We start from the raw sequence: 122044 nt of genomic DNA on the forward strand, positions 1-122044 counted from the left end.
ACCAGTATGCAGATGCTTTGGATCATCATCAAAAAGAACTTGTTATATACAAAACAATATCAAGTAATGAAAATGCAGATCAAGATGTTGCTGACTCGCTTAGCAGGATTGGAATATGCTTGACCAACATGAATCAGTATGCTGATGCTTTGGATCATCATCAAAAAGCACTTGCTATATACAAAACAATATCAAGTGATGAAAATACAGATAAACTTATTGCTGACTCGCTTGACTGGATTGGAATATGCTTGAACATGATAAACCAGCATGCTGATGCTTTGGATCGACATCAAAAAGCTATTGCTATATACAAAACAATATCAAATGACGAAAATGTAGATAACCAAGTCGCTGACTCGCTTAACAGGATTGGAGTATGCTCGACCAACATGAACCAGTATGCTGTTGCTTTGGATCATCATCAAAAAGCACTTGCTATATACAAAACAATATCAAGTGATGAAAATGCAGATAAACATATTGCTGATTCGTTGTACACCATTGGAATGTGCTTGATCAAAATGAACCAGTATGCTGATGCTTTGGATCGACATCAAAAGGCACTTGATATTTACAAAACAATATCAAGTGATGAAAATGCAGATAAACAAATTGCTGACTCGCTTAACATGATTGGAGTATGCTTGACCAAGAGGAACAGGTATGCTGATGCTTTGGATCAACATCAAAAAGCACTTGCCATATACAAAACAATATCAAGTATTGAAAATGCAGATAAACAAGTTGTTGCCACGCTTAACAGGATTGGAATATGCTTGACCAAGATGAACAGGTATGCTGATGCTTTGGATCAACATCAAAAAGCACTTGCTATATACAAAACAATATCAAGTGATGAAAATGCAGATAAACAAGTTGCTGACTTGCTTAACATGATTGGAATATGCTTGACCAATACGAACCAGTATGCTGATGGTTTGGATCGACTTCAAAAAGCAATTGCTATATACAAAACAATATCAAGCGATGAAAATGCAGATAAAGATATTGCTGACTCGCTCCACAACATTGGATTATGCTTTACCAACATGAACCAGTATGCTAATGCTTTGGATCAACATCAAAAAGCACTTACCATATACAAAACAATATCAAGTGACGAAAATGCAGATAAAGATGTTGCTGACTTGTTTTACCACATTGGAATATGCTTGACCAAGATGAACCAGTATGCTGATGCTTTGGATCAACATCAAAAAGCACTTACTATATACAAAACAATATCAAGTGACGAAAATTCACATAAAAATATTGCTGACTTGCTTTACATCATTGGAATATGCTTGACCAAGATGAACCAGTATGCTGATGCTTTGGATCGACATCAAAAAGCACTTGCTATATACAAAACAATATCAAGTGACGAAAATGTAGACCAATATATTGCTTACTCGCTTAACAACATTGCTGGATGCTTGGCCAATATGAACCAGCATGGTGATCAGGCTGCACTTGCTATATACAAAGTTGTAATAGACTATTAAAAACATAAATGTGACAAAAAAAATTGAAAATAATGACGTCACATGGTCACGCTGGGCGTTTTTATGGTAATCGATAGCCAGTTTTACTAAACACGCCATATTTTGATAACCGCTTGAGATAGAAAGTTAAAACGCACATCAAAATCTGCAAAAACATCATGTTTTTTAGGGTGCACCGAAAAAAATAAAGTTCTTTGGATTTTTTAGCCTAATTGCTAAAACTTGCATTTAGGGTCACAATCAACTTTACAACAAAAATTTTGAAATTTTAAAGATGTCTTACGCCGGTATTCTTCGTTTCCGTGACGACGCGGCCAAAAATTCATATTTTGGTCATATATTCAGATCCGTAAGTGCTAGAGACTTCATTCTTGGTGCTATGGATGCAAAATGTCCACTTTCCTATCACCATTCAATACATTTATATAGCCTAAAGTCTTTAGTTTTTGAGATATTTGCTAAAAACTAATTTTTGCCCTGTTGTCATAGGGATTCATCCATAAAAAATCTTAAAAAACATGAAATTCAACAAAAAATTTATGGAAATATGAATATTTATGCTGATATGTAATTTGACACCTGTTTCTGGTATTCAGCTGACAGGCAGTGATTACTATAAATCAAAGAAAAGAGTTGGCCAATGAACATACAGCACCCAATCAGTTCTTTACTGAGTAAGTGAATGTACCATTACATTTACGAATCAATGTCGCATATACCAAACTACTTTATTTCATACTCTAGCATGTGATGTATGTATAATTATGTTGTTTAAGCACTGATATGCTGCAGTAAGCTAGTTACATGCTAGCAGTTCAAGCTTGTGGCAGAACATCACAAAAGAATGGACTATTCTGTGTATAGGATAATACCATATGAGACATTAGTTTTACATACCAACTAAAATATTTTGCAAAAAACATTGGAAGCAATTAACTTGCCTAAAAATAGTTAAAACTAACAGCAACAATACAGCATAATCTACAACTTAACCCTGGAGTCCAATCTGAATAGTCTATAAAACTACTATATAGCATTATAACAGCCTTCAAAAGGCTCTTTGTGTTAGAAGCTGAGCAAAGTATTTGGTCATATTGCGTTTGGTGACCTTTTCGCATGATGGTACTGCAACAGCTTGTTTTTTGGAAAACTGTTGGATTATTTTGTATAAAAACTGTTTCTGTTGCTTGTCTGTGGTGATGAGGTTGCTGTGGAATTTTGTCAACAAACCTAATGCTCTTTCACATGAATCATTAACCATTAACAACACAAGTGTTGTGAACCATTTCTTCAGCTTTCAAGAAATTGTTGTCTTCTGCCCATTTTCTTGGATGGCTATTTAGAAAAGAAGTGTCTATTCCCATTGAGTCCAGAAGAATCCATGATTCTGAGCCAAATAAATCTCGCAGCTGCGTGTCCTTGCTGATGTTTTTGGGCATTCGCTGTTCAGTTATCTGGTTTATGCTGACGTGTGGTTTTTTTTTTTTGATTTTAAAAGGATTTTCTCAAAGTGGAGTTTTCCGTTGTAGTTACTTTTTCGCCAAACAAGCTCATCACCACCAAGCGTTCAGATAGATACGAGAGATGGCAGTCTAGCTTCTTCAAATTTCCCTCAGCAATGTGACTCAATTGAACAGGGAGATAAGATGCACCATCCTACTCAGCTGCTTGTACAGCAGTAAGTCATTCAGTGCTGGTCCACGTCTTTTAGGCGCTGACAATTAGGCGCTGGTCTAATAGGCGCGCACACTGTGGCGTCTGGATATTTAGGTGCAGAGCACTGTGGCGCCCGGTCATTTAGGTGCTATTCCTAGTAAAGTCTGCAGATTGTATCAGCTTGGCAGGTAGGGGCGTAGGGCAATGCTTTTCACACAAAATATTATATTGAACAGAAAAATATATTGTTTTGTTAATGCGTGTGCGTTGTTGGTCATGGCTTCAGTGAGTGAAGTTGCTTAAACCGGCAATGCTTTTTCACACAAAATATTATATTCAACAGAAAAAATAGATAGGTGAAGGTGCTTAAACCGAGAATGCTTTTCACACAAAATGTTATATTGAACAGAAAAATATGTCATGGCTTCCGTGAGTGAAGCTGCTTAAACCGGCAATGATTTTCACACAAATTATTATATTATTACCGTAGCCAAAAAAGGACAGACAAAAACTATGGATCTGCCATGATTTACAACGTAGGGATACTTCCGTAGGATTACTTCCAATAATGTTCGGAAGCTTGAATAATTTATTGATAAAGCTTTCACCAACGCAAACCTGGACTAACAACAAATAAAACAATAATAAATCAATAAAACAATAATATATTTTTCTGTTCAACATAACATTTTGTGTGAAAAGCATTGCCGGTTTAAGCAGCTTCACTCACGTAAGCCATGATATAATTTTCTGGCAAGCTGCCAAGCTGTTACAATCTACAGACTTTACTAGGAATAGCACCTAAATGACCGGGCACCACAGTGCTCCGCACCTAAATATCCAGACGCCACAGTGTGCGCGCCTATTAGACCAGCGCCTAATTGTCAGCGCCTAAAAGACTTGTTCCCTTCAGTGCGGCGTCACATGCACTAGTGCACTTTCGTCAGACTTTTACATAACATAGAGAAAGAAAAGTTGCCAAAAAATAGGCTACACTTTATTCTAAACTTCTTCATTGAAAACACTTTTTGCTTTTAACTGCGATCGAAATACAGCAATTTTAAAAGTGTAGAGAAGCTTTGCCATCCATCTAGCATGACTGGTGGCACCTGGAGCTTTAAATGCAAAGTTCTCCTTTTCTGGTAATGCTTCTCCGAGAAACACAACAGAAAGCACAAAACGTTCTCTATAATCCTTACGGAATTTGTTTGAATCCTCAGAAGAACACTTTAGCCAGTTGTAACAAAACATCAGCACATCTTCACATCTGGTCTTAGTCTATCGTTGCCAAGCACTGTTGTCACAAATATCGTAATCATTAAGGTTCAGTGATGACCAGAGTTCCTTCAAAGCATTAAATGTGCTGTCTTATGGAGAGGATGTCTCTCCATAAACAGTTTTGCATGCAGCGCCACATGCTAACTCAAAGCTGTGGTGCCGGCAAGCAAATAGAAGGAGGTTTCGTCTAAAATATTGTTCAAGACGAATCACAATCCTTTGTTAGGCCTACAACCTGTTCACAGAAGTATCAAACACTAAACCAACAATTTGGGATTTTTCAACACAATATTTTTGTAATTGTTGAATTATCGCATTAAATTCAGATTCAGAGTCACTGTTTTTAAAATCACTTAAAGACAACATGATCTCCTCATCTTCAATGAGGCATTGCGAAAGCATAGCCACATGTTCCGTTTTTGTTTGAGTGTGCTGTATAGGGGAGACTGGGTAAAGTGTGCAATGGGGTAAGATGAGCAACCCCTGTTTTTGGTGAAACGAGTCGGCGGAATTTTTTTATTTTTATTCCGGATATATCACTCATAATGCCACCTCATTCAATGTATTAGTTATGTCCACTGAAAATTGCATTTTACAATGGCACGCAATTATATTGTTTATGTCGAAAATTCGAAAATAAAATTTTTTTGCCAAAAACTGAATAACTTAATTGTTACACTATGTAAATCAAATATGTTTTTTTGTATTGGTAAGTATAAAGTGTGAGGATATTCAATAAAACGTTCAGGTTGGTTAGTCTTGTAGTTTTTTAAATATTTGTAATTTTGTCACAAAAATCAGGATGGGGTAAAATGTGCAATACTAGTTGAAGTATCTTGGAGCAGTTGCTCAACTTACACCAAAAGAAATAGCCTTAGCTTATTTAATGTTTGAACTGTTGAATTTGTGTCTTTTTAGGTTCTTATTGGATAAAAAAACAGTGCTGCGTTGTAAAGCATAATGCCTCGCAATTATACAAACAAACTGACAGGGGAATGCTTCAACTTAATCGAATTGCTCAACTTACCCCAGGTCATTGCTCAATTTACCCCATACAGTTTATGCCGGGGTAAGTTGAGCAACACGCAAATAAGCATCAATATATAAAAATCGCAAGGTGATAAAACTCAATCTAAAATGTAGCTGATTCACTAGTGCTTCAAGTTCACTCTTTTAAAATTTTCCAAAACAAACCGTTCTTTTGTAAAAGCGACTTACGCAAAAAGGTGCTCATCTTACCCAACCTCCCCTAGGATGCAAAAGTTTGTCATCCCATTGTAGATTGTATCGCATATGTTGAGCATTTTTGAAAGTTTCTCTCTGTTTCTCTTAAATTGACTACCCATTTCAGTTCTAATTTTATCCCGTGTTCTTTTGGTGGTCATTACAGATATAACATATGTACGGTTTTCTGGTTCTTTATTGTTTAAGTCTGAACCTATTGCAAATACAAGTTGTGTTAACGGCCTATCGCTATTGGCTAATTTGATATTTGTCTGCAACAAGACAAACATTCTTGTTTAACAGTTTGTGTTTCTTGCTTTGTAATGTAACTGGCTTATGCCGGTTTGTACTGTGCTAATTATACCACTTAAATTACATTGTCTGAAAAAACAAATGAAAAACAGTTAGTAAAGCAGCTGAAATTGTATTGGTCAATTTTTTTGTTTATTTAATATAAAGTGCCGTTCAGTCGATGCTTGTCAGTTGATCGAGCCAGAAAATTATTATACTTACCAATATAAATATTCACATTTAGCATGAATTATTTGTTGAATTTCATGTTTTTTAAGATTATTTTTGGATGAATTCCTATGACAACATGGCAAAAATCTCACAAAAATTGAAGACTTTAGGCTATATAAATGTATTGAATGGTGATAGGAAAGTGGACATTCTGCATCCATAGCACCAAGAATGAAGTCTCTAGCATCAACGGATCTTAACATATGACCAAAATATTTACACAGTCGATAAACATTGACCTTGGCCGTATTCTCTAAAAATTTTGTCTTATCTTGATATGAGCTAAAGAAATGAGCAAAAACGAAAAAATGTCTACTAGGTCCTGCATCTCTCCTACTACAAAAAAATAGTAAAATTGATTTTTTTGCTTATAGATATTTTTCAAGTAGTCCAAGAATAAAAAGTGTTCTTAAAGCAGATATAGCCTAAACATGCCATTTCTGCAGCTTTTGATGTAACGTTTATCTTTTTATCTTCAGTGGTTTTCGAAATATCACAATTTTTATGAAAATGGGTACTGGTAACCACAGAAACGCCCAGCGCTACCGTATGACGTCATTATTTTCAATTTTTTTTTCACGTTTGTGTTTGTAGAAGTTCACTACAACTTTTCAGAAAATTAAGGAAAAATCCATGAACCTCGCCATTTTTGGCACAGCCTAATGCTGATGCTTTGGATTGACATAAAAAAGCACTTGCTATATACAAAACTATATCATCATCTCTGATCCGAAGGGTGGCTGTCATTTGATTCCACATGTCACGTTCTTCCACTATTCTTTTCGCTTCTCCAATGCTTAACAAGTCAGCCCACTGTTTTATATCATCTCCCCAAGTTCGTCTCCTTCTACCCCTACACCTCCTTCCTTCCACCATACCCTCAATTACCAATTAATGTAGCTGTTCTGCCGATTCTTTCAAAATATGTCCCGCAAATTTCATATTATGTTTAGCTAAGTCGTTTGCCAATGTATCTTGTACTCCAATTCTTTTTCTAATTGCTTCGTTTGTAGTTTGGTTTTTATAATTATGATACTTTTAGTATTCTTCTGTAGCACCAGAGTTGAAAAGCATTAATTTTTTTGTGAATTACTGTACTTTGCTGTAGGTCCAACTTTCACTTCCATATGACATGACTGGTTTGATGTAACAAGATAGTAGTCTTACTTTTAATTGTAAATTTATATATCTTTTTAAAAATTCTTTGCATTTCCAAAATGACGCTTTTGCTTGACCGATTCTTCTTTTTACATCATTGGTGCATCTTCCATCTTGTGTAATGAGGGACCCTAGGTATGTGTACGTGGTGACCTGATCCAATTGTTCTCCTTCCAACTTAATTTTTTATATATTTTTTGTTTTCATTGCTTTTTTCTATCAACATTGTCTTTGTTTTCTTCAAATTTAATTTCATTCCGTATTTTTTACTGATTTCATTGATTTTGTCCATACATTCTTGCTAAAAACAATATCAAGTGGTGAAAATGTAGATAAACATGTCGCTGTCTCGCTTTACACCATTGGAATATGCTTGACCTTGATGAACCAACATGCTGATGCTTTGGATCGACAGCGAAAAGCATTTTCTATATACAAAACAATATCAAGTAATGAAAATGCAGATGAAGATATTTTTGACACGCTTAACCCAATTTCCTGTGACCCTTTTTTGCAAGCTGACTCTGGGACGGTGGGTCGGTTGGACCCAAGCACTTTAAACGCATATAACTCATAAACGGCTTGACATAATTCAATTAAACTTTCACACAATACAGCACATTATCTGGGAATACACAACCATTAATATTTAATTAAGTGTGACTGGGTGTGACTAAGTGTGACTAAGTGTGAATTAAGTGTGACCGCTTAATTAAGTGTGACTGGCTGGATCCTTTGCATTTGGGATTAATCCTCCTCAATAATTATGACGCTGTTTGCGTGCTACTTGAGTGGTAGCGTTTGCTTTTTAATTTGCCTGAAGCGTTGCAATTTTTTTTGTCTAGTTGATACTTTGTTTTTGATAATCTTATAGCTTCTTTATGTGACTATTTGAATGAAATGTACTGCATGTATTGTTGAAAAATGCTAGTGATATCGAAAAACTTTCTTGTTTTAGGTTTTGTCAAAATTATGGTAAAAACTTTTGTAGGCTACTGCTAAGTTTGGAAATTACCTTTTGTTGCATGTTTGTTTGAATAATAAAATTATTGTGGCAATAAAAAAACTTTTTTTTATTATAGGAATGCAGCACTTCTTGCATTGATGATAAAGTATGCCCAATGTAAAATATTTTGGTAAACATTTTGCTTGCTCTTGCGTTTTTGTGTCATTTTTACTCACACGAGCAAACAAATACATTTGCGTATGACATAGATTAATTTTGCAGTAGATGCTATCTTCACTAATTTTTATTGTTACCTTTTACATGACAGTACAATAAGACTATGCAAAAAATAGTTGTTCTTGTATTCAACAAAGACACATTCAGAGCAAAAGCCAAAAAAAGAAAATGCTAAATTATTTTCATATACTTGTAGCTTGTTTTTAGTTTTGACGATTTGGACAGTGGTGCGGAGCATGTTGAGAACACACAGCCTTGCCACAAGTTTCACATTGATTTTTAGATTTGTTGTGTTATCCTTTTGTCTTTTTTGGCCCGGTCCAGAAGCTTCACAACAGTAAAACCCGCAACGCCTGTGAGTTTGTGATTTGTTTGGAAAAGTTTTTGTTTGGAAAAGATTTGTTTGGAAAAGAAAACAGTTTCTCTCAAAACAATGCGCATTTTACTTACTATTGCAGTGTGCAAACGGTCAACTTTTCAAACGTTCTGCCATCACTTGGTATGAGAACTAAATCAAGCAATGAGCTTTAGAAAACATTTTAGTTGTGTCAATTGTCTTTAGTTCAGTTTTCTTTTCAAACTCACACTGTCCAATTTGGTTATATCAAAGAACACTTTGTATTTTGCAGCACATTTGAGGGAGCTATTCTGGCGTTTTTAACATTGTTTTAACGGTTAGAAACGTTGAATTGATGTAAAAAGTGTCTGATTTGCTGTCTGGGTAGCGGTTGAATACAAAATAGTAAGGTCATGGTATCACATGGTATTTGAACAACAACTTATGCAAAGGTAGTTACTTGCTTCGATGGAAACTCTTCATGTACTATAAAAACAAAAAGCGTCTAAAACTTCTAACTGATAAACTATGTTACGATGCATTACAAAAGTGATATGTTTCCATGCTTACCAACAATGATCCCTTTGCTTCGAATGGAATAATTTTGCAAATAGTTTTGATAAAGTATAGTGATAATAATCGTTTAGTCAAGTCGTATTGGTAGGCTATAGAAGAGGTCGTTTGTACATGGCCAAATGGAAGTCCCATTCTGTGTGACAAACTCAAAGTCGTGGCATAACGATACAAAAAACAAATACATTTAGCAAGATATCAAATCGTGCAGAAAAATGCTTTTTAGGGTGATTGCTGTCGTACAAAAAAAAATCACAAAAGTTTTCACTTTTTTCCTCTGCAAAATTGAAAGTTATTGATATTTTAAAAATGCACGTTTGTGTCTAAATGATTGAAGTGACTTTTTTATGTTGTCAACTAGATTTGTAACAAAACATTTAGTACACTTTTTTCAAGTTTGTTGGACATGCATTTTGTGGCAAGCTATTTCTCACGCATTAGAAGATTTCTTTCTCTTCAAATTTTGAAATACCATTTTAGATGCAGTTTGCAAATTGACAGCGTTACTGCAAAAGTCATCTTTTGTAATTGAAACACACCCAAAAGCAAAGGCACACAAACTAATGCTGACTGATAGACCACGTCACAATACATCATAAAGATGTTTTTCAGAACCAAAGACCCAGAAAACCAAAGCTAATCGTTTGTCACGGAAATATATTCGAAAACAAAAAGACACAATACCTGCTGACTGATAGATTACGTTACGATACGTTACAAAAACAAGACACTGAATTCAGTTTCTTTCAAGCCAACAAACAACTCTTCTTCAAATGACATAAACGACCAACATTTTTTAGAAAAAGATATAGGCCAAACCCGTTTTGAGGAAGCTTTTGTGAAAATAATCTTTTGAAGATCAACATTTGAATAAAAAGTTGAATTGGTTGAGTTGGTCCTAATAGTGCTTCTGCTGAGATATATCAAACTTTTAAACCCCGTAGAGAAAAAATAACTTTGTAATCTCTGAAACAACTGCAAAATTACCCGTTAGGTAAAGATTCAGTGCTGATACAATACGCCCAATGTTTGTCAAAGCACAATAATTTAGCTGCGCGGGTTTTTTTCCACAAAAGAAGAGCAATTTAGAATAGACAATTGATAGACAGCAAAGTAATTGTGTTGAAAAACACTAATCATTCTCAATTAGCCTAATTTGTTGTCTATTCATTGTGTATGATATTACCTATGTAGAAAACGAAACTTGTACAGTACGTCACGTAATAATTTGAAACCTTTTTTCAACGCGATTTAGCAAATCAACAAAAATTTCCAAACTATGGAAACAAAAAGAGCGAGTTTTCTACTATTTAAACATATCCTGCACACATAAAACACAGTTGAATCTTTATGGCAATACTGGCAATCTCACATGTGTATTGAAAACTATCACATTGTGCTTACATCATTTAGGTAATTTGTATTTTTTAATAATTGAATTGTGTAAGAAAATCAATCTCATAAGATCATAAAAATACAAAAAATAAAATAAAGGTTGATAAAAAATAGCCTATATAATTTCATATCAAAAGCCATTCATAGCTGTATCCAATGCTAAAAATGTGATGCAACAATGACAAAAAGTAAATGATCATCGAGTTTAGTGTCTATATCTACCACCTAAAAAACGGTACAAAATATCAACCTTGAATTTCTAAAAACCCATGCTATATACCGCTATATCGGAAAAAGATACAAATGAATTTGTTACCCAACAAATAGACGAGTTAACTGGAGTCTGGTTAACAATATTAACCTCAGAAAATTAAGATATTTCGGACATATAACAAGAAGCAACTCGTTGAAAAATTTAATGTTGACTGGGATGGTGCAAGGCAAACGAACCAAGGGACGACAAAAATGAAATATTTTGACAACATCAAGCAAATTACCAGAACAAAAAGTATGCCAGAAGTACTAGCAAAAACAAATCAAAATGGAGGGAGTTCATATTGGAGGCCACAGCTAATCAATTATGATTAATCTGTTGAAGAAGAAGAAGATATACCGCTAATTAGGCTACACTGATTGCAGTTCCACTGGATTTTCTCACGTTCCAAATGTGTGTTTTTTACGCAAGCATGAACACATGAAAGTTGGTCTTCACTCATTTCTTTGTTCGAAAGAGGACTACATTTTATGTTTTGCAAACACTGCTGATATAAAAATGTAATTTTCAATAAAATGATAGGATACAAGGCTCTCTACAGTATAACGACAGCACAAAAAAAACTCTATAAAAGACAACAATACGTGAATAAAGAACACGTCTTGTGGAAGTTTTTATAGCTACATAAAGCCTTCAAACATAATCAAGCATATTTACGGCAATTTTTGCTCATCTCATCGAATTTTGACATTTGTCTGAGCCGAGAACAGTCGGTTATTATCGCAACCATTGCATATAGTCTGTACCTGTTGAAAAGGAGCGATCTTCCTGGCGTCAGCACTACCTGACTAGGCTACTCACTATAATAGTCTGTACCTATTGTACCAATTTTGTGTTTCGCGTGTATTTTATTCATTGGCTCACGATTGTCGTCTAATGTTTTTCTTTTTATTTATTCCATGTCGGACTGTAATAACTAATAACTAGGGGTCGCTATGTTACGAACAATCGTTCTCCAGATCAAACGTCACACAAGACCTTTCAACCGTTAAAGTCTACTGTAGTTGATTAAACTTGTCGTCTTACGTTATAGAACATTTATCGAAATGATGAAATCTTGCATCATTCCGATTAACCTCGTGTGGAATTATACGATAATATGGTGACTGTTACGTCATAGATGCCAGTTACTTGCGTGTTGAAATATTCCATTAGTTTTGTTGTTTTTCGATTGTCGCTTGAGAAGGTTGGTCGAACAATAAACTGCTCTGCTTTGTGCGTACCAACTGGACGAAATTTCCTTCCTTTAACCAGAAATCTGTCCTGCGGTGTCAAAGTTTTTATTGTGTAGGCTACCGTGTTGCGCCCCTTTTAACAGCCCGTGTTGCTGCCCTTTCTTGAAATACAATTCGTGAACAGGCGTCAGAAGCAGTGACGCGGGAACTACTTTTCTCTAGGGAAGCTGAAGCTGCCGTAGTGTTGTCAGCTTATGCAAAAGATCTAATGTTTGAGGGTTTAGTTGCAATAGTAGCCTATCTCAGTAGTCAGCAACCTTTTGAACGGAGTTTACGGTTTTTCCACATTCAACGTCGCTGAGCAAGCTAACTTCCGTTTTTAGGCGATCTTTTCTGATGGCATCGGGTAAACTGATCTCAGTATCCGATTTTCCCTCACCGTTTGCATAGCTCAGTAGGGTCTTTTCTCTGTTGGCTGATGTAAGCAGATCAGTCTGGTCGAATCTTCGATCAAGCTCACCTTGAACCAAAAAAGGGGCTTCGATGTATTGCCGTTTCCACGATCCTTCTCCAGCAGACGAAAAAGCATCCGATTCCTCTGTGTTTTGAAATCTTGCTGGGGTTTTGCTCACTCGGGAATTCATTGGCGTCTTTAGGTTATTAGCAGACGCAAAGGCATTCGCTGCTTCCATAAGCTTGGAAACGGATTCATCTTTTCTGAGATTTTTAATCCGTTCGCCGGGAATGGTGATGGATTCCAAAGCTGAAGAAGCAGAAATCTTCTTGTTTTGGAGCTGTCTTGCGACGGTTTCTGCAGGCTGAAAAACTTCACCGCTGTAGGCTAGGTAGGCTAATCGCACAATAAAGCCGCATCGTGCATGCTTGTTTTACCAAGCCGAATACCTTTGCACGTGCGTCTCCTCTCATTGCACTATCTTCTGTCATGTCGATGATGTCGGTCAGACATTGCAACAGGGTAGGGTAGCACTTAACAACAAGAGCGATGGCAGAAGCACGAACGCACCATCGAGTAGGACACAAACCATGAAATTGCAGGCAACTTCACGGGAACCAAAAAGCGACATGAATAAAGATTCACGTTTGGACTATTCATAAATTACAACTGCAACACTCTGAACAACATCTATGTTGTGTAGCCTACCTTAAAATGTCACAATTTTCTAGGGCGGGCTGAAGCAATTATCGAAAATTCCAGGGGGGGGCTGAATTAGCTCTACGGGGGGTGCATCCCCTTCAGCACCTCTCTTTCCCGCGCCCCTGTTTAGAAGAGTGTTTTCGTTGGGTGTCATCGCATACAGACGAAGGATTTGGGAATTTTATGTTACAACTTTCCCAGGAAAATGTTATGGTTTTCCGCTGTGACCAATAATACATTAGTTGTTGCGTCATTGCCACGTGTTTTTTTGCAAAGTACGGATAACTCAAACAGGAGTCCAAAGAGCCTGACTCCGTACACCTCTGGTTTCGAGTGCGATTTAACGTTTGGCTTTGTCACTTTTACCTTTTTCTAGATAGCAGCCATATTCGATGTGTAGTGATTTTTCTGCGATAATCAGAAATCAAAACAAACTGAACTATGTGAATTATGCATTTTATTCAGTAATTTGCTTCAAATAAACGTGCATATTATAGCCTACATTCATCATGAAAAAAAAACATAATGATTTTCACAAGTATAGGAGTTAAAATTATCACAGTCATGGAAAGTGTGCGAGCACATACAGTTTAAATGGCCCTACTCGACGTCTGTGACTCCAAATCTACTATTGCTCAGAACATTTTGAGATATTGACTCCAAACTCTACTTTGACTCCAAACGCAAACTACAAACAAGATATTTTCATGTTATAACTTATAGGCTACCTTCTCTATTCCCTGTCATGAAAAGAAAAGCATATTCTGGAATGAAAAAATAAATGCTTGGAAACAAAAACCATAAAAGTACCAGTACACAAAAGCAGAGGTAGGCATCCGCTACTTCAAAAGTTAAAAGTAGTACGTTACCCGCTACTCGGACTAAAGTAGCGATCGCTACCGCTACCAATGGATAAAAGTAGCGCATTACCTGCTATTACGACTAAACCACCGCTACTTTTGTCTTAAATGACACAAAAGGCCTTTTATTCTGACGTCAAAATGACCTTTAAAACGAATGATATCATTGACACAAAAGGCCCTTTATTTATATTTATTGTTACACATCGTTCAAAAACACAAGCATTTAGAAATGCCAGTCGCTGAGTCCTTCCTCTTGGGCTTCAGCACGTATTTTCCTACAGAGAAAGGGCTCTTCAGTCTTCACCGCAGCACTGGAAGAAATGAAGAATTGTATTTAATGAAGAGACGTTTTAAATCGGAGCTGGAAAAGGTCAAGAGCTTGCTTATGTCTGAAAAATGCCTCCACAATTGACTTGTCTTTCCGCACCGACGTTCGATGCGATAGCACCAATACACCGAAAGTTCATCGTTGGACACGTGACTGCTGGTGTTGGGCTAGGGATGGGCAATTTAGAATGGTGGGTTTGAATCGATTCGAATCATAAACTTTTGTTACATGCATTAACTTTTGTTTCGTTTGCTTAAAATAACGATGAGAAATAAGCCTAGCATTAGCTTCAGCCCCAGTAGGCCTATCTAGTTTAAATACAATTGAAAACTTTTGCAATTTATTGTCAATATTTTTCGTTTTCTTTGTCATTGGTGTTTGGTATGCTCATGCTAAAATGCTGTCGTCCTGCGAGTTGATCGAGGAAATCTTCAGGAAGATTTCTTCATCTTCAGTGATCTTTGGTGATGATCTCGATTCCAGTTCACTGAATGTTGTCTTCAAAGTTTTTCTGGTGCTGCGACAGGTATTTGCAAAATGCTTGCTTATACTACATTTATTGCATGCTTTCCCATATGCTGGATACTGACGTGGAGCAAGTCGTTGACGTAAAACCAAATGGTGTTATGTCCAAAATCATCAAACTGAGATAAACGCAAAAAAACATTTATTTTTTTGAATATTTTTGATATCTCAAATGGATCAAACACCAGTGCCACATACTTACAACCATACCATGCTCTCCTTGGTTTGCACACAACTAGATGTTTTTCAAAATTGTGTGCCACCCCCCATTTTTTACACCCCTTTTTTGGACATAGCCCAGTGAGGTTCTCAAAGTAACAACCGGTTGTAAAACAAAAACTGGACATAGCCCATTACACTGCCAGGATTGGATTTGATGTGGTGCTTTTGAAAGATCATGGCATTGTTTGCAATCATGTAGTCATCTGCAAATGGAGTTTTGTAGCCTATTTCAACAATTTGTTTTTGTGGTGAAGAGCTGGTGCCTTCAAACACAAATTGTTGTATGGTAGCATATCACTTCGTAAGTGTAATCCTCGGCAGATTGCAATAATTATGCTTTGTTTTGCATTGGATAAATGATATAGTGATATTACTTTTACAGTGTTTAAATTACACTGGCCAACAAAAGTTTTTTTTTTCGAGTGCCGAAGATATTTTAACGGTTTCTGGGTAATTTTTGCCTCTGAATTTAAAATTAACATCTGTTTCTTTCAATTGGCTCCAGTTTTTGAGATATCAATGTTTTCAAATTTTGGCTAGAGAAAATTAGCTAAGTTTAACGTTTGCTAAGTTTTAAAGTTAAACTTGGTGACCAAAATAGGCCGTGGGCACCTCATATTGTCTGCAAAGCATGTGAAGAAAGCTTGAGAAAGTGGACTAAAGGTACACTTAAAAATTTTAATTTTGGTGTACCAATGGTTCGGAGAGAACCAAAAAGCCATTTCAATGACTGCTACGGTACTTCTGTTTGGTAGGCATACAGGGGTTTAATCGTCACAAGAAAAGCAGTTCGAATTACCTAGATTTAGAATCTGCTTAATGACCTGTTCCTCACTGTGAGGAAGTGCATGGCCATGGAGTATAATGAGTTTCATGAAGAGGTAGAAAGTTCTGCAAGTAACAGTGGTGGAAGTGTGTTTGAAAGTAGTTCAGCTATTCCAGAGACATTCAGACAGGGAGGAGCTGAGTGATCTCATCAGGGATCTTAGCCTATCCAAAGAAGCAGCAGAAATGTTGGCATGTCGACTTAAATACAAAAACTGTCTTGGAATCGGAGCTTCCATAACATATTACCACGCTACAGAAAAAGAATTGCTTCCATATTTTTGCCAACAAGATGAATTTGTTTACTGCAAAGACATCAAAGGGCTTCTGCTGAAAATGGAAATACAACAATATAGAGCTCAAGAGTGGCGCTTGTTCATAGGCAGTAAGACACTTCGAAAAAAAGTGTCAACTGCCTTGCTGTAGGCCTACTACCTTCTTATCAAGGAGAAACGCAGCTTCTATCAATACCTAAATTGCCATCTGGGACAAGTGAAGTTTTTAGTATCAATACCATTTCACAATTGACAAAGAAAAAACTGTTTGATAAGTTATATTAAATGTCGCTTTGTATCAGCTAAGGTCTTAATGTAGCAATAGGTTTTCTGTCACTTTACCACAAGTGTGACTTGAGCAAGAAGCGAACCATGAGCGCAGGAATATCAGTATAGTGACTGTCAACCAGACTGGTCATTAACCACCTGACCAGAAAAGGAAGGATTAACAATAACATGAATGCACGATGATACACCAGTTATCATACCATATTAATTCAGGTGCACTGCACAAATTATTTTCACACGAATGTTGTTTGGCAGTTCAAATATGTTACAATTCTATAGAAAGGACTGAATCTTTTGCATTTTTTTTTTAATTTGCATCATGACCTGAATGGAAAATTGAACATAGATCCTTGGCACGATTCCATAATAAGGGGGTTATGTCCATAATTTATGGTAGCATTAGACATAGACCTATTTATACTATCAAGCTAGAAAAGGGCTATGTCCACAGAATTGCACATAGCCCAGTTTTGCTTTCAAAGTATGCGAGATATTTGGGAGTAGGCCTATGTCCATAGCTTCACCTTGAATTTGATTACATACAAGGCTGAAACCCGGAGTGTTGGAAAGAGCTATGTTCAAAAACCGAGAAACTGCAATAAAACAAAAAAACCTAAAAGTGGACATAACCCGGTTTGGTTTTACCTCAACGATGTGCATTGTGCAGTGCCGCAGTAGGCCTACTTTGGATTTTCAATTTGCTTGACCAGTCTTATGCATTACGGTAAAACTCACTGGTGGTGATGTAAACTTACTCTCAATCTCGACTCCCATCTGCTCTCTAGCGGCTTCTGCAACATGACCATGGTGTCAAGCCTTGCATTTGCAACAATCTTTCCCCAATTATAATATTATGCACACCACAAACAATCTTATCTCTCAGGTTCCGTTTGCATTGGTGAAGTGGCATCTATCCTCCAGTTGGCGTAGTGCATGAACCCATTTGTCAATGGATTCATCTGGCATTTGGTCTCTTTTCCAAAACTTTTAGGTTTCAAATATTTTATTTAGCTTCACAGAAAAGTTTAAATTTCTCCAATAGCCTACATTTTTATAATTGTCTACAATTTTGCCACCACCAAATACTAATTCTTGATATATTTCCTGTGCTTCCATCCCAGCACAGTAGGATTGCGACTTGAGTTGCATTGGATGGTTTTGCGTAATGGGTGGAAAAGCCTAGTTCCTACTTCTTCCATGCTTGTGCTAGATTACGCAACTTCGCCTACTAGGAAAGTTTATGGGATGAGGTTGCTTGGACGCTGTCATTGTAGACGAGTAGGCTATTGTAATCAGCTCTGACACCACATGATATTCTTCTTTTGTACGATAACCTGATGAGGTGACTTGTGTTTTTATTAATTAATGGCGATTGATATGAAACACGATAACTGATAGCACATTCCACTTCAGACTTTTCAACTTTAGCTGATATAACAACTCGAAAATAACCATTTTTGTTCTAAGGACTTCGTTGTGCATTAACTGGGGTGGCATCACGTTGGTGTGCAATCGCAATTTCAATATTGCGGACTAAATCAGTGAGCAGGATCACGTGACAGGTCGATTTTGCTGAACACTATTTTCAAGTTGAAGTTGTGATTAGTTTTATTCTGAATGTTGTATCTGGCTCTCTCTCGATAAATGTTAAACTATTTATTCCACAGTTCAAAGTGTTCACTGAATTAATTCGCATTGGGTCGCGGGCTACATGAAAAACCTAAAACTGTATTGCGGCTGAAAGTTTACATCGCTGACTTTGCTTGTACGTTTGCTATAGAAGTTTGCTGCTTGTTGCAATCAACCAATAATAGTCCAGTCGCTGAATGATTTGATCTGGAAAAAAATAATACCAAGCTGAAACTTTGTCAGGAGGTTCGATTGGTGATGCGGAGTCACCAAAAAAAGCCCCATGATTCCCCCTTGGGAATAGTGAGTTTTGGCCATTTTTCCATAATGGCCGCAGGCCCCATAGGCCAAAAATTCGAAATCGTCTAAAATTGATGTTTTATACCTCATTCGAAAGATAATTTCATACTGCATCACTTTTACAAAAGAACTATGGTCAAAAAATTCACACATTTGAAGTTATTGTAAGTTATAATAAGTTAATAAGTTAATATGTTGAAGTAATTGTAAGTTATATATATAGTGTAGAAATTCAAAAGTTGCTGAATATAATTTTTGGAATATTTTATCCTGAATTACTCCCAAACCAATATTGACATATTTTTGACATTAAAATACACCACACTGAACAAATGTTGACCAGTAACTAGAAAAATTGTAGAAATTATGTCAAAAAATGTGAAATACAAGAATTTACATTTTGGGACACTACAAAAAAACACCGACCTAAATAGTAAAGGATCATTTTTCACTTATAACAAATTTCAGTTCATAGATTTTTTTAAATCTTGTAACCAGCAATGTTCAAGTACTAGCATTTCCATATTTTATATTAGAATAAATCAAAGATATTCCGTCCATCATTATCGTCGTTATCATCATCACTTGATTCGTAAACTTCGAGTGTTACAGTTACGAGTATCTAAAATTTATATACTTCGAGTGTTACAGTTACGAGTATCTAATATCTAAAATAAAGTTGTTACGAGTATCTAAAATTAATCACATTGATCTTAAGATATGAAATATCTGATCTGACTGCATGTCACCTGACATATAAATAATTGAAGTCACTCCATACAACTAAAATGATGGTCACATGACTTGCTTCTGTTGCAATGAATTATGGCGTTTTATACTTAGTTTCATCATAATTAACTAAAAGCTTGATTGTCCAAGAAATTAGAAAACATTGAACTGAAGAACTGTTTAAGCTACCTCTTTATTTTCACATCCTCCACCATGACAACCACTGCATGCTGTTACACAACTGAGGCTATGCTTCTTACATGAACATCTCTTTGTACCACATTGATTCTTCGTTGATTGGCATTTGCATCTTATAACCTGCAGGACACACTCTGGAGCAACTTTATTGTCCGTCATTATTGGAGAATAATTGTTGTCTTCAAGTTTCCAGCCCCACTCTTCTTCCTTTGACTCTATTTTCCTATTGCTTAACAATTTCCATATGGTTACTTGATAATGTGCACGAAGAGCATGGTAATAAGCTGCTCCGCTTGTTGGTGGCATTTTTTCTGGTTCCAACAATGGAGCCGAAACAGTATCCGAGCCGGACCATGCATGAATGAACAGAAGATGTTCTCTGATTGTCTCCAGTGGTGGTGAAACATTTTTCATGCTCCATCCCTTCTGAGCCCTTTCTTGGAAAAATACAACATCTTGAAAATCTTCTCTCCAATGATGAAGTAACATAACAATGATGTCTGCGTCGTCGGCTACAACAACAATAGGATTTCGTCTGCTTGCAGAAAGATTGATTGGTGTTTCCACAATTTCAGTGTCAGCATCACCATCACAGTTAGTTACTTGCTCTCCATCTTTCTTCAAACTCTCAGAAATCAGATCAATAAATAGAGCTTTGTTGTGTTCATTCGAAAGAAAACGATCTTGTGTAGCTGGTACAGAATTGATAGACGCCACTTCAACATTTAGACACTTTTTACTAGCAGTTCGTCGAATATGCTCATTTGACTTTGTAGAAGCGTATTTATATCCATCAAAGATAACATGAGCAGAACCATAGTATCTTCTAACATAGGAAGATACGCATACGAAGCCGAGCAACGTGATCACGTTTAACATCTTCAAGTTTATTACATTTACATAAACATAAAACTACGCAACAAATTAAGTATCAAACGTTTTCGACATCACAAGATGTCCTCTTCAGGAATAATATATACATACAAATTAACTACATCTGAAAATATACAATGGTTAACTAAATCTATAAACAGAATCATAGAGTCTGAGTATCAAACTAAGATCTTGGAAGCCTTGTACATAAAACGTCACAATCCACTTTTGAACAGACAATTGTATGCTTGCGGCTCGTCTTTCTTGCTCTCTGTATTTTAAAATTAGTTTTTTCGCACCTTGCCTTTCTACCATATCATGTGATCTGTTTAACACCTTTTGATGCAGTTACCTTTGATTCTCGTGGAGCCTATATCGTTGAGTTTAAGCTAGTCAGAAGTACTGTGCAGTTTTTGTCTTTTTCTGTTTATAGATTTAGTTAACCATTGTATTTTATTCAGATGTAGTTAATTTGTATGTATATTATTCCTGAAGAGGACATCTTGTGATGTCGAAAACGTTCGATACTTAATTTGTTGCGTATTTTTTTGTTTATGTCAGGGATTCCTAAACAAACCGGGATGCGAAACTCCGTTTGTCCGCTTAACAACAGTAGGGCTAACGCGAAACAGCGTTGCAGCTGTTTTTGAGCATATATCTGATACAGAACTTACTGCAGTTTCTGTTTCAAACATTTTAGAAACACCAGTATTGGCATTACATAGACTGAAAGCAATATTGGTTGATTACAATTTTTTTACACCAAAAAGCTATTACAAAAACAATAATTCAAAAGTCAAATAAGGGTGAAAAGCCAGGTTAATCTAATCAAAAAATAAAGAGCCCAAAATGTAGATACTAAACTCATGTTCAGCAAACACTGTTGTTTGCTGAACATGAGTTTAGTATCTACATTTTGGGCTCTTTATTTTTTGATTAGATTAACCAGGCGTTCCAACCATTTTGCTCCTAGGTGAAAAGCCACTTCTTAGAATATTAAAAACACATAATAAATCGAATACGAAAACCTAGAGGTTTAAGCAGCAGTTTTGTTGGAGCTGGCACTCGTAACTTTTCGAAGGTTTCTAGCCATCATTGCTGGTGTTTCATGTTTTGGTGCGTTGAGCCGTTTGAGTTCATTTTTGGGAAAACAGTTAAAAACTATTTCCAAAATTAGTTCAAAATTACAATGTCCTCCTACGCAGTTCTGGCGCAGCATAGCACAATAATGGACAGACTCGTGTGCAACATTTTTCACTGCTGCTACACATGCAGAGCGCTGATTAGAAACTGACATCATTTTGGATTTGGCACCTTCATCCGATATGATAGCAGTATGACATTGTACAGCTAGCATGATTACTGCAAAACAGATTTCAGAAGGCACTGACAAACCCCCCTCGGTCTGCCATTTCAAATAATTTGGAGTAGTCTTCTGAATCACAATCAGGAAATGGAGGGACATCAACATCCTCGCTCTTGATGAGAAGATCTTTGCAGCATTCACATTTCCGTCGGCGTGTAATGTAGCCACCAACATAAAAAGCTACATTTGCATCATTTTGGGACAAATCTTCCAGTCCATGCACAGCAACGATCAGCAAATGTTCGGTCAACCACTTTACTCCTGGGTCGTCTGCACTTCTCTTTTTACCACCATTAGCATGCTGTGAAGGCATGACTTCCTCATTATTCAGCCTTGAAGCTGCCAGCAAACCGTGCTGTTGCAAAACACTCAATGTCCGAATTTTCTTCTCCGTTTCGACAAGCTGCTTTATTGACATAAAAAAGTTACCTCCATTGGCTTGGCGGTACCATCCTAAACGTCCATCTATTGGATCTGAAGTGAATTTTCCCGGTAAAACGTACCGAAGCTTAAGCTTTCGTCAAGTTTAAACTCAACTTTTGTCTCAAGCTGCTGAAATTGGCCAAGTTACAGTTCCTAAAATTGCAATGAGTAGTCTTATCTGTAAAGAGTTAGGCCTCCTACCTGCTAGGGTATTGATTTTGTGCTGGTCAAGTACTATCTAGCTTGTTCTACCTAATCTGCTATGGCTTTTAATTTATTCTTGTAATCTTCCAGTAAGTTACAGCAGTGAATAAGAACAACGAAACGTGAACTGCTGTTTAGCATCTGTTTACTATTGTCAAAATCACATGTTCCCGCCACGCGCGCACTCCACGACATGAAGATTGATGATAGCACTACCGTACTGTTGTTACGATCCTAAGCGGATAATCCGTTAGTTTCGCATCCCGGTTTGTTTAGGAATCCCTGGTTTATGTAAATGTAATAAACTTGAAGATGTTAAACTTGATCACGTTGCTCGGCTTCGTATGCCTATGGTTCAACAAGACAAACTCTCTACCAAAGCTCTATAGGAAGATACATAGAGTTGAGCCAATTCAGCGAATGTTGAGTCTTTCAACCATCTGACTCTGTGAAGTAGGGCACTTCCATCAACAACATACAATGAATTTTTATCAGTCTGGTCCTTACCAACAGCTTCTGTATCATTCATTAGTGCTGTTCTCAAAGCAGCTTTTCTCATGAGTCCATCCTTGAACAGTGAAGGAGGATATGGTGTCATTTCGAATGAAAAGAAGTACTTCTCAACATCGTCTTTACGTTCTGCAATAGCGGTCAGTCTTGTAAAAACAATGATTGGATCGACATTTACGTGCTCCTTGTCTATCTTTACAAAATTTCCAAGTACCTCAATGCAGGTTTTGCGTTGAATAGTTGCAGTTGCTAAATTTTGACCATCCAATGTTTTTTGAATGATACTCCTATCTCCTCTGATCTCTCACAATTAACCAAATCTTCTCCAGATATAGAAACCCAGCCGGATGTCAAGGAATGTAGATGCTCCTCAGCAAAAGTAAACGGATTGCGTTGTTCAAGCCAATCTCTAAACATGACATAGCCTAATCATCATAGTCGCGCTTGCGTCTGGAGTCGCCCATATCTATGACTGTTATCTATGACTGTTCACATGACTTTATATCTAGTGCGGAAAGCATCAGCATTGAATGGTGCACAATGGAACTGTGGCTCAAACCCATAAGTGGCGCACACTATCATGTCATGCATTTTCGTTAGAAATTTAGGCTAAATCTTAACTTATGACACTTCAATGAATCATAACATCAAAAGTGGGCACTTTTGGACCACAGTTCTTTTGTAAAAGTGATTCAGCATAAAATTATCTTTCAAATGAGGTATAAAACTTCAATTTTAGACGATTTCGAATTTTGGGCCTATGGGAGCTGTGGCCATTATGGAAAAATGGCCAAAACTCACTATTCCCAAGGGGGAATCATGGGGCTTTTTTTTTTGTGACTCCACATCACCAATCGAACCTCCTGACAAAGTTTCAGCTTGGTATTATTTTTTTCCGGGTTTGACCATTTTTTTAAGTTCAGCGTCTGGACTATAAAACAAATTATCGTTCTACTGATAAGTATGCAGTGTTAAAACCAATGTAGGCCTGTATCAGCGTCAGTTTCTAGCGAGGTGTATAATTTATTGGCAGAATAAGTACAGTATGCACAGTGCTGTTTGTGACGTTTGGTTTCGATCATCGCAAGCTCGCGCGAGAAATTAAATTAGTCTCGCTCTTGCCTTCACATGATCTCACATTTTTTGTAAGTTACACGATTCATTTTTTTACTACGTGGAGAAAAATTCAGACAGTTTTAGTTTGGTTTAGTTACAGAACGGTCGTTTCTTTTGCTTATCACCAGAGTTGAGAAAAATTGAGAAATAAAACGAAGACGTGCACAATTGTTTCTTATTATTTGCATGGAAATATACAGGGTGCGGCAAAAGTCCTTGGACATATTTTGTAAATTAATTTAAAGTAGGTTTTAATCTGTTTACCTCATTGCTATTATTCAATATGGAGTGTAATAAACCCTATCTTTCAGATTTCATTACTTGGGTGATAAAATTTAATTGGACTTAATAGTATGAAGGCTAAACGTGAAGCCATTATTGAACTCCAACGCGCGGGAAAGACAAACTCTGAGATTGTAAAGCTGATTAAAGCTGCCAGATCAACAGTTTATCACACTGCGAAGAGTTGAGGAACGTGGATATGCTGCAGATCGACCTTGAAATGAAAGACCACGAACTGCTAGCACTCCAAAGCTGTCAAAGCTCGTGTTAGGCGCAACCCAAAGAGATCCATGAGGGGAATGGCTCATGACATGGATGTGAGTGAAAAAACCATGAGAAGAATTGTTAAAACTGAGTTGAAGTTATCGCCTCTCAAAATGCAAACCTGCCAGTACCTCACGGATCTCCAAAAAGAAAAACGATTGACTCGAGCGAAGATTCTCTTCAACAAACTGAAAGATGGTACGCACACAGATGAAACAGTGAACACAAATTCTTACATCGAGTTGATTTTGACTCCGGCACTTCAAGAGGCCAAGAGACACTTCAAGGAGAGGCCATTCACATTCCAGCAAGATGGAGCACCATCACACACGTCAAACAAAACCCAGAAATGGTGTCAGGACAATTTCCCAAGTTTCTGGAGCAAGCAACTTTGGCCCCCCTCATCACCAGATCTGAACCCCATGGATTGTTCTGTTTGGTCCATTTTGGAGGCAAATGCTTGTGCTTCGTCTCATGGGTCTGTGGATGCTCTGAAACGCTCCTTGGAAAAAGCATGGCTCAAAATACCCCAGGAAACCCTGTGTAACGCTGCTAAGAGTTTCCGTAAGAGACTTGAACTTGTTATTCAGGCGAGAGGAGGTCATATTGAATGAAATTTTGTAAATATGTTGCAAACTGTCTTCTCTAATGCATGTTAAAATTTTATTATGTTTCATTAACTTGTAAAAGAATTATTCAATTTTTAAGTTGTCCAAGGACTTTTGCCGCACCCTGTAAACCTAGACCAAAGAAAGGAAAGAAAACAAGACCGTTTGCGCACATTGGTGACCCCGACGTGATTAGCCTACTATTTTTTTTAACGTTATAGAAACCATATTGAACAACTGTAAATACTTCAACGAAGCAGAGGAAGATTGACAAACAATTTCAAAGGAAAGTTCTAGAAAAGAGACGATTTTCCAGCCAATTCGTTTCAAGAAGAAAGGACTTACGAAGTAGAAGAGAACTAGGACAATTCAGGACTTACAAAGGAGAAGAGAACATATAAACTGATATATTTAATTTATTGTACTATAGTTTGTAAACGAAAAATCTCAAACTAAAATTACAGATGCAAGCGGGTATTTTTTTTTATCTTGAGGGCAGTTTTGTTAATAAATTCTTCAAGATCACGCGGCGCTGGTTCGACTCTCGGGGTGTACGCTTGAGCAACGCACGTTAAGGATTGCTATCCATTCAGCGGCATCTAATGGGTGGAATAATTCCCCTGCAACAAGACTACAACAATCGGAAGCTTCACTCTGTCAATCTCGGTGACCGGGCCTGCGTCCATGATTCAAAGCCTCTACAAGTATGCGAAACTGTCAGGATTAAGCTCTGCAAGAAGCTTTCCCAGTCCGAGGATAAAGATTCAATCAATCAATATACTGGCAGGATTGAATAGCAATCCTGGCGGCGTCACACCAGTCAGATTTATAATTCCAGATCGCTGTGGCACATCCAGAAAGAATGAATGTGTGACCGATGAGATCTGCGCTGACAAATAAAAACATCTGAGAAACCCGTAGACACGTGCGAGAGATTTGATGGAATTGAGAGCTGATACTATAGATCTGATACTAAGTTGGTAAATTCTATAGCGAATTGCTGTCCGATGAATTTCAGAGGCTTCTTAACAGAAATCTTACGGAGTCATGTTATGCCTTGTACAACTCCAAGTTTGAACATCGTTTAGGTTTAGGTGATCCTCAGTTATGTTAAGGTACTGTCGCTTTCTTGTGTATTGCATTATTTTGTACATCATTCCTCTATTGTCGATTCACCATTTTTGTTTGGATACTCATATGGTTCATCTGGGGGTGGGCTGGTGTGACGTTTGGCTTCGATCACCGCAACTGTGAAAAGTAGGCTACTGTCGCTAAAAAATAAAAACAATTGTTCGAATGCAACGTAAGTGAAACCAGTATTACCGTGAGTGGCCTAGTTAGTAGTTGTGGATTCATCCAGAACCTTTTGCCGATTCCTTTCATTCGCTCAAAGAAGCACTATTATTGGCTTACGTCAGTGATATTGCAGACTTGTTCAATGTTTCAGTCATGAAACGAATATGGATTTCGATTATTAACGTACTTCAAACCCGATCTATAGTTTTGCTAGAACGCTGGGTCTTGTAATACCCACCAACCAAGATTAATGGATATGCAAATAATTAATTAGGGGAAGACGGGGCAAAGCGAGACGCGATTTCTCACGTTTTGTACTCTTTGGCTCCCTCTAACCGGAAGCAATAGTTAGGCAACTATAAACTGTGTTTGCTGTGGAAAAATGGCGACTGGCAGAGCACAACACGTGTCGTGAGGAAGTAAAATGTGTTTTGGCATGGTTTGTTATAAGAAAGAGATGGAAAAGTAGCTACTACATTTGTTAGCACAAGCGAACTTGTTGGTAGCTTTGTTTTTATCTTAGACATTGAGACAGTATTTGTTGGTAACAAAAGCAATTTTTACTTAAAACTTTACAGTTTTCAGCAGAGATGTTATTTTCTAAAGGCTATACTTTGGGGCAAAGTGGGACAGCTGTATTTGGGGCAAAGTGGGACAGTGCATTAGGGCAACATGAGACTCTAGAAGTTTAGATTGGATCTGTGGTTCTTCTGTTGATTGAATTTTTGTTTACGACTCTTTTAGCCTTCAAGATTGTAAAATATTTATCAGCATTCATTTATATTGTAGGCCTACCGGTAGGCCTACACAATTTAATTCTGACAATGGTTCGTGGCTATAAGAGAAAAACTGAAATGGGTAAATGGACGGATACCAATAGCCTATTAAGAATGCAACAGAAGATGTGAAAAGCAAGAAGTTGTCTGAGAGAAGCGGCTAAACAGAACCAAACCTTGCAAAAATGAAATGTCCCGCTTTGCCACACGGCCCACAGTGTTGTGTTTTATTTTCGATTGTTTTAACCAATGTTTTAATTTATTCATCAATTTTTAATTAAACTTTAAAGCATTTGGCAACAAACAGAAAAGCAACAAAGCAGCTTTATGTAAAACATGATCACATTTGATGACATGAGAAATCAAGTTGCCAACATATACCAGTGCACAGACGTACTATGTATGTTGTGAAACAGAGATAGGCTCGAATTTTACACTTCAAACAGCCAATTACACAATAAACTTTTTTCAAAAATTCATCCGCTAATGGCGAATCGCATCGAAAGCGTGAACATAGCAGGCTAATGGCGTGTGCAGCTTCTATTGGTAGTTCTCACAACAACATTGGTAGCAAGTTAAACTCTAACGCAAATCATGCAAGACGAGCCTGGAAGTTGTATATTGAGAATTCCTGCTCAAGATACTCCTACGAATCGTTGAGCTCATACGGCATTGGAAATGGAAAATAACTGGTAGTGAGTTGGACAATGGGGATCTTGTCCAAGTAAACAATGAGGTAATTTCTTCGATTGTTTTGGATATCTTTCAAACGTACTTTCCAACGCTACAAGTCGCCATTGCAACCACGCTGGAATCAAATCTTCAACCCGCAATAAATAGAAGCCAAAAACTAAAACGTTTGGTGGGTTAGTTCGCTATCATTTTATGAAAAGACCAAGAGGCAATCCCGATGGTCCAGCAGGTCACTTTGTAAGGACATGCCACAGATTCTTCATGTAGGAATAATCAGTTCTTAAATAAGCAGCGATTCAGTTGGTACGTGATCAATACCAACTTTGGAAGAGCGTGACAAAAGTTTAAAATACTATAAACATTTTAAAACAAAAATTGAGAAATTCGAGAAATTAAATTGGCAACACTTTCTAGGTCGGAAAAGTCTTTGGTCAATTGAAAAAATTCTTTTTCCAGTTGCTGTCTTACAATGATTCCATTCCATTCAAAGCTTCTCAAGGCATTTCTGATAATATCGCTTGAACTGCTTTCATCTGGAATACAATGCACAAGTTACCACTTTGAGTAAAGTCAAATTATACCAGTCTGTAGAAAATACGCGATTTGCAAATTTCAAGCCAGAAATCTAATGAAACATTCAAAAGTTTTTGAACGATGGCAACAAAACAAATGGAATGATTGCGTAATCAAGGTGACTTAAACCGAGTCAGGTCATTGACTTTTAAAAATGATTCAGTTTGAAGACTTAAAGCTTGATAAATTTTAGTTTCTGAAACGCAGCAATTCCGACTTACTTCTGACTGCCACGCCGATGCTGACTCTGAGTTGTGCTGATGTCAGCATTTCTTTCTTCAGCATTTCCTCCGTGAGAGGTTCGTGCAGCAGAAGAGGAAGCTTAGTGCTAGCAGCAACGTATCCTTCAACGAACGCCGCCATGATGGATTGCATGGTGAGCAATGCTGGCAACGAAACGAGGTTCACCTGAAAGAATCATTTGTTAACGTTTCTTCAATGTTCACTTTTTATAAGTGTGTGATATTGACGATTGTTTCTCCAGCCATGTACTACCTAGTAGAGAGAGAGTAATTGAGAAAGCAAACTGAAGCCAGTGCTGTGTCAGGGGGAGGGGGCGGCCCACCATATCAGAGGGGCAACAAACTTTTATTTTTCGGTAACAACAGGTTTACTGTACTGTTTCAAACTTTCATTCTGCTTTTTTGGTAAATTGTTCAGTGCCGAGTCACTTGTAGTAAACTACTCATTTGAATGAAGCGGTCATGTGTTAGTATTGTTAGCAAGACAAATAGTGCATTGTCAGATAGTGGCTTTAGCATGCATGTTCTTTGCTCTCAGTATTCTCTGGTATTCTTTTTGATCAGTGGTGTTAGGGGTGTGGTTGCGGTTTTTAGTCAATGGTCTTTCGGCTCTTCAGTCAATGTTTGTAGTTTGGTATAATGTTAATAGTTAGTTTTAGTATGCATGTTCTTTGCTTTCAGTATTTTTTTAGTAGTCTATTGTTTTTGTTTGGTATTGTTAGAAGTATGGTTTGGTCACTTTTTTTTGTAAATTGTTTGGTGCAGAGTCATTTGTAGCAAACTACTGATTTAAAAGGAATGCTTGTATGGGAAGGCATCACCTTGCTGCAGTTGAATGTGGAAGGCCTGACCAAGTCTAAAATCGACATCTTAGAACAACTAGTGAAGGCCAACCAAGTAATGGCTATTCTTCTACAGGAGACACACGCCACCGACAGTGCTGTTCTGAAAATTCACGGATACACATTGGCTGCACTCACCAGCCTGTGTTCGTGGTGACTGTCAAACAGCACAACACATCATTAATCTCTGTCCAGTGTTTCGACCTGCAGAACATGTGGATCTCATAGACCCTGATATGAAGACATTACTCTGGTTGCAACAATTGGGAGATGTTGCCTGAATTGCTGCCATAAGCAAGAATAAGATTCAATGTTTGTGGTTCAGTACAATGTTAGTAGTTAGTTTTAGCATGCATGTTCTTTGCTTTCAGTATTCTCTAGTATTGTTTTTGTTTGGTATTGTTAGAAGTGTGGTTCGGTCCATGTTTTTTGTAAATTGTTTGGTGCAGAGTCATTTGTAGCAAACTGCTGATTTAAATGGAATGCTTGTATGAGTAAGTAATGTTAGCAAGCACAGATGGGACAGTGTTGGCAAGTGGAATCGGTAGCCTAGTGCTAATTGCTGTGCCCTGTAGTATCTGGTAGAGTCAGGTTTATTTGTGCATGAGCTTACAATAGAGTGGTTTAAACCTACCAAGCAAAACATAATAATGACTTTCTAAAAGTGTTGAAATGTTCCTTTTGTTAAAGTCAATTTATGTTGCACTCCCAAAATGTATTGCTCTCTTACGCCTACGTATTTAAAAATGATAGCTAAAAAAATTTAAAATAGCTGTAATTTTAAGAAAAAATCGCTTTCAAATGTAGCTAAGCAAATTAAGTCTCCCAATTTGTCAATTCTTGTCCAATTAAAAAAAGAAGTTGTCAATTTAATGAGCATGCCAAATTTTCATGTTAGCTTCTACTGTGTGATATGTTCTGGGTTGAATAACCCCAATGTTCATGACCATTGCCAGTATTTCTGATTAAAAATCTTTAATGCTTTTAGCTTACATACCAAGCAAAGGACGTGTAGCTATAACATAATAGACTTGTGTTTGCTATCACTTAACCCAGCTTACATTTGTGTTGTTTTCCAAACTGGTCAGTAAGTCTATTAAAGTTAACCACCTTTCCATATCGCTGCAGTAAAAATACACACTACATTATCATAGATTTTTTTGCCTGTAAGGGGCCCAAAATTATTTTAGCCTTGGGGTCCATAAAGGGCTTAACACAGCACAGAGTGAAGCATACACCTGTCAAACATGACTGACCACCAAACATAATTCTTCAACCGATGGCAACCATGTGAAAAAGGTCAACCAAGAACTTTTAATTATCACCAAACCGGAAGTTCGATTGTTCCACGATCAGGCCGTTTGTGTCGGTAAAAGTTTTAACACGGTCATAGGTTTAATAATGAAAAACATGAGCAGGAAAGAAAAAAATAATGTGGTTTACAAACTCGAAAGAGTAAAAACAGAAACTAAAATTGAAAAAGTGATCTCTATATTCTCTCGTTTTCGTAAACCACAGGAGTGTTTTCCTCACCGCTTACGTTTTTCTTCATTAAATCTATGATCATGTTTAAGTTTTCGCCGTTTGTGTTAACACAAAAGCTAAACCTGCTGACGTCATCGTGGTGACATAACAACCAAATCCACGTTTCGTTGAAAGCATTTACAGATGCATTGTGGGACTGAAAGCATATTCCTTGAACTCACTTTGAGCCACTCGTCTGCAACATTCTCATCGTCATCAAAGCAAAGTTCCTGCACAGCGATCGACTTCTTAGCGCCGTTGGTGCCATATTGTTCAGTTGATAAGTAACCACTTGATATCACTTTGTCAATCGCTTCACTGACTGCAGTCTCTAAATTTTTAGTTACCTGGAAAATATTGATAAAAATCAACCAAGTCCACATCCACATAGCAATTTTGTTCGTCAAATATTTTCCTTTGGTTTCCACTTAGCTTGTGGTCAGTTACAGCAAACAGGAAGCACTGGTCCATTCAATTGAACTCAAGCGCATATTGTGAGTTGTTCAAGGAGCTTGTGAACGAACGAACAAAGCCGCTCGATAATAACCAACTGGGAGACAGCCTTGAACAAACCATTTCATTGTTCGGTTTTAAAGACAATTTAAAACAAAGAAAAACATCAACAGTTGTCAATCTTGCAATGGTCGATGTGTTTCAGAGACTGTGGAGTCTGAGTAGTAGAGTCAGAGGGGATTTTATGCGTCCAGAGTCGAAATTGTTAAAAAAAGCCGACTGCGGCTTGATAACAAAACGATGACCAATAAAGTTTTTGTTCGCAATCTTTTTTCAAAATACTGTTTCTTGTTCTCCGTATTGCGCTCTAAAACTTTACCCAAAAATAGAAGTGTTTGTTCTTGTCAGTTTTTGTGAAAGTTGCCGTTTCAATTTCTATTACAATTTAAGTGAAATTAAATTTAAAAAATGAAAAGATAGATTTAAAAAATCTGGCAACCCTGAAGCCGGTCAGTTATAAACCAAGAAAAGTCGAGTCGTATATTTTCCGCCTGACTCCACAGCCTTGATTAGTCTGCATGTCTCGTGAAAAAATAAATCACTTTCACTTAAACCAGTTTAATCATATTTCGGTAAAATTTTATTTCGATTATTATAATTTAATTATTTATCGATTATTATATTTTATTTCGATTTATAAACTTCTCTTTAGTTCATTCTAACTCGTGTGACTTGTTGAATTCATCATTTGTCATTGCTTGGTTTTAGCTGATCATCGTCCAATAAGATGATCTCACAAATTAAACTCGAATAACAAGAAAATAGTTTGATTGCAACTGATCATTACCATATCTATTAGGGTGTTTCATATCTAAATAGCTACAAGAGAAAATAAATTAATCCAACAAGACAAGTACCCCAGTGGTTTATGTCAAACATTCATGTAGGTTTCGACCCCTTTCAAAAGATACTTCTTTGGTTTGCATAATTGTATTTCAAATACTTATATTTACAATACTTGAACGCTTCTGCATGGAGCTTTTGAATGACTGATGGAGATGAACCAAATAGTTGGCTGAAGTTTGTTGGCAATCACCTCTAACTGGCCAATAATTCGTGATATGTTACAAGTGTATTAACAATAATTCCCAGGTTGCAGGTAAGTAAAAGTAAAGGTGGTCCCATATTTGATTCAAGTGTTGGGTATGAGAAGATATGGTTCTCATTGTACTAAGCCTTCGGCACTAAGGAAAGTAGGGTGGCCGCTGGCCAGTTCCTTTCTCTCGATCGCCTTTCCTGCAGCAATTATGCCCACCAAATTTATTACATCCTAGGTAGTGGTGAGCGGTGTTTTCAACAATCAGCTGAAGCCGGGAGTCGAACCAAGATTGCATAATTGGAAAGCCAACGCCTTATCCGTAGCGCCATCCCACGGTTACAGGTGTATTAGCAATAATTCTCACGTCGCAAAAGATGAGATCCATCTGCAGAATATCAACAAGTTCGATAGCCTTGTCAAATAAGGTTGATCGTAGGAAGGATTGATGGATCCCAGGTGGCAGGTCGTCTCGGTTCATGTGGACGCAGGAATCCTTCGCGTTGGCGCACAAGAGATGAAGATGCTTCTCCAACGTTGAGAAGCGAACTTGAGCGCAAGCTCCCACTGCTAAACCTGGAAAGCATCATCGATTCCAGTTACAATTTTGAAATTTTAAATTACAAAACTCTGTGTATGAAAAGCTGAGTGAAACGAACATATAGATTACAACGGATACAATTTTTCCATCTCCATATTGTTGCATTTGTTATATCCTCTGAAACAATATCATCTTCTGAAGCAAAATTTCAACGATAATTTACTTTCCCACCAACTCACATACAACGGATTCCAAAGCGAACAGCGGAGTCAACGCATTTGCGTAATACGACAAGTCGAATACTTGCGGAACATTAAGTGCTGGCTTCATGGTGAGGCAAAGGTCGTTTCTGGGAGGATGTAGCGAGCTGTACAGTAGAAAAAACATGGCATCAGTGTATAGAAAAAAGGTTTATTTAACAAAAATTAGTGACTGACTGATAGAACATCGCCCCACTCTCTCGACAATGCTACAGGAATGTAGTAATAGTAGTACAAGGTAACTACTTAAACTTGTCGTACTAGTAATTAATCTCGGGTAGGACTGCGCAGTTCAGGCGAGCAAATCAACAAAGTAAATAGCTTCCACAGCCAGTCAAAGTATAATAAGTTAAATCATAAGCTATACGCTGGCACAGGAACAAAAATCAGTGATCAAAATGTTGATTTAATATCTTTCTATAAATGTTATCGAAAATGAATATAAGCTATGCAACCTTTACAAAGAATTTTCCCTCTTTATTTATTTGTAATCAATATTTCGTCATAATCACATTCATGGCAAACTGTGTGTGCTGATAGACTGCTGAGTGCTGACTAACGTTCGATTTCTAAATTAAGCATTGATCAACAATCTGCTGCTTCAAAAGAATTAAGCTCAACATACATTGCCTTATGAAAACAATTTAACTCTTTAATATGACATTTTTTAGTTAGGAAACCGAACTTTTGCGAGACATCCTTAGAAATTTGAAATAAACAGTTTGAGACGCGATGCATAGTTTGAGATTCAATGTTATACACAAATAAAGCACAGCCAATTTTTAAATGCGTAATTTATCAATCATGCTGAAAATTCAGAAACCTTCAGGGACTCCCTGAAAACGTCTCTCAGACCCCCGGTTGAGAACTGCTGCTCTAAAACTTACTTACCTTAAATGAGAAGTTTGCATAGAAACCGGTCCAATTGATGAAGCAGCTAAAGTCAAATGCTCCGACATATTACAATCTAACTGGGATGCAGACATGAACTGTCCAGTTCTGATCTCCTCCTGTTCGCACCACGACATCTCCTCCCCAGAATCTGATCCACTCAAATTTTTGCCAGGAAGAGTAGAATCTTCTTCCATGGAAGAGTCGATTCCAAGGACATGGAGCGGTGAAGGAATCCTGTTTGAAGGGGACTTTGCAAGCGAATTCCCTTCCTCCAGGTCATAGCCGGAGTCAGCGCTTCTTCTGCTTCTCATGCTTGCACAGCTCGTACTCCGATGGATCTTGTTCGGATAAGAGCAATCCAGGTCAACAAGTTGTCCACCAAGAAGGTTCACGGCGTGCAGGACGACAATGTAGAAATCACCTAAACACAGAAACAATTCCCTAAAACAGAAGATACTGAAAACAAACAACATATTGCCATGTTCAGCATACAACAACATAACTTCAAAGCCTCGAATACCACCCAAAATTAAGTTTTTGCTTCTACCACATGTGCAACTATTAAAGATGTTATTTTAATTATTCCTATTCCAATGCAGTATACAGAAGAAAACATTTTTTTACAGATCATAACAAACTTTTGATACTTAGAATCATGATGCGTTGCATTAGACGAGAGATCTCTAATTATTAAAGTGTTTTCTAGTTAGAAGTGATTCCATAGGTTTGCTTAGACAATAGTTTATACATTTTTTTCAAACGACTAAAAACATCAACATTAAAATTGTTCCCACCAAGTAGCAAACTCAAGAAGTCGACCACAAAATTGTAGAAATATTTTCTTCTCACCTGAAAAACCAACGTCACACTTGCGAGCGAAGAGTTCCAAAGTGAGTTGACGAAATGAGTCGACCAGCTCTGGCATGCAAACTCCACTCCTCCATCTATGGATTAGGAGGAACGCCACCAGGTTGGTTGACATAAAAACTTTGCACTTAACGCTGCCTGAAAATACCACAGTGGCTTCAATACCAGTGTATAAAATGTAAAGAAAAGGGTAGCCTACAGAAAAAATGCTAAACACTTTTGATTTTTTTTCAATTTTAGTATGTTTCGAAAACACCAATTGAACAAAATTTTTGAAAACTTGATACTTTGTTACAAATCGTCTGTGTAACGTACAGATCTACTGATGATTTATCAAAACGTATTATCTGAGCATACAGTGCGAAGGTAAATGGCTCACAATAAATAATCCGTTCTCCAAGAAGGGATACCAGCTCCCTGGTCTCCGTGTCCTCCTTGACATTGTTGCTTTCAATGAGAGGAGCAGATGATGGGGAGCTTAATTTGTGGAAGTGTTGGCTGGTATCTATGGTGGAAGATTGGACAGATGGGGAGGATGAAGATTTTGTACTCTGAATGACAATAAAATCATATTTATCATCATCAAGTGGTATCAAATGTTGCTTTCACTGGCAGACAACCATCATCAGGTCAACAAAGCGATAACAAATATAAGGAAGCGTTTGATGTTGCAAACACGCAGCCATCATTAACAACTACGTTAAATATTGCAACAACGTAAGCGAAACCAAGAAATATATTGATCACGATTTATAAATTTACTAACGGCTTTTCCATGAGATCTGCACGATCACTTATGTCGATAACCACGCCTGGAATCATATCAAACTCTACAAAATGTAAACATGTCAGCTATGCTTGCTGTTCATTCAAGGTTAAGCTTACAAGACAGAGCATCGATCTTTCTTATCTGTCAATGTACGTTGATTCAACATCAAACGATTGAACTTCCACCATGAAATCATAGTTTACAATGTTTCTTGAATTACTAACGTGTAGAGCAGGGTCAGTCTCCGTGACAACTTGGTCATAAAGCGACTTGGAACGCGGCATGGTGCCGGTGGCGACTGAAAACGAACATGTCGGGGAGACGCGTAACTCGTGAAGTGTTTTCTGCAAGAACAATCGGTACATCATTGAAGTGTTGCCATATATGCAAGTGGTTAAACTTCCACACATCAGAGTACCCCTGTTTCCACGAGTTTAAACCAGGTACAAAAATATGTATGTAGCCTATCATTTGTGACATGATACTGCACAGAATATGTGCAAGTATCATTGCTATTGCTGCAATATCACTCTTATACATACAGTATGGCGGTGGAACGGGGTAGCAGATAAGGCGTTGGCTTTCCATTAATGCAAACCCGGTTCGGCACCCGGCTTATGCTGGTTGTTGATAAACAACGCTTACCTCTACCCAGGGTGTAATAAATTGGATGGGCACAGCTGCTGAATGAAAGGCGGCCGAGAGAAAGGAACTGGCTTGTTAGTGCTCTCCCTACTCTCGTTAGTGCCAAAGGCTTAGTTCTTAGTGTGATGAAAATCTTATCTTCCCATTTCTCAAAGCTCAGTAATTGAGTATGAGACATTTATCTTTTTACATACAGCAAATCAAATTAAAGTCGATTAAGATTACTGTGAAGGGGAGGTTTTTCATTGTGTCGCGCGGTACCTCAAACTATTCAACTGTTTTTATAACTTAATCATAATCAACACTTTGTTTCATGTGACAGCTCATATCTTAAAATCATGATCTAACCTTCCTCGGACTCACAATTGCTTTGTTCAATGACGACACAATGAGCGCAGATTCATCAAACTAATCGCAATTACTCAATAATGAGAACGGTATGAAGTCGCTCGATGATTTCGATCGATCAGGGCCACGATTGCATTATGACGTGACAGATGGATCGATAAGTGAACGAGACAACGCCAACCACAACCGAGTCACCTTCAAAGATTGTGGAGCTCCAAAGTTCACACGAATGTGTCCATAGAACCCGAAGAACATCTTAACGATGCTGGTGACAGAGGAGAGGAGGGTCTCTGGTCTCTTGGTGCGGCCCTGTAAAGGAATCAGTTGCACTACCAGGGCCGTGAACAAAATGTGAGCACTTAAGTTGGCAGTGGCTAAGATATGTTTGCAAACGCAGACAGTAACAAAACTGTAACATCATACTACAAACGTAGACATGTTTTACCATTAGCAGAAAAGTACAAAACCAACTCAAGAATATTATCAAATTAAGAGACTTTACCATCAATTCGTCATGGAAGCAACCCTCCAACACTTTCTCATAACTCATGCACACAGGAACAATGACCACATCCGGGATATCGCCACGTTCCAGTGCTGCCACGGCAACCGATAACAAACCGGTTTTGGGCAGATTTGGCAGGCCACTTCTGGTACGAGTTCCCTCTGAAAATCAATATTAGTCTGAAGCAAGACACGTATTTAGGCGAGAGCAACTTTATGCATTATTTAGTTGTCGTTGACCTTTAGTTGCACGTTCATTGTTTTTAACAAAAAACGACTTTATAACGCAGTAACGCTTTATAACCCTAACCCAGATCGTTGTTTGACACACAATTGTGGTCACGTCACATCAGTAGAAAAGCACCAAAGAATGCATAACTTAAAGTGCATAGCGTAAAAGCTAACCATTAGACATTGCCCATAGGATATTGAAGCAACAACAAAAGCGGATCATGGAATCTAACAAATTCCTATCTGTTTCCATTCGTCTCTCTTCCAATGCATATGTGCGCAGTACTAAAACAGCAAAGATAATTTGAAGATACACTTTGGTGCAAGCTGAGTGCTTTCAACGGACATATGGCGATGTCTTTGAAATGATAACTAACAAGTTGTGTCGAAAAAGAACAATGAAAAAAGTACCTAAAAATATTTCAATGCTTTGGTTGTTCCTGAGCAGTTCCGTCACATACTGAAATACAAACGAGATTTAATGAAGCTTGCTATGAAACCAAATTAAGACTTTACCACAAACTGCTTGCGTCAAGTAAGCGTCATAGAACATGCAGGACAACATAAAAATACATGAAAGGTAAAGATATTTCGAACATTGCAAAATCGCACTTTCTTTTGGGCATCACAAAAACACAGTACTAGTTTGAATAAGACAAAATTGCCACCATTCAAACGCTCCAGCCCAGACAGCAAAATTTGTCATTTTTACGTTGATTGCACGTCTGCAGACGTTGAATAAATCAAAAACAACTGGTGGTACAAAACAAACGATATGTCGACTGCCTGGTGGGAGCGTCTGCGTGACGATCGAAAGAATGTCGGTTCGACACCCTCTAGAGCGTGCGGCTGTGTTTAATTAAGGAACTGGATGGCATGTAGGGATGGGCAAAATAGAATAATTAGCTATTCTAGAATATTCTAGAATACTGAAACCGAATATAGAATACAGATATGTATTCTAGAATAATTGACAGTTTTTACCATCGACACATTTTAATGATTTTTATGACTTTACAAAAACAATGAACATCACAAAAATTGCTTATCGCAGTGTAACTTTCACCAGTCAAACGAGATCTCAACTTGGTGGCAGTTAAACCTGCACTTGAAAAACATCTCTCTGAAGAAGCAGATGTAGCAGGTATATACACAAAAATATTTTGAAACTAACTGACAGAAACAAGAAAATTGGTTTTTGTTTTGCTTTCCATCAAACAAGGGCGTTTTGAAGAGATGTAGTGAATGCTTTCAACAACGTGAGATATGTATCTATTTCTGAAGCAGGGGAAGCCAAACTTGCTGATTCATCTTCACTACTGCAAGCAGCATCTTCAATCCCACAGCTCAACAAGTCGTCCATGTCACTGTACTGGCATGTACGGTATTACAGGCCCGTAGCCAGCCGGGGGGCCTCGCCCCCCCACCTAAAAATTGTTGCCCCCCTGGCAAAACCCCAACATTCTCGAGCAACAGCTACAATTATAATGATTTTGTCCATTTAAATTTTTTCGGCCCCCCTAAAAAAAAATTACCCCCCCTTGCTCTGCGGCAGTACAGTAAAAGAGCTAAGACAAAGCCCCCGTACGTACTTCAGCAAGGAGGGTCGCTAATTCGCACACCCTGTGGTCGACGTTGCCCTGCATACGAGAGTGGGAGCCCACGATGTTGGGTAGTTTAGAGAACGTTCAAATATTACGTAACGCTTTTTTTCCGAATTTTTGACTCCCCCCTCCCCCATGTAACGCCAACGTAACGCTTTTTTCAATCCCACCCCTCCCCCATGTAACGCTTTTTCACTACGAATTCAGCACAAAAACTACCATTCCGTACTCGAAAGCGTTACGTAACGTTTTGCTTGAACCCCCTCCCCCCCGACGTGACGCCAACGTAACGCTTTGCATAAACCCTCCCTCCCCCTCGAACTAACCCTAACCCTCGAAGGCGCTACGTAATATTTGAACGTTCCTTATCGAAGGCAAGTCGACTCTTGTATTCTACCAGAAACAACTTAGGTTTGTGGTACCGAAATAGAGAAAAATCCTGAAAGCGGATTAAGCTGTTTCGTACCACACTTCCGCAAGACTGTGAGGGCTACAAAGCGCTTGACAAGAAAGATCTCTTTAATGCGAACAATGAAACTCGTGCGTTTTTCCGACGCCGCATCGCACTGAATCGATAAACAATTCTACTTTCGCTGCAGCGAATTCGTTGCGATCAAACGGACTATTACGAAGTAGATCGTTAAAGCGGTTTCAATTATCCGATTTCATATGCATTTTGAAACCGGTTAGACTCTACAACCGGTTATTCTATATTCGGTATTCTATTTTGCCCATCCCTAATGGCATGCTAGAATATGGGAACAGCTGAGTTAATGACTAGAAGTCCTTTCGTTGCCTCCAATTTTTTTGTATGTTCCTGTTGTGTTGCAATTGTCATCGTAGTGTACTGTATGTTATCGCACTGGGCGAAAAATAACAATACCATGATGAAGATCACTCTCTCCCACGATTCGAGGAATCGAGGAAAAAGAATCAACAGCGAAAATAACGATAAAGGGCACAACTTTCAGACTCACTGAGTGGAGAAGTGATCTGTAGATCAAATCTTTCTTCAACCCATCGTCGATTTTTCGTCGGATAAAGAATCCACCAACTCGTCGCATGATGGCACTGCAACACATTAAATGATAAATTAGTCTCGCAGCAGACAACACAAAATACACTCGTTTTAAAGGAGAGATCGCTGCAAGATGTCCAAAAGAACACCAGTTCACATAGTCGAAAATACTCGGCTGTGTCTTCAGCTAAACACTTAACATGTTTGAGTTCTCATCTACAACAAGCCGAAAAATAAAATTTGAATAAAATAAAAACATTTGCACCGCTACAAGGATAGTAAGAAAATATTCAGGTAGACAGAGTATATGCATATCTCCATCACCGACATTTAAAAAAGGACACTTAAGATCTACTATTTCAAATAAAAGAGGATAAAGCAATTACAATGCATTTTTATATAGCGCTGTATCCATCACAGATATGCGTTGCTCCTCAGCGCTTTACAAAGCAGACAGTGTCGGTGCAGTGGCGCACTGATGCAGCTAATTACATTATCAGCCTTCTGGCAATGCAGGCATGTGTGACACCAGTCGCGAACATCGATTGCTGGCAATCGCGTCCCCCTTTCCATGCATTTGTTATGGTGAGTGCCAAGCAGGGACAAGATTTAGCGCCGCTTTCAAAAAGGCCTTGCAATGGCCCAACAGGGCTTCGAACCACCACCACCGTTTCTGCAGCGAGCACCCTCACCACAACAACACTAAGCCGGTGCCCTTTCACTTCAAACACCACTAAGACCATCAGATCCATCAACTCATGAATGCCTTCAAGACTCACCTGAATGGTTGGATGAGAAGATTGTTGCCACTAGCAACGAATGGAGATTGGATCTCGTTATGATAAAGTGACAACGAAAGTAAAATATAATCGAAGTGGCTGAAGTGCAGAGGGAAATACATTATTGGCTTGTTTCTCTGAAAAACAAAAAAGAAAATGTCGTGCAAAAATTCATTTCAGCTGAAAATTTAAATGAATTGAAAACTCGCTTATCATTACTGAAAGTGCTGTACCATATATCATTACCATCGTCATGTACAACGTCCAGAAGCATAGTTTGCAGTGTGAATGTGGCGCTATATAAATGCTGTTATTATTATTATTATTATCATTACAGCAACAATACTACATCAGTATCTTTTATTAAAAACGGATGGAGAATCAGCAGAGCCCTAATTATGGCATATGCATTTCGCTCTACTGCTGCAGAGCATCATCAGTGCCTAAAAAGCAAACATACGAAAGCATTATCTAAAAGCTGTCACTAAATAAATAGATAAATCTGCATAATTTGCTTTTCATAATTTCATGAAAAGCATGCTTAAAACTAAATATTCCATACAAACAACTAACTTTGGAAAGTGCTCTGATGATGTCGAGTTGTCCTTCGTGCAAGTGAACTGAAGAAGTGAGCTGCCGCAGTAGAGTGAGGAACAACCATCCACAAAATCTGTGAAAGCATTTCGTTACCGCGACAGGATTTAAGCAAAAATTACCAACCAGGCAATCACTTAACCGATCTCATTTTTACCCTTACGGTGATTGGGTTGAGAAAGAACTTATTTTAAATTTATTTTACTGTTTTTAAACACAGCTGTCTACGTATAAAATGTGTATGATGTAGCTGTTCAAAAACAAACTGTTGCTTTATAACGTGAACAAGTGAAGAATAAATCGTATCAAAAATGCTGATTGTTATTGAAGACGTCATAGACATCTATTGTTGAAAATTGTTTACCATAGATTGAAAGTGAACAAATTATGATCTTGAACGACTTGAATTGTAGCATTTCAGCAATTTTTCGTCAAGGCGAACAGCAAGAATGATAAGCTTAGTTAAGTAATAAATCAGTTTTACAAGATTTCTCTTTTACAAAAACCATATAGAAAGCAAACATTCCATACTTTAAAGCCTTTGAAGTAACGGTGGCCACCATTTCATCCAGAAGGATCACTACTTTGCGACATAATTGTTTTTTCAACTTTTTTTCAGAGACAAACTTCCCTTGACGAATTTGATCACTTTGAGTGGACAAAACAGTGCTCTGGATAGCATGACGTAATCTGCCGCAAGAAAGTGTTGAAATTAAAGTTAAATTTTTATACATACAGTACATCAATCAACGACAATTGACAGTGTAACATTTGGCACGTTCGAAGTAAATAACATACTGACGCTTTAAGAGCCTTAGACAATCGCATACGTATGTAGAGAAACAGAGAAATGAAGATGGCGATGCGAGCGCTTCATGATACAATTAAGCGCTTTGAAATATGTGTTGCCATACGAAGACATGACTGCAACTTGACAATTTTTGAATAGACAGCAAGCTCAGTTTGGTCATCAAATCTTATGCAAATAATCTCAATTCAATATAATTATACAACGACGTTATTCAACGACGTCAAATGTGAACTTTTACTTGTAACATGCATTACATTGGCAAACATAGTACAAAAATGTTAAAAATTAAGTCAATATTTGTCACATGTTTAAAATTACAACTATATACAAAAGATATATATAAGACAAAGATACTCTAAATTATTGCTCTCAAGATGCTGGTGGCGCAGATAGAAATCATAATTAGAGTATCTTCGTCAACTGAGTCAACATGAAAGTAATCGCATGGAAGATAATAGATTTACTTTTCATCTTCAAGAACCTTTCGCTTCATACTCTTTATAGATGGATAAGAATGGCTGGTGTCACGTGATAGTGTCATGTAGGTGTAATATAGATACCTGGTGAGAAAGCCTCTGCAAATAAATCAACATCATATTTACAATAAGATGTCAGTCACTGGTGCCACCTACGTTTGTTGAGCTGGTGATGAGGAACGAAAAACTGGTAAAAAAGCATTTCATTACAATTTTGCTTACATACAAATTAACAAAAACACTGAACTTTAAAAATTTCACAGTTAGAAAAGGCAAAAATTTAAAACACTTGAACAATCGGAAACTTTACTCTGTCAATCTCGGTGTCGGGCGTCAGTTGTTCAAAGCCTCTGCAGTCTACAAGTATGCGACACTGCCAGGATTAATAATCTCACTTTAAAGAAGGTTTCTCAGTCCGGAAATAAAGATTCCCACAATCAATCAATTCTACCTAGGAAATAAGCTTCACAATATGCTTTAGTTGATGTTTTAGCAAAATAAGATGCAAATTTAGTCAAAACAAGTTACAGCAAGAAAGCATTATTTACCTTTCTTCAACACCAGGCACATGTAATAAATTAAGCAAAGGTTTTTGAGCCAAGAGAGAAATATTTAACGAGTCCAATTTCTCAGCAGAACTTTCTTCGAAAGTCTGAAAATCGAAGCCAATTTACGTCACAGAGATTAAGCTTTATTTAATTAACAACCGACACATGTTATTGTTATGCTTTTCATTCAGGTACTGAATTTAATAACAATAACACTAACAAAATAGAAAATAAAGCAGGCTACGTAAGGAAGTACTTTATTTTACAGTAGTTTTACATGTAATCAACCATCGTTACAGTTTATATTCATGATTCAGAATGTGTTTTAACTTTCGTTTGCCATCACTCCTACCGTACCACAAGCATATATCAAAAAGTTCATATTGCCATTTTCGCTCTGAAAATGCGGTTGATTTATGAGGCGTAAAACGTCAGAACAATTAAAAATAGATTGTGTGATGTGTGTTTTCGATTTACAGGCACAGCTAGTGCTAGAAAAGTACAACATCCTGGATATTTTCAGTATTATATTTTGATAATGCATACTTTTTACGCAACAAAGATTCAGTCACATACATAACATCATAAAGCACCACAGTCACCGGCTCATGTTTCAAGTTTCATACAAAAATGCTTTTACATTTCAGCAATTCTGAACTAATATATGATCATGCTTGGTACGTGAGCTCACCTTCTGTTGGAGCAGACATTATGCTATATCAGCAAATTTGTGTTTTTTTTCTCGATTTTTAGACTGATATTGGAAACGAAAACCACTAAGAGCAAATCGGCGCCATAATCGCTGGACAGGTTATAAATAATATCAATGAAAAGAAAAGTGAGCAGAGTGCTCGATGATACAAAGAAGGTGCATTGCTTTTACACAAATAATATATAAAAAATAAACTATGCGATTCTTATAAACCAAACATATAGAACTTAAAAATAAATAACGTGGAATTTTTTGTTGCAAAAGCGACTTTTATTAAAAATAGATATTGCGTTTGACATTGAGCACTCTTTTGTGGTATTAATATATATTATACCATTTATCGTTCTAAATGTAATTGTTTATAGAACCTGTTGTTCCCAGCCCAAACTCCCCATGGCTGGCCTATCCAATCCAACTTTTGCACAGGATTGGTCATATTTTTCTTTGTACTCAAATATGCTCCTTACATCTTTCATATCATGTTTCTGTTCAAAATGAAAAACAATTATATCATTCATTACGAATATTAGATGTGCATTTGTGCAAAATTTAAGAAAAACGCTGAAAAGGATTACTCGATTGGCAACAGCTTAATCGTGTCGTAGTGCGACACTGCGAGGTTGCTTCGACAAAGCAAAACTAGCCAAGCACATACTCCAGAACCCGATGCGAAAATTTATTTTCAAGCAAAAAGTTAACTTTCTTAAACAAACTAGTTGGCAAAAAAAAATTGGTCTGCAACAGTGGCACAAACATCAGTGAGCAAAAACAAGTATCGCTTCATTTTTATTTCGTTATCGAGAATACGTATTACGTAATGGTAAGTGTGATGTTAAAAGCAACGTAACGTTGTCAAACTCTTTCGCCACATTTTTCAGATAAAAAAACGCAAAAAAAAGTTGTAAAACTCTTTCTGGGGTATTTCCCAAAACTAGTCTTCTTAAAGCTGATTCGTTGCCTCATTTGCACGTTCTTACAATATCAATGTTAAATAAAGCTACGGTTCTTTAAACAATTTTTATTTTTTTAATAAAATGGTCACTGAATAAACTAACCCATATTTTTAATAGCAGGCCTCGAAATTCACGGCGGACATGTCCGCCGTCACAGCATGTGATGTCTGCGGGTAGTACCATCTAGATCGGTCATATTTGTCCGCTGAGAAATAACACCGGAACTAACGATACAAATTGTCATTGCATAGCACGAACAACTGTTGCGAGAATATAATTTCCCGCGCATTCTAGCGCTTTTAAACATTTTTAAACAATTGGGAAAAACGGAATCAAAACATTTTGCTGATGACATAATTCTTACATGTATCTGAACAGCCAAATCAACTTCAAACAATGCTAAAATAACTTAACATGGAAAGCCACCAAAAGATAAGTCTTCAAATGAACAAAACAAAAGCCATGTTTAATACATTGGCAGAAACAGGTAGGAATATTACACTTCATGGAATAACGATCGAAAGAGTTGATCAATATGATCAAGTTAGTTGATCAGTGATCACCTTCACCTTGGTCAAAAAACTCACAATTAACTCCAGCAAAGAAAATGAAATAATAAGAATATCATTTGATTGGCAAGCCTTCAGCAGAGCAAGTTCAATATTTTAATCAAAATTGCCCCTTTCTCTCAAAAAACAAGTCTACGACCAATGCATCCTTCCTATTGTTGCATATGACGCGAAAACTTGGAGCCTTGCAAAAAGTTTACTCAATGAAAAGAGCTCATGAACGAATCATGGCGAGACAAAAAACTGCTGAATGGATTCGAAATCAAACAAAATTACGGGATATTATTGTGATAATTAAAAAACTAAAATGGTCATCGCCAGGTGATATAGCAAGACATCAGGACAAGAGATAAACTAACAAATAAACATTAACAACTTGGGAAATTAACAAACGCAAACGATAAAAGCCAAAAATGAGATGGAGAGACGAGATTGACAAAGAATGTGGAACAACAAACTCGTACATAAAAACACACGACCAACTGTATTGGCAAGAAAAGAGGAAGGTCTTCGCTCAGCAGTGGGCTACCACAGGCTGAAAAGATTATGATGATGAAAGTTAATTTGATGCAGTGTTTTCATTTCGGACACATTAACAAACCTATAAAGTGTTTTAACTCATTGGCTTTGATCAGTCCCGTTTCTTTGATGGTTGGAGGCATAAACAATGGATCTTTCCAATGAAAGATTAAGGAAATCGTCTGTGTAGTTAATCGAGGATCAAAAATCAAGGGGATTCTAATAAACGGATTACGGTCAGTGAATACGACAAAAAATTATCAGCGGTTGATTTGCTTCATCGCCAAATGATCAACTTATAGTGCATCTAACCTTAAATTTCTAAGCTTCTACAGAACTTTTCGTTTCAACGCGTTGGTTCTCCTGGGAAAACAAAAAAAAGTATTTCTTTCTAATGAAAGATAGACTTTTTTTGTTTTCAGTTAAAACAAATACGATTGACAGACTTCTCAGACATTTTTGACGCCTCAATCACTTAAATTGATTATTCTAAAAATGAACACTGAATACATTTTAAATATGGCGATAGAAACTGTCCAACTTGTTAAGTGTTCCAAGCCTATACAATTGATTGAGTTTCGCTTTTAGCAGCATGATCGTTGCTTACTTCACAATGTAGATTTTAACAATCTGTATTCGGAATGGCCCGTTTCGGCTAGTCCGATTGGGTTGATCCGATTTGGCTAGTCCGATTCGGCTATTACCCTTTTCGGCTACAGCCCGATTCGGCTAGTCCGATTTGGCTGATCCGATTCGGCTAGTTCCGTATTGGGCTACAGTCTTTAGCGGTTAGTTCCCTATTCGGCAATTTTTTGAAAATCCAACGATAATCCATCTGTAATCCAACATCTGTATTAGCCTGATGCTGCGAGTATCGCTGTGGGAATATCGAATTGCACTAGCTTTCGTAACACAGTTCCCTAGTCGTGTGCTATGACGAATAGACAATCAATTCGAGAATAAGTTGATAAATGAGGTTTTCTTTGGTAAAAATACCGTCCGCACTTGATGAGTTCTTTGCTTAACCCAGCGAGTGCAAAGTAAAGAGGGTACAACTCGGAGTACATGTAGCAACTCTCACCATGATGGAACGAATGTTCGGTGAGTGCAAAGTTAGCTAACACGTCGCTGAAGGCCACTCTGGATGAACTTGTAATGTACAGTACAATGTACAGTGCTTTATTAGTTATCGTTACTACTACCTTGCTTGATTGCATATTAAGATGCAATTACTAATTAGTCCAAGAGAGCTCCAAGAATTCGAGGCAGATAAAAATCAATCTGCACATTGTACAGGTGGCATTGTTATTTTGCATTCATCAAAGGCTGGCATTTGCACAAAAATCTAACCTCTTCGCGTAATTTATTCAGAATCAATTTCGCTATACAACTGCATCTTCAGCTTGCAGTAGCACATGTAAAAAATGAACAATACGTAAAACGAACAAATATACTACACGCATATGTAAAAATTATAATCTCAATAGATGGATATTGAACATGACTCTCATCCCACGAGCATTGCTGTGCGGGGTAAATTATCAGTCAATAATTTTAAATTTGGCTTCAAACCGCCTTGTTCATCAAATTGTCATATGTTTTTCCGTATCGTCTATTGTTATGTTGTAAAGTCATGAATTGTTGTTATCATTGACATACAGTTGGGTTACACGTTTTCAATTAGCTGCAACGTTTTCTCACAATTATCTTTGATTGTGATTGCTATGTAGTGACAGATGAAAAGATACCCACTTGAAACAAAGTCTTGGGGGATTGTAAAAAAAATGTTTACTCTTTTGTTATTTCCATTCAGTATATGAATACAAATGGGAGGTTTTGAAGTTCTGCAACATCGTCGCATTATGAACCTGTAAACGAGCAACACATACATGCAGCGTGTACCATGTATTGGTCTTCACGATCATACTACAATTGCATAAAATAAGCGGACACGGTTCATAGGCAGTTCCAAAAAAATTGTAAAAAGGCATCGAGTTATTGCAAATAATTTTTAGCTTTGGCAATTTGTAGTGTCAAGAGTTCCATACGCGATTCGTGTTCTTTGTTCAATAATTCAACGCGCATTTGGTGCTCTTTTGTGAGAATTTTAGTCCGCATGTTGTGTTCTTCACAGAGCATCTCAATGCGTCGTTTGTGTTCGTGGGCACGTCGTCGTTCTTCGTTCTCTAACAAGTTCTTCACTAAGCTGAAACGTTCATCGGTGGTCTTTGCAACTTTCGGAGCTGACCCTTCTCTACTCTGTGAAGATTTCCTTTTCATTGATTGTAGGGGTGTTTTTACGATAGCTTGTGAGTTCTCTGAAGCCCCACTGGTGCACTGCTGATCAACTTCAGGTGTTTTGCTGTCTCTGGAGTCAATTTCTTTCTCCATACTGATCAGATATTCCGTTATACCTAATAAATAAATATTAAGGTTAAAAAAAGCTACTAGCTTTGACCAATTCAAAGTTACTTTTTATTGTTTTGTTTATTGTGTTTCTACTGCAATAACGTTACTTTAAAACAGGAAGCACCTACCTACACTGTTACTTCCAGTCTCCATGTTCAATGGTTCGGTAGATATATCAGACACAAAGTCCCCATCATACAAATTTGCCAATGGCCCAGACTGACGTTGTAGTAGCTCTGAAATATACAGCAGTTCTTGTTGGTGTTACGTAATTGCAAAGTATTTTGTAACAATAACATGAGAAATTCACACATCTGCTTGCAATATACAACAGAAATATTATAGTGTTAAATTGCATATTATATAAATAATATGTATCATGTTCAAAAGGAAGAATTTAAACACATATCATTTTGATAGCCCTACAAATAGCTTAGCAGGACAAGTGTTTAACATTGCAAAACAAAGACATAGAAAGGTCAAGCAATGTCAAGGTTCAACCCTTGATGCGCTTGAGCAAAGTATTTCAACGACAGTTCTCTATTCAGAGGCACTGAATGGGTGGAATAATTTAGACAACACTTCAACAAGAGAACACTTAAATCCGTCAATCTCGGTGACCGGCCTACAAAAGTGGTTCAGAAACTTCACAGCTCACAAGTATCATATGCAAAACTGTCAGAATCAACCTGTATAAAATTTTTCCTTAGTTCAAGGGTAAAGATTCAACCAATCAAGGCACACATGCAAGTATCCAATCTTATCGACTCACCGTGAATACGCTTCAGCTGTGGATCAAGGTCTATTATCTCAGGAGGAGGTCCATCATCAGTTTCCAAATGTTCCTTCTTTTCAGGAAAACTAGTCAACTTAACCTTACTTTTCATGTTCTTCCACTGGCACTGCAATTGATGGACAGTCCTCACCTCATGTGATGAGGAAGCATTGAACTCGTCAGTGAGTTTTTGCCACATAATCTTCTTTTGTGCATTGCTTTTTTTGTCAGTAGCCTTGCATTCCACAACACTTCTATATTTTTCAATCAACGAAATAAGAATATCACGCTCAACACACAGAAAGTTGGATCCACGAGTATTTGGCATCATTATCAAACAAAAGAGTAGCTACATTTAAGTTAAGAGTTAACCTGCAAGTTGTATACAACACATGCTGCTTTAATCAGTTGGCATGAGAACCCTTAAAGGCGTACAAGTGGCACGAATTTTTGGTGAGTGGTGACCTAGACCCTATATCAATTACTTCTGCCGAATTGAGATATCTACTCTTACTCTGACCCTTTATAACTTTTGCTCCCGCCTAGGCTACCGCCTACCGTACTACTACTAAATCTTTCTAGCAGCCCTAAGTTATACAACATTGCTTTCCCTGCTTTCGGCTAACGATAGAATAGCAATAGCAGTGGCATGTCAGTGCGTGGCACAGTCAGTGTCAGTTTAAATGCTGCTGATGCTTTAAACACTGACAAATATTTTATGCATGATTTTTTTCACACTTCCAGAAATTATTTACAACAGTGATCATTTGAATAAAAACCGTCTCAGTGTTGTTCTTACTAAATTTCAGAACTTTATAAAATATCTTTTAAGATACTAGAAGTAGCCATTATGTAATAATAAAAATTTTATGGCTTTATTGATTGTCGCCCTACAACTACTAAGATTTTTGGGCAAAATGGCTTTATGTTTAATTTTTTAATGATATTTACTATGTCCATTCTTTCGGAATGGCCCGTTTCGGCGAGTCCGATTCGGCTAATCCGATTCGGCGAGAGCCTTTTTTGGCGAGTGCCCTATTCGGCAAGTTTTTGAAATTTTATTTTTGAAAGGGAATTATCGGGTACCGTAGCCTAACTGTTTTCACATTGTTTTAACGTCGCTGAACGTGCAGAAAGGAATAAAAATAAAATGTTTGAACTATTAAATTAAAATTCGTCATGTCAGTTCAGTTGTTTTTATTTCTGACCATTATATCAAAAACAATACACGTCAACATAGCAATTAGGTAGAAACGACAAAACGCGAACGCTAAAACGTGCTTGAATTCGTCATGTCAGTTCAGTTGTTTTTATTTCTGATCATGATATCAAAAACAATAACTTACACGTCAACATAGCAAAGGTGTAGAAAAAGGTAGAAGCGACAAAACGCGAACGTTAAAACGTGCTTGTGACCGAAGTAAGTTATTGAGTTGAAAGAAATTTGGCACGGTCGCAACACCTTCAGAAAAATTTAAGATGTAAAGGGAAAATAAAAAAAGAAAATGTTACAAAAAAATCATGTTTAATTGTTTATATCTATATCATCTTTAACATCAGGAGGTTATCATCTAGCTAGTTATAAAAGCTAGTTATCATCTTTAACATCAGGAGGTAACCTAGTAAATAGTCACCAGAAGAACGCAAATTACTTTAATTATCAAATGCCTGGTGAACAGTCTCTCTCTGTTTTTATATCTATAAGTTAGTACTTTTGAATAGTTAAAATGATTAGTTTGGATCAACAAATAAAATTTGTTCCAAGAACCCAGTTAGCCTAACAGTTCATTTTTACATTGTAGTAACATAATGAAAAGGCTAACCAAATGTGTGGCCTATCGTTTTAATGTCGCTAAACGTTGAAATCGTGTAGAAAAGAGAACTTTGATGACTAGGATACGTTGCAAGCCTTAAAGCAGCTGGCGGCCATTAGGGTGTTACATTTTTTTACAACTTAGGGCAAAATCTTTCAATATATCATTTATTTGATGGGTTTTTGCACAAAAACTAGTTAGCACAAAAAATAAATTAAAAATATTTATATTTTGAGGTTCCACGCTCTATGGGCAATGTTGGATAAAATCTAAAAAATTCAAAAAAATGCAGGATTTTTATACCTGCTATTTCTTGGATTTATTCATGTGTATTAACTTTTTTTCAGCAAATAGGCTCTAAAAACATTAGTTTATGAAATCAAGTTGTTGTGTACTTATCTGGCGACCTAAAATATGAAATGATAGCTTCACGCGTCACTAGAAATAAGAATATCTTGGATTGTGTTGGTTATCCAACTGAGTTACCGCAGCTTCAACTTCCTACTAATGGTGATGTAGCAAGAGCTTTCTTTTGGTTAAGAAATAAAATAATGCTTGATCAAAATACTGAAAAAATGCCATTTGTTGAAGTCAAGACATTGTTAATACAAAATATCATTCAGTTGTGGGGAAAAGCTGGTCTGCCACATGTTAACATTGATCGTGTAACTCAAATGACGAAAGAACTTTTTGATCAGGTGAAAAAACTTCAAGCTCAGCCATTATCTCGTCTAAACTCCCCAGCATATTTAATAAAAGTAGCTGCATTTTACAGTAAACTTGAGAACTTATTTGATGTGAGTTCCTGTAAGTGCAAAATAACAGTTGAGCAGCAATGGCACAAGAAAACAGTATGCAAATGTGACTTTGAAATTGAAAGGCGCATTCCAGTGCTAGAAGCAGGGTTTTTCATTGATCAGAGAAATAGGAGAATACAAGTGATTGGTGGTTCAGATATTCAGGAAACTGAAGCTAATATGAGAAGAATTAGCAAATACAGCTGTAGAAACAATAGACCAGAACCATGTAGAGTTCTTTATGGACAATGAATACAGGCAAGCAGTTCAGCAATTGATGAAACCGAGTCAAATAGTGATGATAATTATGAAATAAAAAGTGCAGAAATCCAAGTTGAAGAAGATGAGGCTGGGCCATCTAAGCGTACAAAGAGGTTAAGTGTTGTTAGCACAGATAACTGTATTATGGCGGATAAAAAACTGGCTTCAAATCGTTTATTATCATCACTATTGAACTCAGCTGCTGAAATATTTGAACATCCAGAAGCAAAACGATCCCATGTTACAGTTTATCGGCATAAGTTGGCACTGAGGAACAGGTTGAAAGACTGATTGGGAATGTTAAGAAATGCTTGGAGGAAAAGAAAATCAAGGATAGCAATGATGACACGAGTGACAAAAAACTGAAAAAGATTGATACAGCGATCAGAGGATATGTTACTTGCATGATCATGACCACCAGTCTCGAATGTCTGTAAGACACTTGATTTTTTTGTAATATTTTGTATACTGTATTTAGAATATACAGATACACTAGTGAGTTGTGGACTATGAAAGTTTGATATTATTTAGTATTAGTAATACAGTGCATGTATTCAAAGACGTTGGCAGGAGGGGGGCAAGGGGGGGCCTTGGCCCTCCTGGAATTTGAATAATCAGTATGATTGTGAAACGCATTATTTCAATAAGAAATGCCCCAAATTTTCCACTTAGCCATGACCAGAAGTGTAAAGTAACGAAAGTAATTCTACTTATGTAGCTTACTCAAGTGGCGCCCCCCTAAAAAATGTCAAAATTACAAAAAAAGTTACAAAAACGCCCCGCCCCCCTAAAAAAATTCTGCCGACGTCTTTGTATGTATTAGCCCATGTCTATGTTTCTTACCAGGACAGATTCAATAACATTAGTCATACTGTTACTGTGTTGTTCATATGATAAAATCGCCAATATCGGGTGAATCGTTATTGCAAGTGTGGAACCTCAAAATATTATTTTAAGTGAAAAATATTTTGACATAGTTTGTTTGAGTGCATTTCCCACCAAACAAACACTATATTGTAGTTGGTTTGAAAAAATGTAACACCCTAGCGGCCATGGCCTCTAAGTAGTGCTTGAAAGACCGCCTGTGCTACCTCCTCCGTCGGCCAAGTTTGGCCGCCGGTTTCTTCTAGCCAATTATTTAATTTCGCAATAGAATGATCGTGGATTAAATGTCGAAAATATGTAGTATCAAAGAGTGACGCAGAATTAGGTCAGCGCATCATAGTCAATACTGTTGTATTGAATATATCCAGCTGCGATCACCAGCGCTGTAAGTCTTGTTTGCAATTCCCGATGTTTATTTTAACGAAGTGTTAATCCGAAGTGTTAATTTACATCGGCTGGCAATATTGTCGTTTTTATATCGATTCAATGTTGTCGGATATTAAATCGTTGTTAAAAAGGAGAACTAGATTAGTTGACATCCTTGGGTAAAACACGTGTCTTCATAGTTGAGAACGCTGTGGGTTAGTGACTTCACACCCTCAATGGTGACATCATAACGGAATAAATGGTCAGGTTTTATGAAAGGCGGTATGCAGTTGAAACAATTTACTGAGCTGCGAGCAGTTAAAACAATTTAGGGTCGTTAGATGGTCCCGCAATACCGGATTACAATCCCGATAAAGCATTTAATGCGTGGTACAACGATTCTATTGCAGGACGTCGCCCAAACTTCGACAACGCTAAGTGATCATTTTAACATTGTTGCAAGTTTAATGCTATTTACTTGTGCTATCGTTATTGTATTTTGGCTTCCAAGCACGCAGATTTGGCCGCCGAGGAGGAGCTCTCGGTAGGCCACGATGGCTGCCGGAAAAAAACACGAGTTTTAAGGCCTGCGTTGAAACTGAGAAACATTCACAGAAGCCCTTCGATACGTTGCATTTTTAAGATTATGCATTTTTAAGATAATGTATTCAGACGTTGAATCAATGTACACTACAGATTTGACACTACAGAGACAGGCGTGGGTGCGCCTCAACCGTCTCCGTACGGGCGTCGGCCTTTTCCGCTCAACCATGCACCAATGGGGAATGGCTTCTTCCTCCTCCTGTGAATGTGGTGCCGAGGAACAGACCGCAGACCACATCATCAACGACTGTACCATCTTCAAGCCACCTAACGGAGTGGAAGGTCTGCACGTCATGGATGATGAAACTAAAGACTGGCTGCTCTCTAGCAGCCTTCCAGTGTAGTCCGGGAACATCGTGAATCTGGGGTGGTAAAAGGATAGACCCTCGGCCCCAGAAGCTCAGACGACGACGACGAATGTACAAATGAACCGTTAGGCTAAATGGGTTCTTGGAACAATTCGAAGGGCTTCTGTGAATGTTTTCCAGTTTCAACGTATCCTAGTCAGCAAAGTTCTCTTTTCTACACGATTTCAACGTTTAGCGACGTTAAAACGATGTAAAAATGGCAATTTCTGCTGGTCAGGATAACTAGGCTACGGTACCCGATAATTTCCTTTCAATCCAAGCTGTAGGCCACACATTTGTTGATCCAAACTAATCATTTTAACTATTAAAAAGTACTAACTTATAGACATTAAACATGATTTTTTTTTGTAACATTTTCTTTTTTTTATTTTCCCTTCATTTCTTAAATTTTTCTGAAGGTGTTGCGACCGTGCCAAATTTCTTTCAACTCAATAACTTACTTCGGTCACAAGCACGTTTTAACGTTCGTGTTTTGTCGCTTCTACCTTTGCTATGTTGACGTGTATTGTTTTTCATATGATGATCAGAAATAAAAACAACTCAACTGAACTGACAACGAATTTTAATTTAATAGTTCTGGGTATTGAGAGAGAGTGAACTGGCAATCCTGAGAAGAACGGAAAGGTCATTCCTCCCTACATGTGATAAGGAGGGAGGAAGGAAGTTTTCTTAGAAAGGCACTAGATCTAAAGGTGGATGGGAAGAGGAAACGCGGTCGTCCAAGAAGAACGTGGAAACAACAAGTGAAGGATGAATTTAAAAAAGTTGGACTGAAGGAGGAAGATGCAAGGGACAGGGTGAAATGGTTAAAAGGGATTAAAACAATTGCTGCGTGGAAACAATCGGCCACCCCCACTAGTGGGGAACAAACCGACGATGGATTATGATGATGATGAGTTCAAACATTTTATTTTTATTCCTTTCTGCACGATTTCAAAGTTTAACGATGTAAAAACGGCAATTATAATTAGGCTACGGTACCCAATGATTCCCTTTCAAAAATAAAATTTCAAAAACTCGCCGAATAGGGCACTCGCCGAAAAAGGCTCTCGCCGAACAGGGAACTCGCCGAATCGGATTAGCCGAATCGGACTCGCCGAATAGTAGCAGACCCCCATTCTTTAGCCAAATTATCTTTTCTGCGTTTTGCAAGCAAGAATACAATCGGTAGCCTACCATTTGTAAGTTTTCGGTACTGTCAACCGGGGTTACTTTGGACAATTTTTGGGCATGACTGGTATTTTTTTCAATGTAATGTAGGTTTTCCAAGCAATTATATATCCAGCTGTTTGAATGTTAAGAAGGTAACTCTAGATCTCATGTGGATTGAAAAATAAACTGAAGCAATTAATGAGTTTGTTTATTTTTTTAAATTTCTGACTGTCCAAACTTACCCCAGTTGTGGGGTAACATTGGACCGATCACAAGTTTGCATTATAAAGCATAGCAAACAGATATTATGATCAATGTTAAGCTCACCTAGGGGTAAAGTAGGACGACTGAAAATTATGTAAATGTTACAAGAATAATTGAGCAGGGTGTTATGTATTTTAGTGAGGTTTGTGGGAACAAAACGTGTTGGAAACTAGTGGTAAAAAGGGTTGTCCCCACACCATAGGCGCCTAACCCGTGGGGGCCAGGCCCCCACGCATATTTCTGCGTGGGAGCAACTTTTTATGCTGCATTGATACATAAAACAATAGATGAACTAGCGATCGGCAGCAGGAAAACATTTTTAAATGCAAACCGCAACAGCTTCGCGATAAATAATCACTAGAACGAGTAGGGATGCTACAATCCCACCCCAGACAAAAAATCTGTCATTTTGCAGACGTTGAATCAATGTAAAATGACTGATTTTGCTGCTTGAGACATAGCAAAAATCTACTATTTTGCGTCGATTCAATGTCATCAGATGTTGAATGCACCCAAAAACAACATGATTTGCTACGTTGACGCAGCGTGTGTTTAGCTTAATGCGCTTGTTAACAGACTCGATGTCGCTTTCGAAAGTCGAAACCTCTGCAGAGAATTGTCGCGGCAGTGAATCGGTTGCTGTGAAAATGAACTTGAAGTCTCGGCCCGAGGTAACCACTAACCAACGTAACAAGGGCTGGTACAAACCGCATTGCGCACACACGGCAGCATAATCAACACAACGGACTCGCACAAACTGCATGGCGCACACACGTCCGTTGCCATAGAAACCCGATCAAAGGCGGGGAATCTGCGCGTCTTTTGTTTCATCAGCGAATTGAAACTTGAAAGCTGGACAGCGATTAGTTGCGATATTGTAGTGAAAAGGGAGCAATGTCAAGTCGAAAACTTAATCAAACGTCTCTCCGTAACTATTTTTCAAGGGCTGTTTACGGTGTCAGCAACTTTTAAATTTATTCAAGTTGACGTGCTGTTGAATTGATGTAAACATAAATGGTTTTGCTTTCAACAGGTATATTTTCAAGCGCATGATCAAGTTAGTATTTTCATTCCATTTACAGTATACCTTTTAGTAAACCTTTTCGTCTCTTGTTTCATGTTAATAAATCTAGTTCGTTGCTAAAATTTATGTTGTGCTTAGCTCAAAGAGTCGCAGTCTATCAACCGCTGGCCAACGCAGACGCATAGCATGTGTTTTGGTTGATTGTTTGAGTTTTGTTTATTATAATTAACGGTAGGTCGAACGTAGCGATAACTCCGAGTGTGGCAATAAAAGCAATCCTAGTGTGACGACATAATTACGTCATCCATCTGCGTGACATTTTCCTGAGTTTACGTTGCTGCTTATGAAACACGCTTTCGCCCCCACGGCCAAAAAAATAGTTAGGCGCCTTTGCCCCACACACTACATGTTATTAAATGCTCCACTATTTCCTTTTCCTCTTCGATGGTAAACACCGGTTGCCTTCCTGGTTTATTTGTATGTATATCTTTCACTTTATTACTTATTGTTGATTTGGGAATTTTGAACTTTCTCTCAGCTTCTCTCAATGACATTTTCTTCCTTTTAACACTTTCAACAGCCTTTTCCAGACCTTCCTCTGTGTAATCCTGGTACTTTCTCGAACCTGGCTTCCTTTTATATGTCCTTACCATTATAATCTTGCTATCATTCACTATTTTTCTACCACACTATGTATTATATATATAACCTGGGAAAACACATTTTGCATAAATAACCTGATTTTTAAAGCACTTCTATAGCATTTTTTGCATAAATAACCTTCACATAAATAACCTGGGAAGACAACACCTGGGAAAACACATGGAAAAGTTCTGTAGACCTTGTCCAAAGTTACCCAGTTTCGACTGAAATATCAGCACCACACAAAAATATAATAATATTTTTTGTAACACATTCCCACATAATCATTGTTTTGGGGCAACATGAAGGCTAAGATATTACTAACATATGGGTAACATTTAATTTTGTATGTTACTAGCCATTGGTCAGCTTGACTGCTAATTTTGGGGACAAAGAAAAATGATATTTTAATGATGTGGCTATTCTTATAAATTTGCACCAATCAACTTACCCCACAATTCAATAAAATGCTCTAAGTATGAACACAGATAATTTTGAAGACATTTCCATGCAATTACTGCAACTTCAGCACTTTACAACAGATTTTATAATAAAATGAACAAAATCTAAAAATTGTCTAAAGTTACCCGGTTACTCCAAAGTAACCCCAGTTGACGGTATGAGTATTGAGTATTGAGTATTGATAAAAAGTTGCTCCCACGGCCACCATCGAATTTGTCTGTCACATACGTTTTTGTGAAGCTTAACACTTACACATTAATTTTCAATTGGTTTTATCTGGTAACTATTTCAGCTACACTAGCTCAAGTTAGAGGGGTCAACTACTTTAGGTCGTCTGTTAGGGGACACCCTCCATCAAATTTGTCTGTCACATTTTTGTGAAGCTTAACACCCACAGATTAATAATCAGTTGGTTTTATCCGGTAACTTTTTCAGCTGACTTTTGGCGCAAATTTTTGGGGGTATAAAACTTGTCTGCTAGAGCTCCCCCCACCACCGAAAATGTCTGTCACATACCAGACAATCATGTAGAAACAATTTACTGTACAACCAACTAAGTTTCAAGCGGTAACTTTTTCAGCTGACCTAGCACATTCTTGGGCCATGAAAAATGCCCCCCATTCCCACACCCACCACTGGCGGCCCGGCAGACTTCCAGATTATGAGTACCCACATACCACCGGGCATCGCTGTATGAATAGAAATTGGTAACTTTTTCACCTAGGGTGGACGTTGCGGGCTCCCGGTCTATAAATGCAAATCATTCCGATTAATGCATTTCTTCCCACTATTATTCTTCTTTTTATCTCTGGTGAGTTTAAAGCACATACTGCTTAGTGCTTGTTCGCATAATCCATCTCTGATTTTCAATGTGATCACGATTCATTATTGAGTACATTTGCTTTTTCTTCCTATCCAACTTGCTCGTCTGGCAGTTCTTTTTTGATAATTGTGCTTAGATGTTTTTGAATGATTCTCCAATTTTTTGCTTGCATGCATATCAAGGCTATGGTTAGATAGTTTGAACAAACTCATGTGTCGCCTCTTTTTGAGATTGGGATAACTACTGATCTTTTCCTATCTTTTGGCCATTTTAGAGACTTCCGAATCGATTGGCGTATGACTCATTTACCCAAATTGACAACTATCTTTTTAGTACTTCTGCTGGGATTCCATTAACTCCTGGTGCTGTTTTTTAGAATGTTGATCCCTTGCCTAAATAACATCTTTTTTCAGTTGATCTAGTTCAGCTTGTTGACTTTAGAGTTTTCTGACTATAGCAGTAGTTGGGTATCTTGATATAGTTGTTCTGCATATCACAGGCCAACAAAAAAAAAATTTGTGTCTGCAATGTAAGATGTGATTTGGGGTATATTTAAGCTGCTGATTTCAAAAATCACATCAGATTTTATCCATCACGTCAGGTGTTTGAGGTTTTTGCATGCTATTTTTTCTCACTTCATGCTATTTTGTTTTGAAGTATTTGAGTTTAAATTTGTTGCGATGACGACATTTACCCACCAGTTCAGAAAGTTTGTTTAGAAAGTGGTTAGTACAATCGGCCTTTGGAATGGCCACTTTTACAGCTAAACAGAGGCCACAATTATTGCAACCACCTCCACTGTAAGGCCGAGCACAGCTATGGATGGATCATGTTATTTTAGGATCAACACCCCTGCTAGGGTGCGTCGTGTGCCCCAATGTTCATATTTTTTGTATTATTTTTTTTCAGTGGTGAGGTTTCACTGAAACAACAATAATATGAAGTTTCAGCAAAAAATATTAATGTTTAGGTGCTCCACATTGCAGTTAAAAATACAGGAATTTCGACCCCCATACTCCATAAATACCTTGTTTTAACATAACACTGATCTACACGATTTTTGCTCTATGAACTTTGAAAACTGATTTAGAGTAATTTTAGGGTGCTGAATCCAAATCTGCCCTCAGATTTATCCTATCCCGTCAGGTATGTGAGATATGATGACAGCAAATTGTTACTTTTGTCAAAAGTGGAAGATTTGACGTTGCGTTTATTGCACATACATATTTTGCTATATGCAGAAATCCAGGCCATGTCGTGCATAAGTAGCTGAAATACATCAAATATATATAATTTTGATACCAATTTGTTTTCTAAGCAACATTATTAACCAATTAACCATGCAGTAATAACAATCTAAAAGGGAGGCTAAAAGTATAACTGACCCCCCCCCCCCCGTCAAAGGTTTGCATGAAACCACAAAGGATTAAGTAGGCCTGTGGCAATGCTTGTACAGTAACCTTACTTAGGCTGTTTTGGTCTGTCTAACACTAACCATTCGTTATAGCACTGCATATGTTGGTGGTGAACGCAATGCCAAATCTTCCACTTTTGACAAAAGTAACCATTTGTTGTTATCATATCTCACAAAGCTGACGTGATCTGAGGTTAGATTCGGATTCAGCACCGCAAAATAACTCTAAATCAGTCTTCAAAGTTCATGGAGCAAAAAATAATTCTTTTTTTGTTTACCAGTGTAATATATGGATTATGCCTGCATTGTGCTTGGGCATGTTGAATGTTGATGAAGATTTGCAGTTTTTGTCAGTCGGGAAATTATGTCAATTCAAGGTGGCTAACACTTGCTTGTAGGCTACTTCGTAAATACACTCATGCAATCAACCCTTCCAAAAGTTTCATGAACTTGTCTGAGTACTGCATCAAGGTTTGCTTCCCATCTTGGTTTGAAATAAAACACCACAATTCATTATCTGATGGGTCAAAAAACTTCTTCAACATGTTGCAAAGAAATCTTCCCAAACCAAGAAGTAAAAGATTTCCAAGAAGGTTTTGGAATGCAATGCATTATTCGCTCACTCTGAAAATGTCATTGTTGGAATGCTAGGTGATGAAGACTGCCAAGTTAGAAAAGCAGCAGGCCAACAAATCTATTCCTTAGGTGCACAAGCACAGGAAAAGCAAAGCAAGAATCATGTTGGCTCCTCACAAAAAGCAGAAGATGAAAATCGAAAGCTGAGAAAGGAAATTTCACCAGCCGTGCCACCTGCAATATGCAGATTTCTTGTGCCACAGCTTAATACTAAAGCAAAATCATACCACCAACTTGTGAAGCTTGGCACAGTTCATAAGTCTGAGCCACCTATCATGAGATCGCTAGCAGATCAACAGCTTGACAATGTCATCGACGAACCTCTGCGGCTGGATTATCCTTGCCACAACCAAGCAGTGGAGTGTCACGTTAAGCTAGTGACTGTTAAAGCAAGCTTATATGCTGTAGGTTTTGAAAGAAGGGATGGACTGATTCGTCAGAAGGTGCGATCTCGTCAACTTATGAAAGAATTCAACAGCAAGAAGGAATTCCCACTAGATTGACATGTTCACCTTTTTGTGCTGGTTGCTAAAGTTTCAATGTAGTACAGGTAGTCTAGCACATGCAGCAGTATGGAGTATATCAATCTGTGTGCTAGTATTTCCTTGACAATGATTTCATGGCAGATCACAGTCTACCCATCACCAATTATGTCTACTAATTACAGTATTTGTTTTATGCACCTACACTTTGAACAGTCCAGTTAGTAACCCCCAGGTCGTGCAGTAAAGTTGTTACTTGCAACTGTGTGTGTACATGACACGAGCACTATATTGTATTTCCAGTCACACTACTGTACCGTTAGACCACTGCCTACATGCTCTCGATTAACCCTTGTATTCTCCACATCATGTGTAGTGTGTACCGTATATTATGCATACCATGCTGTATATTTATTGCAAATGCAATAAGCAAAAGTATCCAAGTCATCTGTGACCTGCATCAACATATGCAGTACAGCATGTGCATTTACCCATTACCTTGTGCCTGCGCTACCGTTTTGTCCAAAACATTGTCAAATATACGCTTTTTGTCATAACTTTTTTTCTAATGAAATTAAGGCAAAAAATCCTCATAGAGCAGATAGAAACATTATGATTCTGCATCATTTGATACCAAACTCATGTTCCTAGCACCAGCAGTTCCAAAGTTACATCCGATTTGAGAATTTTGGGGGTATTCCCCCATAAAATGGGGGGTAGAACGGCCAATATGTGGTACAACTCCCTGAAACCAGTTTTGTTATTGTTTTTAGCCAATTTGTCAGTGGTCTAAACCCCCCTTTTTTTTAATTAAAAAAAATTTTTTTTTCAATCCACCCTATTGTCAAGCCAACAAGGGGATACAGGCAATTGGGATGTGGAGCACCTAAACCTTGACCAAATTTTTTGAAATTTTGTAATTTTGCTTTTTTAGTCAAGCCTCACCCACAAAAAAAATAATTTTGTTTTCAACCATTTTTTAAATTTTTGGGGGCACACGACACACCCTACGCGGAAATATGCGTGGGGGCCTGGTCCCCACGGCTTAGGCGCCTATGGTTACAATGATTAGTTTGGATCAACAAATGTGTGACCTACACTCCTACAGCTTAGATTGAAAGGAAATTATCGGGTAGGCTACCGTAGCCTAGTTATCCCGATTAGCAAAAATTTGTTCCAAGAACCAAGATAGCCTAACAGTTCATTTTTACATTGTAGTAACAGAAAGAAAAGGCTAACCAAGTGTGTGGCCTATCGTTTTAATGTCGCTAAACGTTGAAATCGTGTAGAAAAGGGTGCTTTTGCTGACTAGGATACGTTGAAACTGAGAAACATTCACAGAAGCCCTACGATACGTTGCATTTTTAAGATAATGTATTCAGACGTTGAATCAATGTACAAATGAAATGTTATGCTAAATGGGTTCTTGAAACAAAGCGTAGGGCTTCTGTGAATGTTTCTCAGTTTCAAAGTATCCTAGTCAGCAAAAGCTCCCTTTTCTACACGATTTCAATGTTTAGCGACGTTAACACGATAAGCCACACATTTGTTTAGCCTTTTCATTCTGTTACTACAATGTAAAAATGAACTGTGTTCTTGGAACAAATTTTTGCTGGTCGGGATAACTAGGCTACGGTACCCGATAACTTCCTTTCAATCCAAGCTGTAGGCCACACATTTGTTGGTCTAAACTAATCATTTTAACTATTCAAAAGTACTAACTTATAGACATAAACATGATCTATTTTATTTGTTTTTTGTAACATTTTCTTTGTTTTATTTTCCCTTCATATCTTAAATTTTTCTGAAAGTGTTGCGACCGTGCCAAATTTCTTTCAACTCAATAACTTACTTCGGTCACAAGCACGTTTTAACGTTCGCGTTTTGTCGCTTCTACCTTTTTCTACACCTTTGCTATGTTGACGTGTAAGTTATTGTTTTTGATATCATGATCAGAAATAAAAACAACTGAACTGACATGACGAATTCAAGTACGTTTAAACGTTCGCGTTTTGTCGCTTCTACCTTTGCTATGTTGACGTGTATTGTTTTTCATATGATGGTCAGAAATAAAAACAACTGAACTGACATGAAGAATTTTAATTTAATAGTTCAAACATTTTCTTTTTATTCCTTTCTGCACGATTTCAACGTTTAGCGACGTTAAAACGATGTAAAAACGGCAATTATAATTAGGCTACGGTACCCGATAATTTCCTTTCAAAAATTTCAAAACTCGCCGAATAGGGCACTCGCCGAAAAAGGCTCTCGCCGAATAGGGAACTCGCCGAATCAGACTAGTCGAATCGGACTCGCCGAATCGGACTCGCCGAATAGTAGCAGACCCTATATTTTCGGAATGGCCCGTTTCGGTGAGTCCGAACTCTGCTGCCAAAATGCTCTATTTTGTCGTCTCAAACATCACAGTTGCGTCTGTTACGTCACAGATATTAAACTGTGCACACGTGTTGGTTTGGCCGGATGAAACCGTTGGTTGTCATTAGTTGCAATTCAGTTCCTTCGTTATATAACTGTTCTAATTGTAGATTCAATGTAAGCTCGGTTCAATAGCGCAGTTTATCACTAGATGGCTTCTCAGGAGCTGAATTGCCGTAAAATCGCTTCTGCGTTGCATTACAGCATCTTGTTTCTTATATGTGCGCCCGCTAGGAGCGACTTATCGTATGAACCCATCGATGTATTGTGTGTGTTATCGTGTTGTATCAACAATAGTAATGTAATTATGGAACTAGTACAGTATTGCAGTTTTCATCCCGCAACCCGCACATACCAATCACAAAAAATATGCGGAACTGTTGTTGCGTACCAATTATATTTATTACTTGTTTCCAAATCGTGTTAGAGGAGACATAGACTTAAATGTAAAATTAGGTTAGCCTAACAACCTAGCAAAATCGCCCTTTTGAAAAATGCACAAAATAACCTTTATGACGTGACAGTATGTGTTCGCCCGCCCAGCTATTTTGAAAACTCGGCGCCTATGGTTGCCTGCAGCCCTGCACTCATGACAACTACTACGACTATTATTACCTATCATATCTTTGTTTTATGAGGCCGCTAAGGTTTGAGATGGACTGCAAAGATCATGGAATGTTGCACAATAGGAACGGCAATACACGGAAAAATGAAAAATTGATCCCTTAAAACAAATTTTTTTGCATACTGAGCACTGAATAGTATTTTGCAAAAAGCAGTGATTTTGTTGTGAGCTTGTCATATTGCTCAAACACATAAAATTTAGAATCGACAAGAAACCATTAAATTTAAAAAAAATCAGTTCGACTCGTGGTAAATCAATGTGTTTATAAAATATTTACTTCAGCAACTGCCAACTCATTTCACAATTCATAATTTTACGTTAATGACTTTCCTGCAGTAAATGTACGGTAGCCTATGCTAATTTCAAAGGCTGTACAGTACACCTGTTCTAAATCTATGTTGATGCCATTTAACAGACCACAGTTTAACTTGTCAATGATTGTTCAATTGTAAAATATCTTCTTACTTCGAAAGCTGAGTGTAAAAAACTCGAGTCTGCTACTATTCGGTGAGTCTGATTCGGTGAGTTCCTAACCTCTAACCCCCAATCCTAACTCCTAACCCTAAAACGGCAATGATAATTAGGCTACGGTACCCGATAATTTTAAAAAAAATTGAAAAAATCCCCCGTTAAGGGATCGGACTCACCGAAACGGGCCATTCTGAAAAAACTCAAACTAATAACAGTTTTAAATCAAAACAACTAGAAATACTTGCAACTAAACTTCGGTATAAAATTTTGAAAGAGGGGTTTCGAATAACAACCTCTCCACTGTAGTCTATCGTGTCCAAACAGCAGGCCTTGAAATTCACGGCGGACATGTCCGCCGTCACAGCATGTGATGTCCGCGGGAAGTACCCTCTAGATCGGACATATTTGTCCACCAGAAATAACACAAGAACTAGCGATACAAATCGTCATTGCATAACACGAACAATTGTTGCGAGAATGCAATTTCCCACGCGTTCTAGCGCGCATCTAGAAAATGTTAATACTGAGTGTATCCCTTAGCTTCCACTAAAGCAGGAAAACTTTTGATTTTTACGTTGCTTCAACGGTTGATGACATTGAATCATCGTAACAAAGGTGAATTCTTCGCTAAGAATCAATGGGAGTACCAGTACTTCTACACCAATCACGCGCAACTTAGTTCAAGTCTTATGTCACAATGTCTGGCTTTGATCTCCCAGTAACATTGATAAGGAAAGGTTGGTTACAAAATCAGAAATACGAGTAGGCTATTACAGCAAGATGCAGCAAAATTTGTTAAGTTTTGGTATTACTGTAAGAAAAAGCCCAGGGAAAATTCACTTTCGCTTACATTACACACAAAAATGAACCTAAAAAAAGCCTAGTAATACTTTGCACAGCAGAAAATAGTAAAGTTAGTGTAGAAGTTTTCCGATTCGAGCCCAGAGCATTGTGACGCAAGAAGCCACACGACCTCGTTCGGTGGAAGTTTATCAGTTATGCGGCGTATGAAGCAGCTACACGGCGCTTTGACTCTTCAAGCGCACGTCGTTGGTCTGATGAAAGCCTTTCAGAGTGACTTAGCTGAAATTTTAAAAAGCCTTCTAAACCATAGCTATAGTTCTAAAATGGCGAAGAATTATCAAGAAAAAGTGATTAAGCATGACGATTGACGTTAAAACTGGTGTGTCCGCCGTGAGACTTAATTTGTCCACCGAGATAGCTGCTCAGACCGGACACATTTGTCCGTCGTCAACAAAAACGAATTTCGAGGCCTAAAACAGTACAAAGTTTCAACTTTAACGACACCTAACATGAATAAAGATAATCATATAATCAACGATATAAGTCACCAATCAACAAAAGCATTGCAACAAAAGCACAGCAAGAAAGTTAACTGTACTTATCATACCAGTTGTACAGAGCTGCCGGAAGGGTAAAAATGACTTCTGGGAGGAGGAATTCCTTTTGAAATGGTTTCCATTATAACGATTTCACCAAAATGGTTTTATTAAGACTCCAAGTAAAGAATGATACAACCAGTTTTTTTCCAAGATGAATGTGTTGTATTTATTGACTAACACGTACTTGACCCATACAGTTAGGAAAACAACAACTTTCCTAATCTACTAATCCAATTTCAAAACATTAATTATTAACTAGTGCACTAGGACAAGATGCCGTAAAACTGCAAACAGTAGCCTATTATCAATTATTATCTTATTATCAAACATTATCCAGTGTAGTCCAGAAACATCGTGAATTTGGGGTGGTAAAAGGATAGACCCTCGGCCCCAGAGGCTGACATCAAATTAAAATTGGTTTGGGGTAAGAGTTTTAGTTGAAAATTGAAGTTAGCCTACCATTTCAAAATTTTTTATTTATATACAACCACAGAAGGATTTTAATGTGTGATGTAGCTTTAAAGCAGGATGGAACTTTGAAATTTATTTGAAAAGTCTCCACCTTCACTTTATAGCCTAACTTGTCTTGGTTAACATTGAAATTTATCAATTTATCCTTTTCTTTATTTATGCAAGCAAATATCGCCAATGTGAATAAAATTTTGTCAAAATGAAAAAAAAAACATATTAAATTTTACCGATACATGTGAAATTGAACCATAGGCATACGAAGCCGAGCAACGTTATCAAGTTTAACATATTAAAGATTATTATATATTTACAAAAACACAAAACTATGCAACAATTAAATATCGAACGTTTTCGACATCACACAATGTCCTCTTCAGGAATAACATTAACTAGTTTCGTTCGAAAACGTTTGTTGTTTTCGAACGAAAACGTTGTTGTGTAGTTTTGTGTAAATATATAATAATCTTTAATATGTTAAACTTGATAACGTTGCTCGGCTTCGTATGCTTATGGTTCAACAAGACAAACTCTCTACCGAAGCTGTAACATGTGAAATTACAAGCTAAAAAACGCCGCATGAACTGGATATGAGTGGGCCCCTACGCAGACGTACGCCACCAGTCGGAGGTTCAGAAAGCAGTAAATACAGCCTTGCACGATAAACACTATTGAATATCAAGATTGTGTAGCTGATATTTTATTTTTTAAGTATAGTCAAAAAACGTTAAACAGGCTAAAATGAGTGGGCCTTTAATCAGCTGTGGACCCTTTGGCCAGGGGGTAAAGGGGGGGGGGGTTATCACGCCTTGGATCCATGTAAAGTTTTTCAGAAAATTAACCATAAAAAATAGAGATATTTATAGGCTGGTTACTGCAAAAGAGCAAAAACAAATTTAAGCTTCACTTAACACAGTTCAGCCATTTAACCCTGTTCCAGGGCCACCAAACCAAGATGGTCCAAATGCAATAATCAATCAGCTCAGAAAGCAAAAGATCCTGACCATTGTTCAGTAGAAAATTTAACAAAATTTTCAAGTAATAGATTCTGAAACAGCAAACTACAGAATAACCACTGAAAATTGGATCATGTTGGTTGCTAATGCTAACCAGTAACCAAAGTTGCACAACTATTGCATCTACAAACAAGCTGTGGTAGAAGTAGTGGGAGATTGAATCACAGTGTTGCCAGATTTTTTTAAAAAAAAGAGCCCAAAAATGCGCCAAAGCAACTTAAAAGTAGCCCAATTTGCCGTCGCGACGTCGACGGTTGAGCAACGAAGGCGCAGGCTTTCTAGGGGGGTTTTTGGGCATGCCCCCAAGAGTCATGGACAAAGCAACATCTTTGTCCATCATGCTGATTGTGTAGATACAAAATACATACATTAATACAACATACAATAAGTATATACAATGTTCAATATTGAATCAAGCATTGTTCAATAGAAAAAAAACTTAGACGAGCCAATGCTATACAGACTTCATACAAATTCCTATTTTCAAATTCAAGATACAAATGGTTCCATAGTAGATGCTAATGCATAGCATAAGCCCGTCAACTCAGATGAACTACCAAGAATCAACACCCAACAAAATTCTATCATCACTGCTGAAGCTTCATTTTCATATATAGAGCTGTCATGCTTCCGCATTGATGACCGGGGATCAAACAGCATTTTTCCAATTGTTGCAGCAAAGTTCTGATCCTCACAATCGCTGACAAAAGTTGAAGTCCGATACGATTTCGCAGTTTGGTTTTGATTGCAGAAACTCTCGAAAAGGCTCGCTCAACTACCGTAATGCATTGCTGATTGGTATAGGCTACATTGTTAGTGCCAATTGAGCAACTTCTCTAAATTTATACTCCCCTGCAGCATTTCTAAACTCGTACACCTTGGTACAAAAAATACAAAAATCTATCATTGTTTTTTAATCATACAAGGAAGACCAGTTTACATTCAGTAAGTTTCTCCACTGACATTCAATTTTTCCCACTTTAATTTATAGCTTAGACACCAATAAAAGCTTCAAAAATTATGGTACGGTACTAAACCAAGATCATAACTACCCTGTAATTTCCGATATTCGATACAAGTGCAATTTCGCTTTCGCCACTCGCCAGTCAGTCCTTCCATTCTCCCGGATGAAAATGAATACAGCATTGCTGTAACAACAGTTAAAGCTGCTAATGGTCAGCAGTAAAATCAATCCTCATGCCGAATCAAAAAAATAACGTCATTTTTTCCGTAATAAACCGAAACTTTACCAACATTTTCAAAGGCTGGTCGGATTCTACCAATTATTCAGTACTGCCAACTCAAAATTCACTGTCAAACAACTTAAAATTCTGCCAAATTTAGGCGCCGTCTCGCGCCAAATCAGAGACTGAAAGTAGCCCAAAAAAGCGCAAGTCGCAAACCAACATTTTTTGGCGCCAAGCCCAACTAAAAGTAGCCCAATTGCAGATAAATCGCCCAATCTGACAACACTGTTGAATCATTGAATCTCCATGCGAACAATGTGACCTCTGTCAGTGTTGCCAACTAGTTTTGCCGGTTGCTTTTTTTGATTTCGAGGAAAAGAAAGAAAAACTTTTATTTTGTCTATTGTACGACCAGTGTTGTACGTTGACCCCGTCAAACTGACGGCTTCAACTTTTTGTTGACGCTGAGGCTAGCGTTGTCAATTTATTTTTTAGTTGACGGAAGTGATAGCGCCGTCAACGATTGTACCGATTTTAAGCGTCAGGCGCTATGCGTCATTTTTTGTTTTCATGGAAAATTTCGTTTCACGATGAGAGTTTCACAATGTATTCTGGCCAACGCGACTCATCCGAATTACCGGCTTTTGCGTTGGTTCGAATGGCTACCTGGAATACAAGCGGAAGAAGTTCGCCAAATGGTGATCACTCATATCGTGAGCAGTATCGAGAATGAGGGATCAGAGAGAGAAAGCGAAAAATCAGTGAATGTCATCGAGGGGGTTGAAGATTGTCGCAATCAATGTGTATTGCCTCGCGTTTGGGTTGTTTTGTGTCTTCAACAAGCGTTGTTGTTTTGATTCTAAAATTCTGGTGCGATGTGTTATTATCGGTTATGACCTGAAGTAACCTTTGATGCGAACCTCGAACATTCTGTTGTTTTCTCAATCACCAAATATCGTTTGTCATGATGTCACAAGGATGTTTACCAATGGATCTCTGATTGCGAAATCGTTATTATGTAAGAATCTTCTACCCTACGTGACCTTCTTTAGACTTCTTTAAGCTTCTGCTTGTTGACATTTATTGCAACTTGACAGAACAATGTGACATTACGTAACCTTCTCGATGTTGCTAGACCGAAACAACCTTCTATAAATAGTGGTGTAATTTGCGTAATGATTATTATGAATTATGATGAGTTGATTATTATGATGAGAATTGGTGATGAGAGATCATTGTTGTAGTAGTGTGGTAATATTTTATTTATTTAGGTTATTTAAGCATGAGTTCCCTTTTTCTTGTTTACTTTGGGAGCAGTTGCATGGAAAATTACAGAAACTTTAGTAAAAGGCAGGAAAACTTATATGTTGAAATAATGGATCGCTACAGTAGTAGCAGTTGTTAATAGACGCAAAGATTATTGTCGATCGAGAGTTGAAGTTATTGAATACGAGTAAAGCAAAGTTGATGCTAATATAATTTCTGATTGAAGTTAGAAGCGTATGAGAAGCTGTGAGTGGATTACGTTAGACTCGATCAAAAACCGCAAGCGTTGGAATCTATTGCTGTTTAGCCTACTGTTACTTTGATTAATTGCTGGAAGTGGTGAACCATTCGTTGGAGTCCTTCAAGCGTTTTCATATATATATTATTTCACTAGTAGAACTATCCGTGAGTTTAATTGACTGCTTTTCGGTTTAACCCACTAAACTACGTCATTGAACCTTTCCAAGTCTTTTTCCTGGTAAGAGATAGAAAGAAATCGTGACATTCTGGGGGCTCGTCCTAGAATGTCACGATTTCTTTCTATCTCTTACCAGGAAAAAGACTTGGAAAGGTTCAATGACGTAGTTTAATGGGTTAAACCGAAAAGCAGTCAATTAAACTCACAGATAGTTCTACTAGTGAAATGATATATATATAAAAACGCTTGAAGGACTCCAACGAATGGTTCACCACTTCCAGCAATTAATCAAAGTAGGCTAACAGTAAACAGCAATAGATTCCAACGCTTGCGGCTTTTGATCGAGTCTAACGTGATCCACTCACAGCTTCTCATACGATTCTAATTTCAATCAAAAATTATATTAGCATCAACTTTGCTTTACTCGTATTCAATACTTCAACTCTCGATCGACAATAATCTTTGCGTCTATTAACAACTGCTACTACTACAACAATGATCTCTCATCACCAATTCTCATCATAATAATCAACTCATCATAATTCATAATAATCATTACGCAAATTACACCACTATTTATAGAAGGTTGTTTCGGTCTAGTAACATCGAGAAGGTTACGTAATGTCACATTGTTCTGTCAAGTTGCAATAAATGTCAACAAGCAGAAGCTTAAAGAAGTCTAAAGAAGGTCACGTAGGGCATAGGCGTAGCCAGGGGGGGACGAAAGGGGCCATGGCCCCCCCCCTAAATTTTCCAACTTTGGATTCCGAAGTTGAGCTCTTTGTTGAAAATGTAATAAAATTTGTCGAAATTTATAACGTTTTCCAAGACATCTGGTTATTAACACCCCCCAGGACTTGTTTTAGACACACAGATAGACACCAATAAATTTTGCAAAAATTGGTAAACATCCTTGTGACATCTTGACAAACGATATTTGGTGATTGAGAAAACAACAGAATGTTCGAGGTTCGCATCAAAGGTTACTTCAGGTCATAACCGATAATAACACATCGCACCAGAATATTAGAATCAAAACAACAACGCTCGTTGAAGACACAAAACAACCCAAACGCGAGGCAATACACATTGATTGTGACAAAGATATTTTATTTCAAGAGCTCTATGCCCCTGAAAAGAGCGATGTTGGTGCAGTGGACCTCGTTAAAAGATTTATATAGGCTATGATAAACTATCATAGCACACTTGGAACAGAAATAGCAAGTGATAGGCTACCTTTCCGAGTAAACGTTTTGAAGACTTGTTTTTGAAATAGGCTACAACACACCAATACCATCCAGCGCTGCTGTGGAACGCATGTTTTCGCTTGGAAAGGACATTATGCGTCCCAAACACAGCAGATTGTCAGACAAACGTTTTGAAGTACCGTACTTGTGTTTCTACAAGGAAATAACTAATAGGCTAAGCAGCTAGGCTATACTGTAGGCCTACAATAGGGTAGGCTATAGTCTCAATAATTAGGCTATACCTGCTCTTTATTTATAGCTACTTTTAATCTAAACTTGGTTGAAATACTTCTGTTTTGTGCAGTGCTGTATTCGAGGGTAGGCTATACGGCGGCATACGCAGTAGCCTATACTCTCTGCTTTTTCGAGCAACTAATAGTAGCCTATACCCTCTGGTTTTCCAAAGAGAGTGCGTATGCTATCTTAACTGATTACTAATGTAAGGTGTTTTGCAAGAATTATTCGTGTTATCCATTGAACTTCAGTCTCGAAGTAGCCTACAACTTTACCTAAAGGCGAATTTTTAATAAAAAGGACAATACGAATTGTTGAGAATTTCAAGGAAAATCCGGGAGAAAAAACACAGTTGGCTTGAGCAGCGAAAGATATTCATCTGATACAGAACTTATTACATATAGAAACACAAAACTACGCAACAAATTAAGTATCGAACGTTTTCGACATCATAAGATGCCCTCTTCAGGAATAGTATACAGACAACTTAACTAGGCCTACATCTGAATAAAAATACAATGGTTAACTCAGGGATATCTAGAGAAGGGGGTATGAAGGCTCGCAGCTATTACCTTATTCTCGTGACACTACCAGGGCGGTAGTTTGTAGTGCTTTAAACATGTGGTTCTTTTTAAAATCATAGAAAGTTTTGTAGTGCAGCTGGTACAATGAGCTACAGAAGACAGTTAGCAAACGTTACGTAGAGCAAGCACCTTCTCGTGGTCCCTCCCGTCAGTAGGCTACCATATCTTTGAGAAAAGATATGCGAAACGAAGCTTGTCATACTCGAGCAAACCAGGCCCAGGTTCAGCGCAGGGTGGATAGGGAAACGCTCTTCTCAGGGCGCGGCAGCTCCTTTGTCGAAAAGTACCGACGACCCACCGTACTGCAGCTGAACACCGAGGGCATCACGGCCAGCAAGCTCAGCATCATCGAGTATCTGGCCACAAAACATCAGGCCCTCGTTATTCTCCTCCAGGAGACCCACTGCACATCTGTGGATAAGTTGGTATTACCCAACTTCACACTCGCAGGCGCAACCATCAGCAGGAAACACGGCCTCGCCACGTTTGTCCATGAGCAACTGAGCTGGACGCCAATAGACCAGTCCAGTGCCCAGTCGGAGATAGAGTGGTTATGCATAGACATATCAGGCTATCACATCATCAATGTCTATAAGCCACCACCCTCACGCTTAACACCAACAGCCATCCCAGTGTTCCCCCAACCCAGCCTCTATGCTGGCGATTTTAATTGCCACCACGTTGATTGGGGCTACAACACCACCAACACCGACGGAGAAAGCCTGGCCTCATGGTCAGCCAATAACAACCTCACCCTACTGCACGATCCCAAGGGTGCAGCGAGCTTCTTCTCCGGACGCTGGAACACTGGTACAAACCCCGATCTGGCTTTCGCAAGTGATGACCCCGATAATTGCCAACCGGACAGACGTGTGCTAGAGAAGTTCCCCAGGTCTCAACATCGACCCTCGATTATCACGGCTCCAACGCTCATAATGCCTGTCCCGAGCAAGCCTGTTAATCGATGGAACTTCAGAATGGCTAACTGGGAGTACTATAGCCTCCTCACCAATGAAGCCACACAGTATCTCCCATCCCCTCACACCAACAACGTGGAAGAAGCCTACCAGGACTTTTGTGATGCAATAACATCAGCGGCAAAACAATCCATCCCCCGCGGCCGACGAAAGACCTACATACCGTGCTGGGATAAGGAGTGCGAAAGCCTCTACTCCGACTTCCTCCACGCCCCTCAGGGCAATGACACCAACAGCTCAGCCACAGCTCTGCTGGCAAGGCTGGACTTAAAGAGGAAGGAGCGCTGGACAGAAGCCGTTGAATCAATCGACTTCACGCACTCCAGCCGCATAGCATGGAGTACACTGAACAACCTAACTGGCAGATCACGTGCCTCTCGTCAACAATGTCCCGTTTCAGCAAACTCCATCGCCTCACAACTTGTGGAGAACGGGAAATACAAATCGAGAGACCGTGAATCTGATAGATCCGTCTTGCAAGAAATGACGGACCTCTGGAGGGTAACAACCCCAGACGGGGACAACATCTCGGGTGAGTTCACCCCGGAAGAATTTTCCGCCGCCCTCCAGCACATAAAGCCAGGTAAAGCCCCGGGCCCTGACCACCTATGCCCGGAGTTGATACTCCATGCTGCTGCCTCCTTAAAGTCCCTGGTTAAAAGACTTCCTTTCCTGCTGTTTGCGCCACCTGAGAATTCCCAGAATCTGGAGAAGAGCCCTTGTGGTTGCAGTCCCTAAGCCAAAGAAGCCCCCAGGGGACCCGAAGAGTTACCGTCCAATCTCACTGCTCTGCATCCCCTTCAAGATCCTCGAGAGACTCATCTACGCCCGTGTCGAACCAATAATAGATCCGCAGCTCCCCCGTGAACAAGCTGGTTTCCGACACGGACGATCAACCGTAGATCAGGTCACACTTATGACCCAAGACATTGAGGACAGCTTCTCGGCTAAGAAGAAGGCTGGCGCCGTGTTTGTTGATCTCACGGCTGCCTATGACACCGTATGGCATAGCGGCCTTACCTGCAAGTTACTCCGTCTGCTCCCTGACAGACACATGGTCCATATGATGATGGAACTTGTGCAAAACCGCAGTTTTACCCTCACAACCGGTAGCGGTCGTCGAAGCAGACTACGCCGACTTAAAAACGGCGTCCCACAGGGCTCAGTCTTGGCTCCTCTCCTGTTCAACATATACACCTACGACTTGCCCCCCACCACCTCCAGGAAGTATGCTTACGCAGACGACCTGGCACTCCTGCACTCAGCAGGAAACTGGCAGTCAGTGGAGAGGAACCTCAGCCAAGACATGCAAACACTATCAGCATACCTCCAGAAATGGAAGCTACAGCTCAGCAAGCCAAAGACAGTGTCGGCGGCCTTCCACCTTAACAACCGGGAGGCACAGCGTGAGATAAACATCAAGATTGATGGGGAACGCCTGCCCTACTGTGCCGAACCTACATACCTCGGCATAACCCTGGACAGGTCACTCACGTACCGCCGGCACTTGAAGTCACTGCGCAAAAAACTATCTACACGCGTCGCACTTTTGAGGCGATTGGCGGGTTCCGGCTGGGGAGCTGGTGCTAAAACTCTTCGTACAGCTACCCTAGCCCTTGTTCATTCCACCGCTGAGTACTGCGCGCCGGTCTGGTGTCGCAGTTCTCACACCCACCAGATTGATACCGCCATTAACGACGCACTGCGTACTGTGACTGGATGCCTGCGTCCCACTCCAACGGACTGCCTACCCATCCTAGCAGGCATCCAACCCGCTGAGCTACGCCGTAAAGGAGCCACGATTTCTCTCGCTCGCCGCGCTTTGGACCCCGACCATCTCCTCCATGCAACACTCAAGAGACCACCACCTATAAAGCAGCGCTTGAAATCAAGACGCCCCTTTGTGCCTGCCGCACAACAACTCCTTAAGCACGCAGAAGAACTTAGTTTAAGTGCGCACACTGGACGAACCACATGTGGAACACGGAGTGGCAAAATCACACCTCCACGCTCCGTGACTTCATACCCAACGCCGATCCCCGTCCACCAGGGATGTCCCTCGCAAGGCTTGCGTGGGTCAGGCTTAACCGCCTGCGAACTGGCGTCGGCCGCTTTCGTTCGGACATGCACAAATGGGGCCTGGCTCCTTCATCAGAATGCGAGTGTGGTGCCACGGAACAGACCGCAGACCATGTCATCCACCACTGCCTAACCCACCGGCCTCCACACGGTGCGCATGGTCTGAGAATCCTGGACGACGAGACTGCCGAGTGGCTGAAGATTTCCTGCCCTCCAATCTAGCCTGGAAAGATCGCTCATACGCCATCATCATCACGTAGAGCATATTCAAAAAATACTTGTCTACAAAGTCAGTTGAAAAGTTGCCAGTAAACTGTTTTTTATAACAAAGCCTTTGCAGTAGGCTAGATGTAAAGCAGGTATGATATATGAGTAGTTGAATGAACAAGCAACCATGAGTAGCTGTGAATATCCAGGCCTGGTGCTAATAACGCAATGCAAGTTATCATAACAAGATTTATTAAACTACTATCGGTGCCAATTGTCATTTTACGATAAACAGAGATTATTTACGATAAACAAAAGCCCTTCTATTGTCAGACGTAATAAAATCCTTCGTATACCCTTCTTTAGATATCCCTGGGTTAACTAAATCCATAAACAGGAAAAGACAAAAACTGCACAGTACTTCTGACTAGCTCAAACTCAACGATAGGCTCCACGAGAATCAAAGGTAACTGCATCAAAAGGTGTTAAACAGATCACATGATATGGTAGAAAGGCAAGGTGCGAAAAAACTAATTTCAAAATACAGAGAGCAAGAAAGACGAGCCGCAAGCATGCAATTGTCTGTTCAAAAGTGGATTGTGACGTTTTATTTACAAGGCTTCCAAGATCTTAGTTTGATACTCAGACTTGCCTCTGGACATGATCTCAAATTGCTTAATAGAAACGTTATTTTGGCATTCTGTACATGAGAAAATGTGATCTTTAATTGCGCTTTTCTGTACAGAATTCAAATTCAGGTGTTCCCCAGCTCTAGTCGATAAATGTCTTGTTGACATACACTTGTAGCTGGGGAACACATTTATCATAGCCTAGGCAGGCCTATATTATTTTTTTCGTTGTGATGGTCAGAAATTAAAACAAACTGAACTGAAATGATATTTAGTTTGATAGGCTACCTATTGTTTTTCGTTATATTGGACGGAAATAAAAACAAACTGAACAGGGTAGACTACCCATTTTTCAGTAGGCTATAGCCTATAAAAATTGCTTGTTGTATTAATGTAACAGCTTCTACACAGATTTGAGCACCTAAATGATAAATTGTATCAACAATCATTTATTCTATTAACAATCATTTATTCATTTAAATTTATCGACTGAAACAGTATCGCTTTTGACATTGATGCTCAAAGTAAAATATTTGTTGTTGCAATTGAGAATGAAATATGGGCCTTGATATGCAGAGATTGGCGTGATCTTGATCTTGAAGATCACAAGTGATCTTGATCATTGATAACACTACGGCAGCTTCAACCCCCCCCCCCCCCCCCCCTAGAGAAAAACAGTTCCCTCGCCACTGCTTGAGTCATTCTAGAAGAGGGTGCAAAAACTGTTTGGTGATTTCAAACAGGTACCAACCAGGGATATCTAGAGAAGGGGATATGAAGGCTCGCAGCGATTGCCTTATTCTCATGACACTACCAGGGCGGTTGTTTGTAGTGCTTTAAACATGTGGTTCTTTTTAAAATCGTAGGAAGTTTTGTAGTGCAGCTGGTACAATGAGCTACAGGAGACAGCTAGCAAATGTTACGTAAAGTATATTTAAAGAATACTTGTTTACAAAGACAGTTGAAAAGTTATCAGTAAGCTGTTTTTTATAACAAAGCCTTTGCAGGAGGCTAGATGTAAAGCAAGTATATGGTTGGTTGAATTAACAAGCAGCCACGAGCATGCTGTGAATATCCAGGCCTGACGTTAATAGCGCAATGCAAGTTATCATAACAAGATTTATTAAACTACTATCGGTGCCAATTGTCATTTTACGATAAACACAGATTATTTACGATAAACAATAGCCCTTCTATTGTCAGACGTAATAAAAGCCTTCGTATCCCCTTCTTTAGATATCCCTGGTACCAACAAGGAAAAGGTTACAAACCACTCACCTATAGCAGTGCCGGTCTTAAGGTATTTCGGGCCCTGTGCGGAATATGCTTTGCGGGCCCCAATAACAATGATCCAATTTTGAAAGGGGAGGGGGTGGTGGTGGCGTGATCGCCTGTGGGGGGGCCTCCCCCAGAAAATTTTGAAAAATTACTTTGAATTTGGGGCATTCTGAGAGCATGTTCAACAAAAATTTCAGTATGAATATTACTGTAAAATGGTGCTGTCCGGTGGCTTAGCAAAAGGATAAGATCTTGCTTTCTTTGGCATTTTTCGGAAATAAAACTATATGACTCTATGTTGAGTCTGGATGCAACCTATTTCGTTCGCTGAAAAATTCGTACCCCGATTTCGTACCCTGAAATCCTGAATCAAAATCAAATTTCAACCTATTTCGTCCCCTGAAAAGATCGAGAGAAATTTTGAAATGTTTGCGACAACACCGATCAGCGACTTCGGCTATGTTGTTTTTCTTCTCAATCTTTTCAGGGTACAAAATGTTCAGGGGACGAAATAGGTTGCACTCATTGAGTCTCTATGTTTTCTTGTTGCTAATTCCTTTGTTGAATTTTCAATTGGAAATGACAAAATTACTGCATTTTCTGAGTAAATTGCGGGCCCCCTAATTTGCGGGTCCTGTGCAATCGCACGGTTTGCACATCCCAAAGACCGGCACTGCCTATAGACTACCATTCTCTAATCTAAGCGAGATTAGGTCAGTCGAGATCTTATCTGTGTTGGTCATGTTTGTTTCTTTGAAGTTACGTCAGAAAGCGATGAAAAACTCATTCTTTAAAACGATCTTGGACGGTACCCTAGGCTACGTGTTTTCTAATCTTGGGTGAGAAAGTCTTGAGACATGGCGCAGCTGACTCGATGACTAGCCTATATGCTATGTCCGCCGCGTTAGCTCAGTGGTTACGCGCCCGGCTCAAGATCACGCGGCGCTGGTTCGGCTCTCGGGGTGTGCGCTTGAGCAACTCCTTTTAGGAATGCTCGCCATTCAGCGGCACCTAGTGAATGGAATAATTCCCTGGCAACAACACTTTACCAAGCGGAAATCCACTCTGTCAATCTCGGTAGGCTAACCGGCCCTGCGTCAAGAGCATCTACAACTATGCGAAACTATCAGGAATAACCTATCAAGGCTTTGTCAGTCCGAGGATAAAGATTCAAAACCAACCAACCATGTCTCTTTGTTGCTTCCTCCCTGTTTGTTTGTTGTGTCGCAATGAGCTCAAAATAACATGAATTAGCTTATCGTATGCAGCCTAATTATCAATCAAGACAGACAGACAATCAAGACATTCTATTTGAATAAGGTGAATGGATGCCTAGATAGGGGAGATCCTCCAACAGTGCCCAGTGTCCTACAGTGCTCAACCTCCGTTTTTGGCGGCAATGCATTCTGATTTAACGCTTTAACGAGTTTGAGGTATTGCCACGTGACCAATGATATCCCAGTCACAACTTGAAGGCTTACCTAAAGACAGGCAGCTAGCTGCGAAAGGATGTCAAATTTGAAGGAAATTATTATTATTTTTCATAAAAAGGAAAACCGTGCTCATCAAATCATCATTAACTATATCAGATATTTAGCAATGTCATTGTGAATAGGTAGCCTATAGTCTTATATGTTAGGCTACGTTTTTGGCAAGACATAACTGCAGCAATTAGAAAGTTACAGATTGTTTTGTTCAAAATGGTGTCGGTGCCAACAGTGCCCACCAACGATAGTTCCAACAGTGCTCAGGGTGGGCACTGTTGGAACCTTGCGGAATAAAACTGTCAGCTGACAACTCGGTAGGATAGATGGTCTGTAGGCTATTAGCTTGATCAAAACTACATTATCAAACGTTTTGCGGTTCTCCATTTTCAGTTTTTTCCTTTGACTGCATACATATATACGTAGCCTATAACTTAATTGCCTATTGTTGCAGAGTGATCTAGAAAATAGGCTAAGAAAATGGTCAAACATTCTCCGGAAATCATGAAAAGAGCTTGCAAAGAAGTCCTTACCGATAGAAAGTCTATCAATTCTGTTTTCAAAGAATTCGGCAGGACACTGAGGCGTTATTTAGAAACGTGCACCAACAATGAGTTAAAAACTTTAGCACTGAAAAACGTTCAACCGAACTAGGCCTATACTGTTAACAGAATATTCTCCAACGAAGAAGAGAGGAAGCTTTGTGAATATCTTCAAGACGCGCAAAGCATCACTTTGGGTACAGGACCAAGACAGCTAGAATAGGCTACTGGCATTTGAACTTGCTGTAACATACAATAAAAAAATGCCGAAATGTTGCTGGAACGAAAATAAAACTTCTGGAAAAAAAATGGTTTCGGTTTTTCATGCTAGTTAGTAGTTAGTAGACTGCTCACAAAAAGAAAGATCGGTTTCGACAATATTGGAATTGCTATTGATGTGTTCTTCAATGTGTTTACAGAAAGTGGGCACTGTGGGAACCCTACATGGGCAGTGTTAGGCATTCGTGTCCTACAGTGCCCACTTTTTTTAAGCATTTTTCAATTGCCATTATGCAAGTACTGCTTATCGTAGAATTTAAACTAAACTATCAATAAATAGCATAAAGATAGTACTAAGACATAGCGTAGAACAGGGGTGTGCAACCTTTATTACAGGAGGGCTAGATATTAATAACTGGGTGAAACCGCGGGCCGCATGTTTATTTAATATATGATTTCTAGTTAGTTGCAGGCACAAAAAAGTAGTTTTTTTGTTATTCATGTTATTCCTATGGCATTATTAGGGGTTATCTCCTTGCAGAAATAATAAGTTAAGACGCATAAACTTCTAAAGAAAACTGTTATTCCAATTTATTATCACACAGTCTTTAAACGAATTCAGTGAGAAGTTTGCAGCTGGCTTCTTTTCCGGACGGCTTTTTCCAAATTTACTTGAATGGAAGTGCTGGCAATTCGAAGTTTATTTTCCAAATGTTCGTCTGTCAGAACCGATCGATAGGGAGATTTCATGACGCCCATTTTAGAAAAAAATTGTACGCACAAATACGTTGAGCCAAAAAGAGCCATTTTTGAAGCAATAGATTTTTTCAAATGTGGAAAGTCATCTTGGTTGAGATGTTTTCGATAAAAATCGCCAAGATTCATTTCTAAATAGCCTACTTTGCTTTCAAATCCGTTTTCTCTTGAAGTTCAATCAATTCAAGCTGGATATCAGATGGTGCTTTGTTAATGTCTGTGTCTAATGGCGAAGAGAATATACCAAACAAATAATCATGAGATTTGAAGTCCTTGAAGAGCCAAAAATTAATACAACAATTTTTCAAATTTAGTTTTCGTCTCAGGATGCATTTCATAGTCTCTCAAAGTTGGAAAGTGGAAAAGATTTCCTGTCTGTATGTGAGCTTTCCAAAGTCGTAATTTGTTCATAAAGCCTTTTATGTGACCATACATTTTTACGTTCCAGATAATTAAACACAATGGATTAGCGGTGGCCGCTGGGAGATTTCTAAAATTTTTAACAGAAGGTGCGAAATCTATAATAACCCACTCCACAATGAATTGTTCACACGTACTAAACTAAATTATAAACACGTCTCGCGGGCCGCACGCAATTCAAAATTGGCACATCTTTGCGGGCCGCACAATTTTTCTTCGCGGCCGCATTTGGCCCGCGGGCCGCACGTTGCACACCCCTGGCGTAAAAAAATGAATATTATGGACAAGCTTTTGAGGAAAAATTTCAAATATTCAGAAAAACTGGGAACTTTTGGGCTATCTCCCCTAACTTGTGTTTAAAAGCCGAAAAATAAAAGTAATTTTAATCTTGCCTAATACTTCCTGCTATTGCCACATATAACTCTCAATTACCTTGCCAAGAAAAGTGGATGATTTTAAAAGCATGATAAAGCAATTGTCTGAAAAAGTGAGAGAAATTCAAGCGAGCAAAGGACCATCAAAGAGAGTAGCCTACCACACCAAACTTCCTAAACCAAAAGCTGGTTCAAATGGTGCATCCGGTGTTGCACAACCTCAAAAAACCCTGATGTAGAACGACTTGATAAAAGAGTTGATCGTTCCCCAAATCAAACGTCAGTGACGTTTTATGTGACGTTACGTCACATAAAACCGTTCAACAGTTAAAGTCTAATTAACCTGGCGTCTTACGTCATAGAACATATCCGAGAATCAAGAAAATGAAGTATCTTCTGACAGGTGTCAAACCCACAACAATGCTTGATATGAACGACTCGGTTACATGTCTTGTAATGCAAAGAAATTTATTCTCACACGAGTCAGTTCAATCATATATTGCTAAAATCGATTTCGATCAGCTAGAAGCTAGATCATCTTCAGTTAAGCTAAGCTTGTATTCAAATAGAATAGATTAAAATAGTTATAGGAATAGTTATAGGAATAGATATAAATAGAATAGATTCTATTTGAATACAAGCTTAGCTTAACTGAAGATGATCTAGCTTCTAGCTGATCGAAATCGATTTTAGCAATATATGATTGAACTGACTCGTGTGAGAATAAATTTCTTTGCAATCCGAGAATCAATGATGAAATGTTGCATCATTCCTTTTTTTACCACTTGTGAAATTACACAACAATATATGGACTATTACGTCATAGATGCTAGTTACTGGTTGTTGAAATATTGTATCAGTTTTGTCATTTTTCCCGAGCGTAAAACATGTAAGCTTAAAATTGTACATTCCTCAGGAAAATTAGGGTAAAAAGGCATATTATACCTAGACTAAACTTCTGAGACCCATAATTGATTCCTATATTCATCCCCGCCCACAATATTTTATAAATAATAATGTAGGCTAATAAAATTTAATCTAGCAACCTTTAGTTGCAGAGGTCTCTTGTAGCCTACTAAAGTAAAAAGAAACGACTATGATAATAGCCTATATGAAACACAACTGCTAAGATATTATAATGAGTTGAATCTTTGCAGAATTAGATGATTCTAAAGAGCTGGAGATAGCCTATGCATCAAAATGTTAAAGAAATGACTGGTAATAGAAAGTCAAAAGCAAGACAAAACAATTGCATCAAGAATAAAGACGGAAAAATGATTTTCGACCGAGATCTGGTGACGCGAAGATGGGAAGAGTATATTAGCGACCTGTATGGAGATGAGAGAGGAAATGTTCCTGCTATTAATAATGAAGAAGGTGAACCAATACTGGAATCTGAACTTGATAAAGCCATAAATGAATTGAAAAGCCATAAAGATCCTGGTAAAGATCAAATAACAACGGAAATGATAAGAGCTCTGGATTGTGAAGGACTAAAACATATTTATAACTTATGTAATAACATCTACATGAATGGCCACATACCACTAGAAATGAATGAATCCATTCTTGTCAAACTGCCGAAGAAGCCAAAAGCCACACAGTGTACAGAATTTAGAACCCTTAGTCTGATGAGTCATATAGCCTACTAAAAATTTTGCTGAGAGTTGTTCTCAGAAGAAATAGAAAAATCATCGAAAATGAAATTAATGAAACTCAAAAGTGGTTTTATGCCGGGAAAGGGAACACGGGAAGGAATTTTCAATATGAGAACTATATGTGAACGTTACAACCAAATCAATAAAGATGTTTATACCTGCATTATAGACTATAAAAAGGCCTTTGACCGAGTTAAACATGAAAAATTGATGCAATGTTTGGCCGATATAGGTTTAAATGGAAAGATCTGCGACCGATAGCTAATCTATATTGGACGCAAAAGGCGTTTATTCATATAGAAGATGGTTTATCTGGTGCAATGGACATAAAACGTGGAGTTCGCCAGGGACGTAGGCCTATACTATCTCCATGTCTATTCAACCTGTATACTGAAATGATTTTCAAACAGATTGATGGAATGGAGGGTATCAGCATAGGAGGTATGAATATATCCAACCTACGGTATGCAGATGATAGGTTACTGTTTTATTGGCGGAATCAGCAGAAGCTCTCCAAACAATAATAGAAAAAGTGAACAATATTGGAAAGGAATATAAAATGAAAATCATCACAAACAAGACGAAAACAATGATTATTACAAGAAAAGAAAATGTAGCTACCAAGTGTAAATATTGCGATCAAAGTCAAAAGCTTTACCTATCTGGGACATACCATGGCCACCTGGAGATGCGGCCTGATTTGTCACATTTTGCAGATTTTGATTACAGCTACTGCTAGTGCTTGACTGACATTTTTTGAGATGTTTTTAATTTTTGCGGTTTCCTAATGACAAAAAACTTTTTTTTTACCTTGGGGAAGCAGTAGCAAATGAGAAAAAGTAAGTTGAAAAACGCAAAATCAGACTGTTATTGAAAATTAATAGTCTGACTAAAATCTACAAAATCAAGTTTTCTTTGTTTTTCAACATGTGAGGATGTTAAAACCTATTGTGTCATCTGGGGAAAAGAATAAAGAAGCGTAAAAATCAAATTTTTAGAAAAATTTATTTAAACGTTCGCCCAAAGTTAGAAAAACCTGGAAATTTCTGCAAAATGTGACAAATCAGGCCATATCTTTAGGTGGCCATGGACATACAATAACTGAAAATGGCAGATGCGGTACGGAAATATTGAGACGAATAGAAATAACAAGAAACAACTTCGTAAAAATGAAAAAAACATTAACAACACGCAAAATTAACATCAACACTCGAAAAAGAATTATGAAATGTTAGATCTGGACTACGTTACTTTACAATGCAGAAACATGGACACTGTCATCACAAATGGATAAACGACTTGAGGCATTTGAAATGTGGACTTATAGAAGAATGCTTAAAATTTTATGGAAGGATAAAATCACAAACAAAGATGTACTATCCAGAATAGGCTACAAACCAACATGGAAATTCTACAAACAATTAAATCAAGAAAATTGAAATATTTTGGCCACATGATTCGCAATAATTCTATTCAAAGACAACTACTAGAAGGAAAAATGAACGTTAAACGAAATAGGGGCAGGCCACCAAGAATTTGGACTAATGATATTGAAGACTGGTCAGGACTTAATTACAAAACTGCATTAAAAAAATCTCACAACATAGAAACTTGGCGTCTCATTGCCTCCAACCCTCGACGAGAGGAAGGAACTTAATGATGATGAAAGAGCTGGTATTTTATTTTGGTGAAAATCAGGAAACAAACTTCAGTAATTCAGACATTTAGAATCTCGCACAAAATTTGAAGTAGCCTACTCACAACACAAATTGATAATTAATCTGCTTGAATGGAATATTATAAGGATATTTTAATTAAGGCCAAAGGTAGGCTCATACTGTAAGCTCTAAATGCATGCTGAAGCTTTCCATTTCGCTGTTCATCCTTTAACTTGGATCTAACTTAAACAAAAATTAAGTCTTAAAAATTGCCCACCTAGTTTTAAACTAGGGGGGCAAAGAAAGGGCTAGGGGGGGGGCAAACAAACGGACTAGGTGGGCAATTGCCCACCTAGTCTATATGTGAAAAGATGCTATGCTTTGTAACACTCCGTGTAGCTGTCCTGTGTCTTGAAATACAATTCGTGAAGAGGCTTCAGAAGTGTTTCGCTCGGTGTCATCGCGTACAGTGGTACAGACGAAAGGATTCGGGAATTTTATCTTACAACTTTCCCATGGAGATATTATGGTTTATTGGTCTTCCGCTGTGACCATCTGGTCAATAAATTCAACATGATGTTCTGCCATGAAGAAAATTAGAAACAAAATGAATGACCAAGAACAGTATACGAGACGCGACTGCTTGATTGTTCATGGATGCTCAGTTGCTCACTGCTCAGGCATGCCTGAGCAATCAAACAGTTCCCTTTTTCTTTTAATAACTTAGTACTGGTAATTCAAACTATAAACGAGAAGTTAGTCTTAAACATCACAGATTGGAACAAGTAGGCTACTCGCCTCCCTTTATCTAACAGAACTGAAAATGTATCGATAGGCCTAATTGTTCAATTTACTTGGCGGTCAACCCGAGATCTGATTTTCAACACAAAACGCAAACTAAAAGGAAGCCGGATGGACATTACTGAGTCACTAACCAAAAGAAGGTTGGCATTGCTGAATCAGGCCAAGGAGGAATGGGGAGAAAGTAGGCTAATGTGTTCACATTCATCGGAAAAATTTATGTGTAGGTTATGTCCAGGACAAAAAGCATTGGATTTAATCTGAATATCACATAATAAAACTAAGCAATTAATCTTAACTATTTAAACGATTTCTTCTTTTCGTACATTAAGCTCCATAGGCAAACTGTTCAGACCTGAAATGTTGAAACCTATTTTTAAATTCAATGGAAACAATTCCTGAAGCACTGAAAAGTAGGCTACACCTTTTTGATATAGCATTTATCAAAGTCAGCTTGCAGTATGCTAACGTAACTTTAAAGCCTTCAGTCAACCTCGACTTTAATGTGTAATTATCTTGTTAAACTTTTCAAACTATTGATGATATATTTTTGATTATTGTTTAATTTTTATCATGTCGCTTTTTTTCCTTATTGGAATAGCCTACTCAGCAGTGTAGGCTGTATTTTAAGTATCATGTTCGGTACAGGTTGATTGATTGAATCTTTATCCTCGGACTGGGAAAGCTTCTTGCAGAGCTTAATCCTGGTAGTTTCGCATACTTGTAGAGGCTTTGAATCACTGACGCAGGCCCGGTCACCGAGATTGACAGAGTGAAGTTTCCGATTGTTGAAGTGTAGTTGCCGGAGAATTATTCCATCCATTAGATCCCGCTGAATGGAGAGCAGTCCTTAACGTGAAAAACAAACGCTTTTTATTGAAGCCTGCAATAAGCAACTAACGCAAAGTTCTTACACCAAAACTTGACATCCAACGTATAAAGCCGATAAACATACAAAAGTTTGAAATTGGTGAGATGACTCTTTTACTGTGTAGCTTAAATCGCCAACACACAATCCATTATGAGATGTGTAATGTCCTTGTGAATTCTTCTTACAAGCCGATCTACATTAGAAACATTTTTATTGATATTTCAATTATTGTTTAATATGGTTAAATTGCAGAAACCTGCAGTAGGCTACACTACATCTGCCATGTTAAGAATTTGGCTGTTGTCAAAAATGCAATTCGGATAAGCACTGGACAAGCAATCTCAGAACTATTGGAGCACAACTTTCAATTATTGGAGAAATAGATCTAAAAAAATCATGACGAAAAATTTCATCAAACCACATTATAAGACCTACAACTATAAATGATTGTTTTCTAAACAGAGCATTCAATGAGAACAACGAGCAGCAAACCTTGTGTTGAATATTCTAATACTTCACAGTGTACAAAAAAGTCAACTTGCTCAGATTTCATGCTGAACATTATAATATCTTCTCCATCATGCAACAGCAAAGCTGAGTGATAAATAAGAAAGTTTTTTCCTATTGCTTATTTGCTTCGAAAATATTGTGACTGTTTTATAGGAAACAACCAAAACACAAGGAACAATCACCAAAAGGTAATATACAACAATTCCTGACGTTGAAATGATGTAATTAGTCTACACTTGATCATTGAGAGCTGTATTTGTTCATGATTGTTGGAATAATTTTTAGAGTGTGTGAAAGCCTAATGGCCCATGGCCGTAATTTTAACTGCACCCTCTGCTGTTCATTAACTGGACGGATGGTCCGCGAGTCCTACATGATGACACCAAAGCTTCATTGTTCTTTATAGCCTTTCATTGTGATCCGGGCAAACATCAACACCTTGGAGTGATAAATGGATGCACTCTCGGCCTCAGAGGCTCAAGCGACAAAGAAGGCAACATCTCTCATAATCTGCTTATGAGGATAATCACAAAATGCTCTCTGCAGGGGCACAGCGGGTGAGGCTTCCCACAGACGCACGTTTCTCACGACAGATAGCTTGTCGGAGTTCAGCTTGGGCCAACCTGCGGTCAACATTTGTGCATTTGAAACTGAGCAAAAATCGGAAAGTTTCGCGTAAATCCGGAGAAAATCCGACGTATATGAAAGGATTGAGGGCGCTGTTCAGATAGCCGAGCCACAAGACCAAACGAACCTAGAAATGAAACAATAGTTACTCAGAGCACCCGAATAACTTACTGCTCCACCTTCAACCCTGTCAACGAGACTGCAACATGAGAACAATTATCACAAGAAGTGGTTTAAAATGTATCCTATCGCTTTTCAACCAAACATAATAAATAACAATTACAAATCTTCTTTCAAAAGAAGCTTTCAAAGCGAAATGAAAATATTTTAATCGAGCAAAAGGCGGAGTGGTAACGTGCTTAGATAGTTGCAATACCGCCAGACGAAAACAATGTAGCCTACTGCATTCGCTATGACGAAATAGAAGTAGTGTAGTCTCTCGTCAATGCACAATTGTACATGACTAGGGAGCTGTGTTCCGAAAGCTCGTGACAAACCTTTACTACCATAGCGAATCCCCAGAATTAGGCTAAAACCGGTCGTTTGTATTTAAAACAATGATCATGCTGCTAAACTTATTAATTTAATATATAGCTTTTCTAACTTGACCTTTGAGAGGCCCCAGGTAACCAAGATCAGATTTGAGCGTCACTCATTAACTCCAAAAGGATATATTAGATATAACTTGCTTTTACAGATAATCTTGAGACATGCAAAAAGTCTAAAAAATTCAATTAGTCAAAAGACTTACCAGCCATACAGGAATACAATCTTGCGATTCAGGGTTCTCGCACACGATTGGACGCAAGAACGTCACAATGAAGAATGGCAACCAGCAAAAAGTAAAAGCTCCAACGACCACCCCAAGTGTGCGAGCGGCTTTAACGTTCCGCTTACGATCACGCGATATCGCCATTGAGACGCGTCTTTTTATTTGGTCAATGACGGAAGAATCGCTGAGAAAAGAAAAAAGAACAAAATACATCAACAACTCCACTGACTACTGACCCACCACAGTTAATCTATTCTCATAAAAATACTTTATCTTCACTCTCGTACCGTACCGTCCTTTCAAGTAGGTATGCAGTGTGGGAGATTGGCTTTGAATCATCATCCTAGGACTGACAAAGCCTTGATAGGTTATTCCTGGTAGTTTCGCATACATGTAGAGGCTCCTGACGCGGGGCCGGTTACCGAAATTGGCAGAGTGAAGTGTAAAATGCATGGGAATCAAGGTATGGGACAATTTACCCCAAAATATTGAAAAAACATGAAAAAAAGGCTACAAATTGTTTAGTAAAACTTGCAAAAAGCACTTCTTCAATAATCAAGAGCTATAGAAGAGACCTCTACTACCTGACTTTATGTCCAAATGTATTTCTTGGGTCCATATATATATTTTTTTTCTGTTATGCCTTCCTTCTTTTTTGTGTAAGTTTGCTATTTAAAAATACAATACTTGCTTTCGTATAACTGTTTGAATGAAAAAGTGCAGACTCGACGACCTCCTACGCCGTTTTAGGGCTACAGTCTTTCTCACTCTCTCATTGAATGCACACTTGTTCGTTGTGCATCCAAACAAAAATAAATGACCATCCATCAAATTGTTAAAGTCTTGTTGCCGGAGAATTATTCTAACCACTAGGTGCAGCTTAACCACTGAGCTAACGGGGCGGTATGAGAGTTATTAACTATGAAGTTTGTGATAAGCTGTTCTGTGATGTCTTTTTGGTCGCCAGAAGTACGTTGCTGTGGCTTTGCGCATTTATATATGAATGCTTGACATGTTGGTTGCCACAAAGATAGATTGAGAAGCACTGGCCTTCACAAAAAAGAATTACTCAATAACACATGAAATTAATCAAGAATAACTTACGTTTCCAATGAACCATTGTAGAATTTCGACTTCTTCTTGTTAGCAGGAGAAAAACTGAGTCTTTTAATGCTGCTGCGTCTTCTGGAAGGGGAAGTTGGGTTTGAGCTTCTCGAAGAAAACATACTTGATTGAGATGAAGGACTTTCGCAGTGAAATGACTTAGCACAACAAATAGCGAAGTGGGAAATTATCCTACTGCTGCGGTTACCTGATTTATTATATGATTCTATCTTGCCTTCAGTTTGTTTTACTAACTTCAGGCAAGGGCTTTCTTTATTCCAAGGCAGTAGCACATTATCGCTTTCAAAACGTTCATGAAAGACGTCTGGAGCAACTTGCAATAAAGACCCGTTACAGATGTTGTTTAGTAGTTGTTTATCACAAACATTTGTGCAATTAGGTTTCGTACGTTTATTTATTATTCCATTGGATGGCAATGATGGAGCATTCATGCTTTTATTTGTCAGGTTATTTGTAACAATCTGATCTGCTCTTGCACGTAAAATGGAAATCGGTTTCCTTTCGTGACAACGAATTGTGCAGTTAGGTGGCAGTAAAGGATCAGAAAAACTAATTTTCTTTGGTTTACAAGCAGGGCTTGATTGTGAAGAATTTGTTTCGAGATTTTGGCAGTTTCCATTCAGGTCTTTATTCTCACTGTTCTCTGAACTTAATGAATGGACTTCATTGCAACAATGTGTTTCTGTGTTTATTGCACTTTGTGAGCTATTGTCATTGCACCCACAGACAAAGCATTCGGAATCAGAAAAGACTGTTTCGTCGTCGTAACTTGCAGTGTCTTTATCTTGATCTTCTTCATCAACGTCAGAAACGAGAATTGTAATTCCATGATTATTGCAACAAAGGTGGTCATCCGAGTCGCTAGTGACGTCACAATTGGTGTTTATTTGTGTGTTCTTGCAGTCGCCGATGGAATTCGTTCTGTTGTTGGTCGTGGTGGTTTGGCAAGACATGCACGAGGAATCCGACGCAAGCGGTTGTCGGGAAGGACGCTTCCAGTTCTGAAACAAAATATCTGATTATTGTATATCATGTTGAATATTAACATATCATACTCAAATACGTTTACTTAAAATATTGTGCAATATAAAACTTCCTCACCCTGTGATCTGAAATTCACGATCGGCGCGTCACTGAGTTCAAATTATTCAAGGTACAGTTTTGAACATAAAAACACGATTATTTAGACTACAAACTATAGATTGCCATAATTAACAAATCGATCGAAGTTCATGACTTGTGTGTAGTGTCTCTCTCCTTTAGAGTCATAGCGAGAACAAACGAGTGTATCGACAAGCATCGAAATGCTACTACCACCGCCATCACTGAGCTATAGTTTTAGCAGTGAACATTATTTATTCACTTTTTAAAAAGTTTCACACATGCTTGCTTTACACAGTGACTCTTTATCATGTCACATTAGTTTATTTTGATATGATCTGAACAGCTATTGAGCAAACTGCAAACCGTCACTGAATCTCAGCTATCTGTGCAGACGATATATGGAGATAGATCTCACACTACTTCATAGTAGCTGGGCCAGTACCACCAGCCCACTATCTCTTATCTTAACCTACATATTTGGATTAATGACTTCGCAACATTCAGCATCTTTTCAGCATCATTACATCTTTAGTGTTCTTAATGTTAAAAGTGGTTGATTGCTATAAACGTTTATTACCAAATTTTAATAATTTTATCTTGGATCTTTTTTATTGCAAACGTAAACGGAGCATTCAATCAAAACGAGATTAACACAAACATGATCGTAGTGTAAAAAAGGTTCAAGCATCGTTAGATGTAAGCCCTTAATCTCTCACAAACATTTTGAAGTAATCTTGCAACACTAACTTGTGCTACTGTCCAACTTTCCCTTCTTTGGCTTGGGTTAAGCTTGAACTTTAAAGCTTCCGCATAGATCTTTTGGTACATGTACAACATCACCGCTAGGGGGATGTAGAAAGCACCCACAGTAGAGTATATGGTGAACCAGACCTCCTGGCTTATCAAACACGTTTTACCTATAATAACACAATTCAAATTTCAGGCATTTGCAACACCACAATTGCAGGCTGCCTTTGTAACGCAATAGACTTTCTTTGTCTCCCAGTATGTGGCATCCTCAGATATTTCGTTATTTCTGAAAAGTAATTACTGGGCTTGCGAATTAACTCAAATAAAGAACCGTAGGCCTAACTGTAAACAAAATAAATTTGATCACATTTTCAAAACAGTCTGCTCAGGATACACTACATGTTGATGTTATAGCAATAAAACAAAGTGACAATAATATTATACTGGACTTTTGCATGGCAAAAAAATAAAATCCTGAAGACGTTGCGGGATTGTCAAATGTTAAACATTGGGCACGCATCAATCAATCGACTAAATTAAAAACAAATTTTAGGATTGTTACAAACATGTGATCACACATAACATTTCTACTGGTATGATTTTTAAAACACACATTACACAAAATTATTTAAACGATTAGAACAAATAAAGTAAAAAGTGCCTTGAAGATTTATTTGCAAACAGTTGCACCAGAAACTGATTACCTTCTATCTTTTCTCCATATATGGTAAATTCCCGAATGTTTGGTTGATTGTCACCTACAGTTTCATTGATGTTTACCCTGCAAATAGAACATTTAATCGTTTTCTCTTTGCTTGTTCCTGTCCAGGACTGTTCAAATGATAAATAGGACAATGCAATCATTCACACCGTAAAGAATTACAGAAGCTACTTTATTAATTAAATTGAATTAGGTCATTTTGTATTCACCTTTAAGCTACCATGTCACCCGGTTTATGAGTTCCTCAGTGCATGAAGTGACAACTTATGAGGTAGGCTGCCATGAAAAAGTACCATTTTACAAACTGATTAATTAAGATTTGGTTGTAGGTCAATACAGCAGTTGAACAAAAAATATCTGAGAATCAGAAATGAATTACAAATAAAAACGAAAAAACTTTTTCGTTAGACCTTCGGCCATGACGCTCACACGACGAAGATAAAAAGCCGATTGCGGCGGCACAAACTCACATACAACTTCAAGCAACGTCAAAACACCCTTGTAGTGTTATCATCACAGGCAGGATAATGTTTTCATTCGTTACAAACTGAACTTACTAATTATTAGAATTAGTAGTACCATGGCCACCTAAAGATACGGCCTGATTTGTCACATTTGGCAGAAATTTTCAGGTTTTTCTAACTTTGGGCAAACGTTTAAATAAATTTTTCTAAAAATTAGATTTTTACGCTTTCTTTATTCTTTTCCCCAGATGACACAATAGGTTTTAACATCCTCACATGTTGAAAAACAAAGAAAATTTGATTTCGAAGATTTTAATCAGACTGTTAATTTTCAATAACAGTCTGATTTTGCGTTTTTCAACTTAAGCCTGGTCTACACTACAAAATATTTTGAGCTGAGCGTGGCGCATTCTTTGTTTATTTAACACAAAGCTTCTCTCGGCAACAGCGCCGTCGTCGGCCTGAAAACGTCTGGTCATCGCGAGCTTTTTTTACGCTCTGGAGAGATTCGCTTGACCAAGGTTCGGGCTCAGAATTTAGTTTGAGCTCAGGTCTTGGCATTTTGTGGGACTTTGGTGGAAAGGCAGTTTCAGTTTTCTGTAAAAATGGTACTCTGTTTCAGTTAATAGGTTAGTTGGTGTGTGTAGATAAAAATTAAAAGGTTAGCTTTAAAAAAGTCTTACATAGATCTACTTAGCTGTTAGTTTGGTTAAGGTGGCACTTCACTAGGCTTTTGGTATGATTAAAGTTGGCCTTCCAGCTAGTATGGTGGTCCTACCTCTTAGACGGATTCAAATTATCTTTAGCTGTTGGTCAGGTTTAGGTAGCACTTCACCAGGCTTTTGGTCAAACTTGGGTTGGCCTACCTGCTAGCCTTGCATTGATTGCAGTGTTCAACTGTACAAGTTGAAGGATAGCTCTAGGTCTACAATACTATTCTAGATTATTTTCAGTTGACCTATTACACTGTGTCAGTATAGCGATGGATGCGTTTGATTGATAAGTATAAATCAATTGAAGGCGAATTTCGAGCCAAATGACTTAACCAAGCAGAAAGTGACGTTGTTAGCGCTTGAATGCACACGGTCGCAAGATCAAATTTGCCAGTGTAGACAGTTTTTAGTCAGTCGAGGCTTGACAAGGCAGGCGTTTGCGCTTTTCGGGCTTGTAGTGTAGACCAGGCTTTACTTTTTCTCATTTGCTATTGCTTCCCCAAGGCAACAAAAAAGTTTTATGTCATTAGGAAACCGCAAAAAGTAAAAACATCTCAAAAAATGTCAGTCAAGCACTAGCAGTAGCTGTAATCAAAATCTGCAAAATGTGACAAATCAGGCCGCATCTCCAGGTGGCCATGGTAGTACAGTTTATCTACAAAAATGCAAAAAGTCGAAAAAAGAAAATACGTTTTCAAGTTTGTCCATTAACTTAGGTGCATAGCCGAGTGGTGAAAGCCCTGGTAATGAGTTCGTAAGTTTGCCGTTTCGACACTGCTCAAGAGCATGAGGCTGTGTCTTCGGCATACCTGAAGGTGGACACGAAGATTGGCTTCCTTGCCTTCCCGTCCACTCAGAAGCGGATCCACCGAGTGGGCCTGATTGGTACAGGCTCAACCAGATTGACAGTGGGCCCACCCAAAATCAGATTGTTTAACACTGTGGCACTGAATTGTCTGGCATCACTAGTTCACAGCATGATATCACTTCAAAGGCCGACCCACCCATAAATTACGTTCTGAATCCGCCACTGCGTCCACTTAATATAAATCTTCAACAACTGGGTGTAAAGTCTGGATATGAGTACGACTAACGACAAAACTGAACACTTGCTATGTTTGTAAATATCTATGTCATGTGTTATTGCTACACTGGCAGCAGTCGAATGTTTTTAGTCTTTACATGTTTACGTAATGAGCCATGACGGACATGTGAAGCCATGCCGACATGGTTCAAGGTGCTCGAAAGAGGAGAGCAATAGAGATAATTAAGAAACAAACAAGTTCATCATTTTGGGTTATTGATGAAACACCACATGACCTTTTGGCCTCGTCGTTTATCAAAATGTTTCTCTAACTGAATTCAATTACGTAACAAACATGTGGTTTCACCAATTTATGTTGAATTATTGAATACTTCGGCAATTTTGATTTTTACACATAAAACGAAAAGAACAAACCATATCAAGCCAAGCCAAGACAATGCTACCATAAGCTGATAAAATTGATTTGCGCCATTGAATCAATGTAAAAAAGACTAATTTTTTAGCTAGGATGTTGTCCACTATTACCAGCTGCATAATCTACGAGCCTGTTTATTTGCCGCATGACGTCATGTTTTGTGTAAGCGGTCATTTCAATTCGCGGAACTTAAAAAGTTCGATGTAAGATAGTGGATGCTTGGCAGATGCTTGGTAAGAGGTAAGCTCACAGGTGATGCCATATTTACAGAATCAGTTTGATGATAATATCAAGCTTTCGATTTTATTGCAGTTGGAAAACGAGACTTCACAGTTCATGTCATGCCAGTCATGCAGTGAATGGCAGAAATATTACGATAGGGCGCTATAGCAGTGAAGGCATGATCCGGTGCCACGATACAAAATTTGTGAAGCGCAGGAAACGAATGATCTTTACCTTTTTAAAAAAATGTAGTTTTTTGTGAGTGTTTGAAATAAATGCGTTAAATCTAGTTGCGATACACAGCTTTGTGTGTTTATGTACAACAAGACAACATTTTTTCTCAAGCTGTATTCTTGAAAAAACTTTACGGTCCACTGGTTGACAAGCGCACTGGTTGACAAGTGCCACCTTAACATAACACTTCACTGTCTTCACAGCATTGGTGACTTAAAACTTTTAGCCTGGTTTGCTTAGAAAACTAGAATATGCTAAATTACTAATTTGACAGTGCTGAGAATTTTTTATACGGAACTCGGAAAGTCGAAAAAGTCATTGACTTTCAGAACAGTCGTGTCTGGGATAACCATTTCCGAAACGCGCCTACAATATAAAGAAATAACGCACCGTACAAACAATTCTGCTGATAAATTCAATGAACTGCTCCAAACTTCAGCTGTTTGTGAAGTCATTCATTGCCTCAATGCCAAATTTTGCAAGTGATGTAGGACAAACTTGGAGCTAATAAAGTTAGAACGTAAAGTTTCAGAAACACTCTGGAAATTTGAGAGATATCTAAAAAAATTAAACGGTCCTCCACTCATATTTTCTAGTTTTCCAGTCATGGCACAACATAAATGTTGATCGTGCTGGAACTCACAGGCAAGAGGTTAAGATAAACTATTGACCTAAATTTTCCATTGTGCTTTAGAATTGAAGAATTGAAGAGACCCATACTTGCTACATCACAATTCCGTTTCCAAAAAAAACTTACATCATAAACGATCAGTGCTTGAAGGTTCAATGTCAATGCTGATTGAAACGAAAAACAGAAACATGAAAGTAAATTGCGTAATACGCAAAGATTGCTGCAGGCGCAATTCTTGTCGTCACTATGGCAACATAGAGTGATAGATCAAAATATATTTTGTAAACAACGCTTAGTAAACAAAGGTTTAAAAGAATTCTTAAACCTCACTCTAAAATTTGTGTTCATGCATTTGGCGAAACACATCCACACGACACTTTTGTGAGTGTTTAGTTGCTGCATGAGGTTCCGCAAACATTCTACTCAAGGTCTGCAAGAAGACTTCTGTCTATATCGGATTAAATCAACTTATAAAATGATATTCGTAGGCAAATCCTTCGTAGCATCATCTTGTCATCTATCGTCGATAATCCTGACAACCAAAACTTTCTCATTCGGTGTTTGAAAAAGCCGCTTACGTTATCTTAGTGTACTTGGAAGTCGATTGCTGGTTTGACTTTTCAGTTAAATCTTTCTCTGGGTGAAGAGCAACATAAAATTTTTAGCTTTTAAAGAATTTCTGGGTAGATTACAGTCGGTTTTATTAGGCTCAAGGCATTTTGTCTTGTGGCGATAATTTAGTGATAACCTATGTTAGTGGTGTCCATTTGTGTGTGTGTGTGTCCATGGTGTCGTTTCGATAATTCAAATCTTAGTTATTCGTAAAAACGTCAGGTAATTGCACAATGCAATTCACTGAACAGCTGAATGTGAGTGTTTCACTATTCAGTTGTTTGACAACTAAAAACATTTTTCGACTGACTCCCACTTTTCCGCATCCCTTTTATTTAAGTAGTTGGGAATGGTAGTAGTTGGGAATGGTAGTAGTTGGGAATAGTAGACAGGCACAAAACGGATGGAACTTCGCAGATGATGTAGCCTACATTCGCGCTACTAACCGAATGTATCTTGCTTGAGGGATTCCGCTGATAATTTCCACCTGCAACTCGTCAGTTCCTTCTTTGACGTGAATGACTTTTTCGAACATCGCTTCAACCTCTTCTTTGCACACATAACCCTGCATAAAAGAATTCTGTTTGCTTGAAAGTTTTGCGCAAAGATATGACCTAAAAATATTTTGTAAATAGGTAAGCTAGTCGTATCCAGTCTTACGCCCGGTGGTTGAATATTTCGATTACGTGGACGAGAAGATAAGCAAGCCAATCTTCGTTTCCAACTTCAGGCATATCTTTAAGTGTCCTGCCGAAGACAAAGCCGCATACCCTTGAGCGGTGTCGAACCGGCGCCGTTCCAGAGCTCTCACCACTAGGCTGTGCAGCCGACGAGTTAAGTTATTAACGACCAGGCGTATTGCTTCCAAATGAGAAAACAATAATTTGAAAAAGTAAATTCTCACATGCTAAAATCTGTTTGTAGTTGTTACACTAAGTGGAAAAACATTAGATACTCCAGAAGCTGCATTATGAAGCTACTACCTGTATGTTGTATTGTAGAACATCGTGAACGTTGTCTCCGGCATTTTGAAATCTAACTTTTGTCAACTTGTAAATTTCACGAAGGTCCAATGTAAAGTGCCAGATGTCTGGTTTACTGAATCAAGAAATATACGAAATTTAGTAGGCTTGATATAAGATCTTCAAATTTGTAAGTAGTATTTTAATAAGTTAGTAGCATTAATTTTAATTATAAATCAATATGAATAAATTTAGTATTTTAGACGTATGTTATAGGCTATACTATATATAGGCTATAATAAATATATATAGCCTATGGGCAATATATAAAAAAACGAATGAAGACAAGTTGAAAATTATTATGAATTTTTGTATCGGTAACACATAAAAATTGTTTTCTAGATGATATTAAAAGCCAATAAATGACGTTAGCGCAGGTTATTGAAAAAGATGAAAGTTCTATCAAAGGTAATCTTTTAAATGTAAGGTTCTGGATTTATCTTTGTACAAAGTGGATTTATCAACCACTTTCTTGAAAAGTCTTTTAGATTTATTATGTTTGCCAGCTTTTTAGTTATAACAACAGATAAACTATGTCCCCATAGAGTTGCTCGAAAACCAACACAGCTTAATCTTAAGCTAAAATTTAATTTTGTAGTATATTTAATCAAATGCACAGCTGTTAGTTGAATAGAAAACACCATAATTGTATTTATCAAAAGTATAGGCATGTTATCTTGTCTCGCAGTTGGATAAGCTTTTGCAGCAAATGTTTAAACCACACCACTTAGTGAAACAAACAAACGGCTCTTGTTTACATAATTAATAAATAGTAAGTCATGCTATACAAAATCGTTTCTTCTTACGCTGACAAATTAGATTTGTAATAAAAGAGCATTTTGCACCCTTGTGGCGAACATGGGTGAATGCAGCTTAGCAGTCCCGTCTAACTTCTGCAAGTCTTAAAAGTGCAAAATTTTATACAAAATGTACAAAATATGTTTTGAAGAAGCAACCACATGTTCATTGCACATTGCAATGACCCACTAATGCAGTAATCTGGCGTAGCCTACTTCGATTATTGTCAAACAGGCTTAAAGCAACATAAGAGATTTGGGCGACTTTTACAAGTAAAGAAACGTTCAATTTAACTTCCTTGACTTCCGTTCTGGCAGCAAAATTCTATTTTTTTCCAACAACAATAATTATAAACAGACATGGTTGTTGTTATCACACACGTTACCAACTTCAATCGTGAGTTTGCAATTTAAATTTTATGTCTATTCTCAATTTAGGTTTTTATAAAAGCAAAGCAATGAACTAAAAGTAAAATAAATTACTTTAAAATTTCTCCTGGGTCCCAAAAAGTGGTGGAGTTGTTGTCGATAGCTGCAGAAGCATTGTGGCTTCCATTCCAAATCCTTGCTTGGAATTCGTTCGTTCCAACGAGACGTCCACCTTCATCAACCACAGCGTTGTATGGAAGACGAAGCCATCCGGGACCTGGAAGAACACAAAGTGTAGCTGTGTACTAACTAGCAACATGTACCCGTGAATAATTTATGTGCAATTAGTCTAAATTAGGGCTGATGAAGTTGACCTCTGATTCAGAAGAAAACACTGCATATGCCGAATAAATTTGCTTTAAAAATCCAATTATAATCGTATGTGAAAGTCCCGTCAACACGTTGTACTGCATTACGTATTGTGTTAAAGAATGTCTTGGACTGGAGCTCATTTTTCAGTTGTATACCAATGTCACATGTAAAAGTATGACAATTATATTTAAACTCAATAGCGCAGTTAGCTGTCTGAATTATGAGGAAAAATGTTGTAAGGAACACAAAAGTTTTTAGAGCGTTTAAAAAGATATCATCGTTTTATGTGTCATGAAAGCTGATGCGGTTTTTGATAAACTAGATCAAGGGTGGGAAAGCCTATTTAACAAAACAGTAACTTGTCGAAAAGTTCAAACTCCAGCGAGCCGTAGTTTGCCCACTATTAAACTAGATGCTAAGCTCAAAATTCTTTCCAGTGTCCCAAAGTGTTCTTGGATTGCACTTGATTTATCGTGTTAAAAGTTTGTACAATTCAAGGAATAAATTTGCACTGTACAAGGAAGCGACCGTCTAGGCAGAGATCTTCATATTCAGGAAGATATCAGAAACTTTCCAAAGGGGATTGTATGGGATGCAGCGCAGTGTAAAAAGCCCACAATGACTGTAACAATCCAACACCATTTGACTCTAAAACCTGACTGCGAATAATGCAGGCTCGTTTACTGCAAGTTAAGTGTTTTATAACCCAAGTAATTACTTTAATATTCTCGATGAAACATAGTGAGGTTACTTTAGGTGCTTGATACCGGTTAATGAGTTTACAACAAAATTCCTTTTCGTGTACTAATTTTTCAAAATATTTTGAAGGTGTCAAAGTGTTGGTGTTACAGAACTTATACACGATTTATCATAATTATTTCTGCCAGTGATATTGTATTCAACTTAAAACAACATTACGACGTAGGATAGAAGAGAAGAGAAAAAGTTCTTTTATTTTGTTCTCTTCTATCCTATAGAAGGCTTCAATTTTGTTTGGGATTTCTAATCTCTGTAAAAAGTGCATCAATCCAAAGTTCAAGTTCCTCCCGATACTAATGAACTGTTTTGGTTGTGCCAATGTTTTGCTGACAACAAATCGATATATATGCTTAGCATTGGGCACTCTTTTGTGATATTAATACTATTTATTGATATTAATACATATAGCCTATCCTATATCAATATATAGCCTTGATACTGCTATTTTGCATTCATCAAATGCTGGCATTTGTACAACAATCTAACCTCTTAGTGTAATTTATTAAGAATCGATTTCACTACAGAAATAGCATCTTCAGCTAGCACATGTAAAAAAGAAAATTTGAAAAGTGCGTAGAACGAACAGATAAAGCAAACTTCGATATTATCAACACACATAAAAATTCCATTCTGAATAGATGGTTACATACATAATATTAAAATCAAAAACTGCGAGCCTAAATCTTAAACTAATGTTCTGCCACGATTTCCAACAACGCAGCCTACTGGTACAAAATTCAAGAAATACATGAACATTATCATCCAACAGTTCAACAAGACGAATACAAAGAAAAACTCAATTTAGTTTATAGGCCGTTGCAATAAGTTTACATTGATACAACGTAAAAAGGAATAAAGTGTGAATGGGCATGGTTGAAGAATCTACGCTACAGGGGACAGAGGTTGCTGATGACATTAGTTAGAGTAACAAAACAGACTAAGTGGTTGGTCGAATCAATTTCTGTAATGTAATGATGGCCCTGTTTCTCTACAGCCATTTATCTTCATCAGCTTCAATATATAGTCTATCAACATATATCAATAAGACATAAATAATGTTAATCCTGCCGGTTTTAAAAGGTTTGAAAAAATCTTACCATCTTTCACATTTTCTGTGAAGCCAAACAGTGCTGGAATGATAATAAGACAAGACATGAGCCAGGCAGTTGCTATGAGAAGGGCCATCAGCTTTCCGTTTCTTCGTTTTGGGTATGTCATCGGCTTCGTGATAATGAAGTACCTGAGTCAAAGGTCAACTTGCTTCAAAATCGGTTTAGAAATGGAACGTACACGGTACACGTAACAATGTTGCATTCTACAACCAATTACAGGTGTAGGCTAAATTCTGCAGATATTTTTGTAGCAGTATCCAGATTTACTCCGGTTGGTTATAGATTTCAATTGCGTGGACAGGAAGGCAAGGAAGCCAAACTTTGTGTCCACTTTCAAGCATGCCTTTTACTGTCTTGCCAAAGACGCAGCTGCGTGGTCTTGAGTAGTGTCGAACCGGCGCCCCTTCGAACGACGAGCCAGGGCTTCCACACTGGGCTATGCAGTTAGCTTGATCATCCAGGTCAACTTATATACAAAAATGAGCAGACAAAATGGAGCAAATTAAGCTACTGCTCGCTTCCACAGATAACTCCAGGAAAATACAAAACTTTACCAAACACTTTTTGCTTACACAAATCCAACCCAGTGGCTCGTTTATTTCAATTTCAGAACTGGGTAGTCCGTATTTATAATAACTTTGGATCATAAACGAAACGTACAAGACTAAAGAGATAAACACAAAGAAGCATGTTTAATAAAAATTTTGTAAGTATAAGCAAGAATAAGCATTAAGCAAGTGTAGAGTTTAGTATCATTTTAATTGTGCAGAAATGTGAAAGTTGTATTTGGCGTCAGCTAACACATACAGCAAATTCTCTCAAAGCTTGAAATGCTGTCTTGAGTTAGCCGTTGTCAGTTGGCATCATTCACTTGGGCTCTTCAGAAATAAAAACTACAATCGTCAGCGCGTGAATGAAGTTGTAATCACAATGGAATCTACCTGTACCAGCAGGTGGTAGTGTATAGTTGATAAATGGAAAGATTACATTGACTTCGGAGCCGAAGACTACCAATTGTGCTTGGTTTAAAATTGATTAAATCTGCTTCTGCTAACTCTTGGTATAATGTAGGTTACTTTTTTATTTTTAAAACTGAAGCCTAAACATATTGACGGTAATTTGGCAGGTGTTTTAAGCATAAATATTAACACGTTGCTACTCATTTTCATGCCTTAATTTCTTCAACCCATTTTCAAAATGGGTTGAAAATGTGACTGAAAACGACTCACATGGTGTAATTGTTTTCCACCGCAAAACAATGATCTTGTTTCATTTTGGGCTCATTGCGACAACTTACAATTCACTGCAAATGCAGGCGCAAAACAGAAGAAAAGCGAAAGAAGCAAAAGACGCATAAACTAGTCATTGAGTCAGTTGCTCCCATTGTTTTGCTATATCAATTATGAGCGCGAGATCTTGCCTAAACACAGCCGTTTGCCCTAGAGCGGTGTCGAACCGACATTCCTTCTAGGGTTGCACAGACGTTTTCACCACTCGGCCACATAGCTAAATATTGCATAGACTTTCGAAAAAGGAAATATTAGATCTCTATGTCACCTTCTATTGATTTAAAGCTAATAATTCTTGTAGTAGGCTACATTGCTTCTGCACAATTTTAATTACAATTTCATTAAAAAAAATACAAAACAAAATTTTGCGAAACTAAGACATGAGCAACACCACGAAACTGGCTCTGACCTGTCAATGCTGATCATGCAAAGGTTCATGATGCTTGCCGTGCAACAAATGACGTCAAAGCTGACGTATACATCGCACATCATGGGGCCAAGCACCCATCCTTGTTCGATGTCATAGACGATGGTGAGCGGAAGAACAATTAATCCCACGAGAAAATCAGACAAAGCCAAAGATACGATCAAATAATTGGCTGGCTGTCTCAACTTCTTCACGATCACGACTGAGACAATGATGAGTCCGTTGCCTACCACGATCATCAGTGACAACAGAGAGGACAGAATCGAGATGAGGATTGTTGTCGTCATCGATGTAGCCTCTGTAGTGGTTCCATCACTAGCCAACGATGCTTCAAACCTGCTCGTCTTTGCTGCTAGACACACAGACTCAAGGTCCAACGGAGCTGTAGTTGCAGACATGTTATTTGTTCCGATTAACCGCAATCAAAAATTACTATCGAAAGCATTTTAGACCTAAAACATCTAAATATGTAAAAGTAAAAGAGGTTAAATCGTTAAAAATATCTGGTCGTACTATCAGATTCAGATACAATTGAGAGAAATATCCACATCGCATATGTTTTAAATGCAATGTCTTGAGTTGATGTCAATACAGAAAAATACTTCATTTCCATGACCATTCGTTCAGGAATAGTTAGAACGTTTGTATTCTTTATCCTTTTGTACGAAGAAGTCCTTCCCTTCACTGCTTGATTGATTAACTTAAATAATTTGAACCTCACACTATTAACCTGAGTGTTGTGCATCAACACTTTAAACTATTACTGATGAAAACTAGTCTTCATTATCTCAATATTGCACTTAATAGCCTTCGGCATGCTCGTTGTAATCGTTATTACAACAAACAAAAATTGCTGCGGTTTTCAAGTACAACATTGAACAGTAAACAATGCAGGTCTACAAGATATTGCTACTTATCTGTCGCTTGCAATTGCACTAACAGCAATAGATAAATAAATAAATTTCCAATTAACGTTTTGTGGTTGACGTTTGAAATAAACACATTGATATAATTTCATGATAAAAATAGTACAACAGGTCAAGCGATTTCACTTTAATGCCTTTAGTTTATATATTGACAAAATGGCTTCTTTTGTTGAAAAGGAGCGATCTTCCTGGCGTCAGCACTACCTGACTACTCACTATAGAACAGCGAGCATTGTGTTTCGCTAACCATACCGGTGTAGCCTCCACACTAGCCATCAAGACTTTTCCGAATACATGTGTTTCTCGGCAGTCGAGTGTAGCAGCGAAACACAATGCTCGCTGTTCTATAGTGAGTAGTCAGGTAGTGCTGACGCCAGGAAGATCGCTCCTTTTCAACAGTGCATAATTGGCGACAGTTGGTTTCTTGTTTTCTTTCCACAAAGGTAAGAATTCAATTGACTGACAAAAGCAGCGGTTGAGAACTATGTGGCAGGAACTAGTGGTGCGATACTGATGAGCCCAGCCTCATGGGCGAAACACGTGTCTATCGCTGAGTTCCTGCTACACTCGACTGCCGAGAAACAAATGGCTTCTTATCACTTTTCCCTCCCCCTTCTTAATGATTTCAACACATGTTTGCTCAGAGTTTTCTGCATGTTCATCCGTTTATGAAAAAAAATAGTTGATTCCGTTGTTGATAAAGGAAATAGGCGCCGTGTATGACGTTATACGCTAAAACAAACCGAACAGCGCCATTGAATGGATGCTCAATAAAGTTGGCATGAGGTAGGCTACTTTGGACGGCCAAGCATAATCTTAGCGGTCGAAAACTTTTTCTAGGGGCCCCAGAAACTTGGAGAATTAGGCCCCGACCTGTGAGTAGTTCCCGATCTAAAGTATTCACTCAACGGCATTGCGGGTAGTGATAGTTGCACTTGCACCGAGCTGCTGTATAGCGCATAGATTGAACTCTGTGAGTATTTCATGCATTAGATCAATAACTCCTGTCTTTTTGTTGACTTTAGCTGCATTAAAAGTATTAAAGCTGTTCAAGACATTCATAAATGCTTCTGTACCTTTATATACAGTTATTCACTTTAATACAGCAAATCAATATTTACTAAAAAAAAATTTCAAAGATACAAAATTGCATTTCGTAACATTATAAAAAAACGATAGTAGGCTATCTTTTTTTTTTCCAACATTTCAAGCTTCTACCAGCTTTTAAAATATCGCGCATTTGTTTCTGCTGGAGCCTAGAAAACCTTTACCTGAATAACTTGAAGCAAATCTATGATTTCCATTTGTCCGTGTTGATAGCTAAATGTAATTTACCTTATAAAATTGCTTTCAAACTCATTTTCCATCTAAATTAGTAGAGAACAAAATGATGATATACTCCAACGATGATGGTAGGCTAATTTCCAACGATGATGATGTAAACTCTTCATTAGCAATATTGTTTCAGTGCTGGCATTGGATTTGATCAAAAACTTGTTAGATCTTATCTTGGCCGCTTTTGACTTCTTTAACTTTCCATTAACTGTAAAACTGCAAACAAAAATGCTAGGCCTCACTATTCAAAAAAGGGACATTTGACAAGCGTACGTCCTCGATCAAAAGACCATTATCTTTTTACGAGTAGCATTGTACATTGTGAATCAGTGGCAGAATCAAACCCATCCATCAGAGTCAGTAAAGACTCTCGGAGTCTCCACACATTAAATCACCAGATAAAGTGAAAGAGCAGTGCCACCAATTCAACGACAAAAGTTCTACGTTCTTCTTCAAAACAGCGAAAGCATTGTGAGTTGTGACATCTGATACAATTATGGCGGCCACGTTGTAAGTGCTTTCAAAGGATGTATTTGTGAACACAGTCAACGGTAATTCAAATCTTTCAACTTGAATTTGCCAGACGCATACATGCAGCCAATTTGCAGCAATGTCGGCGACGCGAATCTGCAATCTATTCAGAGAAAGGAAATGTTGCCAGATGTATGTGGTGACATGGCGCAATCCGAAGTGTTGCTTTGTTGAACGAAGAGAGCCATGTGGCTTAGATCTCATGATGTGTTGTTCTTGTTGTTTCAAAGGTTGAGAAGACTGACGCCCCTTTACAAACATCCTAGTGGACAGAATATATTGTGGCTCATATCTGAAAATTAGTTTCTTTCGACCTTTATGTAGATTATCTCAATTGATTAACTTGTGCAACAATGAACACTGGATTGTTTGTTGGTTCGGTTGGGAAAAAGTTCATTTAATTTTACATGATAAGATGTTTCATATGTTTCAGAGTAGGCCTGAAGACAATGCAAAACGTATTTCACTGATAACGCCATTACACGTTGATGTATCGTCATTTTGACAGTCAAACGATGAGTGGGCGGCTAAAGCAATACAATGAAACTCAGCAAAATTATTGGATTGACTTCAGAACTGATAATGCAAATCATATCCTATAGAAAAGTCATGCAACAGTGTCACCTAGTTAAGATACACACTACCGAACAGCGCATAGTTGTTATTAATGCTGAACGCTTGAATTGGAAGCGAAACCAATTTCCTTAGCATCCTCCACCATAACCTCCTATTCGCAAATTGAATAAGCTCAAGTTACCTTTGTACTTTTATTTTCGGTAGACTAAAGTTTAAGTTTTAAAATGGATTTTTCAAAATTTGCACAAAAATATGAACATTGGAGTTAATTCACGCAGATCTTTGTAAATTTGCAGTTTGCATCGTAAAGTTACTTGGAGCTTTTAGTTTATAAGCTGTTCGCAAAGGCCTATGAACTTTGAACTAGTCAAAATTTGTAACTCCCACAATTTCTAAAAAGCCAACTTTTACTATTTTGTATCTGCAGAAACACCTGTTTGGCTTTTTGGCTCTTTTTGCGTATTCTATTTTTTAAATTTGTTTATGATTATTTTAGTTTTTATTATACCTGTACATTATATACTGTATACCGCCTTGAAAGAAAGCGCTTAGAGCAAAACCAACTCGTAGTTTTTAAAATGAAGGTAACTTCAAAAGTTCGCTGTTGAAGTATATCCAGACTTTCAACTAATAATTGTACATTTACAGTAGGTGATTTACCTTTCTAGCTACGTGTTTTGTCTGCAATTTACTGAGCCTAAAGTTATAGCTATGTTTTCAAAGTGTGTGCTATACAGCCGGTACCGGAAAACCTTCATACAGGCTAATACTTTCAAGAGAGGCGAAACATCTGGTAAATGAACCACATAACCACTCATGCCGGTATAGTCATACACGTGGAACCTTCCCCGAGCGCGCGGGGGTGGCTGAATGAGGATTTGTCTTCATTTCAAAAATCACTACAAAATATGTCAAATTGAGCTGTATTTGTAAAGGGCATCTTATCAAAACACACCATTTTGCCCAAATTTCGAATAAAGCTGGGAAACTGTTGATCATTTGATTTTAAGCTGTCAATGGACTGGACTACCCGGTGGTTTCAACACAGTTTACCAATGCGAAAATATATTTAAAAACTGGCTAAAAGACAACGAGCTTCAAGTGTGAAACGCCAAACAAAACTACTACTAGTAGTCTAGTACGTATGTGCAATTGTGCATCTACCTTCGGGTTTGTGGGATTCTAAGATGTCTACATCTTTTTTGCAATCAAACTGAAAAAAATACCCAATTATGACGATCATAACGTGCCGCAAACAACTTCTCTTTGTTGTTTTCACGGCAAACAAAGGACCATTATGAGCCCGAGGATGGTAACTCAAGTTTGATGTTGATACCTCGTTCACGCAGAACGACGTCTTTGAACACAGTTCAGTTTCACGCCACCAAGTAGCTCAAAAGATATTTATTTATAAAATTTACTTAAAGACTGGTTAAACTGTGGGTGATTATGTATTTGCAATTAACCATAGCGTCTACAGAGGTGAGTATAATTTGAATTGTGCTACTTAGGTCTTAGGTGCGCTTTCATATTTCAACCCCAACTCAAAGCTCCAACACTTTTTTGTTTCTCCTCTTCCGATGTTTAAAGCAAATTCGAAAAAAAATCTTACTTGATGTTACAATAAATAGCTGCAGATTCACGTTCAATGTCGGCGAATTGTCTCAGAAGCGATTTGAGACGCGACATAATTCATGCCTCGTGGTACATTTTCAAAGTTTATTTTGGTCAGTATGACACAGAAAGTTTCTAAAATCGATTCTCTTCCCTCATAATACTAAATGGATGCAAAAATCTTTACAAACGATGTTTAAGATTTTGTGAATACGTTTCGGTTCATTGAACACGACCGCAAGCTTGGTGCAGCCTTCAAAAGATATTTTTTGTCCGTGGCAAAGTAAACTTTTGCAATAGCAATCTCCAGTAATTTAATTCACACTTTCAAACTTGTCTTGGCTTCAAACATATTCACTTGACCAAACGTTCGAGACGCAGACTCGAAAATTAGCATCAACCACTAGCCCCATGGTAATTTTTATTAAACAATAATGTTGGTAGGATTGATATGACAACTGACAAGTCTACAGAAATTATGCAACTAGAAGCCTACGCCAGCCAAAGCAGATCCGTTGGTCATATCAACACTGTAATGTAGTAGCACATTTTTGGCGCAAGATAATAGAAAAAAATCACATGTTTTTTGTTTATAGGATCTTTCCTACGTTTGCAAGGGCTACCTGTCCTCATTACTTCGATCAAGCAAACAATTGACCAAAAAAAGTAAAAAAAAATCAGCCAAGTTGACTAACTAACCTGGCTGATGTTTTTCGCCAATCGTGTCAACTGCTGAAGCAAGTTATGCTTCATTTTGTTTACTCCTTTTCAGAAAAATAACGATGTGTATTATAGTTTGTAGCACGACCAAAAATCGATTGCACCTATTGGTGCTGATTGTATGTAACCGGCAACATGGTTGTTATAAAAATTGTTGTTGGACACAAAACTGACTTTGACTTTCTGCGCTGTCATTACCAAGTACAGTTACATTCTTTACTTCGTGGTCTAGATTCTAAAAGATAAATTATGTAATTTGGTCTGTTTGTTTGATTCACAAAATTTTACTTCAAAACAGCAAAAAAAGATCATATCATTGCTTCAAATTTAGGCTTCTGGTGAGATTTCCACTTCTGTGCAAAGCTGAACTTGTTTTCCCAGTAAAACAATCTAATAAATTTCGCATTGCCTAAAACTTGTTGGTTTTACGTTTGCGCAAATTTGGTTTTCTAATTACACTGGTTAAACTTTAACGTTAAAAAATTTCTGGCAGATATTGATACTGACTGTGGAGATGTGCTCAAGTTCACTGCCGTTCGGTGGTTAAGCTATGCCATGGTTAAGCCGTCAACGGATCATTCGAAAGTACACTAGGCTTATTACTGTTGATGAATTTGAAAGTCGCATGAACGGTGTCAATTCCTTCCTGCACCTGATGAAAATATTTGTAACACTTATGGCAATAGACGCAGCCACCGACCACAACGATTTTCAGGTGGGGGTGGAGCTGCTAGTTTTGCAGTCAGAAGTGAAGCTGACACAAGCATTCAAATGTGATCATCTACTTCACTTTTTGAGTCCAATCTCAGAGCAAAAGTATCCTCACTTGATAGCCAACGCACTAAAAATGCCTCTGTTCAACATAACTAACATATGTGAAGCACTTTTCAGGCAATATGATGGAAATTAAATCATAATATCACAACCGATTGACAAACCATCATTTTAACCAACGTTTGAGTAGGCCTACTGCATCTTTTAATATTACCTCGTTATGGGAAATTTATTAAAAGTCAAAGCCAACATCAAGTTTCACATTCAATTGCATTTGTTTTGTTGCGGTCCTTCACAGAATTTAGGTTTCGAATCTGGACCCCGTGCTGAAAAAGGTTGAGAAGCACTGAGCGCATCTCCTAACATTTTTAAAGCTGTTGCAACAAAAACCTCACTTCCTTCTATTCAAGCACTATCACCCGGTTAAGAAAAGTAGAAACGTGTCATCAAAATGTTTGTCTGATATTTTACGGTACCACATTTACGTTGTTTAAACACAAAAAGACATAAATTAATGACAAACATAGAAAATTTTAGTTACAATTTTAGCATAGCTTTTTCACGTTTCATTAGCAGCGTGGCATGGTCGTCAGGCGAAATGCAAGCCCTCGCTTCACCTGTGCTGATCTGCCAAGATCAAAACTTAAATGAGAAAAAATTCCACAAGTTTAGCCAACAAAATCAAAACTAGGGAAACGTCAGAAAATAAAGTGAAAAAAGACACAGGCCTGCACTGCAGTTTACGCACGATCTTACAATAAGTTGAAAAAATCGCTACACAGTCACCAAATGAGCTTCTTTTTGCATTGATTCAACAAATGGGGACGCTGAAACAATGTAAAAACGTAACAATTTTCTGACCTGGATGATCTGTGATTGTGAGATTGTGTGATCTGATTCTGTGAGAGTAGAAATGCAAAACCGACCATTCCTTGAATATTCTAACTTTTTTACCTGGCTTGTGTAAGTTGTGTTTTGGTTACAACAATGTTGAATTATTTTCCAAAATCTTGAAAGTGTTTTCCTCTTCTTGTTCACCCACCAACAAATAACCCACATTGTGGTGGCGAGGACACATGAGTTGCGGAATGTGAACGATCTATCGACTTGTGATTTTCGAAGCGGTGATATTTTATTGCAGAAGTTTTTTTTCTAATTCTGCTTCACAACTAGTCCCTACCAAGTAGTACCAGCCGTGGTGTTAAAGTCTTTAGCTTGATTCTCAGACAGCAAATCAGTCGTTTTTTGCATTAATTGAACGTCTTGGAATCTTGGTTGATTGTACGTTTCTACAAGTTTCATTCAAAACTGTATTTCTCACATGATAGCAACCTGACCACCAAATCAAACAATTTTACATTGATTTAACATCCTCAGACGTTGAATACATATGAGGACCAACACACTGGCTGCGAATAAACTCAACTCACTCACAAAAATTTTCCACATGCTTTTCCAGCTAGCAAAATTGAGACGCTTCAAATTGCTTCAATGTTTAAAAGCGTTGAATCAACGTAAAAAGGAGAAATAAAAGCTACTTGTAAATATACCATGTCATATCAATACTAGCCAGTTACGTTTTAATTATTTTATTACGACATAACAAATATGAAATTTTTCGCTTAACATGACACTGGTGCTTGTTACCAAACACTATTTGCATAAATTATGCATGGTAAGTAACTACGCCGCCCTTGGGGAGTCACAATATTTCAAGATGTTCTAAAACAAAACAGTGATCAATTAAATTTGTTGTCAAGTGAACTACTAATCACAGATGCTCAAAAATAGAACAGCTTCTCATTCTTGTGACAAACTTTATTAAAACAACTTGAAGATCACATTAAAAATTATCCTCGGAATAAAATTACTGAGGGTCAAGTCTACCAGGACCAGTCGTTTTCATTTCTGCTACGTAGGTAAAAACTACACTGCACTGTAGTCTAACAAACAATCAAGTATTCTTACTTATCAATTTACAATAACAATTTACAGCCTACCAAAGCAGTTCACAATACCATTTAAAGTTATGCATTAATTCAAACTCTGATGTCTTACCAATCTTGTAACTTTGTAACTCAAACCATACGTCATTATATTCCGTTCAAACCATTCTTCGGTGATACGTTTCAAGTCTGGTTCTCAGCCATCAAAACAGCGAAGGCTGTTGTGAACTTTAGCCATTGTTGTTAATGGCACTTGAGCATGAACAAGTGACTTCAACTTGCGATACCACAAAGAAACAATGTACGCAGCAGCCAAAACGCGCTTTTTGCACGATGAAACCGAACTCTAAATTTCTAAAAGGTTCAACTGATTCATCGCAACATTTAGTCTTAGTTTTAGTTCATCGGTTTTTGCAATACGCTTGATCAGCTCTAACCGGGCTGCGCTACAGACAGACCACAAACCATAGCACAAACTATCGCATCATCTTTGCTCCTCTAAGTAGATGGCTTGCATCTCTTGGATAAGGAAACTAATAACTGGCTGCTTGCTAACTTTCCTCCACAGTGCAAACACACATCGCCAACCTGGGGGTGCTGTAGAGATGGTCTATGAGGCTCAAACGACGACGACAAGACAAGCTTACAAACAAACATATTTTTCTAAATCCACCATTCGTACAGAATTGAATAAATTTTTTATGTGGCTAGGGTAGAATAGTATTTTTCTGTAACCGCAGCATTAATATTTCCTCTGTACCAGATAGTTTGCAACTTTTAATTGAGCAATTGCGTGCGTCCTTTACCAAGCTCACATGTCATTCTTATGCTCCCTTGACGCCTCTCTGAACAGAGGCACGAAGCTGAAAAATATCACATGTTTTAAATTTCACTTCTGCGGCTTGGTGATTGACTACAAATTGACTTAATTTGTGCAAAAAAAATTTTTCTGCAAATTGCTGTGCAGTGCTGAATTAATGCTATTGTAGACGTAGAGGTGGATTTTCGCGCCGTAGGCGCGAAAAATTATTTTGCACGGGGGCCCCCCGATCTAAAAGTGCCCCGGGCCCCCCACCAGCTAAATCCGGCCCTGTTTGTAAGAGATAAAATCATTAAGCCCCTCTACTGCAAAGCGACCACAATTCCCACACGTTGCCCTGCTACTGACCATACAGATACTTTCATTGCTGTGGCTACATAAAATAATTGATTGAATTATAACTTGCTACAGTCCGAATGTCAACATTATCAAATGTCAATCAACTCTTAACTGGGATGTTTATCTGAAGATGTATCTCGTTTGGTCTGAGGCCAACCCAATTTGCGACATAAAAAGCATTTTAAGCCATTAAAGTTGTGAATAGACTAAAAATATCATTATGTTTTTAGATAAGAAACAAAAAGACCTGCTAAATCATTTAATATCTGTTGAAATATTTTCAATCTGAATTATTATGCTGAAAAGCCTCACTTTATATTCCTTGGTTAATTTGTCAGATTAAATATTTAATACAAATTGGCAGCTGCAGTTTTAGATTTTCATTGTCGTTCTACGGCTTCGTTCTTTGGGCAAACTGATTGCAATAATCGTTTCTTCTGTTTTGAATGATTGTTATATTGTCATACAATGTTGTATCAAACGCTATATTATCACGTTTGAGGAGCAGAGACGTGGAATATGTAATCTTAGGTTTTGTGTATTGCTTTCAGATTTGACAAAGACTACACGTTCACTTTAAACTAAGAAGTTAAGGTTCAAACCGTAACAAAAAAAAAACAAAACAATAAACTCAAGTTTTACATTCCAGTGGTTGAACATTTCAGTGAAAAAAATATTGATTTCCCCTTAGCTCACAAACAAGTCAGTTTCTTTTAGAAAAAAAATATTATTAATCAAAACACATTACGCCCACCGCGGCTATGCTAAGTTCAACATAATGTCGGTTGTGAAAGGCTTAATACGATACTGGCTTGCGTAAGGAACAAGAGATAACGTTAGTAAACATCTAAGTAATGTTTGATATTCAAAGCAATACGAAAGCAACATGCAAGGTTTCCTAGAAATAAATTTAAGGTTTGTGCATTTTCATATGAGTATATAAAATGCTAAACTATTAATAGCAAAAGCAATTTCAGCTTAAAAAAGCAATTTGTTTTATAGAATCGCAGCATGTCCACTAAAATTTATCAACACGAAAAGGTGATCAGACGTTTGAACTCGTGAGTTTGTATGATGTCGAGTGTTAAGAATACGATGTTACCATTAAGTGCGGCCCGGAAGGATCTTGTAAAAGCCGACCCCTTTTTGTGACGTGTGTGTCCTCACGATAATGGATTCAACAATAATATTGAATGGTATCATTATTGAATCAATTATCGTAACAAAACAATAACAACAATTATAATATCAAAAGTGGGAAAAACAAACCGGGAAAGGTGATCTGGTATTATGACACTTCCTCAAATGGGTGATCAACCTAATGCAGAAAGTAACTAAGAAAACAAATCAATAGTTTTTTTTCCTAAAGTCTGAACCTTAAAACATTTGACCAGGCTAACACTCACGATAGTATTTCAATAAAATATAATTTATGTTGTGGAACCGGTTCCACAACATAAATTAAATTTTATTGAAATACTATTGTGAGTGTTAGCCTGGTCAAATGCTTTAAGGTTCAGACTTTTAGGGAAAAAACAATTATAATAATATCATTATTATCATCATGACGTCAAGAATGCCACAATTTTTTAACCATTGTAAGTCTCTGCGGTTACGCTACTGACGCCGTGTAAATTCTCAAGTTCTCGAAAACGAAACTAAAGCTTTTATGTTTTACCTACTGTACCATGGTCTTATTTTTCAAGTACAAGAATGAGGATGATTTTTCAAACCTAAGAAGGTTCAACGTGCGTCAAACATTCTGTAATCATTTGTCACACCCACTTTTATGCAATTTACTTTGCTTAAACTTTTACATTAGTTTACATTTCCTTTACGTTAAATCTTTACTGAAGCACAGTTGAACAAAACTAAGGTAGTTGCATTTGCAACAAAATGTCACGCAAGACTACACGAAATCAGATTAGATAACCAATCGGAAGGAATCAGCTGTCTTCTCGTAGCCTTTTCAAGGTAGTCTGGGCAGGTAAACGGCGCTTTAAGATGATAAAAGCATACACCCTCGGCATCATAGACCCAAACATCAAAGACGAGAAGGACGATTATCTGAGTCATGACGATTACAACATCATGCAGCTTTTGTCTGAATTTCTCGTTCTAATTTCTATGAGTAAATCTTACTCTGTCAAGCTGCAAATCCACCTTGTTGCATACCAGCAGCTAGTGACCCACCATTGAAGTACATCGCTAATAACTGAATTTCGAGAGCACTGCATTTTTATATTTTAAGTGCATTAAATTATTAGCTACAAAAGTCTTTATCAGGGGTTAATATAAAAACTTTAGTCTGTTATACTTTTTTTCTGTGCCTAATTGTTTTTATTTATTTTTTCGATCCACTGTGCGCTGTAGACTGAGAATGCCAACCGCTCTTGGAATGAGGATACGCAGCATATCACAAAATTAAAACCGAGTTATATTCTCAGCTGCTTTTATTGCAACCAATCCTCTTTGTTTCATGCTGATGACGCAAATTGATATAAAATTCTTTCCAATCGGTTGGTCTGATTCTCGTTAGGGTCACTTCCAACTTCCAACCGTGAAAGATGTGGCTTCGTTGTTGAAATTTATGAAATGCCACAAGAGAACCATGTTCAACAAAACCAAAAATATAATTTGAACATGGAAGGTTTCCTAAAATATTTTGCGCATGAAATTTCAATCTTGTCTCAAGGAACAAACTGCTTATGTTCTAATCTGTTCCAGGGCCGGATTTAGCTGATGGGGGGCCCGGGGCACTTTTAGATCGGAGGGCACCCCGCGCAAAAAAAATTTTTTGCGCCTACGGCGCGAAAAACCACCTCTACGTCTTCAGTAGCATCAGTCCAGTACTGCACAGCATTTTGCAGAAACTTTAAAGGCCAAAAGGAAAAAATAACACAAAATCACATTTTTTCCACATAGGGGGGCCCTTCAAAAGTCGGGGGGCCCGGGGCAACTGCCCCCTCTGCCCCCCCCTAAATCCGGGCCTGATCTGTTCTAGTTGTTTCTATTTGCGGACACGTCATCATCTTATCACGCCACGTCTTATCACGATATATTTGCACCTCCAAGCAACAATTTTGCAAAATTATATTTGTTAATTTGTCTGCTTAAAAGGCTCCTTCTAATCAAATAAATTGAAACACGATAATAATACTCTGAGAAAGGTTATACTATACTGTCCCAAGCTAAATATAAAGTTATATCTTTCAAAAACAAGAGTTGCACTTCACGGTTTTTGGCATTAGTTTTTGTAAGTCATTGACACATCATAGCTCACGGTGCAATTATTATTATAGAAAAATAAAAGTTTGACCTCAATCAAAAATGAAAAAAAGTTGGATGTAAACCACTTTGACATGTTTTAGGTCTTTGAAGTGTCAATCAGTAATTTGTTGACAAACATGAAGGTGATTGAAAGGCATTTAGGGAAGGTTTTGTAATTTCATTAAATCTCCGACTATGTTCTCATGAGAAAATGAAAATGAAATTCATTATTCCCATGATACTCAGCAATGATGAGAGGACATTATTTGCACTGTTTATTTAGTCAGAAGCATTTGCATGCAATAATTTTTATGAATTACTCTTACATGCTCACAAATTGCATCGACAGCTAAACATTTTGATCAATCAGTTTTCAATCTGTGACTAAAGTTACAAGTACTGCGGTGAATTATTAATAGAAGACGAAACATAAATAATCTTTTGAAATGTAAGTCTGTGTTGTTTTATCGGCGTTCGAATATTTGGTGTATTTCATTAATTTTACATAAACGGCCTTTCAGCCTACACAAGAAAAAGATTAAACGCTATTTGTCACATCGCCAAAAACGTAAACTATTCTAGACCAAGAAAATGTATCAATTTCACGCGTCAACAACAACGATTTTGATGACGTCACAAACATGAAGAAAGATGATTGGTTATTGCGGTCTGACGTCATGAGATAAACGAAGCTCAATGAAGACCAAAGGATCGTTCAAACGGGTTGCCCAAACGAAATATCTTACTGTTAGCAGAAATTGCAACGATTACTATCTTAAATAATAATAGCTTCAAAAGCAGTTCTTGTGTTTCAAAACCTTTTAGGAAAAGCAGTACGAAATGTGTAAAATAAACCTATTTTCAAGTCAAATGATCTGTTGCTTGTGTTGTAAATATTTATAACAGATTCAATCACTCTCCATTGAAGACCTGAGTTGAACAACTACTTGTCCAAAATGCAACTTTTCAGAAAAATAAGTTAAAGTTTTTCAACGTGGTTAAATTTTTTATGTCTATGCAAGCAACAATGTAATAAGAAAATTAAGTCGTTTTTTTAACTAAATCTTGCGCATGGTCAGGCATTGACCATTATACAACATATTTTGGCTATAGGCTAACTCAACTTTCTAGAAAATATAATTTAAGTGGTTCAACTGTACAAGTCTTCAATTACCACCTTAACAAAACTTGAATAGAATTTCGACATTGTCACATGTGGAATGTGGTTCAATTTAGGAGTTGCCATTTTAATACAAAATACGAACATAACTAGGCTACAAGCAACTATGAGATTGCAGTGCTGTTCGAAATAAAAAGAAGTTATTTTAAGAACTCATTGTTAAAGAAATTTTGTCTCATTTTAAGCTAAGTATTTATGAGAAGAGTTGGAATTTTTTTTTGCATAGTTTGAACAATTTCCTTTCATTGTGGGCTCGAAACAAAACCAATGCAAAAGAGAATCTTAGTCACAGTTGAAAGTTCCGTGGCATTCATAAAGTGTGACGTACCATGTAGTCAAAGACCTACTGAAGTTAACAGAAACAAATCTTTCTCAAAATAAAGCAATATGTTGTTGCTTTCGGACGCAAAGTTTCGTCGTGTTTTTCTTTTAAATTCAATTTCGTGGTAAAGCTTTTGCTTGGTTGTTTCCAATACTTTTGATAGAATGAAATACTTTTGTTTTACCTTAACGAAATCCATTCCAAAAACCTCTGTAAGTTTGTACTAAAAGATAATTTTGTGTGTTACCACAAAATTATCTAATTCTAACAGAAGCGTATTTTTGAGTGTCCCATCATTGTTCAAATAGTAAAAACACCACTGCAAATGAACTGCACAAACAATAACAAAGAATTCACAGAATTACCTACACATTTTAGGCAGATATTATCAAAACGTACGTTCTCTCAATCAATTCCAACAGTTCTTTCCTGAATTGAAATCTTTCTAACATTGGTTTGTCTTCTCATGTTATAAAGAGTAGAGGCGCTTCATTGACTGCACCTATCGCTCTGTTTTATTTTCGGCAGCCCTTCTTAGCAACGGTGGAAATATCGTATGTCGTCCTTAGAGGAGGTCTACCAAAACCGTCATGTTGTCGTTGATAGTTAGGGGTCATGTGTTATATTTAGTTTCATACAGAGTCGTTGCATAAAAGTGCAAAAGTGAGTCATATATTACTTCTTGTCTTTCCTAATTATAATTACAGCAAACGACCAATACATTCCTCTTCTAACAAACAAGCTATGCTCGAAACTAAGGTATGGATGCTGCTTAGTGTGAACTTTAATTACTTGCAATCAAACATACAACTCTAATCATCAAGTGGAAAAGTTAACATAGCCTGAAATTCCTTGTACGGGTGGTTATCCAACAAAACTTGGACTTCCGTGTGACCTTGTAGGCTAGGGGCTGACTTATTGTTATGGAGGTTAGGCATGGCTTAACGGCGAATATCGCAAATGCTTTTTACCTAATACTTTTGAAACTCAAATATAACACACATAAAATTCTTCAAGAAGTCTGATTCTATTTATTCAAATTGTAGTGTTTAGCATAGCGGATATCCGCAGTCACACCTGACAAACCGTTAAATGAGCACTGTCACGTCCACACAAGCCTATAAAGGTATCAGGTGTCACAAATATATCAATTTAAACTCAATACCTTTCCAAATAGAGATGTAGTCAACTTTAATTTGAGGAAATGTGCGTAATATTCATGAAATGCTAGAAAGTGTTTTCTCAAACCTTTCAGGCAGTTTTATTGATAATGACGGCACATCCATGGAAGTATCTATCAACTTGTAGTGTTGCGTCAACACAATTATTTGGCTTTGTTGCTTTTTCTGGAGTTTTAAGTGGTTGTTTTTGAATTCAGAAGATGTTTCACACTGTTAAGTTCATATAAGAAAGGGTTTGCGTTCTCACTGCAACTGAACAGAATAATACTTCATGAAAGCGATTTGACCTTTGAACTTGAAATCGTGCTTAAAGTGCCTCTGACAGGTAAATAAACTCGCTAAATTTACCTAAGATACCAAAAAGATGACACTAACAAACTTCCCTGACCAGCAAATCGTAAAAAATATTAACAGGCTACTAAGTTACACGCTTGCAAACTTTCGTTGACATCGGCGAATCTGGCACTCATTCAATTGCGAAAATAAAAACGGCAACACCGCTGTGACGTCACAGTAAGCGGGAAGGATACATTCTTTCTCTGTGATGACTTCATAAAGTATGGTACGGCTACTGCAAAACGTGAATGTGTGGGGCTCTGTTGGTCTAAAGCATGTGCAAATTAAGAATTACCGATATGAAAAAGTGAACTTATTATTACTATCAGGTTTAGATCAAATAGGTTGAGTTTACTTTTATCAAACAGCCTCTCAATTCAATTGAAATTGCAGTTTCATAGGGCTACAATTTTCATACTTTTCTATTTGTCCTAATCTGGCTATAGCCATTTGCAGTGTAACAACAGTATCTCACAAACAGTACCTTTAATTTATGGTTGAGGCAATACCTACAAATTGCTGTTTATGTAACATTGTCAATGACAAAGACCGTGTGCTTTCTTTTCCCACTTTCCCACAAAACAAGGTACTGAGAAGAAAATGGTCAAAGTTTTCTTCAAGTGTTCGAAAGTGGGATGGGCCATACAAAACTAGTCGTATGTTCACTTCACTGAAGATGATTCTGTTAATACCACTCAAGTAAAAATGCCTACAGGCATGTGTTGGAGTGTATACTACAAGGTGATGCTCTCGGAAGCAACAATCGGATTGTGATGCCGTCGTGCATTGTTTGACAAGTCCGAAACAATTTTCCAGATTCAGATGGCCGTTACACAGGATTTCAATGGCCAACTGAAGGCACATTATGAGAGAGAGAGAGAGACTTTTATTTATTTTTGAATAGTAATGAGGAATTAAATATGAATGATGATTCGTACGATTTCTTCATTTTTCACTTCAAGTATATCTTAGGTTTTGTAGAAACGTATCCAGTACAGTTTTATTAAACTGCAAAAAACAATAAATCTTCGAAAAAAGCAACCGCTTGTACCAACTCCGACCAAACTGTGATCCACCAATTACATCTAAGAAGCGTTTGTTTCATCCGTTGCTAACGACGTCCACTTAGGATGACGTAATACCACCAAAGTCGTCCCAGAGCAGTGAAATATGGAGTTTCGCCTGTGGTGGCGCTGCGGAGCAGTCGTTTGATTAAATTACGCCCTAACCAGTCGAGCTACGAGGTTAAGATTAAAAAGTTCGCTAAGTGTAATTCTGCGCTAGGAAATGCTTTAAAAAGTTACTATACTTGGATCCAACCTGTCAGGGGCACTTTAAAAGGTTTTTGAGTGATTGTGATGTCAAAAACGTCGCGCCTACGTTGCGCACCACTTTTTGGGATGTGACCGACTGACAGCGAATTAGTGTTCGACAACATTTTATGCGGATCCTAGACTAGTGACTTATGCGTGGCGGTGGATGGCGCATAGGCTATCCATTGTGCGGGATGGAAGGTTCTTTCTGATGTGATATTCTAAGACACCCCATTCAAGCCACAGCAATCAAATTAATACCGTCGTCAATGCTGGCCTATAGACTAGAGCAGTGGTTCCCAACCTTTTTAACCTTGCGGCACCCTATCAAGAGATAAATAGTTTGCGTCACCCTGGCAAAACTGGATCAATTTTATGAGGTTTCTGTATTTCAAATAACTGTATGAAATAACACAGAATGAGTTGTACACTACACTGCAGTGCTCTTCATCCTTTTTGTCCGTGGTACACCTTTTTTCAATTTTTAATAACTTCGTATACCTCACAAATAGCAATGTTTAATTGTGCACAGGAAGTAAAAAAAACTAATAATTAATTAATTGTTTGTTAAAGTGATTATAGTAGTCTTGAACTGGGCACAAGAAACTACGCATGCAAAAGTGCAAAAAACGTCAAAATTGAAGTTGATTTAATGGCTAGCTTGTTGTTGCATTGTTTCGGCAAGTTGGCCATAACGTGGTGTTAGCTCTTTCTCTATTCCTCCCCGCATTAAAGAATCAATGTCAAGTATCGAGTTTCGTTTGTTTGACTTGATCTCAACAAGACTGGAAAATCCTTCTTCACACAAATAAGTGGTAGGCATCTGCACCAAGACATCAATGGCTTTTTGCGCGAGATTTTGTATTCGGGAAATTCAAGAAGAGAAACCCAACATTCTGTGTAATCCACTTCTCGGAATGAGTATTTTTGATTTAAATCAGCCCGTAGTTCTAATAATTCCTCATCCTCAGTTGGTTCTTCATTAAATGGTTAGATAATCAACGAGTTTGCTTCCAGATATTGATCGTTATCTTCAGGAAAATACGTAGTCAAATTGTCGGCAAGTAATTTCAGGTGACCAACAATAAGTGCAGACAAGTTATCTTCAGTAGAAACGTCCTCAAACTCCCAGCTAGACACGGCACATGCATCCAAAATGAACGTATCTGTTTCAAAAGCACAAAGCAGGTTGGCGAGTAATAACCGCACACCAGTAGGTCTGGTTAAAAGTTTACAAATATGCCAATTGCTGTCTCTGTTATGACTTCCACTATCACAGATCTAAAGTGTATACCCTTCGTATACCCTTCTCCAGCTGTATATCCTAGTTTTGATCTGGTATACACTTGGCGGTTAAATAGCTCTGCACTACAGTATAGCACGCGTAAATAAATGTATTTATTCAAAAGTCATTGTGAAATTTGGGCTTGACTTCTTGCGCAAAGTCCCTTAATATATGGGGGCACATTCGACAAAGCCACCCGCATTTCATCCTCGACTATAAGCAGTCGTTCTCGTCTTATTAGTTTTTATGTTCGTTAATACGGAAAATTCCCTCTCACATGCACATTGCACATGCAATATCTCAATATCTTGCGGCACCCTTGAGCATTGCAATTGGCACCCCAGGGTGCCGCGGCACCCCGATTGGGAACCACTGGACTAGAGGTTATAGTACCACTGTAGTAAGTTTAAATTGTAAAATGTTTTGTTTTTGGAACAAACATAGGACGCTTAGGCTATTCTTCGAGGGACTCATGTTTATAGAAGTTCTTACTACTGTACTAAATGCTAATTCTGCAGCGTTGTATAATTAAAGCAGTTACATGGATTGTTGTTAGAAGCCTATTTTCTAAAAAATCTGTTGTGATCTTTAGAAT

General features: G+C 37.9%; 3 protein-coding genes across 4 annotated transcripts; all 3 read right to left on the reverse strand.

Annotated features, from left to right (window-relative positions):
* Positions 1-26925: 26925 nt before the first annotated feature.
* LOC145781978 (uncharacterized) lies at positions 26926-83543 on the reverse strand. 2 transcript variants are annotated; one of them, XM_082593695.1, is made up of 20 exons: positions 83447-83543; positions 44732-44848; positions 43652-43755; positions 43092-43202; positions 42348-42506; positions 41796-41892; positions 41223-41359; positions 40403-40496; positions 38233-38281; positions 37589-37752; positions 37282-37395; positions 36318-36437; positions 35704-35875; positions 35307-35462; positions 34455-34878; positions 33543-33670; positions 33130-33338; positions 31396-31560; positions 28827-29013; positions 26926-28565 (listed from the first exon to the last, which is right to left on the reverse strand). In XM_082593695.1, the coding sequence occupies exons 2-20, from the start codon at positions 44837-44839 to the stop codon at positions 28396-28398; spliced, it is 2868 nt and encodes a 955-aa protein (XP_082449821.1). In that variant the 5' UTR covers positions 44840-44848; positions 83447-83543; the 3' UTR covers positions 26926-28395. The 2 variants fall into 2 exon arrangements, with proteins under 2 accessions (XP_082449821.1, XP_082449820.1); XM_082593694.1 differs by lacking the exon at positions 83447-83543 and adding an exon at positions 66525-66728.
* Positions 47769-49905, reverse strand: LOC145782542 (uncharacterized). The gene is made up of 3 exons (XM_082594349.1): positions 49586-49905; positions 48942-49049; positions 47769-48818 (listed from the first exon to the last, which is right to left on the reverse strand). Exons 1-3 carry the CDS (start codon positions 49785-49787, stop codon positions 48400-48402), a joined length of 729 nt encoding a protein of 242 aa, XP_082450475.1. The 5' UTR covers positions 49788-49905; the 3' UTR covers positions 47769-48399.
* Positions 83544-87925: 4382 nt separating the features above from the next.
* Positions 87926-103433, reverse strand: LOC145782458 (uncharacterized). Its single transcript, XM_082594249.1, has 10 exons — positions 102964-103433; positions 101251-101393; positions 99137-99299; positions 97818-97932; positions 97281-97399; positions 92482-92558; positions 91775-91944; positions 89903-90924; positions 88778-88982; positions 87926-88153 (listed from the first exon to the last, which is right to left on the reverse strand). Exons 1-10 carry the CDS (start codon positions 103377-103379, stop codon positions 87926-87928), a joined length of 2658 nt encoding a protein of 885 aa, XP_082450375.1. The 5' UTR covers positions 103380-103433.
* Positions 103434-122044: the final 18611 nt, after the last annotated feature.

The sequence above is a fragment of the Aplidium turbinatum genome, chromosome 13, assembly GCF_918807975.1.
Source record: "Aplidium turbinatum chromosome 13, kaAplTurb1.1, whole genome shotgun sequence".
In the NCBI taxonomy this organism is placed as follows: Eukaryota; Metazoa; Chordata; class Ascidiacea; order Aplousobranchia; family Polyclinidae; genus Aplidium; species Aplidium turbinatum.

What these genes read in the sequence shown, in the direction of transcription:
- LOC145782542 (XM_082594349.1), bottom strand. Translation starts at nt 49,787, where the DNA reads ATGTGGCAAAAACTCACTGACGAGTTCAATGCTTCCTCATCACATGAG. An exon ending in ACAGCTGAAGCGTATTCACG is followed by an intron (nt 49,050 to 49,585) that starts GTGAGTCGATAA and finishes TGTATATTTCAG; the next exon opens with AGCTACTACAACGTCAGTCT. An exon ending in GACTGGAAGTAACAGTGTAG is followed by an intron (nt 48,819 to 48,941) that starts GTAGGTGCTTCC and finishes TTTATTTATTAG; the next exon opens with GTATAACGGAATATCTGATC.
- LOC145781978 (XM_082593694.1), bottom strand. Translation starts at nt 66,596, where the DNA reads ATGGAAACCATTTCAAAAGGAATTCCTCCTCCCAGAAGTCATTTTTAC. An exon ending in AAGGTTCTTGAAGATGAAAA is followed by an intron (nt 42,507 to 43,091) that starts GTAAATCTATTA and finishes TTCTTGCGGCAG; the next exon opens with ATTACGTCATGCTATCCAGA. An exon ending in TTGCAGACGAGTGGCTCAAA is followed by an intron (nt 29,014 to 31,395) that starts GTGAGTTCAAGG and finishes TGATTCTTTCAG; the next exon opens with GTGAACCTCGTTTCGTTGCC.
- LOC145782458 (XM_082594249.1), bottom strand. Translation starts at nt 103,379, where the DNA reads ATGTCTGCAACTACAGCTCCGTTGGACCTTGAGTCTGTGTGTCTAGCA. An exon ending in GACCCAGGAGAAATTTTAAA is followed by an intron (nt 97,933 to 99,136) that starts GTAATTTATTTT and finishes TTCTTGATTCAG; the next exon opens with TAAACCAGACATCTGGCACT. An exon ending in ATTGTATTCCTGTATGGCTG is followed by an intron (nt 88,154 to 88,777) that starts GTAAGTCTTTTG and finishes TTTCATTTCTAG; the next exon opens with GTTCGTTTGGTCTTGTGGCT.